The sequence below is a fragment of the Ambystoma mexicanum genome, chromosome 3p (assembly GCF_040938575.1).
Source record: "Ambystoma mexicanum isolate Mex_15411 chromosome 3p, UKY_AmexF1_1, whole genome shotgun sequence".
NCBI lineage: Eukaryota > Metazoa > Chordata > Amphibia > Caudata > Ambystomatidae > Ambystoma > Ambystoma mexicanum.
The window spans coordinates 1,128,070,506-1,128,177,615 of record NC_090925.1 but is presented as its reverse complement, the minus strand read 5'-3'; the positions used below and the strand labels follow the sequence as shown (position 1 = coordinate 1,128,177,615).

Genomic DNA, 107,110 nt, shown 5'->3' with positions numbered 1-107,110 from the left:
TTTGTTTTGGGTTAGCCCCTGTTGGGCTCTTGCACAGATTGGATCATGTTGGGGTCGACCCGACTGTGCACTGGTTGGGATGGGTTGGGTTCACACTGCTAAACTTGGGTTGGTGGTGAGGGTGGGGGGAGGGAACGGGGTGTTATTTACAAAAGGCACACGAGGTTGCGTGAGGCGCGCACTAAAAGGCCACGACTGCAAGAGTGATTCCGAATTTTGGAGGACGCACTATTGGTGGGTCCGCGATGTTCATTAAGAATATATGTCATGTAATGGAATATCCGTCACCGCAATGTCTACCGTCATAATGTCATGGAATGTCCGGGGGTTAAGTAACCATACTAAGGCCCGTAAAATAATGGCCTATGCCAACAGGCATGGGTGTAGAGTAGTGTTCCTACAGGAGACCCACTCCGATGGCCACATCCCTAGATCCATGGCTCCGACCTGGGGGCCGGCAAGATTCTTCACCTCCTATTCCACTCAATCCAGGGGGCTCTAACTATGATTCATAAGTCCATTAAGTTTACACTGCACAAAAGTTACATTGACCCTGAGGGACGCTATGTCATACTGCACTGCACTCTAGTTAACAGAGAATATTTACTTGTCAACACCTATTGCCCCAATGTGGACTCTCCTGGATTTTTCGATACTATTGCCTCCATCCTGCTGGGATATGTGGGTGTACCGATCCTCTGGGGTGGGGATTTTAATCTTATTCTGGATACGGTCCTGGACAGAACTGGTGCTGCCCCCCGTCCCCTGTCTAGTGCCACACGTAGACTGAACTCCCACACCAAGAACCTAGACATCTGGGACGCCTGGAGATCGCTACACCCCCAATCTAGGGACTACACTTACTACTCATCAGTGCATGATAGCTCCTCCAGGATAGACCTATTTCTGGTATCAGGGGGAATCATGGGTGGAGTGGTGGACTCCCAGATCCTACCCCGCACACTGTCTGATCATTCCCCTATTACACTCTCGGTGAGGCTGGGTGTGCCTGCCCCGACATTTAGCACCTGGCGTTTCAAATCGGATGCCCTTAGGGACGTGGTGTTTAAGGCTGAAATACTTGCTGATATCCAGTCCTTCTTTGAACACAACACCCTCCGAGATACCTCGGCTGCAGTCAGATGGGACGCCTTCAAAGTGTATATTAGGGGTATATCCATCTCCCGTGAGGCTGGAGTGCTGAAAACGATCAGAACCGCACTGGGTCGATCTGAAGCCAAACTGAAACAGCTGGAACTGCAGTGTGCCACCAGGGCTGACCCTGTCACGCTTACCCAAGTCTCCGATGAACTCCGGGTGTTCAACACGCTTGCCGTCAGCGAGATACAATACCTTGGCCGCCCTCAAGCAGCCAGGAAAGATGGGGAGGTGGACAGGCCCGGGAGAACGTTGGCGTCACTGATTAAATGGGAATCTGGCCGAAAGCAAATCACCTCCATTAAAGACAGTCTGGGCAATGCTCAATGGGCTGACCAACAAATCCTGGACACATTCACTGATTTCTATAGGTCCCTCTACTCCCAACCCGCTGAACACACTGAACAATATATGCGAGAACTTCTCAACCAGATCCCCACCACAGAGATTTCCTCCACTACTCGGGACGGGTTAGACTCCCCTATTACACTTGATGAGATAGTGACAGCCATTTCCGACTTGCCCAAAGGCAAAGCCCCGGGACCTGACGGCCTAACTGCCGCCTTCTACCAAGAACACGTCGCCATAGTAGCCCCCAGGCTTCTTGAGGTCTGGAATGAATCGCTCCGATTATCTATCCTCCCTCCCTCCATGCGCGAGGCAGCTATCACTGTGCTGCTCAAGCCCGGTAAACCGGAGGATGAGTGTGGGTCCTACCGACCCCTCTCCCTTATGAATATAGACACGAAGATCTTTGCGAAAATCATTGCGAATCGTTTTTTGCCCATTATGACGTATTTGGTCCATGAAGATCAGGCCGGCTTTGTACCTGGTAGGTCTACCTCCCATAATATTAGGAGACTCTTTAATGTGATGTCCCGCATCGATCAGAATACGCAAGCGGTGGCGGTCACACTGGACGCCCAGAAGGCCTTCGACATGGTCTCCTGGAAATACACATGGCTTGTTCTGGAGACTATGGGCATCGGCCCAAACATGATCAGGTTCATTAAATTACTATACACCTCTCCCGTGGCGAGGGTGAGGACCAATGCGTTGACGTCCGACCTTTTCACACTCTTTAGGGGTACCCGACAGGGTTGCCCCTTTTCCCCAATACTGTTCGCTCTAGCAATTGAACCGATGGCGGACTATGTCCGTGCTCACCATGCCCGCAAGGGGATAAGACTGAAAGACAGCCCCGAGATTATATCTCTATATGCGGATGATGTTTTGCTATACATCCGAGACCCCACGTCACATCTCGACCCAATATTGAGAGATATCACCCGTATTGGCACCCACTCCGGCTTCACCATCAACTATTCAAAATCTGAGATCTTTCCGCTCACCCAATCCACCCAACAACCCACTACTGAATACCCCCTCCGTTGGTCACCGAAGGGCGTTAGATATCTGGGTGTGCAAATATCCTTAACTAAATCCACCCTCCTTGCTGATAATTACTCTGCGGTAGCACAGATAGTCGAGACTAAAGTCCAACGGTGGCGCGCCCTTCCGTTATCCATCGCGGGTCGGCTTTCCCTTATTAAAATGATCCTTCTCCCTAAACTTCTTTACACTTTTGGCAATATACCTGTGTGGCCCGGGAAGGGCTACTTTGCTAGACTACACACAATTTGTGCACAGTTCCTTTGGCACTCTGGCGCAGTGCGCAAAAAGTGGACGGACATGACACTCCCATATAGACTAGGGGGACTCACGGCTCCGGAGCTATCACTCTACTGGTACGCGGCCCAGGCACAGTTTGCCACACACTGGTACCCCGGTACCCCAGTGCGTCCCCATGTCAAACTGGAACGGCTGGCGGCGACTGGCACTGACCTAATGTCCATCATACTAAATCGGCAATACACACCCGACTCTCCCATTGACCCACTCAACACGACCCTATTAGCCTGGGCTCGCCTTCTGTGTCAGACACCGGAGGCCTCCCCGTACTACAAATGGCTTCCTGTTTGGGACTTTCCCGGCCTAGAACCCACTCATGATGCGTCATTGGCTCGACACTGGGGGGAGTTGGGATACCGGGCACTGACGGACTTCTACCCTAATGGCAGGTTTATTGACCCCCAAACTTGGAAATCGGGCCACACAGGGTCCGCCTTAGAGACCCTTCAGTACTTTAGATTAAGGGCTGCGTTCCGTACCAAATGGCCCTCATTTCCTGAAGAGCCCCCTGACAACTCGGCCATTGCATACATCGCTAACTCTGGTGGTGCCCGTGGAATAGTCTCAGCACTTTACAAGATTCTTCAGGCCACTACCCCTACACCCACCCTCAAGGCACGAGTTGAATGGGCCGGCGAACTAGGCCTGGAGATATCAGACGGGACCTGGTGGGCGATGTGCCTACACACCCAAAAAGTCTCCCTCAATTTCCGTTTCCGCGCCATGCAGTACAAACTCCTAAATAGACTGTACTACACTCCGCACAGGACCTCGAGATTCGCCCGGGCTGCGGTGCACCCCTGCCCCCGATGCGGGGCTATAGAGGCTGATCACTTACACATGTTCTGGTCCTGTGACAAATTGCTTAGATTTTGGGAAAGTATTCTAGAAACACTCACGGCCATCACTGACACTGTAATTGACCCCGACCCGCTGGCTGTCCTATTTGGTGCCTGGAAAACAGATGACACCAGGGGCTCGGCTAGATTCCTCAATATTGGTTGTGTGATAGCCAAGAAATGCATTCTTCAGAGCTGGAAAAGTCCCTTCCCCCCGACCCACCAGAAATGGCTTCACATGCTAACTTGGTCGCGCAACTGTGAGGAGGAATTTATATCTATGCTCCGTGCCACCTCTCGTCCCAGAAACATCTGGACGGAGTTCAACTCATACCTGAACTGTCAAGGGGAGGGCACCTCCAGCTCTGTTTCGTCCCCCACTCCTTCAGTGACCATCCTTACTACATGAACCCATACCTACAGGATTCCCTTATGTCTGTTGTCTGACGCTATTACCATCAATGTACTATGCTTCATGTATTGCTTCACCTTATACTGTCTAAATTGTGATTGTTGCCTTGATGTGTGTACCATGCTACCTCTGCCGCCAAAAATAAAAGTTTAAAAAAAAAAAAGAAGCAAATAAAGCTGCAGTTCAGAGCGATGTTTGCAAATAGCACCTTAAAGCAGTTTACGCTGGACTGCACAACAAGGGGGAAAGTGATAATACTGAGTTTGGTAGAATGGGATAAAAAAAAACAAAAGAAGCGTGCCACTTCTAAAAGTAAAAGTCAAGAAATTGAAGGGGATGGGGCTGTTCATTCAGTCAATAGGACGCACAAGTAAAAGGCTCCTGAGGCATTAGTGTTGAATTTGGCACAAAATGTATTGTGTTGTTGTGTAATATGTATGAACATACAATTTCAATCTTCATTAAAATAGATGTATTAAAAAATAAAGACTTACAAATTAAGAAAGTTTCTGTCCCGTCATGTGCCAACAATAGTGAATGCTTTACGAATGTGCGTGTCATCCTTTAGAGCAGGGCCCAATTCAATTTTCCCATTATCATTCCAATATTAGTACATGTGTTGCTGAGGTACATAGGAATGGATCTGTTAAGAAATGAAACAAAAAGCCTGGAAAAATGTTGAAACAGGTAGGATTTGGATTTACAATAAACTGGCTTAGTCAGATGCGCTATCCCTTGACCCACTGACACCCTGACCTTTTGTGTAATCCTATTGCTCTCAGCAGGGTTGTCCAAAGTTCCCTACTTAAAGAGGCTTTCTTAGAAAAAAAAAATCCTAGACCAGTTTTTTATGGCACACATGCCTAATATCCTGTTGCTCCCGATAAACTCGCATCATCTCCCACCAATACAAGCTGTAAAAGATGTCAAGGGCATAGCCAAGGAAACTAGACGTGGGTCGAAGGTTGAGCAATCCTTAAAACAGCAGCAAAAATAACGTTGAAATCAGCCTCAGAATCTCTTAAAGGGTGGGCCAACATTGGTTGCTTGCAGGGCGCAATCGTGCAGCCTCTGGTGCTGACGCCTTAAGGCACGCGCAAAGGGAGAGCCAACCAAACCATTGATTAGGACCTCTGGACTGTCTGCCCTTTGACATAAGGACATCTGATATGTCAAACGTTTGACCAAATACCATTTAGATGTCGGATGGTATGAAATTAAGATGCAATCAGCAAGACATCAGCATTCTTTGCTGCTGTATTGATCTGGTCCTAAAGGGTTTGGTTTAATGCCAATTATATTTAAAGATAAAAAGATTCATGCTCCAGGGTGCTTGCAAATTGACACCCCCTACCCATCATGATGGCTGGGTGATGCAAGCGTGAGAGCATCACAGCAGACCCAGAGACATGAGAAACACTCTGTACCTCTGAGTGCATGTGGGCCCATGGCTGGATCAAGGACAAGGCAAGAACAGGAGATGGCTTAAGGTGTCAGCACCCAGGCTGCCCCATTGCACGCTGCAAGCAACAGATGTTGGACCTTCCTGTAAGAGATTCTGAGGCTGATTTCAATGTTAACTTTGTGCTGATTTAAGGATTGCTCGACCTTCGACCCGAGTCTAGTTTGCTTGGCTAAGCCCTGAATTTTTTTTTTACAGCTTGTATTGGTGGGAGATGATGTGAGTTTATTTATCAAGAGCAATGGGATATGAGGCATGTGTGCCACAAAATGCAGGTCTAGGATCTTTTATATGAAAGCCACTTTGGAAAACCCTACTGAGAGCAAAAGGATTACACTAAACTAAAGGGGGTCAGTGGGTCAAGGGATAGCACATCTAACTGAGTCAGTTAATTGTAAATCCAAATCCTACCCGTTTCGACATTTTTCCAGGCTTCTTGTTTCATTTCTTAACAGATCCATTCCTATGTACCTCTGTGCGTTCAACAGAGTTTTCATTGTAAGGGAGGGACTTACAGTATGCCTTAAACATTCCTGGGCAGGGAGGACTCTATGTAAAAACAAGAGTAGCGTACAGCTTAATAAATAATCAGCAGGACAATCTAGACCTTCCCCAAAAAACAGAAAATGATTTCTCTGCAAATATGTGCGTTGAACAACGCAAGTAGTTTGGTTAATGTCAGTTGATAAATGTCACTTTCCCACAGCGCAGAACAAAATCACTTGTACAGGTCCCTTCTGCAAAAGCATTACTGCTGTAGAAAGCAGTGAAAAGGTGAGGCAGTGTGCAGTCACCCACGACCCTTCACGCCTCTGATCAGCCACGATCGGCAAAGGACCTCTCTATGAGAGCTGAGGGTGGAATTTTTCTGGACCTCGGTAACTTAGGGAGACATGGCTAAAGGGATCCTCAATCAACGGCCCAGCCTTTGTTTTGTGGCCTGTCCGAATATTTCTGTTCTCCAAATTACCTGTTGCTATCCAGGTGTCAGCTGGTGAGATGGAATGAACTCCCAGGAATGATCCTGGCAGATGATTTGCATAGGCACACCCCCTCTCCCTCTCTCTTAGCCCTGCTTACTCCACAGTAGCAAGTATCTGGGGAAAATATAGTGGTCGAGGTGGGGTAGCAGTAACTAGCAACTCTGAGAAAGTAAATCTGGGGCGCTTGGCGACTTGTGGGAACAACTGCAGAACTCAGTGCCCAGAACTTTGTGGCACACGGAGGAGGTCTATGGGATTTCAGTAACTTAGAGACATGCAACCTGGTCGGGAGTGCGTCAAGTCTCCTTCCTTGCATGTTCCAAGCAACTCAACAAAGCATCAACAGGCTGAGATACCAGCCACAGAGCCCTTTCCACTAGATGATTAAAAGCCTCAAATCTTTTCCATGCAAAAACATAGCCCCTGAATACCATATTTTCTTTGTATTCTCTCTCTCTGTCTCTCCCTCCTTCCCTCTCCCCCCACCCAGCCCCCTCCGTCTCCCTCTCACTCTTCCTCTTCCTCTCCCTACCATTAATTTGAGGTTTTCATGCACTGCAGCACATTGTGACAATGGTATTTCACAATGGGACTGTTCGAAAGTTACAGAAATCAAAAAAGAAATCAACCAACTAAAAGCAGCCAAATCCGGAGTACACTGCTCAGCCCCAATTAAAGATTAAGGCCTTAGTAAGTAAAGCTGTCGTTCAGAGCGATGTTTGGAAATAGCACCTTAAAGCAGTTTACGCTTGAGTGCACAACAAGGGGGAAAGTGATAATACTGAGTTTGGTAGAATGGGATAAAAAAAACAAAAGAAGCGTGCCACTTCTAAAAGTACAAGTCAAGAAATTGAAGGGGGCGAGGCTGTTCATTCAGTCAATAGGACTCACAAGTAAAAGGCTCCTGAGGAATTAATGTTGAATTTGGCGCAAAATGTATTGTGTTGTCGTGTAATATGAATGAACATACAATTTCAATCTTCATTAAAAAAGATGTATTAAAAAATAAAGACTTGCAAATTAAGAAAGTTTCTGTCGTGTTATGTGCCAGAAATAGTGAATGCTTTACGAATGTGCGTGTCATCCTTTAGAGCAATGGCCAATTTAATTTTCACATTATCATTCCAATATTAATACATGTGTTACTGAAGCAAGCGCAAAGGGAGAGTCAATCAAACCATTGATCAGGACCTCTAGTCAAAGGTTTGCCATACCAAATGTCCTTATGTCAGAGGGCAGAAAGTCCAAACACCATTTAGATATCGGGTGGTATGAAATGAAGAGGCAAACAACAAATAATAAGCATTCTTTGCTGCTGTAATGATCTGGTCCTAAAGGATTTGGTTTAATTCCAATTATATTTAAAGATATAAAGATTCATGCTCCAGGGTGCTTGCAAAATGACAACCCCCTCCCCATCACAATGGCTGGGGGATGCAAGACTGAGAGCATCACAATAGACCCATAGACATGAGAAAAACTGTGTACCTCTGAGTGTATGTTGGCCCATGGCTGTATCAAGGACAAGGCAAGGACAGGAAGTGGCTTAAGGCTCCGCGCCAGAGGCTGTCCGATTGAGCCCTGTAAGCAACAGATGTTGGACCATCCTTTAAGAGATTCTGAGGCTGATTTCAATGTTAACTTTGCTGCTGATTTAAGGTTTGCTGAACCTTCGACCCACGTCTAGTTTGGTTGGATAAGCCCTGGAAATCTTTTACAGCTTGTATTGGTGGGAGATGATGTGAGTTTATCAAGAGCAACAGGATATGAGGCATGTGTGCCACAAAAAGCAGGTCTAGGATTTTTTTTATAAGAAAGCCGCTTTAAGAAGGGAACTTAGGACAACAATACTGAGAGCAAAAGTATTACACACAAGGTAAGGGGGTCAGTGGGTCAACGGATAGCACATTTGACTGTGAGTCAGTTTATTGTAAGTCCAAATACTACCTGTTTCAACATTTTCCAGGCTTTTTGTTTAATTTCTTAACAGATCCATTCCTATTTACCTCTGTGCTTTCAACAGAGTTTTCATTGTAAGGGAGGGCCATACAGTATGCCTTAAACATTTCAGGGCAGGGAAGACTATGTAAAAGAAAGAGTGGCAGACAGCTTAATAAATCATCAGCAGGACCCTTTAGATCTTTCCCAAAAACATAACATTATTTCTATGCATGTATGTGTGTTAAACAGCGCAAGTAGCTTGGTTAATGTCAGTGGATAAATGTCACTTTCCCACAACGCAGAACAAAATCACGTGTACAGGCCCCTTCTGCATAAGCATTACCGCTGTAGAAAGCAGTGAAAAGGTGAGGCAGTGTTCAGTCACCCCCTACCCTTCACTCCCCTGATCGGCCACAATCGGCCAAGGACCTCTCTATGGGGAGCTGAGGGTGGAATTTTTCTGGACCTCGGAAACTTAGGGAGGCATGGCTAAAGGGATCCTCAATCAACGGCCCAGCCTTTGCTTTGTGGCATGTCCGAATATTTCTGTTCTCCAAATTACCTCTCGCTGCCCAGGTGTCAGCTGGTGAGATGGAATGACCTCCCAGGAATGATCCTGGCAGATGATTTGCATAGGCACACCCCCTCTCCCTCTCTTAGCCCTGCTTACTCCACAGTAGCAAGTATCTGGGGAAAATATAGTGGTCGAGGTGGGGTAGCAGTAACTAGCAACTCTGAGAAAGTAAATCTGGGGCGCTTGGCGACTTGTGGGAACAACTGCAGAGCTCAATGCCCAGAACTTGGTGGCACAGGGAGGAGGTATGTGAGATTTAAGTAATTTAGAGACATGCAACCTGGTCGGGAGTGCGTCAAGTCTCCTTCCTTGCATGTTCCAAGCAACTCAACAAAGCATCAACAGGCTGAGATACCAGCCACAGAGCCCCTTTCCACTTGATGATTAAAAGCCTAAAATCTTTTCCATGCAAACACATAGCCCCTGAATACCATATTTGCTTTTTGTTCTCTCTCTGTCTCTCTCTCTGTCTCTCTCTCCCACCCTTTCTTTCTCCCCCCGCCCCTCTCCCTCTTCCTCTTCCTCGCCCTACCATTAATTTGAGGTTTTCATGCACTGCAGCACATTGTGACAATGGTATTTCACAATGGGACTGTTTGAAAGTTACATAAATCAAAAAAGAAAGCAACCAACTAAAAGCAGACAAATACGGAGTACACTGCTCAGCCCCAATTAAAGATTAAGGCCGAGAAGCAAATAAAGCTGCAGTTCAGAGCGATGTTTGAAAATAGCACCTTAAAGCAGTTTACTCTGGACTGCACAACAAGGGGGAAAGTGATAATACTGAGTTTGGTAGAATGGGATAAAAAAACAAAAGAAGCGTGCCACTTCTAAAAGTACAAGTCAAAAAATTGAAGGGGACGGGGCTGTTCATTCAGTCAATAGGACGCACAAGTAAAAGGCTCCTGAGGCATTAGTGTTGAATTTGGCACAAAATGTATTGTGTTGTTGTGTAATATGTATGAACATACAATTTCAATCTTCATTAAAATAGATGTATTAAAAAATAAATACTTGCAAATTAAGAAAGTTTCTGTCCTTTCATGTGCCAAAAATAGTGAATGCTTTACGAATGTGCGTGTCATCCTTTAGAGCGGGGGCCAATTTAATTTTCACATTATCATTCCAATATTAATACATGTGTTGCTGAAGCAAGCGCAAAGGGAGAGTCAATCAAACCATTGATTAGGACCTCTAGTCAAAGGTTTGCCATACCAAATGTCCTTATGTCAGAGGGCAGAAAGTCCAAACACCATTTAGATATCGGGTGGTATGAAATGAAGAGGCAAACAACAATGAATAAGCATCCTTTGCTGCTGTAATGATCTGGTCCTAAAGGATTTGGTTTAATGCCAATTATATTTAAAGATATAAAAAATCATGCTCCAGGATGCTTGCAAAATGACACCCCCTCTCCCCATCACAATGGCTGGGCGATGCAAGCCTGAGAGCATCGCAATAGACCCATAGACATGAGAAAAACTCTTCCCGTCATGTGCCAACAATAGTGAATGGTTTACGAATGTGTGTGTCATCCTTTAGAGCAGGGGCCAATTCAATTTTCCCATTATCATTCCAATATTAGTACATGTGTTGCTGAGGTACATAGGAATGGATCTGTTAAGAAATTAAACAGAAAGCCTGGAAAAATGTTGAAACAGGTAGGATTTGGATTTACAATAAACTGACTCAGAGTCAGATGTGCTATCCCTTGACCCACTGACACCCTTACCGTTTGTGTAATCCTATTGCCCTCAGCAGGGTTGTTCAAGGTTCCCTACTTAAAGAGGCTTTCCTAGTAAAAAAAAAAATCCTAGACCTGTTTTTTATGGCACACATGCCTCATATCCTGTTGCTCCCGATAAACTCACATCATCTCCCACCAATACAAGCTGTAAAAGATGTCAAGGGCATAGCCAAGGAAACTAGACGTGGGTCGAAGGTTGAGCAATCCTTAAATCAGCAGCAAAAATAACATTGAAATCAGCCTTAGAATCTCTTAAAGGATGGGCCAACATTGGTTGCTTGCAGGGCGCAATCGTGCAGCCTCTGGTGCTGACGCCTGAAGGCAAGCGCAAAGGGAGAGCCAACCAAACCATTGATTAGGACCTCTGGACTTTCTGCCCTTTGACATAAGGACATCTGATATGTCAAACGTTTGACCAAACACCATTTAGATGTCAGATGGTATGAAATTAAGAGGCAAACAGCAATACATCAGCATTCTTTGCTGCTGTATTGATCTGGTCCTAAAGGGTTTGGTTTAATGCCAATTATATTTAAAGATAAAAAGATTTGGGGGCGTGGCCAGGCGGCACACCATGAGGACGTGTCTCCTTTGAGCTCCGATCTGAAGCGCCCACATCTGCCAATTTTAGCCCACTCAGATGAAGAATTTCAGTCCCACACGAACACGGAACTGAAATGAGGTGCTGCTGAGGCCACTTGCAAGTTTGGGAGGCCGAAGACTAGCGATCCGAGCACTTATGGACCTATGAATCCTGGCACCGGGAAAGACAAAATGGCGGTGCGCGCCATCTCGAGCAACCTATGGGGGAGGAACCCTCACTCGAGCCACACCGGTGCCAGTGCCCTGGTGGTCGGCCCATCCTGTGGTGACAGACGCTAAGCGCCGACGGGGGAGCGGATCCACGGTGGACGGAGAGCCCTGCAGGAGCGTTATGCCCGAGGCGAGCAAAACCAAGGTGCGGTGGATGTAATGAGGTCCCGGCCGGGAGGTGCGCCTGCTGAGCTTGTTGTTGCCTTGGGCCAACCAACCGTGTAACAACGGCCCTGATTGCCCCTGCGAGCCCTGCTCGGGGCGGTTCGGGTAGAGAGCGGCGGCACTTGGAGGAAGCCTTGTCCACAAAGCTGAAAGGCTATTGACTCCCCGGCTGCCGCCGCTGGAGCATCGGAGAGGTCGGAGCTCCTTCGCCGGGTCTCCGGCCCTCCGTGGTGCTGCAGTGGGAGACCTGTCGGCCCCCTGGGAGCTTCGCTCAGGGTCCCCTTCGCCGGGTCTCTGGCCCTCTGCGGCGTCGCAGTAAGAGACCCGTCGGTCCCTGGGAGCTGCACTCGGGGTCCCCTCCGCTGGGTCTCCGGCCTCCGCGGCGCTGCAGAGAGACACCTATCGCACCCCTGGGAGCTTGTTCGGGGTCCCGACGGGGGAGTTCAGTTGGGCAGCTGCAGACCATGAGGAATACCGGTCCTACTGGTGAGTTTCCACGGCCCCCGGCCCCACCATTAATACAGCATTTGCTCTGCCCGCCCCTGGGAGCACTGCTCGGGGCTGCGTGGCTTGGGACGGTTGGAGCTACAGGGGGCCTCCGATTCTCCCGCCTGCGCGGGCCGCGGCAGTGCACCACTCATCCCCGCGCATCGGGCCAAAGAGGAGACACTCCTTTGGGGGATACTTCTGGTCCTCCGGCTCTGAAGCCGGTGCTGCAGCTGGCGTGCTCTAATTTGGAAGACCCACCCAGAGGGCCTGCAGAGAAGGGCCCTACTTGCCTCGTCAGCCCCGATGAATTTGCGGACCCCCGATCCTCTCCCCAGTGATCAAGACCACAGAGGATCGAGAGCCCAACCTGACTACTAAAACCAGCAGTGGACTTGAGTCGATCCTCGCGACCCCCGTGGCTGCCTGACAACAGATGCAGACTATAACCTGACCCATAGACATGAGAAACACTCTGTACCTCTGAGTGCATGTGGGCCCATGGCTGGATCAAGGACAAGGCAAGAACAGGAGATGGCTTAAGGTGTCAGCACCCAGGCTGCCCCATTGCACGCTGCAAGCAACAGATGTTGGACCATCCTTTAAGAGATTCTGAGGCTGATTTCAATGTTAACTTTGCTGCTGATTTAAGGATTGCTCAACCTTCGACCCAAGTCTAGTTTGCTTGGCTAAACCCTGAAAATCTTTTACAGCTTGTATTGGTGGGAGATGATGTGAGTTTATCAAGAGCAATGGGATATGAGGCATGTGTGCCACAAAATGCATGCAGGTCTAGGATCTTTTATACGAAAGACACTTTGGAAAACCCTACTGAGAGCAAAAGGATTACACAAAAGGGAAGGGGGTCAGTGGGTCAACGGATAGCACATCTAACTGTGAGTCAGATCCAAATCTTACCCGTTTCAACAGTTTTCCAGGCTTGTTGTTTCATTTCTTAACAGATCCATTCCTATGTACCTCTGTGCTTTCAACACAGTTTTCATTGTAAGGGAGGGCCATACAGTATGCCTTAAACATTTCTGGGCAGGGAAGACTCTATATAAAAGAAAGAGTGGCAGACAGCTTAATAATTCATCAGCAGGACCCTCTAGAACTTTCCCAAAAAACATAACATTATTTCTCTGCATGTATGTGTGTTGAACAGCGCAAGTAGTTTGGTTAATGTCAGTGGATAAAGGTCACTTTCCAACAGCGCAGAACAAAATCACTTGTACAGGCCCCTTCTGTCATGATCCATCGATCACGCCCGTTTTGGTCCTCCTGGTCCCTGGCACGTCAGGGGTTACTCGCTGTAGTACACCCAACATGGCCGTATTCGCAGAACGCAATCTATTGACCTTTACGTTCATGCAGCACGTTCCATAAATTAACCACGCCCCTGCGGCTCCGTGCGTCTCAACGCTATCGTTAGCTGAGGCTAGACGTGCATCGCGTTGTGCTCCTGGAACTGAGTTACTGCTCTAATTCCCGGACCCTCTCCTTCTCCTTCCCTTTCCTTGTACCTGTTCTTACCGCGGCCCACGCACACCTCCCCCGTGTGCACTCTTCCTTCCTGGTCTTCCTGGAGTTTCCTTGATCCCGGACGAAGAAGCTGAACGAATCCTGGAATCCGACGACGGCCGAGCGGGCTTATACAAGACCCGAACAGCACGGAAGAAAACCCCGGCGAAGGATCCCGCAAGGCAACATAAACAGGTGAGAAAACACGAAACCTGTGACAGATTGAGACGCCACCTGACTGAATTCGACACAGACATGGAAGCGGCCATCCAGGACCTAATGCGTGGCATGGAAGAGCTGACGACCGAAGTGCAAAATTTAAAGGCAGAGAACGCCGCCTTAAAGCAATTGGTGCTGTCCCGTGAATCCGCTACGAAAGAGAGTGTAATACTGGGCGGCGTTGTTGATAAATATGATGGTTCTGCAAAGAGTCTTCGTGGATTCCTTGACTCATGTTTGGTCCACTTTACTTTCAAGCCTTATTATTTTTCTACGTCCAGGGCTAAGGTGGGCTTTATTATTTCACATCTTTCCGGCAATGCCTTGACCTGGGCCACCCCACTGGTTAACTCTGGGGATTCTCTCCTGGATGATTACAATGGCTTCATACAGGCCCTTAAAACCATGTTCGACCGCCCAGAGCAGGTCTACAGTGCCCAAGAACGTCTACTCGACTTTCAACAAGGAACCCAGGATATGCTTACGTATGTCACACGCTTCAAACAGCTGGCTAAAGAGGCGGATTGGTCCCATGAAGCTTGTTTTACCCTATTTCGAAGAGGGCTAAACGAAGACATCAAGGTTGAACTAGCCAGAGTGGCGCGCCCAAGTTCTTATCAGGCCCTAATGGATCTTGCCCTGCAGATTACTTTTGCATTCAGGAGAGAAAAGCAGAGAAAAAGAAAAGCAAGTCGCCACTCCGGAAGAACCCCATTGGGATACCCTCGAACCCCGAAGGTATTTCCACTTCAAGTAACGAGCCTGAGCCTATGCAGCTAGGGGCATTCCGTGGACCCATATCCTCTCAAGAAAGAATGCGTAGGATCCATACCAGGTTGTGTATGTATTGTGTATCAGACAAACATTTAGTAAGAGAGTGCCCAATAGCCCCCCCCCCCCCCCCCCCCCACGGCGCTCGGGAAACACCAGCTCCCGATCCTAAATGGAGCACAGGTTCGGGAGAGAGATGCCTGCTCCACATCAATTCCATCCTTGAACTCTCCTGGACAAAATTCCTTGGTGATTTTACAGGCCTTCTTAACGCCATCCAAGAAGGAAACGTATCCCATCCTGGCACTGGTGGACTGTGGAGCTATGGGAATTTTCATAGACCAAGAATGGGTTCTTAAACGCCATATTCCTTGCGAATCCCAGACTATCATGCAACCTGTAGAAGCTATTGATGGAAGACCCTTTTCCTCAGGACCCATAACCCTTCAGACCAAGGATGTCGAACTTGCCATAAACCACCATCGAGAAAGGATAAAATTTGACATCATCAAGTCGGCCCACTACCCAATGGTTTTGGGAATGCCCTGGCTTCAAAAACACAATCCGTACATCAATTGGGCAGCGGGTTCCTTGTTCCTGGGCTCAGAATTTTGTATGTCCCACTGTTTATTGTCAGACCTTACTCCGACACCATCAGAAGGACCTCCTACGAATCACCAATGTACAATCTCTGTCTCAAACATTATCCGGGTTCCGGAGATATACCAGGAATACTCTGATGTCTTCCCCACTGCCATTGTCCAGGCGTTACCTCCCCATAGACCAGAAGACTGTGCTATAGAAACAGACCCTTCCGCTGTAATTCCCTTTGGGAGGATGTTCATTTTATCCGAACCTGAAAAGAAAGCCCTTCGAGAATACCTGGATACTAATCTTGCAAATGGCACCATACGACCCTCTAAATCCCCAGCAGGGGCCTCACTATTTTTTGTTCCCAAGAAAGACACCAAGGAACTCAGACCGTGTCTGGACTATCGAGGTTTAAATCAATGCACCCTTAAGGATCGCTATCCGTTACCCTTGATCTCGGACATTCTGAAGGCAGTAAGGGGCGCAGTTGTTTTCACCAAGTTTGATCTCAGGGGTGCCTACCATCTGATTCGCATTAGGGCAGGAGACGAGTGGAAAACGGCCTTTAGAACACCCTTTGGTCATTATGAATACTTGGTCATGCCTTTTGGACATGCTAATGCCCCGGCGGTCTTCCAACGCTTCATGGATAGGGTGTTCTCAGACATGCTATTCCTTTTTGTGATTGTCTATCTGGACGATATCCTAATATTTTTGAAGGACATTTCCAAGCACGAAGAACATGTAAAGGCAGTGTTACAACGACTACGCGAAAACAAGCTCCTGGCAAAGCCCGAGAAATGCATCTTCCATGTTTCTACTGTACACTACCTAGGATTTGTCCTTAGTCCAGAAGGCATTGGAATGGATCAATCCAAGGTTAAGGCTATACTATCCTGGTCAAGCCCCACCTCTGTGAAACAAATCCAGTCTTTCATGGGCTTAGCTAATTTCTACAGGAAATTCATACCTTCCTTTTCCGAGATAGTCCAACCAATCATTGTACTATTAAAGAAAGATGTACCCTTCCTTTGAACCACAACTGAAGAGGAAGCCTTTCAATGGTTGAAGACTGAGTTTACACAAGCTCCCATCCTGGCTCAACCTGATGTCAACCGACCATTCATAGTGGAGACAGATGCCTCCAGTTACCCTATTGGAGCCGTCCTCAAACAGCTATTCGGGGACAGGATGGAACACCCCATCGCTTACCTTTCCCGGACGTTAACTCCCAGTGAAACCCATTACTCAGTCTTGGAAAAGGAACTGCTGGCCATCCGTCAAGCTTTCACCGAGTGGCGTCATCTACTCCTCGGAGCGAAGCATCCTGTCCAGGTCCGCACGGACCATCGAAACCTACAAGTACTGCAGGCCTTGGAATGTAGGAACAGCCGTCAAGCTCGCTGGGCCTTCTTCTTTGCCAAGTACCAGTTTCAGATTCACCACGTTCCCGGGACACAAAATCTTATATCTGACGCCCTCTCTCGATGTCCAGACTACAAACCTCCGGGAGATCGGGCATATCCCAAGATGTTTCCCCATACAATATTTGTAGCTCAAGCAAACAATCTCCTGGAAGACATTTGTATGCAAACTCAGACTTCGGAACTCTGGAAGGATCCTTCGAAAAGGACTCAATGGGATCTGAGAACCCAGGACAGATACCTGTTTAAAAATAACAACCTGTTTATTCCCACACAGAAACTACAACAAAAGATAATAAACCTCTGCCATGATACCCCTCACTCCGGTCATCGCGGCATTTCCAACACCCTTGTCTAATACAAAGACAATTCTGGTGGCCCAGAATGAAGGCTGACGTTCAACTGTATGTGCAATCATGTTCTGTCTGTAATCAAAACAAACATGACAACCAGTAACCAGCAGGACTCTTATTACAGCCTACTCCACCAAATCATCGCTACAGATTTTATTGGAGAATTACCGCCATCCAGAGGGTACACCACTATCATGGTCACTATTGACTTGTTCACTCATATGGCCCATTTTACACCTTTGTATAAGTTGCCATCCTTGTCAGAACTTGCTGGAATCTTCCTGGAACACATCTTCCGACTGCATGGACTTCCTTCCAAGATTATATCGGACAGAGGACCAAAGTATATCTCTCAATTTTGGAAACACCTCTGCAGGATACTATGAATCCAACGAGCCCTCTCCTCAGGATATCATCCCCAAACCAATGGAGTCACAGAACGAGTGAATCAAACCCTTGAACAATACCTTTGTTGTTTTTCTACTAAGGTCCAGGACGATTGGTCGTTTCTGATACCAGTGGTAGAATTCGCCTACAACAACTCGGACCATTCGGCCGTTAAAACCAGCCCTTTTTTTTGCAGCCATGAATTCCACCCTGCGGTACTACCTTCAGTCCTTCCGCATCCTACACCAGTTCCAACAGTCGATTCCTGGATTGAAACACTCATCAATGTACAGAGAGAAGCCAAGGAACATCTAAAAAGAGCACAGATCCAAGCTAAGCAATATGCAGATTCGAGGAGAAGGCCAGGGCCTTCTTACACCATTGGGGATAAAGTATGGCTATCCTCGAAGCTACTGCCACGACATCTCCGACTGAATAAGTTGGCACCTCGATATTATGGGCCCTTTAATATAAAAGAAGTCATTAACCCTGTGGCCTTTTGACTTAAACTACCAGACTCCTGGAAGAAAATCCATCCAGTGTTTCACAAATCTCTATTGAAGCCTTACATCCAAACCACCCGGACTAATCTTAGACCCAGTCCTGTGGTTGTCAATGACCAGCTATAATATGAAGTGTTTCGAATATGTGACTCCAGATATAGACGAGGACCACTTTAATACCTGGTGGAATGGAACGGCTATCCACCCAGTGAACGTACCTGGGAACCAGTCTCAAACCTAAACTCCCCCAGATTGCTCAGAAAATTCCTTCTAATACATCCAGGCAAACCCGGTGGAACGAGTTTTAGAAGGTGGCATGCTGTCATGATTCATCGATCACGCCCCTTTTGGTCCTCCTGGTCCCTGGCACGTCAGGGGTGACTCGCTGTAGTACACCCAACATGGCTGTATTCGTAGAACGCGGTCTATCGACCTTTACGTCCATGCAGCACGTTCCATAAATTAACCACGCCCCTGCGGCTCCGCGCGTCTCAACGCTATCGTTAGCTGAGGCTAGACGTGCGTCGCGTTGTGCTCCTGGAACTGAGTTGCTGCTCTAATTCCCAGACCCTCTCCTTCTCCTTCCCTTTCCTTGTACCTGTTCTTTCCGCGGTCCACGCACACCTACCCCGTGTGCACTCTTCCTTCCTGGTCTTCCTGGAGTTTCCTTGATCCCGGACGAAGAAGCTGAAGGAATCCTGGAATCCGACGACGGCCGAGCGGGCTTATACAAGACCTGAACAACACGGAAGAAAACCGCGGCGAAGGATCCCGCAAGGCAACATAAACAGGTGAGAAAACACGAAACTTGTGACACCTTCTGCAAAAGCATTACCGCTGAAGAAAGCAGTGAAAAGGTGAGGCAGTGTTAAGTCACCCCTGACCTTTCACTCCCCTGATCAGCTACGATCGGCCAAGGACCTCTCTATGAGAGCTGAGCGTGGATTTTTCTGGACCTCGGTAACTTAGGGAGACATGGCTAAAGGGATCCTCAATCAACGGCCCAGTCTTTACTTTGTGGCCTGTCCGAATATTTCTGCTCTCCAAATTACCTGCCGCTGCCCAGGTGTCAGCTGGTGAGATGGAATGACCTCCAAGGAATAATCCTGGCAGATGATTTGCATAGGCACAACCCCTCTCCCTCTCTCTTAGCCCTGCTTACTCCACAGTAGCAAGTATCTGGGGAAAATATAGTGGTCGAGGTGGAGTAGCAGCAACTAGCAATTCTGAGAAAGTAAATCTGGGGCGCTTGGCGACTTCTAGAGAGCAACTGGAGAGCTCAGTGCCCAGAATTTTGTGGCACAGGGAGGAGGTATGTGGGATTTCAATAACTTAGAGACATGCAACCTGGTCGGGAGTGCTTCAGGTCTCCTTCCTTGCATGTTCCAAGAAACTCAACAAAGCATCAACAGGCTGAGATACCAGCCACAGAGCCCCTTTCCACTAGATGATTAAAAGCCTAAAATATTTTCCATGCAAACACATAGCCCCCGAATACCACATTTTCTTTGTATTCTCTCTCTCTCTCTCTCTCTCTCTCTCCTTATCTGTTTCTCTCTCCCTCCTTCCCTCTCTCTTCCCCCCCACCCCCTCTGTCTCCCTCTCACTCTTCCTCTTCCTCTCCCTACCATTAATTTGAGGTTTTCATGCACTGCAGCACATTGTGACAATGGTATTTCACAATGGGACTGTTTGAAAGTTACAGAAATCAAAAAAGAAATCAACCAACTAAAAGCAGCCAAATCCGGAGTACACTGCTCATCCCCAATTAAAGATTAAGGCCTAGAAGCAAATAAAGCTGCAGTTCAGAGCGATGTTTGCAAATAGCACCTTAAAGCAGTTTACGCTGGACTGCACAACAAGGTGGAAACTGATAATACTGAGTTTGGTAGAATGGGATAAAAAAAAAACAAAAGAAGCGTGGCACTTCTAAAAGTACAAGTCAAGAAATTGAAGGGGACGGGGCTGTTCAATCAGTCAATAGGACTCACAAGTAAAAGGCTCCTGAGGAATTAGTGTTGAATTTGGCGCAAAATGTATTGTGTTGTCGTGTAATATGTATGAACATACAATTTCAATCTTCATTAAAAAAGATGTATTAAAAAATAAAGACTTGCAAATTAAGAAAGTTTCTGTCCTGTTAAGTGCCAAAAATAGTGAATGCTTTACAAATGTGCGTGTCATCCTTTAGAGCAGGGGCCAATTTAATTTTCACATTATCATTCCAATATTAATACATGTGTTGCTGAAGCAAGCGCAAAGGGAGAGTCAATCAAACCATTGATCAGGACCTCTAGTCAAAGGTTTGCCATACCAAATGTCCTTATGTCAGAGGGCAGAATGTCCAAACACCATTTAGATATCGGGTGGTATGAAATGAAGAGGCAAACAACAATGAATAAGCATTCTTTGCTGCTGTAATGATCTGGTCCTAAAGGATTTGGTTTAATGCCAATTATATGTAAAGATATAAAGATTCATGCTCCAGGTTGCTTGCAAAATGACACCCCCTCCCCATCACAATGGCTGGGTGTTGCAAGCCTGAGAGCATCACAATAGACCCATACACTCATGTCTATGTCGGCCCATGGCTGTATCAAGGACAAGGCAAGAACAGGAAGTGGCTTAAGGCGTCAGCGCCATAGGCTGTCCGATTGAGCCCTGTAAGAAACAGATGTTGGACCATCCTTTAAGAGATTTTGAGGCTGATTTCAATGTTAACTTTGCTGCTGAGTTAAGGATTGCTGTACCTTCGACCCACATCTAGTTTGCTTGGATAAGCCCTGGAAATCTTTTACAGCTTGTATTGGTGGGAGATGATGTGAGTTTATCAAGAGCAACAGGATATGAGGCATGTGTGCCACAAAAAGCAGGTCTAGGATTTTTTATTTATAAGAAAGCCGCTTTAAGGGGGCGTGGCTTGGAGCCGACTCGATGAGGTCGCTCCTATGAAGCCACCCAGTGGATTGCCCGCTGCCGGGCCTGAATTTATGGGCTTCCTGGGCCCTAATCGATCCAGCGACTTCGGCCGCAGGCATGGGAGCCGCTGGAGAACAAGCTGTCCTGAGATGAGGGGCTGATATCAGAGCTTTACGCTCCAAATCGCAGTCCGGATCCCGGCTCCCTCCCCCGCCCGAGAAAACCAAGATGGCAGATGCACGGCTGTGCGCACACGGCACAGGGATATGGAGGCGGACCCGGTCGCAGCATACAAGCTGGGGGAGTTGTGCGCCCGGGCGTGGCGAGTGGACTGGCACCATCTGTCTGCGGGGAGCGGCCAGTCCCTCCCCCCCTGAAGCGCCGGAGCCCGAATTTGAGTGGGGTATCCCTGGCACCGGAGGCTGCGACGGAGGCGATTGAGGCAGTCGGCGTGCAGAGAGGTCCCTCCGCCGCCCGCCTCTGCGTCAACCCCGGGAGGATCCCGCACCGGAGCTACGCCTGGTAGCCCCCCTGCAGCCAGAGAGAGATGGGGGCCACAACTCCCGGTAAGAGGTCCGGGGAGACGCCGGAGCGCTTTGGCGGCGGCCCCTGGTGGATTCCTCATCGTGCCCCGCGGCCTCTGTGGGTACGCAGCCCGGCACCCGCTTGGACACTCTGTACCCCCCCCCAAGAGATCCCGGACCCGTGCTGGTGGTAGGCTTGACCCGCGTGAAGGTTCCTTGACTCTTCTTCTCCCCCTCCAGCCTTCTGAACTCTTCCTGGGGTGCCCCAGCCCACGGCCCTGTTCCCTGCAGACAAGGCTATAATCTGCACGAGTGAAGTGACAATCCTTGGCTTCTTGCGAGACTGCAGAGCTCTTGGCGGCCATTAAGTCGCCGCCGACAAGCAACACAATGTCTAAACTACAGAAATCCTCCAAGTCCTCAGACCTAGCAGCTATGTTGATGTCATCTGAAAAAATGAAGAGACGGGACTCCTGCCCCTCTGCCTCATGGGAATCTCTGGATAACAAGGGACCACTGGCGACTAGAGAAGATATCTGGGAATTTATGGCTGACATCAAAGCAGAATTCAGGTCCTGCATGACGGAACTTTCTGCCAGACAAAAAAGGGTCTTGGAGGCGGAACAGAGATTGGGGGAGGTTGAGGATCGCTCCCAGGATCATTCCTCCGCCTTAGCCGAGGTCCAGCGCTCAATTAGATTTCTGCAGGACAAATGCGACATTCTGGAATACAAACAGGAGGACCTGGAAAATAAGGCCCGGCGCAACAACCTCCGTATCCGAGGGGTTCCTGCCTCGATCCCTGACAAGGGGTTGGCGGAATACATGGGCCTCTTCTTTCAAACCCTCCGCCCTGACCTTGATGACTTGCAGCTGCTCCTAGACCACACTCACAGGCTGAACCCTCGTCGCGGAGTGGAATCGGATGGCCCACCTAACGTTATCACCAGGGTGCACTTCTTCACCACGAAGGAAGCCATCTCGGCGATCAGCCATTCCAAGGATGACATCACCTTCCAGGGGACCCCCCCTCCAGATTTTTCAAGATCTATCCCATCTCACGCTCCAGAGGAGGCGAGCCCTCCGCCCGTTAACTACCTTTCTTCAAGCCCAAAAAGTCAGCTACAAATGGCTTCATCCCACTGCTTTGCAATTCTCCTACAAAGGCTCTGTAAGGAGAATTAGCCACTTGGAAGATGCTAAAAACATCTTTTTCCAGCCCCTTACCTTCACCGCCCATAGAGGCGTCAACCGGCTCGGACCCTGTGGCGGCTTCTAATCACACACAAAATTCCTGGTTGAGGGTTCTGTGATTCCGGAAGAGGAAATAGCCTAGCGGGGTCCCGTGATGAGGACGCCGGCCCTTACACTCCCGGTTCACCAGTCCCGCATTCTGGACCCGAGCAGCACTCACAGGAACACAGAGGAGCGCCATTCCTAACGCAGCGGGCACCACTCCACGGTTCATGCCCAGCTCCAAGGTACTTTTCACCAATGAGTGCTTGGAACGATCCACTAAGACTATTGATGATCTTGGCCACGTTGGCCTTTCAGTATTCATTGGCCCTGTTGGCCAGGGGGGGCTTTCGACCCACAACCGGTCTGCCTCCCCTAGTTAAATCTCGGTCCTCCCGTTGGTGGTCCGAGCAAAATACCCCGAAGGCAAGGGAACCTATGGCTGCACACTCCGCGACGTGATGGCTAATTCCTCTACATCTCCCCCCCCCCTCAGAACTTGTCGGAGCCCCCGGAACTGGTCCCGGAACACCAGACTCTGCGTTTCGTCTCCCTGAATGTTAGCGGACTGAACTCACCTCCAAAACCAAGTCCATCCTGCAGATACTCCAGAATGACAACGTGCAGTGGCGATGCTACAGGAGACTCACCTACTGCCGGCAGATCACGGTCGCCTACGCTCCCGGAACTTTCCAAAGCAACTCTTCGCATCTGGGAACTCTAAGAGAAGCGGCACAGCAATCCTGTTTGGGAAGGGGCTGAACCCTCAGATTCTAGATTCCATGAGCTGCCCGGAGGGGCGATACATAGCGGTAAAATGTCTGATGCGGGGACAACTGTACTCCATCGTTTCAGTGTATGCGCCCAACTCAGGCCAGGCGCTTTTCTGTGAGTCGCTAAGTAAAGCCCTCTCTCCCTTCCTGGAAGGCCAGATTGTGATTGGGAGTGATTTCAATGGGGTCCCGGACCCCATCAAAGACAAGTCACACCCGCCCTCTTCCGGGGACTTCTCTACAGCTTTGGCTCTCCTGCAATTGTTCAGAACTTTAGGGGTGGTGGACTCGTGGAGGGTACTCCATCCGTCTGAAACATACTTCTCTTTCTACTCGTATGTCCACAGAACGTTCTCCAGGATAGACCTTCTCTTGGTATCCCCGCAAATCTTCAGATTCACCGACGATGTGACAATTGGCTCCAGAATCCTGTCTGATCATGCCCCGGTGGCCCTGGAGATCCGAGTGCAGGAACCACTTAATCCCCAACAGCGTAGATGGACGTTATATGACCCGATTCTGAACGAAATGCCTCTCAGAGACACAATTGCAACCACGATCACTAATTTCCTCAAGGAGAACCCCAGCGAAGACACCTCCCCCGCCAACAACTGGGACGCAATGAAGGCAGTGGTGAGGGGGGAATTGATTGTGCAAGGAGTGGCCTACCACAGGCATCGACGACAAACTCGTCAGAGCCTCGAGGAAGAACTGGATAAAGCTGAAAGGTTCCATAAGGAGAAGGGCTGGACCCCTAAAACACAGCGGGCTATCCGGATAGCGCAGAAGAAGATTGAGGCCCACTATGCTGAACATACTGCCCACCAAATGGCGAAGGCTAAGCAGTTTTACTATGCCAAAAACAACAAGGCAAATAGACTATTGGTGGCCAATCTAGGCAAGACAAGAAGGAACAACACGATTGTGGGTTTACGGGATCAACATGGCAAAATTCAATATGCCGACCAGGACAAACTTCGGCTTGCAACGGCCCACCTGACCCAGGTGATGACCGCTCCTGTGCGAGACGTGGGAGAACAAAATGAATATCTCCGGGAAGCACCGCTGCCCCGACTAAAGAAGACAGCCCATGACTCTTTGGAGGCGCAGATCACTGACGAGGAAGTGGACGTGGCGATAAAAGCCCTTAAATCCCGGGCCCCCGGCCCGGATGGATTTACGGCTAGGTTCTACAAGATTTTCAAACCACAAATGTAAGCGCCTCTGGTGCAGCTGTTTAACTCATTCAGAACCACAGGCACGATAACCCAGTCCATGCAAGAGCCAATCACTGTCTTACTGCCAAAACCTGGAGGCGATCCGAGGAATCCTGCATCGTATAGACCCATCGCTCTACTTAATATACGACGCTAACATATATTCCAAAATTCTAGCAACACGCCTCTCCGAGGTCTTGCCGGAGATAATCAGCACCGATCAAACTGGCTTCCTCAAACATCGTTCCACCGCCGACAACATCGCAGGACCTTAGATCTGGTGGAGCTTGCCTCCCGAGACTCCCGGGAGCAGGTGCTGCTGGCCCTGGACGCAATTAAGGCATTTGATAAAGTAGACTGGACCTTCATGATGCTCACCCTCGAAGCGTTTGGTTTCGGCCCAGAATTCTGCACTATGACAATGGCTAACTATAAAGCGCCCAAAACCCTTCTCAGAGTCAATGGCACCCTCTCCTCCCCTATCGGCTTAACCTGTGGAACCAGACAGGGATGTCCGCTGTCGCTGCTCCTTTTCGCACTAATTATGGAGCCGTTCGCCCAGCGGATCAGGCTGAACACTGCAATCAAAGGCTTCTAATCGGGCTCAGCGCATCATAAACTGGCCCTCTTCGCGGATGATGTCCTTCTGACCATTTCAGAGCCCCGCTCTTCCCTCCCTCAAGCCCTGGCATAGATAGCAAGCTATGAAAAGGTCACAGGCTTTGCCATCAATTTTCAGAAGTCAGCTGCCCTGGCGGTGGGCCTATCCTCGACAGACCGAGAAGCCCTAATCTCGCTGTGCCCAGTACAATGGACGACCAGCGAAATCAGTTACCTGGGGGTCCAGATCCCAGCTAACCCAAGCAAGGTTTAACGGGCTAATTTCACTCCACTATTTACGGCCTTGGAGGCGGACCTCAAGCGGTGGGCAGAACAGGAGATCTTGCTGATGGGCCGTATCACGGCGTGTGAAATGAACTTGCTACCGAGGTTTCTTTACGCTTGCTCCTCTCTCCCGGTCCCGATTCCGGCCCCAGCCCTCCAAAACCTACAGAAGAAAATGTTGGTTTATTTGGAGGGGGAAAAAAGCCAGGATCCCTAAATCCACGATGTTGGGCAACGCAAGGCTCGGCGGTCTCGGGGTTCCAGATCTACAAAAGTACCAGATGGCGGCCCAGCTGGCCTGTATTCATTCATGGCAAATACTTACTAACTGCCCCAGATGGGTGGACCTCGAACAGGCGCAGCTATCCCTGCCTCTACGCTTTCTCCCACATGTCCCTCCTCTGGAACGGTGGCGATGGCAGGAACTCCTGGCGTCCACCAAACATACCATTTCGGTCTGGGACAAAGCGCTGAGACTAAAGAAGATTCCAGTGGGACTCAGCCCCCTCGCCCCGGTGTTCATGAACCCGACTTTCTCACCTGGCCTGTCAATTCGAAACTTTGGGCCCTGGATCGCAGGAGGCCTGGAGACCCTGGGACAACTCTTCGAGGGGGGTCAACCCTGCACCTTCGAGAGATGCAAAGAACTCTTCAAGATTCAGGAACAGGATAGGTTCACTTAAATCCAGTTACGCCACTGGTGCACTCATCCACAGACTCGCCAGGCAGCCACCCGCCCCCCAACGGCCATTGAACTGACCCTTACCGAGCTGCCACCCCGAGGGAGAATCTCTACTCTGTACAAACGCCTCCAACCGGACTTCCTAATTTCCAAGCCCTGATACATGGCCCAATGGGAAGCGGACCTGGGCCACCCTATTGAGGACCAACTCTGGGTTGATATCTGGTCCCGGGCCCACACCTCTTCATCATGTATCACAAATAGGGAATGCGCCTATAAGATCCTCCTTCGGTGGCATTTCCCGCCCTCAATACTCCATCACATGCATCCCACTCTCGACCCACACTGCTGGAGACAATGTGGCCAAGTAGGCTCCTTTTTCCATATGTGGTGGTCTTGCCCCAAGGCCCAAGCCTTCTGGAAACATTGCCTGGCGACGATTGCGGACATTACTCAGGTGCAACTGCCCCTAGAGCCCGAACCTATTCTCCTTGGAGCTCCAATTCCTGGAATCTACCCAAGGTCAGGGCCCAAGGCCAAACTCTTATCCCAATGCTTACTGGCGGGCAGGAATGTTATAGCCCGCATCTGGAAGAAGGCGGAAGGTCCCCTCATGCCGTTCTGGTGGGTGAAGGTCTGGGATATCTTGATAGCTGAAAGGGTGACAGCCGCCGGGGCAGGCCTTCTACATCAATTTCATAACATCTGGGGTCCGGTCCTCGACTATAATCAAAATTTCCCGGCTTTGACATTTAAGCCCCAATTGGCCAGGAGAACAATACAAGCTGGGGATCCCCAGCGGGAGCGGGGGGAAGGAACTTGAGACTGGGGGAGGGAATGGGAGAGGAATCGTATTGTATTGTATTGTACTGTGCATCATGTCGCGAATGTTTAAGTTATGTATTGTGATAACCTGCCTTCTTAAAATAAACATGTTAAAAAAAAAGAAAGCCGCTTTAAGAAGGGAACTTTGGACAACAATACTGAGAGCAAAAGTATTACACACAAAGTAAGGGGGTCAGTGGGTCAACGGATAGCACATTTGACTGTGAGTCAGTTAATTGTAAGTCCAAATCCTACTCGTTTCGACATTTTTCCAGGCTTGTTGTTTCATTTCTTAACAGATCCATTCCTTACTACCTCTGTGCTTTCAACAGAGTTTTCATTGTAAGGGAGGGACATACAGTATGCCTTAAACATGCCTGGGCAGGGAAGACTATGTAAAAGCAAGAGTAGCGTACAGCTTGATAAATAATCAGCAGGACACTCTAGACCTATCCAAAAAACAGAAAATGATTTCTCTGCATGTATGTGCATTGAACAGCGCAAGTAGTTTGGTTAATGTCAGTGGATAAATGTCACTTTCCCACAGCGCAGAACAAAATCACTTGTACAGGCCCCTTCTGCAAAAGCATTACTGCTGTAGAAAGCAGTGAAAAGGTGAGGCAGTGTGCAGTCACCCCCGACCCTTCATGCCCCTGATCAGCCACGATCGGCCAAGGACCTCTCTACGAGAGCTGAGGGTGGAATTTTTCTGGACCTCGGTAACTTAGGGAGACATGGCTAAAGGGATCCTCAATCAACGGCCCAGCCTTTGCTTTGTGGCCTTTCCGAATATTTCTGCTCTCCAAATTACCTGCCGCTACCCAGGTGTCAGCTGGTGAGATGGAATGACCTCCCAGGAATGATCCTGGCAGATGATTTGCATAGGCACAACCCCTCTCCCTCTCTTAGCCCTGCTTACTCCACAGTAGCAAGTATCTGGGGAAAATATAGTGGTCGAGGTGGGGTAGCAGTAACTAGCAACTCTGAGAAAGTAAATCTAGGGCGCTTGGCGACTTGTGGGAACAACTGCAGAGCTCAGTGCCCAGAACTTTGTGGCACAGGGAGGAGGTATGTGGGATTTCAGTAACTTAGAGACATGCAACCTGGTCGGGAGTGCTTCAGGTCTACTTCCTTGCATGTTCCAAGCAACTCAACAAAGCATCAACAGGCTGAGATACCAGTCACAGAGCCCCTTTCCACTTGATGATTAAAAGCCTAAAATCTTTTCCATGCAAACACATAGCCCCCGAATACCATATTTTCTTTGTATTCTCTCTCTCTGTCTCTCTCTCCTTCTCTGTTTCTCTCTCCTGCCCTCCCTGCCTCCCTCCTTCCCTCTCTCTTCCCCAACACAGCCCCCTCTGTCTCCTTTTCACTCTTCCTCTCTCTACCATTAATTTGAGGTTTTCCTGCACTGCAGCACATTGTGACAATGGTATTTCACAATGGGACTGTTTGAAAGTTAAAGAAATCAAAAAATAAATCAACCAACTAAAAGCAGCCAAATCCGGAGTATACTGCTCAGCCCCAATTAAAGATTAAGGCCTAGAAGCAAAGAAAGCTGCAGTTCAGAGCGATGTTTGCAAATAGCACCTTAAAGCAGTTTACGCTGGACTGCACAACAAGGGGGAAAGTGATAATACTGAGTTTGGTAGAATGGGATAAAAAATCAAAAGAAGCGTGCCACTTCTAAAAGTACAAGTCAAGAAATTGAAGGGGACGGGGCTGTTCATTCAGTCAATAGGACGCACAAGTAAAAGGCTCCTGAGGCATTAGTGTTGAATTTGGCGCAAATGTATTGTGTTGTTGTGTAATATGTATGAACATACAATTTCAATCTACATTAAAATAGATGTATTAAAAAATAAATACTTGCAAATTGATAAAGTTTCTGTCCCGTCCTGTGCCAACAATAGCGAATGCTTTACGAATGTGCGTGTCATCCTTTAGAGCAGGGGCCAATTCAATTTTCCCATTATCATTCCAATATTAGTACATGTGTTGCTGAGGTACATAGAAATGGATCTGTTACGAAATTAAACAAGTTAGGCATAATACTCAAAACCTTTTCTGAATCTTTTGCAGCATTGGTCTGGCGATGCGCTCAATCCCGCTCTTTTGCATTATAGATTACTCTGTCTGTTCTTACATAAATAGCAGAGTGGAACATCGTGAAAAAGAGCCCCTCTCGAAGAGGAAGCCCGATTCTTGAAATCAGGGGAACTGGGTTTTCGGAGACGTCTACGGCTCATCCTACATCTCGATCCAGGTCGGGGTCACGCACACCTTTCGGCTCGTTGAGTAACAAGCACATTGTGACAATGGTATTTCACAATGGGACTGTTTGAAAGTGACAGAAATCAAAAAAGAAATCAGCCAACTAAAAGCAGCCAAATCTGGAGTACACTGCTCAGCCCCAATTAAAGATTAAGGCCCAGAAGCAAGTAAAGCTGTAGTTCAGAGCCATGTTTGTAAATAGCGCCTTAAAGCAGTTTACGCTGGAGTGCACAAACAAGAGGGAAAGTGATAATACTGAGTTTGGTACAATGGGATAAAAAAACTAAAGAAGCGTGCCACTTCTAAAAGTACAAGTCAATAAATTGAAGGGGATGGGGCTGTTCATTCAGTCAATAGGACTCACAAGTAAAAGGCTCCTAAGACATTAGTGTTGAATTTGGCGCAAAATGTATTGTGTTGTCGTGTAATATGTATGAACATATAATTTCAATCTTCATTAAAAAAGAAGAATTCAAAAATAAAGACTTGCAAATTAAGAAAGCTTCTGTCACTTCATGTGCCAGCAATGGTGAATGCTTTACGAATGTGCGTGTCATCCTTTAGAGCAGGGGCCAATTCAATTTTCCCATTATCATTCCAATATTAGTACATGTGTTGCTGAGGTACATAGGAATGGATCTGTTAAGAAATGAAACAAAAAGCCCAGCTGAAGTGATCTGTAAAGCCTATCATGTAATGACCAACATAAATCAATATTATGTCATTGTATTTCTCCATTACGTTAGCAACATTTAAAAACATGTATCATATTTCATAAAATTCAGAGAGAATAAGTCTAAAACAAAAAACAGCTTTTGCCTATTCAAACAAGCTATATATTAAGACCTGGTAATTACAATAAATTATATAAACAAAGCTTCCATGCATGTCCACACAGAAAATGAACCAAATCTTCCTTGGCTCCCATGTTGCAGGCATACTTTGTGCTTCCTCGTGCACAACTTCTTCATTCATTGAGGGGTGGGTAAACGTAAACGTCATATTAGCATCAGCCTGCTGCATTCTGGGGATCCTATTTCACAGACGTCGTCCTACCTTCTAATATGTGTGCGGAAGTCTTCATGTAAAAATGAAGACAGCAGTTTATGTGTATTTCGGACATCTGCCTCTCTCCCTATCGGACAAGCTCTTCCTTTAACAGCTATAATGACTTAATGTGCTAAATTTAGTCACATCCCACCCCACTATACAAATGGGCAGTGCCCTACATCCCACCCATCCCGACCCCCCTTACCACAAGTATTTCTCTTTACCAGGGGAGGACGAAATCGTGCTAACACTGAAATTCAATTTATGATTAGCAGAAAATCCTAGATGTGTTTTAAAAAAATAAGTACAAAATCTTAACTTGGCCGACAACTTCAAACTGAACACCTCCAATTTAGCTAATAAGGAGATACCAGGTGTACCTTGAGCGAGGAACAGGTTTTTATTTTGCGCCTGTACTTGGCACAGAAATGTATTTTGCAACCCCTCCCGGAAATTACCATTTGAGCAACCCCAGATTTCGCTGCCATATAAAATCATGGAACAGACCTTTTCTATATATTACTTAGCACTATTACTATAGCACTTGTCCAATATGAATGCCCCAAACTTAAAATAAATGAAATCTTAAAAAGCCCTTGAAACCTTAAAGATGGCCATCCAGCTGTCTTTTTTAAAAATGATTGACCCAAACTACCTCCTCATCTCTATATTCATTTAAAAAACAGCTACAAGGTTTCCTGAACAACATAATTTTTGTTTTTATCATATTTAATTTCAAACTATAGTTCCCAAACTAGTAATTTGTGTATAGCAGGCCGTGTTGGAGACCTGCCAGGGTTAAGTCCAAAATAGCTGTGTCATCGGCATAAAGAGGCATGCCATAAAATGTACGCTTCCGAGAGGGCGGATATACTTTCCTAAGCGAAGTGCTAGAGTCAAAGTCTAAATGGAATGAATTAGGGCCAACTGACATCCCTTTAATTTCTGTGAAAAAACAATGTATAATTCCCCGATCTTGTATATCGGACAGACGCTAAGATGTCTGTGTATCACAGTTGGATAACATTTAATAAACCATTAAAAAGCCACCCCAATTAAAATATGAATTACGCCACAAGGTGTTTCTATCAAATAAAACGCTTCCTCCAAATCTAAAAAAAGCCACAAATAATCTCCCTTCCTTACCTTACCGTATTTCTACATGGTGTTGCCCAGAGTGAAGCAGAGGCCCACTGTTCTAAGCCTTCCCCTTTAAACCTCTTGGCAGAGTTACAAGATATTGTTGCTTTGAGCCCACTCCTTTAGTATGAGCAACAAACCTTTGGAGAATATCTTACTGGCAACGCCCAGTAGGAAATTGGCCTATTACAGTGAGGGGGAGAGGTGAATGAGGACTACTTGTCCAAGGAGATGGCACAATGCCTGCCTCGACAATCGCATTACTTTCAAAAATGTGGCCCCCTCTCTAGGCGCTAATTGTTTTAAAATACTTTTTTCTGTCTTTTAGCAATTTTTACATGCCCTTTTGAAATTATAAACCTGGCCAGCCGTGTATACACCACTCATTCAATCATGGTTCACATTTCTTTTCGAGATTCTACATTCTGCATCGAACCATGGGGCATCCCTTTCTATAACCTGGACCCCCCTGAACTGGGGGACAGTTTTTGCCAATAGCTCTGTTCCGGATAGTTTGAACCAAAGACGCATTCCAACAGACACGTTCCTTTCTGGCCAATAAACATTTTTATCAGAATATCTTTAAATTGCTTGTGAAATAGTCATTCTTTCCAATGCCCCCTTGTCAAGCCTAGGCATCGCAAACCAGCTGTTTGGCTGTCGAACATCATTTTCATGGTGCTTACCCCTGGCTATTGAAAATGTATTCAAGAGAATAGTGATCACTCTGTGTGTTAAATCAGGAACACAACAGTTCATAACATTCCTGAATAGAAAACAGTCCACAATACAGTAAGCAATGACTGAGGAACAGTATTACTGGTCTTGTATGCTTAGAAAAACACCATTTGCCACTAAAGATCCCGGGAAATCCCCAGGCAGAACCCTAAAGTACACCTGAAAATCAGTTCTCCATTTGTGACCAATTTTTACTGACAAAACATTTGCACTACTTTTCTTAAAAATATTTAGCTCGAGATCCTGAACCCCCTTGGTAATGTTTATTTAATCCTTGAATGGTTCTATCTGCCTAAAAATGTCCTACTGACCCCTCGATTTCTTCATTTCCTGTTAACAACCACTTAATGTTAAAGTCAAAGGCATAGCAAATTTCCTTTACTAAAATTCCATGTGCTCTAACTGTTAAGTACTACAAATTAAAATGTTCCATTAACATTCTTAAGTTTACTACATTTCTAATTTGTGTAGCAATATTTGTCTATCAACTGAGTGCCGATATGTCCCACCAAAGAATGGATATTGCTTACCATTTCATTTGATATGCACATTTTGCTCATGGCGCACAAAAGGTTGGGGACCCGTCATGAGCCATACCCAATAGCACAAAAACATGTAGCATTTACAAGTTGGCACCAACCTACAAATTCACCAGATCAACTATATTGTTATACACACAAGTGCACTTGCATCTTCAGTTTCATACAGCAGCATGTGAGCTAGACACCTATACATGTATGGTATCACCACAGTAATCACGAAATGTACAATGTTCTTCTTCAATAGTGGTCGATAAGTAATGTCGCTTGCGTTAGCGTGTAACTAGTTTACATTATGATAGTAATATACTGCAGGTATAAATTGCTGAGTTTATAAGATGTATTGAATTAAACAGACTCAGAATGTGTTCAACTTTTATTTTTATTTACCAAATGCAACGGGGATAGCTGTATACTTTAAGAATGAACACAGTTTGCAAAAATACAAATACAAAGCAATCATTCTGTGTTTCAAAAGGTGGAGCCTTCTTTAGGACTTGGTGGCAAGCTTCCTTCTCATCACTCTGCAGTCCATAGTAGGCCAACTGTTGGGCTTGCACACAGACCTCAAATTTTTTACAAAGAAAGATAGAATATATGAATATAAATGGACATTTGAAAAGGCACTCAGATATCACCGACAGAGCCACGCCCATACACACACTCCTCCCCCACACACAGCATCCAGCTCCTCCAGGCCACACTCGGCACCCATGGCCCAATTCAGCAACCAGCCCCGCCACACAGGTGCCTCAACTGCCCCCCCCCACACCCTTCTCCTCAATGACCTCCCACTCATTCGCCCCAAGTTCCCACGTAACTCTTCTCCCCCCCAACTGCTCCTCCACACACACACACAATTTCCCAGCGCATGCACACTCAGCCACACCCGACATACACAGCCCTCCCCCACCTACCCGTTAGTCCTCCCCCTCCCCTACAACTGCCCCCCGTTTGCTCCCCAGACAATATCTCCCACACAAGTCAGCCCCCCAACACCCAGACCCCAAACACAGTACCCAAGCCCCGATAGACACACCCCAGTACACAAACTCAGCCAGCACTCACAGCAGACAACACTCAGTTGACCCCGCCCTTCTCTCCAGCTGCCCCAGCCCCTCTCCTGCCCCTCCTCCAATTGCCCCCTTTTCCCACACCCCTCTTCATCCCCAACTATCCTATCGCTTCTCTCTCTCACACATGAACACACACAGATGTGCACATGCAGGAACAGACACGGCCACTCATAGCACCATCTTATGGCTTAGCCGGACGCCCACATTTAGTATTCACAAAGAATTGCTGAGATATATATATATATATATATATATATATATATATATATATATATATATATATATATATATATATATATATATATATATATATCCAGCCCAAGGCATGGGGAGTCTGTGTGGTGGGCCAGGGCATTTGGCAAGCACCAAGCACCTTGGGCATTTCGGAGGTAGGCAAGCTTGCTCAAGCATTTGGCTACCAGGATTTCACCCATGTTATCATGTTTCCAGTGCAGACACTTACCCACAAGACGCATACAATGATTATCAAAACACATGCTCGTATTGGGATTTTGTTTTCTAGGGAATATTTCACTACATATTGCTGGGTTAAAAAGGTGAGGCATTCTCCCCAGCGCATTTGATGAAAAATGTCCTCTCAGGTCATTTTTCTGTTGATTACTTTTTTTGAAAGGCCAATGCCCTTTTGTCTGGTGCACTTTAAAGCTCAAGTGAACAACATTGTATCTTTATTTTTTTAATGTATTTATTGAGCACATGTAAGGCTCCTATACAACTAAAGGTGTTTCCAAATGCACAAAGCAAGGGGGTGGGAGGGACAGGAGAAAACATAAAACGGTGCTACTAGGCCTTGTGACATTCTTATTGTGCAAGTGCAGCAAGAGGAAGTGCAAGGGGGGGGAGGAGGCAGCTCAGGGAGGATGGGGTAAGGGAGAGGGGGAAATGCAGGAGGGAGGGTACCCATGGGCTGGGCAAGTGTTATAGGGAGCCCAAGAGGGCAAGTGCCTGGGGAACCAGGGGCGAGGGTCAAGTAGTGCATGGACAGGGTGGCCCGACTCAGTAGGCTAGTCAGGGAAGGGTGCCCATATGGTGGTGTAGCCTTAGTAAGGTGGTCTTGCCATAGACCATGATTCAAGGGTTTAGAGTGAAGACTGTGTAAAGACACAGTGTACCCGGACCCAAGGCCTTTAGGTAATGACAGTGCAGCCAGGACCACAGCCTTTAGGCAATGTCACAGTGCCTTGATGCCCACAAACTTAAGCAATGACAGTGCAGGCAGGGCCATAGCTTTTAGGTAATAAAACACTGCAGAAAGCAGACAGGCCCACGACATTTACGTAATGACAATGCAGCCAGGCCCAGGCCCAATATATGAATGATCCGTTAAAAAAAGTAATCAACACTGGAAAAATAGCCTGAAAGAGGAGAATTTCCAATAACTATGTCCACCTTTTAAGCCCAACAATGTATAATGAACTATTCCAAGGAAAACAAAATCCAAAAAGGAGACGTATGCTTTGATGCCACTAATGTGGTCTTGTGGGTGAGCGTCTGCACTGGAAACATGACAACCTGGGAGAAATCCTAGTAGCTGAACACTTGAGCAAGCAAACCTTTTTAAATGCGTGCCTCAAAGACAATCAACAGGAGCTGCGTTCTCCCTCAATTGCCCCACCCCTCCCCTCGTCAACAGCCTCAGTAAGAATGCTCAGTTGGTTGAGCACTCGATGCTGCGATCTTTGTGTGATCGGCAGGTCCGATTCCCAGCAAGGCAAACTCAGCCTTTCGAGTACCAACTTCGACTGCCACCCAATGCCTTCACCCAAACTCCCTTCGCCCACTTCTACCTCAAACACCTCCCTCAACTGCCCCATTTCACCCGCAAACTGCTCTCTTTCTTCCCCAACCGCCCCATATTTCTCCTCCAAGTGCCCCCTTCTCACAACTGCCCCTCACTCCGTCTCCAACTGCCCCCACCTCCCTTCTCCCACCATCAGCCCCCAACCCTCTTCTCACCCAGCCCTTCTTTCCCAAACTACCACTTTTCCCTCAACTACCAAACCACCTTCCAAATGCCCCTACCACCCTTCTCCCCCAACAACCTTTACCCCCTCTCCCTCAATTGCCCCATGACCAATTGCTCCTTCTCCCTCAATTGCCATCCCATGCTTCCTCTCCAACTGCCCCCTTCTCCCTCAACTGCCCCAACCCTCTGCCCATCTTTACCATCTCCCTTAACCGCCCTCTACCTCCCCATCAATTGCCCCTCCTCCCTCAACTTCCCCCAGGCCACCTTCACCACATCTGCCCCTCCCCCATTTTCCCTCAAACACCCATGAAGTCCCCTCCACCTCCTCCTCTCTCAACTGCCCCTCCATATCCAAATGCCCCATTTCCCCAAAAGCGGTCTTCCTTCCCTAGCTGCCCTGCCCCTTCTCCAAGTACCCCATTCTCACCCAGGTGAACATCCCTTCTCCAAACTGCCCCTTCGCTCTCCCACGCAACTGCCCCCTAATCCCCTTCTCTTCCCTACCCCTTATATTGACCCATCCCCTTCTCCCTCGCTTTCCTTCACAGTCCCATTCTCCCTCAACTGCCAAAACCCTCCTTCTCCCCAATTCCCCAATTGCCCAGTTCTGCCTCAACTGCCCCAAACCCCACCTATCACCATCACCAACTGCCCCGCCCCTTCTCCAAGTGCCCCCTTCTCACTTAAGTGCCCATGACTATTCTGCTCCAATACGAGCCCCTTCACCACAAACTGCAACTCTCCATACCCATGTGCACCAATTCTCCCCTTCTTAACCCCATCCACCCTCCATAACTGCTCCCCCTTCTCACCCAACTGCCACTCCTTCTCTACCAACTACCCGCTACTTCGATGAAGGGCCAGAATATGTAAAGGGGCCGCTCTGTATTACACCGTAGAGGAGTCCTTTCATGAACGACGAGCGGGATGCTATTTAGCAACAAAATATCCAGTTTTGCTGATCCAATTATAATGAGGGTTCTGAATGCAGTAAAACATGCCTGCCGAGAGTGCGTTTAAATCGGCTTTCAGTTTTTACCCTTTATTGTGCATATGAACTGAATAGCATGGGGGAAAAAGCACAAGATCCCCAATGCTGCACACAGCAAGACTGCCTACCCCTCAATCCCCAGACTAAACAAGCCCTTTGTCTGCCAAAAACGGTATGCCTTGATTCACGTTTCCGAATTATCGCTGTAGCGCCAAAACTCCACAAGGACGCGACGCCATTCCTTTGTTAATTTTAGCAAGCAAGTCCCCTATCCTAACTAAATAAGCGTACGAGCTACACAAATCACTCCTCATACCCAGTTTCACCAAACTCTAAAGGAAAGAAAATTACCTGTGGTGGATCCAAGTTGCTCCAAAGGTGCGTGCTCCCAAGGAAGGAAAAAAGAAGCTGAATGCCACTTCAAAACAAGCTGAAAAAAACAAGCACATCTCTAAAACACTGTGGATAGGTCTCAAAAGTAAGAACAACAATAAAGCAAATATACATAGAGAGAACACAAATAATATGTTAGAACCAAAAGCATTCATTAAAATTGCATTTTATTTTTTTAACATTAGTGTCAATTTTAACTTCTTGTATGTGTGTGACTTATAAAAGCACATAATTGGCCAAGGCGTTATGTTTAATAACCAGGGGAGGTGAGCAATTAATGGAGAAACTATGGACCCAATGAACAGAAGTAAAATGGGCAAATAGACAGATGGTGGAGGTTGCAGGAGACAGTATAGAAAGTAGAGATATACTGGGGCAGAGGAGGAATGTGCCATTATGGAAAGGTGCAAGCATAATAGAGTTCGCAACATGCAGGAGGAATTCAGTCTGTAATGCTATGCAATAGCCTTTGTGGGGGCTTAGGTATGTAAAGATACCAATTTTACCATGGCCAAGCTTGAGAAAGCCATCCAGTCAAGTTTTTTTTTTTTTGGATTATGGGAACTTTACGTTTTTGATTGAGGAAACTACAAGTTAAAGAATTCCAAGGAAACAGACCTTCATGACCACAGGAAACTTGAGAGATGGGGTATGTCAATCATTCCACAGTTGGTCAGTACTTTTGCGCGAGACAAACCAAGTATAATCAACTTTATTCCAATTTCTTTACTTCATAGACATTTGTAATGTACACGTTCAGTAAAAAAAAAAAAAAGAAAAGTATGGGGGCTGGCCCCATAACAGGAACCAAACGCATGTCTGTTTGTTGGTGGAACAATTAGGTGCCAAGAATGGATTTGTAATTGTGTATGCCACCTTACCTTTCTGTTATCAGCAAGTCTATGTGGGTCACTGGGTTTACTATATATCCTGTGTATTCATATTGCTAATGACACGGAATGAGGTGTACGGTCAACCAATATGAAAACGTCCCTATAGTGACACATGAATTAAAAAATGTAAACCGATTGACAATGTGGTGAGAATGCTTGACAGCTGCATCTGTAGCTCGCGTGTGCTTCTTGCGGCGTGTAATTTAATCACTGTATGTTGAAGGGTAAAGCAGTTATCGAGGATGTTTTGGAGATAAAGCACGTACAACATATGGCAGACTAAACTGCTGCATGCGCCCAACAGGACAGGACCTTTCCTATTACCACTCTTGTCCTACTGGTCAGACCAGTCTGGTCTCATTATGCTTTTACTGAGGCAAGGTTTTATCCTCACGTCTTTGCCCTATGGGTATCCAGACTGCAGTAATTACAACCCCCAGCCTGGGCTTCAGCCACATGCTCTTCTCAGTCCCTCTGCTAATTAAATGTAGCAGCAGGGGTTGCGGCGCTGCAGCAGTCATGTCATTCAAATGAAGATAAGAAGGCCGACAGTGACGGCACAGGGAAGTAGTCAACTCATTCATTTATGTTATGAAGCAGGGATGTGAAACGATTCAGCTTGTTGCGCATTTTGTCTGCTTGAACTCAACAAGCGCTTACTGGGGGTAATAAGCAGACAAAAACCACAAGCAACCTACAAAAATTATAAGTGACTTTGGCCAAAAAGAAGCCCAAAGTCCCTCATAATAAGCAGACCTGGCAACACTGCATTCTTCTCTCCCAGGTAGACACAGCACCAACATAAAAGAAAGACCACAGTGTGGCATTCAGGTAGACATAGATGAAAGACTACGCATTTCCTATTTGTATGCTTACTCTTATCTCCATTTGTGCTCAGCTGCTCTTTCTGCCTTGAACTATTCTCTGCTCATAGGCCCAGACTGGAAAAACAAACAAATGCATGCACACCAAGAGCTTTAGGTTTCACCATGACATGGTCATCAATATCTGTTCTTTGCTGTGCATTCTGGGACTTGTAGTTTTGTCTTTTCCCCTTTATACATATAGTCTCACAACGAAAAAAATGCATAGGAAAACCATAGAGCGCAACAAACCATAATGTATTTTTCGAAGACCTGCAATGCATTTTTTTATTATATTTATATGTGGTTCAGGGTGTCTTTGTAATGTGGTTGTAAATCCTGTGACATAGTTTTGATGTTTCTGTGGTTGTAATTGTAAAGCACAGTTTGGCTCACCTTATGGTAGTACAAGCGAACGCAAAATCATGACTCTGCCAGTTGCTTGGGGATGCAGTATTGAAAAGGTAAAGTTTCCAGTACTGTCAAATATTTAAAGGAGGCTCAGGACATTATAATATTATGAGGTTTAGGAATGTATCCACGTTTGGTTTCATCCTCTTCTGACGTTCAATGGGATAGGACCCGAGCATGATGCACAGCAGCACTGAAAAGCAATGCTGGGGTACATGTACGGACATGCCAAAACACACACGACCTTACTTGTGCATAGATGCTTTTCAGGGCGACGTATGCTTTTGAACCTAAGCGCATCAACCTAATACATTATGTGTTCAGAAACTATGCACATTCGCAAAACCACTAACAACTCTCAAATATTCCTCTTACTCACCCTAGAACACAACTTCATACAACATACCTCTAATGCAACAGAACGCTAGACACTCACAAACCACCAGAAACTACACACACTTAACAAGACTACAAAGCATCCACAAAATACATACACGCCCACACCCACCAACTAACGCCAAAGACTGCAAACCAGCACAGAGTGATAGGTGTCGCCGAACTGAAGCTACCAACAGCACATCAAAGCTTTTCCCACTCCATCCTACCAACAATACCCTCCATCAGCCCCCTTTCCTTTTCAGGTCCATCAGAGGGCCAAGAGACCATGCAAGTGACAGGAGTGTATGGTACAAGACCAATTAATATTAACAACATGAAAGCAACATAATAATTACTCCCTTTACGAAAAGCTCCTTTTTAGTTTCCAGGCAACATCAGGTTAGTGCGATATTCCAGCTCTTGCAATGAATGTCAGGTGCATTATTTTAGTGTGCATTGAAAAACTCCCTGGTTTGTAATGCATACAGCAGATTTTATTTCATGTGTGTTTTTATTTGAGACAAAAGTCAGATGGGATTTTTCGCCCAACAGTCTCCTATTTGCGCCATTGAGGATGGCGAGTACTTGCTTTTGACTGCGATGGCAAAGGATTCTCACCAAGGGGGTGCATGCTATCTTTAGGCGTCTGACTTCCACTTTGGCCCAACAGTCTCAAGCTTTCCCCTTGCCACACTGGGGATTGTTACTTAGCAGACCAGGTTGACCATGCATTAAGTATATATGTTCTGGAGACCCTGTGTAGGTTCCTATACATAGTGTGGTGTTTTCATGTGCTGTAGAGGTTCATTTATATCGAAACATTTATGTAAAGACGATATTTCTTAACCAAGATATATTGTGTGGACAATCTTTTCTTGTGTACTTGTGATGGTTGACTTTTACTTTGGCAAATCGGTTTGACTTGTGGGTCTTTACTTGTGGTTAGCAGCACAATAGAGGACACACTTGGCTTAGTTCATTATTGGTTGCATGGCAGGCTATACCAATATGTGTCGTGAAACACGTGGATTTGTTTTGGCGGGGTGCATGAATCAATTAAAATTATTTCACTACATATGCGTTAGACACTTATTACTGAAAGAAAACTATTTCTGTGGATTGTATGCTTTTTTAAAATAATATAATCTTTATTGATTTTCAATGTTAACAGAATAATCGCTGGGCGAACCTTACCCTGTTTCCAAGACACGGAGAGTATGCGGACTTGGAGTATAGTCATCGTTCAAGAAGGCCACCACCTCCTCACAGTCTGTTGCAAATTTTGCTTGTGCACCCAGTAGTGAATACGATATCCATTCTAGCGCAGTGAAGTGCAAGATTTTCAAGAACCGTTTGTGCACTGTAGGGGGGGGGTCTTTTGCCTTCCATTTCTGCACTATAACCAGCAGTGCCGAAAGAGATAGGAGAGGATCACATATGCTTTCCTGGAGGATTTTGCCTACTGGTTCCATCCCGATGTATGCAAGCAGAGTAACCCCTCCCTCGGCCCTCTGTGGGAGTTCGTACTGAATATCATGTGTAGGTGTTGATCTATTGGATTCCAATAGCCTTCCAATTTGCTGCAGCCCCTCCAGATGTGAAGCCAGTCTCCCATCTCTCCACAGTCCGGCCAGCACATCCCCGACGAGTTGGGTAATATCCGTTTCATCTTTGATGGGGTATAATGCCACTGGGTCATTAACTTGTACCAGAACTCCCTTATCTGTATTGCTTGGGTAAATTTTGGGATGTCGTGCAATAGACCCTCCCAGTCTTCCACCGTGATGGGTTCCCAGAGAATCACTTCCCAAGCCCTCACATATTTGGTGGTAAGAGTAAGATCTGCGCCGAGAGCTATTTGGTAGATATTTGAAATGAGTTTCTAATCCCCAGGGTCCGTTGTGAGAAATGTTTCGAATTTGGTTAAGGGACCTGATGGCCACTGCCCTCAACTTGGGGCCCATTAACCAGTGGCGCAGTTGGTGGTACTACATTTTTTCCACTTCTGCTAGACCCAGTTCCATCTTACAATGGGGGAATGATTTTATATCTTGGCCTTGGAACATGTCCCCAACTTTGGTACATCCAGCTTCTTTCCACTTCCTGAAGGCGGCCAGCGAATGCCGGTGATGAATTGGGGGGTCCCAAAGATCGGGGCAAGGGGAGGGGGAAGGTGGTGAATTGTTTAACTCGTCCCAGTCAGTCCCATTTTTGCTCCCCTAATGCAGTGATGTCCGAATTATGTATATTGGGCGGGCGATCGTCTTTGTGTAGCCAGAGGACACCCCCAACCCCCCACCCCTCCCCAGTGGGGTGCCCACGACTGCCTGGTCCATCTGATTTCCGGAGTTTTTGGAAAGCCATTCTTTGATTACTCCAATTTGCGATGCCTTGTAATATGTTCGGAGGTCGGCAGGCCTAGCACTTCTTTCTTGGTCGGGATCTGTAGGTTTCTCATCACTACCCTGGGGGGCTTCCGTTTCCATATGTAATTGCTAATGAGTTTATATACAGCGCGAGAAGTATGATTCAGGCACGGCTATCAGAAGGGCTTGCAATAGGTATAATAGTTTGGGGAGGACCGTCATTTTTATAGCGTTGATTCTGCCCAACCAGAAGGTTGAAAGTGGGCCAGAGGTGCCAAGTTGCTGCTTGAGTTGTTCGATCTGCGAGGGGTAGTTAGCCCGGTAAAGGCCCAGGACAGTTGGATTCCCAATACTTTGACGCTAGTGTGTACCCATCAGAATTGGGAAGCTTGTTGGGCCTGCGTTAAGTTGTTCCCCCTCAGTGTCAGGTTTAGGAACTCTGATTTGGCTAGCTTCACCTTCAGCCCCGCCACCTTTCCAAATCTCTGAATATCGTCGATCACTGCCGCCAGTGAAGTCTCTGGCGTCCCTTGGGTGAGGAACATGCCATTGGCATAGGTTGTTACTTTAAATTCTGCCCTCCCAAATGGTATGCCCCTTATGTCTTCATTCGAACATATGTTGGCTAGGAATGGTTCTAGATAAATTGCGAAGAGAAGGGGCGACAAGGGGAAACCCTGTTTGGTTCCTCTAGATAGTTTTATCTGGGACGATAGGTTTATAGTGATAATACCGAATACAAAAATCTCGAAAATAAAAATCTCGGAAAAAAAAGGCCGAAAAAAAAAAATATCGAATTTTTTTATGACGTTTTTTTTTTTCGAAATGGGGGGGTTCCCCCCAATCCCCCTTTTTTCTATTTTTTATTTTTTATTCTACTTACCTGACCCCAAAAACACAAATAAATAATTCGATATTTTTTTTTTCGAGATTTTTGTTTCGAGATTTTTGTCATTTGGTATTATTTTTTCGGCCTTTTGTCTGACCACCGGGACGATAATTCCCCATTTACCAGAATTCACGCTGATGGGTTGCTGTAATTTGTTGGACCATGGCCATGAATTTCAGCCCTATACCCATTTTACGCATTGTATTGAATAGAAAGGACCACTCCACCCTGTCAAAAGCTTTCTCAACGTCTAGAGAGAGGAGAACCGCTGGGGTTCCTCTCTTCTGCGTTTTTTCCAGGATGTGGCACACCCTCCTGAGGTTGTCATGCATTTGTCTTTCGGACTGATCGGGATAGATTAGTTGTGGTAGTAAGCCCTCTAGCCTACTGGCCAGAATTCTGGTATACATTTTGGCATCAATGTTTATCAGTGCAATTGGCCTGTATAAGCCGCATTGCATGGGGTATTTATCTGGTTTGGGGAATAGAAGGATTTTTTCTTCCTCCATAGTAGGGGCGATACTTCCAGAGGAAGCAAATGTGTTGTATAGCACCGCTAGTTTAGGGCCAGGATGTGCTGGTAGGCTTTGTAGAACCCTGGGGTAAACCCGCCTGGCCCGGGAGCTCTACCCGTGGGGAGGTGTTCGATGCATGGAGAACTTCTTGGGTGATATCTGCCTCCATTGCATTGCAGTCTGTTGTATATATTTTGGCGAGGGTAATCAATCTGAGAAAGTTCAATTGGGCTTCCTCATCCATGCTATCAGATCTATAGAGGTTCTCGTAAAATTTAGCGAATTGGGCCGCGATACTGGGAGCAGAGTGAGCTTTATCCCCCGGGGGGGCAATTGTCCCTTTGATCGTGTGGGCAGCTGTCTTCTGCTTGAGCCGTCTTGCCAGCAGCCGGTCTGCCTTGTTGGCGTGTATGAAGTTTTTGTGTCTGAGTGCTAGCAGACCCCATTCTGCCTTTTTAGTTTGAATCATGTTCAGTTGCTCCTTAATATTCTGGAGTTCTTTATGCAGCGCTCTCGCTGGATTATGCATCAATCTCCCCATTATGTCCTGTAGGTCGTTTTCTAGTTGGGTCTCCATGGCGGGCTTCTGGTTTCGCCATTGAGCACACTAGGCAACGAGTTCCCCTCTTAGAGTTGCCTTAAAGGCATCCCAGGTCATCGACTCTGCCACCCCCGAACCTCCATTTTGTTCAAAATATGCCCCTATTTGTTTCTATGTCCGCTCGTAGGGTCACATCGGACAGCGACCCTGTCGGGGGCGTTGAGTGTATCGACACTAGGATTGGTGCGTGGGCCGAAAGGGTGATGGGGAGCGTGTGTATTGTGCGAGTTCTGCCTAGCAGAGTTGGGGTTCCCCAGATGTAATCAATGCGGGAAAAGGTTTGGTGGACATGGGAGTAGAAAAGTGAATCCGGGATCGGTCCCCCTCAGCGCTACCCACATGTTTAGGAGTGCGAGGTGTTCCATCTTCCTCTGGAGGGCCAGCGTCGTTGGGGTTTGCGGGCATAGGGTAGTGGCGCTTCTGTCCTTTTGGGGGTCCCACGCTAGATTAAAATCCCTGTTAGCATGATCTCCCCTTGTGCAAACCCCTCAAGTTCTGCTAGTACAGTTTGAAGAAACCTGTCTTGTCCGGAGTTCGGGACATATACCATGGCCGGTGTAAGTGTGGTGTTATCTAGTTCAAATCTGACGAAAACATATCTGCCTTCCATGTCTACTTAGGTGGAAAAGATTTGGCCCGAAAGCCCTGCCTCGATTCCCATTAGTACCCCCCCAACTTTGCTTGCTGCGTTAGCCTGTACAATTATGGTGAACCGCCTCAGTTTAAATCTATGAGAGTCCTCTTTCCTGATGTGAGTTTCTTGCAGTGCTATGATGTCTGGTGTGTGATGCGCTAGAGCCTTTCTATTTTTCTCTGTTTTACTGGGGTATTTAGCCCCTGTATATTCAGCGAGAGGAGATTAATCATCTACGTGGGTGTTTCCATGTTCGTTGCTAGTGGTGCTCTTGGATCGGTGTTCCCTTTGGCTCTGCCCCAACTTGAGGCCGATTCTGTGGACTCTATCGGAATGTCGCCCGAGTGGTCCTTATCCTTGAGACTTTGAATATGCGAGTGATCGTGCTGTTTAGGTCCGAGTCCGATACCGTTTCTGGCAGATTCTTTATTCGGATGTTTGATCTGCAGGACCTATTCTCTAGGTCCTCGCATTGCTGCTCTAAGTTGTGGGTGGCTCTTGCCAGCTCTTCCAAAGCTATGTCCATCTTCTGGGTGTCATCCACCACCTCCTGAAGGGCCCTCTAAGTAGTATCTGTGCGCTCCCCCAACTCTGATGTCCATCCTTCGTTCAGAGATATTCATTTCCCCCATAAAGGTTGTGAATTGGGCTTGGAACGCTAGGGTCATTTTGTTTGTGAATTCTAGAAAACAGGCCTCCATGACCTCTTTGGCAGCGTTCATTGAGGGGGATGCCGTATTCAGGCTCTCAGGCCACGGCTGTGGTTGATCTTGTGCTGTTGGGGGTGGAGCCCCTTCCCTTTCTCTGGACCAGCAGCGCTGTAAGGAACCCTCCCTGGGCGTATAGGAAGTTTTTTTTGTTTTAGTCCTGCCGTCTTTCCTCAATTTCCTGACAATGTGGGTCTGCAGCAGCGCTTCTTAGGGGTGCGCGCCTGCTTGGCTGTCCCAGACTCTCCCCTTAGCCCTGCCTGTGCTGGATATCCTGTTAGCTCATTAGGGGACGGGTTATGTCCCGACCTATCTCCCTGTGCTGCGTTGCCCGCCAGGGCCCCCACCGGCGGGTCGATTAGGATAGTTAACTTGTGGAGGGGTTCAGGGAGGGGGAGCAAACCCTGTGGGTGGGTGTATGGTCGGGGTAAGACATTTTCCCGTTTGCTGTGCCCTAGGGGCCCGTGTGAGCTTGAATGAGGGCCAGTCTATGGCAGCTGGAAACACTGAGTATCTGCTGCCCCGGCCCGCAGCGTGCATGTCTGTGCATCTAGGGACACCTGCCGGGCCGATACGCACTGCTGTACGCTGATCCGGGCCTCTCTTGGATGATGGAGGACTCTTGTTGCTTGAGTGGTTCTCCCGGAGCCTCTTTGGGGGCCACGTTGCCCTAGGGAGGGCAAGGGCGTCCGGTTCCACATGGAATTCTTCTCCCTCTCTCCTCGCTGCACTTCTGGGCTTCAGAATCGCCTGCTGGTGGAGGCACAGAGCGCGTCCGCCGGTGTCAACAGTGTACAGTTATTGTGGGGGCGGGGGCCCTCCCTCGTTCTCCAGGCCGTGTCTTTCCCGTGTGCACTTCAGACAGCCGTGCACCTGCTTAAGCTGCTGCCAGGCGGCCCCTCTGCATGCGTCACTTCCCAGGGGCCTTCGGGTGTACTTTGCTTCCTCTCCTGGTCCTCTCCGCTGCACCGGCGTTGATCCCAGGCCTGCGGATGCTGCCAGGCACCGTTTGGCAGGTCTTTGTCCTGCTCCGAGTGTGGGGGAGGGACTCCCCGGGTACTCTGCACTCCCTCCTCGTGGCCCTGGGGCCAAGCAGTCACCCCCTGTTGCGGTCCGCGAGTCCTGAGGCGGGGGTGCCCCTTATGGTACTCTACTCCCTGGTCGGTGCTCCGCTGCGGCGCCACTTTGCAGGTCTCGGTGCTCCCACGTTCCGGGGCTGCTTCAGGGAGGATGGATGTCCACCACCTGTGCCCCAAGCTTTCTGCTACCTCCGATATCCGCACTCCCCCAGTATACATGGGGGAGGGCTGTAGGGGAACTCATTCACGCGTGGATCGTGCTGCTTTATACTAAGGCTTCTGGAGGGGGACGGAGTGCACCGCTGCACGTCCTCCTTATCGAGCCGCCATCTTGGAATAGATTGTATGCTTTTTAAATGCGATTCCTGTTGAATAGTTTAACACTTTTACATAGAGTGTTCCAATTTAAATAATACCCATATTATGCTTTTTACATGCAATTACAAAGAATACCAAAAAGGTGTGCTTAGCAAAGCATTCTAAAATCATTCAGCACAAGTGCAACAGTGACAACCAGTATGAGTCCGCAAATCATCCTACAAACTCTAATGCTCTGAAGTAATCATTAAGTCATGCCCAAATCATCAACAACAAACATGTTTCATGGTGATGCACCCAAAGTAATCAGCAAATTCATCAGGGACAAACACGGCAATGCTCTTGAAGTAATCAGCAAGTCACCCTAAAATCATCAGGAACAAAGTTTTCTAAAATAGGGATGATGTTGGCATAAGTAGCAAGTCATCCCAAGTGTGGTGCTGGAAATGCATTGGAGGGACAGGGCCTCTCTGTCCTTGTCCTCCCTTATGTGTGTTGTGTTATTTTCTGCACAAGAGTATCTTGGATACTTAGCATAATATGGATATTATTTAAATTGGAACACTCAATGTAAAAGTGTTACTATTCAACAGGAATCACCCCTACTGCATGTTTTTGGGCACCTGTGTGTTGCCCACAGAGCAGGGTATGGACTGGTGGCAGCTTCATGCTGATATGACAGGAGCTCAGAGTATCCTCTTTTTTGGGATACCCAGGCCCTGCCATAGGAATCAGTGGATTCCTGAGAGAAAGTAAGGTGGCCCCTGGGGCCTCTTGGTTTCTATTGGCCATTACCTTGTTTTTTGCAAAGTCCTGGGAAGCCCTGACCTTGTCTCTTCCCTTGACTGGCTGTTGGGTGGAAGAACCATATATGGTATTGTGGGGGAAGTCCAGGCCAAACTTGCCGGAGCCTTCCCAGTGACTGTATGTTGTGGGTACACTCTTGGGGTGGGACCTGTGCGACTAGAATGTGTGACCAATATGCATTATGGGTGTCTGGGTAAAGTGAATGAGCTGAATGCATGCAAGCCCGATTGAGTGCCTGCCTGCTTGATTGCCCTTATGTGCGAATGGCTGACTGAGCCTGGCTCAGCCTGAGTGAATGAGGGACAGATGTGTTCATCTGGGGATCTCTCACCAATTTGTTCAGAAGCTGAAGTCTAAACGTGAAGCTGTTCTTGGAAACCCAGCGGGATAAGGACACCCAGGAATCATCAAAACACTCGGTATTATTGATGTCCAACATTACCAAGAGACGTGAATCAATACACCCAGACCTGCGACATATGCACCCAACAAATCTCAAAGACAAAAACCACAAGGCCTCTTACAATCCATTCCCGTGCAACCAGCACCGTGGCACACGGTGCACTGGATTTCATCACTGACTTAACGTGCAGTCATGGGTACAACACAATATTAGTGTATCTACTGTCAAAGATTGCAAATTTTGTCACCATGAAGGCAGGGCTCGAAATTAGGAGTGGATAAGCAGGAGCTGTAAGCAGCTCCTGGGTATCAAGCAGTAACCAGGAGCTACCACTAGGGAACGAGGAGCTAGTACATAGCTTTCTGCAAATCTAACTTCCACATAAAATACAAACTTATATTTTGTATACATTATTTAGGACCCTTTATACTTTAAATGCCTTATAGATGTGTCCTAATGTTAATTTATAGATTGTTCCAAATGCACAGAGTTAAATTCACATCACATAGTTGTGTTTGTTCGGCATCAGTTGGTCTGAGGAGGTCAAAATAGCTCCTGTGTAACGGCTGGTTTTAAGCTAACAAGGCTCTTCTAGACCACAAGCTGGAGCTAAAAAGCTCCAATCACACCTCATTTTCAAACCATGTGAAGGATTTACCCAACTCTACCGCACTTGCCTACACATTTTTGCAACATACTGTACGACCACACTGGTTCTCCTCCGTACTGATCTCGGATCGGGGGAGCCAGTCTGCGTCCCGTTTCTGGAAACATTACTGTGCCCTAGCACAGATTGAGGTCTGTCTGTCCACTAGTCACCATCCACAGACGGATGGACAAACAGAAAGAGATGTTAGTCTGGAACAATACCTGCCCTGCATGCTGGCTCAAACTGACCTTATCTGAGTAGACCTGCTCTGGCTAACAGAATATGCTTACAACACCACCACTCACAGCTCCATTGGGTTTACACTTTTCTATTTCCTACATGACATGCACCCACATATCTCAGTGTATGATTCCCCCCAACTCATTTGAAATGGCAGCAGTCACAACTTTACATGAAACCATTCAACAAATAGAACAAGCTAAACAAACTCGGCAACACACAAGACACACATAAGAAATGTGCAGTTAGGAAAAGGGCACCTGCTTTGAAATACCAGTTAGGAGATCGGTTGTTAGCAACGAAACACATACAGATGAAGGGCCGTAGGAAATTCCACCCCTGATATATCAGTCCTTACTCTATCACCATACTAATAAGTCCAGCTGCAGCTTGTCTCACCTGAACGCCTACCCTTTGCATTTACCCAGTCTTTCATGCATTACTCAAACCAGTTAAACCGAACACACGCAAATAAACCTGTAGACCTCCCCCGATTACTGGTTAATGGAGATCGTGAATATCAAGTATGAAACATACTAGACTAAGAAGGTAAAGGGAATACTATACTACTTGGTAGATTAGAAAGGCTATGGGGTACTAGATAGGTCCTGGGAACCGGTGTCAAACGTCCATACTTCACGACTGGCAACCAGTTTCCACCATGACAATCCGAACAAACCCAAACCAAGAATATGAAGGGGGGGCATGGGAGGGTGTGCGGTCATAACTGTTCGATTTGAATGCGCACATGGAGGGGCAGGCTCCATTCCAAGATGGCCTCCGCCCAATACATCAGGAGCAAAGGACATACATGGGGGCCATGTTGGATTGCAGCAGGGGTATTGAAGCCCTGCACGCATGCACAAGAGGTGGGTTATGTGTTGGCAGCTCCGGGAACTACTGATGCCCAGGATGCTTCTGTAAGTCTTTTCCTCATTGGTGTTCACACTGAAACTGGCGAGTGGCCTCGAGGAAACAAGTGTGATGCTCCGGTCATGATGGGCATTTTCCTGGATTGTTGTCATGTGGAGTTGAGGCTCTTCAGCAGTTTAAACAAATCTCCATTCCAGCAAGCACCACAAATGGGGTTTGGGGTGATTTTTGCATGCTTTTGAAAAAATGGCGATCTATGATAGGAAGGGGGACCAGGGGGAAAATGGATAAGAATCCTTCAAGAATTACATTGCTTCATCTGCCCTTGGAGAAGTCAGATTTGGAGAAATGGCATCGGGAATCCCTAGCATGAACACCGCCATGTAACTCAATGCTTTGACCCAAAGCATCTGGTAGGCTGGCCTTCTTGTTCCACAGTATCCTCCTCAGCCCGTTTGATGAGGTCCAGTCCTCCATCACACCAGCCAATCAGAGATAATATAATGTGTGATGCACATTTTGTAAGCACAGAAACACAACCCACTGCCAAGAAAAAACCTCTACAGCTGGTCAACCTAACAAGAACTGTGGTGAGGCTCACTGACCATCTAAGGCCACAGAGAACTAGTGCCCCATACAATCAGGTGTGCCTGTAGCTCAAAATACAAAACTATACTGTAAAACAGGCAACAAAGCAAGTGATGCCTGCACACAAAGACAATCCCCCATCCCATGCCTGAATTCATGCAAATAGAGACTGCACACAGTCACACTGAGGCAACAATCCCAAACCAGACTATCCGGTGCTATTTTCCTGACCCAAGAAGGGGGACTGGACGGGCCATGTGAGGGTGGGTAGAAGATTGGTTGAAGTGAGTGGATGGCCACATTGGTGGTGCATGGCTCTACGGGTGGGTGCATGGATTGGTAGTTGAATACTAAGCCTTGAGGATGGATACATGAGAATAAAATGATAGATGGAAAGCAGAGCGGATACGGAGGATAATTGCCTTCAGGGTTGCTAGATTTGATGCCCCATAGTGTCTTAATTGAAATACTAACAGTATTTGAATTGGGGAAAATGACTCTAAAGAATAGGGCACGTTTAACTCACCAAGTCGTTGAAGTTTCATAAAACTGCATGCTTGGTCGGCAGGTCCATTTAACCTACATGAAACAAATAAATAACAGCTATTCTTGTGCATCAATACATGGTGTACAAAAGCAGTAACATAGCAATGCAGTTAAAATCCGGAAAAAAGAATAGTAACTTATCTGATGATAAAATGCTTTGTGGTCCACCTCTGCCAGAGCAGAAGTGGTTGGCATATTACTTGCCAGATGAACCTATTGAGGAAAAAATCAAAATATCTTCTATTAGCTTGAATCATGTGCACAATATACTGCCATTTTACAGCCAATGTCCATACATCAAATACGTAATACATTACTATGTAGTGCTGGACTGTCTGTGGGGTTAATCAAAAATGACCTATGGGCATTCTGGGCTCTGAATCTGAATGGTTATGATTTAGTCGATCAGTGACTGGGCTAAAACGTGGAGGGACAGTAAGTGAGACACTAGAGGAGGCATACTCTGGAAAAACAAGTTGGGGATGCCACAGACACTGGTATCAAACTGAATGTAGCCATCTGCGATGAAACAGCCCACTGCTTTTAGTCCAGCCTAGCCCCCCCTGCGTGGCTTACTTGCCCATCCACCACAAAAAATGAATCTACTCCCTCATGATTCAGTATCATCTGTTGGCTGCGACTCTACCGTTGCTCTGGAGGTTTTTTTTCCCCAGAAGAAAAAACTATTCTATCCACTTTGATTTATGTCCACTATTGCCAGTTTATTTTTTTTATTCCAAATGGAATGAGTCTTTGGCAGAGCCTTTCACCCCCTCCCTCATGTACGGTGTCCAAATGCATCTCAGATTAAACTTTAAAAAAGCAGCCTATTTCTGATGTCACTTGCATTGTGTCCCTCTATTTTCTGAGGATGTGCTCTTGGAGGGAGGTGGAGATGCTGCTTTTTGATGTCTCCACTTGTAGAAGCCCTGTAGAATCAGTGTGCTGAAAACATACACCACGGTCCCTGGAAATTACAAAGACCAGGGAATACATATATGAAATCACATCTTCATAATAGAAGCCATGTGGCTAACACATTTCAGTTATAAGCAAATAACTGAAGTCATCTATTTTGGGGACACAGTCCCCCAAATCATTTATTTCCGTTACACACCTTTCTCACAATCATGATCTAAAAAAGTATTTTATTTCTTTGTCGACAATATAGATTTGTCTAAAATCCAAGTTGATATAGAACATAAAACACAGACAGTGACATATATATGCAAGCACACACACACACACACACACACACATCAAAACATTATCTAGAAAGTTCATGTTTACCTCATCCGTAACAACCAAAAAAGGAACAATTTGTTGAAGAGAGCTACCTATAGGCATTGGTATCATATTGGATATGCAGGACTTGTTCAATGTGCAAAGCTAATGTCTATGCACAAGGAGAAGTTACATGTTCTAGACAACCACTTTCAAATTTTAGATGACCACATAAATGCAGGAGACCAGGTTACATAATGGATCTATAATGTTACATCTGTGCATAGTAAGCCAAGCTAGTAATGTATGCTATCTAACTGATAGTGTCCTAAAATAGTCACATTGATGGTGATACATTATCAACATATATACAAGTCACTATACTGAGGGCATCTAGCAGTCTGATTGATGATATTGCTGTACATTTCACTAAACTAACATACATCAGGGGACATAATATGGTCAATCAAATCAATAATGCCCAATCGAGCAGATCACTCAGACCCTCGAAGTGGAATTTTAACTCCAATATTGTTCATGCCTCGATAAGGACATCTAATGACCCACCTCTGTAAGCCACGATCTTCTCGATAACACACCACTGAATGTCGTCAGGTGTATGTTGATGCTTGCAACAATGTGCCACCAAAGGCGTTGTTATCACCTTGTTCCAAATTCTTGATTTGTGCTCATTTATACAAGTGTGGACTGGCTGTTTAGTTTTGCCAACGTAATATTATAATGTAATATTTGTCACATGGGCATATAATCACATACACAACGCATGCCGTCTTGCAGTTTGTAAAGTGGCCATCTTTTTCCCCACCACTGGAAAGATGGTAATTTGTGTTAGGCCTATGCGGCCCAACGAAATGAGGATGTGACACGAGAGGGGAAGATATACGTCTTGCTTTATTAATGTAAAACTGCAAACTAACTTAATGTCCCTTAACTCCTGCCCGCTCCCACGTCATCCCTCAAGTGACCCCAGTCTCTGTCTTAAAGAGACAGGGCTCACTGACAACCCTGGACAAATGTCCTTGCTTCCACCTACCATTCTTCGAATAGGCGAAGCGGTTTCCTGATGATTCGCTGTGCCCATGCACTTGTATCGCCACCCATGGGCGGACCGGGAGTGTCAGCTGGCTCTGCCATGTGGTGACGGGATTCTCCCCGAGGGATCCACAAATCGTCCCTAGGTTCACAAGGCTCCGGATCAGGAAGCAGAGGTCTCTCATCCTCTCTCTTGACAACATGCTTGAACAAAACGATTTCCTGTCACTTCCTTTTCAGCGTTCATGGTTGTTACCATGGTTCCCTTGATAGCTGTGACATGAAGCGGCTTCGGAGCAAATCGAGAAGTCTTTTTTGATGTCTGCTGCACCTGCACTTCATCCCCCTATGTGAAATTCTCTGGGCCTAGCTCCTCTCCTTTTGTCAGGGGAATATTGCCCTCGTAGTGTAGCCGAAGAATTCTTCTGACTATTATACCCCGTTGGCTGAAAGTGAACAACCAGTGCGATCTAGTAGCCAAAAGATAGGATGCCAAACGAAGACCAGGATGGCTGCAGTACTCAGGATAAGGTGCGCCGACACAGGAGTATAGGTAGACTGGAAGCGACTATAAGGAAAGTGACGTAAGTTATCCACAATCCGTAACAGTAATACAGTGTGAACAAAGAATAACGGAACACTGACCTTTGAGTTAAACACTGTCAAACCCAAAGAAATGAACCAGCCAATCTACCAGTTTACCCCTGTGGAGAAGAAAATGAAACAATAAATGCTAGCCACTGGAATTGACAGGCTAATGATTACAAAAAGGGAAACTCAAAAGACACCCTTACCGTGAAGGAAGCTGTACTGGAGCAGTTGAGGCAATGATGATTCGAGGGTCCATAGAGGAATGCAGAGAATCCAAACAGAAACTACCCCGACGGAACGAGGACGCCTAAGCAGGACTCACTGGCAGTCTTAAGTTCAAAGTACACACAAAGTTTCAAATCCAAAAGGAAGATCCAGAACCAAAATCCAAAGTATCCGTAAACCAAGGCAGTTCAAAGGCAGTCCGTAGCAATCCAGAAAGCAAACAAACGTAGGCTAGTTCGAAATCCGTGGACGTTCCGAGGTCAGAGCAGTACAATGAATAGATCAAACACAGTTCAAACACCAAGGAGGCAGGAGACAGGCAATATCCAGGGACAGTCCGAAATCCGATACACAGGAAGGCAGTTCCAAAATGGGCAGGGAAAGGAAGGGAAGGTACACAAGATTCAATGATACAAAGTAACGCCACTGGAAACCAGGAAGTTCAGAAGCACCGAGTGATTCCTGGCGGCGCTATTTAAACAATCACGTGAGCGCATAGTGATCACGTGAACACGCTAGCAGCACGCCGTAGGCGGGGCAATGAAGAAATGACAGGACGCCAGCGTTGCCAAGCCAACTTCCATGCGCCTGGTAATCCTCGTCTTAAAGGGCCAGAACCTGTCGGAGCACAGTTTCTCTTGCGAACAACAAAGGGGGCCACAAATCTTCTTGAGCCTGAAGCTTTATTCATGACACCTTTCGTCTGTCTCCACTCAAGCTCTTTCCTTCCGCTCGGTGTCTCTTCTTATAACCTATTGGTCTGCTTATGGTTGACCCATGGGGTGCCTCAATGCGGGTATGAACTCGATATTTCATCATTAGTTCCGCTGGGGTCTTATTTATTGCGTCGTCGGGCGTGTTGCAGTAGTCCTGAGTAGTCGACAGAGCGCTTGATGCGGGTCAGCGCCCTCAATGCAGGCCCTTTGTAGAGTTTTATTGATTGAAGTCATAAATTGCTCGGCCATTCCATTGGCTTGTGGCCAGCGAGTTGTGATCTGGTGGGCGAAGCACATGTGCTTCGCGAAGGTTGCGAACTCGTGTACACTGAAGGTCCGTTGTCGGACTTGATGGTGCCAGGGATCCCCGACTCGCTTACTACCTCATCAAAGATCGCGGCAACATGAGCAAACGCTGTGGATGTTGTTTTCCTCACAATTGGAAATAGAGTGTTCATCTATGAACAGTAAAAAGGTATTCCCCCGACTCGAGGGGACCATAGAAATCCACAGCCACCTTTTCCCCAGGGGTGTTCAGGGATCTGCGTTGGCTGGATTGGGACCGGAGCCTCTGCACTGGCTGTGCATTGGCACGCTATGCAGTTTCTCACCCATCGATCGGCCATTGCGTCCAGGAACGGGAACCACACATGACACCGGAGCTGCCTTATTGTGTTGTCCTTGCCTCGGTGCACCTCATGAGCCGTATTAATAACTTCTGCTCAGGGGGGGTCACTGGGATGACGAGTCTGCACCCTCTCAGGAGTATCGTATTCTTTTACAGCCAATTCCGTGTGCACCTTGGCAAGTCTTTCCAGTTCATCCCTGCACACCCCCGGATGGTTCAGTACGGCGTGGCCGTAGTCCCTCCACTTCATTGTTCTCCGTCAGGATGATCGCCAGTACATGGAGGGGTCCGCCACTGAGGCTGATGCGATGGCTTCAAGCGAAATAGCTGGGGGGAGTGCGTTTGAGGTCACATCATTAATGTAGTCTCTGTCCATGGGTCTGGGCATCGGCTTGCCCACTAGGTTTCTCGATAGATTGTCTGCTGGGTTATTTGGATGATCTCAAAATCGTACTCTTGGAGCCCGATGCCCCACCATTCAATCCTGGGAGGCATTTTGGTCCGGCAGTTTCCAAAAAATGACAACAGAGCCTGATGGTCGGTAATGAGGGTGAACCTTTTGCCAATCACCAAGTTGTGCAAGTGCTTGCATGTCCACACGGCTGCCAAGCTCTCCTTCTCGGCCTGCGAGTAGGCAGACTCAGTGGGGGCCAATGATCTGCTGGCATAGGTCACAATGTACCTGGGGTGAAAGTCAATTCCATTTGTTTGAACTAGTATGGCTCCTAGCCCCACTGGGCTTGCATCCACTACGATTTCAGTGTACCAATCTGGGTCAAAGTAGGGGAGTCTCCAGGGCCAATTTGATGGTGTGAAAGGCCTCCTGACATTTGGCTGACCAAGCGAACGGGACATCCTTCTGCAGCAAGTGACGTAGCGGCTCGGTGATGGAGGCGTAGTGTGGAATATAACGAGCGCAGTAGCCTGCCATCCCCAGAAACGATCAACATCAGCCACCTGGCATGGCTCTCGAAGGTTGAAAATGGTGGAGAACTTGTCGGGATCCAGCGTCATGCTGTCTGCGGTGAAAATTTCCCTGAAGAACTTCAGCTTGTTTTTACTAAATCAGCACTTGTCAATATTCGGTGTCAAGCCCACTCCTTGGACAGCTGCGCAGGTTGCAAGCAAAGCTGTGTCGGGCTCCTCTTGCGACCTTCCATAAACGAGGATATCGTCACTGTAATTCAGGGCCCCACACACCGATCTGATCTGTCTGATGGCCTCCTGGAAGATCTCAGCCGCTGACGAGATGCCAAAGTTGAGGCATTTATAGAGTAATAGGCCATCATGGGTTGCAAAGGTGGTGATGCCCCTTGATTCGGGATGAAGCTCCATCTGATGATAGCCCTGGTTGAGGTCTAGTTTGGAGAAGAGCACCGCCTTGTTTAACTGGGTGATCATGTCCTCAATATGTGGTCCTGGTTGTCATTCTCTCTGGATGGCATTGTTGGCCATTCTCATGTCCACACAAGAGTCTCAGTCGTCCCCCTTCCTTTAGCACGATCACTAACGGCGAGACCCACGGGGTCGGATCCATGGCCGGTTCGATGATGCCATCATCTAGTAACTGATTTGAGTTTGTTCAACACTGCGGCTTGTAGGTGAAAACCTACTCTCCTCGGATGTTGGGGGACAGACGGGACTGATGTGTATTTGCAGTATGACGGGGGACCTTTCATCTTCCCCGGTCCTTTGCAAAGAAGCGGGAATACTGTCAGGATCGTGTCTTTCGTGATGGGGCTTCCGGACGGTTGTCCACGCCATATTGTGCAGACCTGTTCTTTTGTGCCGCTGGTGGGAGCAGTCGATTGGATGGTGTCACCCTCATGGACATGTATGCCGAGTCTCAGGCAGACGCAGTGCAGTAACTCAGTAGACATCTCCCTTTGGTCGGGCTTCGGATCACATGGATGACTATGGTAACGGACAGTCCTTTGTGCATGAGCTGGCGCCTGAAGTGCCAAATGGAGTGCAGGGGGCGGTCTGCTCCCCATTGGAAGATTTAGGACGCTGTTTGGGTCAGTGTTGGCCTGTCAGGCATTCAAATTCCTGTTCACGGTGGCCCCTAAGTCGACCAGGAAGCAGAATTGGCTACCACATATCTCTACAGGTATCCTGGGTGCCTCCCTCGCTTCTCTGTCATCCAGAATGAGATTAACATATTCGTCCTGGGCATACTGGTCGTAGTGGTCACCCTCTTACTCCAATCCGTGGGTTGCTGCCACATATTGACTTTGGCGTGGTTGTGGTGGTCCATCGTATTCGTCCCCGACACGTGGGCTTTGCTCGTAGGTTTCGAACTCTTGGGGGTGGGGGGGTGGATAGTCTCCGGGGTTGTGGTCCTCCACCCCCCTTACATATCGTCTCAGCCCTTACTGGTATGCTGGGTTCTGCGGGGTCCAATTGAACGCCTTGTACTGTGATGGGGGTGGCATGCGCATTGTGGGGAAAGGCCTACCTTCCCTACAGACTGACTGAAAGTGGCCGTCTCTGCCACAGTTGGCGCATCTCCGGGAGAGCACGGGACATTTCCCTGAATGAAGGAAAGCAATCCCGCAGTAGTAGCACTGCCTCTGCGTTCTGGGGACTGTCTGGTAACCTCCTAAGGTACTCCTGTCTCCGGGTCTTTGGTTGGCCGGCTGCACCGCCACAATAAGTTCACCCTGGTCTTGCTTGGTTGTGGCGCTCCCCGACATCTGGGTTGCTTGTACATCCACCCTTTCGAAGATCCTGGCCATTTCACCGACTTAGTCGATGGAGAGTGGCTTCTTCAGCAGTTGTTTGAGTGTTTGGGATAGACACCCCTCAATCACTCTCAGGCGTATTGCTTCATCTAGCGAGAAAGCATTACTGGCAGACGAGTGATGAACTCATCCACTGTCTCTCCTCCTCTTTGGGTACACTGATAGAACATGTACCTTTCGTAGTCTCTATTGGGCTCAATCACAAGGCTTTTATTGAGGGCTGATATTATCGCCACAAAATTAGGCTGCTCGACTTGGGGGTGGGGGGGTAAATAGTCTTAATGAGCGTCTTAACCTCACTGCCAGCGATGTTGAGGAGCATCTTATGTAACTTTGTAGAGTTCTCCTCACCCGCTGCCTTCATCTAGCCGTTCCACCCACCGCAGGCCTTGGTCTGCCTGCGCGGTCATGGAGAACGGGGGCGGCATGCAGTGGCTGTGGATCTGGTAGGTGGGTCCGGCATGGCAGGGGGTTGTAGCGCAGGACCGGGCTGTGTGCTCATAGTGGCGACTGGAGTAGTTGGAGCACCTGCGCTCTCTGGTGTGTGCCTCTGTGGGTGGTGGGTGTTAGCAGTGCCCCTGGTGGCAGCCAGCAGGTCCTGGAAGCTGGTATCCATGGCACGTGGGAGTTTTATAGCCCTCGGGAGTAAACGTGCAACGTAATGCACACAATGTTGATGGGCATATGTTCAAGTGTCCAGGAAGTCCCGACGGTGGAGCCTGTCTCAATTTAGAGGCTCGTACAGGTGGGGGCTGGCTAGGCCCACGTGGGTAGGCCAAACAGTGGGTGGCCCACGCAAGCCGTCTGCGGCGAGTTACTGAGGAGCCATGTAGCACTTGGCGGGCTCACGGGATGGAGCAGGGTGAAGGGGACGCCCACCTGCTGTAGTCGTATTCGCCGCCGTGCCCCACGTGGGAGGAGGCCGGCCGCTGGCAGGTTGCCGCGCTGCAAAGGAATGGAGCTTGTCACACTGCACCAACAGTGTGAAACACGAGTGCTGCGTGCATGAAGGAGGCCCGGGATCGAGCTTTGCTGTATCGGAGGGATCGCCAGGCGTGTGTGGTGCGCAGCCTGGATTCGGCTGCTGGAGCGGGCACAGCGCAGTGGAATTACTCGCTTGCCGGAAAGGATGATGACTCTGGTGCACAACGGAACCCACCTTGTTGCCAGTTGTTAGGCCTATGCGGCCCAAGGAAATGAAGTGACACCAGAGGGAAGATATAGGTCTTGCTTTACTAATGTACAACTGCATACTAACTTAACGTCATGCACCCTCACGTGACCCCTGTCTCCGTCTTAAAGCGACAGGGCTCACTAACAACTTGCGATGTGGATTGGCACACAGAGAAACTGCTACATCTATGGTGGCCTTTCACAGGAGCTAATCTTAAGATGGCACTAGTATCAGCATTAGGTTCCTCTTGTTGAATCAGTGTGCTGGGGCGTGTGGTAAAAATTGGCTTGGAAGCACAAAGGCAAAAATGTAACCAATTTGTTAAGTGCAATCATTGGGACAGATAATATGCACTATGTACCTCTCCAACTTGCTTAGTGCCACTTTGTGCAGGCCTCAGATAGGTGACAGGACGGCCAGCCATCTAGGTAATTATAACCATAGTAATTATAACCATAGGCACCCCAGCAAAAATGGTGCATGTCTTGTGTAGAGAGTGCAAATGTTCCCGCCCAAACAAGCCCACAAACAAAATGGCCACCATCAAAAGAGGGAAATGATGCTACGCTCTTGCCTATAGCAGACAGAAAAGATACAGAGGTGGCCTGCCGTAAAGGGTTACAGAGGTGGCAAGTATGTTTATTTGTATTAATTTTTCTTAATTGTTGGGGGTTGTGTGGCAGAAGGGAGCTGAAGATCCAGTGGAAGTTTGTAAGCTTCTCTCTGACCGCTTGAAACGCATGATTTCACCCGTGATAAATCCCTCCGTTCTAGGCAGCTCGACTGGCTGCTGCACACACTGCAGGTGCGAATTGATAGTATTCTGGATATTAGGTCTAAAGCAATATTTAAATTGAGTAATAAACGTCTGTATGGATCATTTAATGATACAAAGCAGATGCTTTAAGTAAGGACTGAAGCGATACACTGAAAGACTGTCAAACCACTTGGCATTGACTTCTCTAATGCCAGAATGTAGCTACACTTATATTAAGAGCAAGGGAAGGTAACCACCCTAGATGGAGGGCTCTGCAAAATAATAAGAATGTAAGCAGAGGGAACATTAAGAAGTCAAAGATGGAGGAATGACCAAACAGACAACAGAACTACTAATGAGCTCAGATTACAAAGCTAATACTTCGTAAGAAAATAGACTGGCCTACTGCAATAGAACAGAAAGATCAATAACCATACCAAGGAAGTGCTTGGTAATGGCACTTAAACACCACACACAACCATGATTAGAAGAAATTGTCTTTGGCTCAGCAGCTGGTCAGTTAAGAGCATCTACAAAATAATTAGTAAAGTGGATAAGCCTTAACATTGCAATGACATAGGGAGGTGTAGGGGAATGGATGGTGTCATCATATACTGTCAGTGAGACAAGGATATGAGACGGAGGATATAAATGAGACAGAGGATATAAAAGGTGTAGATGAGCCACTTAATGTTATGTTATTTAGCTATTATACTGCGCAAGACATCACCGTAGGGTCTTCAAGCGCTGAATACCTATCCGTTGGTGAGCGAATTGTAACCCAGACCAGGGTGTTAAAACCAGACTGCAATCAGTGGGAGGAAAGAGAAGAAAGAAGAGTGAGTTGGGGGAGAATGGGTGAACAAAACAGAACACAAATTAGGGTTAAATTAAACATGTTAGAAGGAGCGTGTGATCAGGGATGTATGTAAGAGATATGTAGCTCCTAATTAGACAAGACAGGGTAAATCAGAAGAAAGAAAACAACCTTAAGGGCAACCTCCTCTTCATATGGTTCATGATATCTTAAGTGTGTTGAGATTTATGATAACCGGTTATAAATGTGGGATGGCGACATGTGCTCGAGAGTTGCAGATAGTTTGTTGGCTATTTAATGTCAAAACGCTCCCTTGATAAGAGTTTCTGCAGACTGGAAAAGGCAAGTCCAATTGACAGAGGTGTCTCTGCGCCAAGGGTTGGCTAGGTTTCGAGGTATGTTGGCGATACAATGGGAAAAGGAGAGGGAAAAGAAAAAAAAGCCATTCCCATCCAGAGTCAAAATCAAAGGCCTCTGGTCTGAGAAGGAAAAATCTAAATTCTTAAAAAGGACAGGGTCCTTCCTTAGTTTTGTTAATTATCTTTCAGATACAGAGGGTCCAAGCACCAGTTGTCCAAAAAGCCTTACTAAGGTGGGCAAGTTCAGGGTGATAAAGTAACTGACTTGCATTGCATGAATTAAGCAATTAGGTGACAATGTAGACAGTGGAGCCTAAGCAGTTACAGTCATTTAATGAAAGGAGAGAGGGATCCAAGCCATTCCTTTGGATGAGACTCAACCATGAATAAAAGGATAACAGGACCAGGGCAAAGTATCTGGCCCTCAACACGCTGCTGGTCTTTCCCCATGTGGCTGATAGGAAAGTCATAACTCCCAGACAATTTTCTGTAGGCATTCAGAGGAAACTAACTCAGGTACTCCAACAACCTTTGGGTCACAAAGACCAGAGTCTATCCGTGTACTCCCTAGCTAAAAAGACATTTGAAAAAGATTTTGAAAAAAAAAAAAAAAAAAAAAAGTAAAAAATTACCATTTCTGTTTGTTTGCAATTGGCTGTTCAGGAAGTTATTGATAATCTGAAACGAGTTATGTGAACCAAGGGACAACAGCTTGTTCTACATGATGTAGCACTTTGATGACCAGTTTATTTGTGCATAGTTATGTTGTTCTGTGTATCCCCATTTGCCTACCGTCATCTGTAAACTAGATAAGTCTGCTGTGACTAGAAGCATGCATGGGACAGAAGAACTATCACTTTTCAATACGTTAGAAATATGCACCTTAACTGATAAGGTAGCTCTCTCTAATCTAGTAGCCCCAATATTCCCATCTCAAAATCAACCATCGCAGACGAGCACCTGAGCGATAGTCAATGTAGCACATAATTAAGACCTTGTAGAAACAAGAAAACAATATGTATCAAATTCAGCAAAATGCTAAGTATGTGATGGAAGAGGCTATGCCGTTTTTCTTTCTTCTTTTCTCCTGTTAGCATTAACCAAACTTTTAAAGGGGAAGGTCTTCTGTTTTTAGTGGGGGCAGACACGCTAGATGACAGACTGAAGATTGAAGCACTTACAGCTCCCCAAATGGGTAGTCAGAAAAAAGTCACAGGCTTCGTTAGACACATGGACACTTATGAAGTCAGAAATGCACACACAAACAGACAGAGCTGCAAACAGTTGGACACAAACACAAGTACAGAGATAAAACGGATCTGCTACCCCAAGAAATCTCACCGGTGTGCTGGCTGCGGCAATCAGTGTATCTTCTACTGCACGAGCATGCAGCAATGTTGGCAGATCTCTGGAGGTTGAGTATAATGGAGAAGCAAACATGAACAAGTGGGACTGCTGAAGGCAGGATGATCCAACTGTCTTGCAGACACATTCGCAAATTCTACATAAAGCGTAAAAAAAACAAAGAAATTCCAGATGAATAACAGCTCTAAATCGATGAAATAATTCACGCTAAGCCCATAGATCAATATGTTAAAATCATGAAAAGGTTATGGTGTGCACACATAAGAACTTGTACAAGGCACATGTAAGCTCCTTCGTGCTGGCTTTGGAGGATTCACATTCACCCACAGACATTTGATTGGAAAATGGTGGCAACTTCCAACACCTATTGACAAAACAAAAATCCTACTTTTCAAATACTGTGTTTCACAAGAATCCATTGAATAACCCAAAGCATTAACCATCTGATCCATTTCCAGAAGCACTGTTCCTCTTTGCAATTCAATGGATATGCTATTACCAGTCCAAAATGTGGGTGCTTTGAACTAATTAATTATCCCTAGTAGAAGCAATTTTAGTAAATGGCTCCATCAGATATATTATGCCCCAGAATAAAATGGATCATACAACCTATTTGAGGAGAAATATCGCTAAACACTGTACTAGGAAATAAAATGCCTAAATGTCCCAGGTCAGCAAGTATCCTGACCACATGATCTGGACACCTTTCGACCTCGACCAGTGCCCAACGACTGTGCCAAATGTACCCCACAATACACTGGAGCTGAGAAGAGAACACCAGATCCATATCCATATAACATGTCACACCTACTGTTTTACAACACCATGGCATGCAGATGAAGGGAAGCTTGGCCAAAAGGTGACAGCTGCTTGCATGCTCAACCAAGCCTCTCCTGATAGGATGGCAAACGCCACCAAAAACTGACAACCCCTCAAGTAAATGCCTGGTGTCAATGCCACTCCACTTCTCTTACAAATGTCTGACTAAACCAACCAGGTTTTGACACCAAATCGCTCTACAACTACACACTTGCGGGTGCTTGCAGACCTAACTACCCTAACCAGTTATCTGTCTCCTAATTGGATATTGATCCTACTTTATTGAAACCCACCGTCTTGTCACCTTTCCCAGACCACTGGCTCTACACTAGTCTTACCTGATGTCTACTCACTGCCATTCTGTCCTGCTTTCCACTGAGAGGGAAAACGGCCTCTTGAGTGTCCCTGCTCCTCACGTGGAATTTATCCATGCCCAGACCACTATCAGGCCTTGTTTCGAATTAAGCAAAATAACCTATTCCCAGACTCAACATCAAAAGGCACCAAAAAGAAAGTTAAATATTAGCTACTGTACTCAAACACTTCGCTATCTGCACAGGTGGCTATCATTGCCACAATTCAGGCAAAGAAAAATCCTAGACCTCTTGTTCTCGGAGCATGGTTCCATGTCATTTCAACGCCAGTAATTACTTCGTAGTAATTACTACGATCATTATTTTTTAGATTGGGGGTTCCCATCCCTCCTTCCCCCTCACTACTACCTCTATCCCAAACCCCTCCCCACCTTTTAACCCTTAACCAACAACTACATATATTTTTTCAAAGGGATTACTTCGTACTAAATTACTTCAAAGTAATTACGGTCGTTCAAACTATGGGATACCCTGAGAATGCAACCCTGCTTGCACACAAAGTTAACAGAATGTTACCTCCTAACTTAAAACATCAGCATAGAAGGCGTATTAAAAGCTTGACGGATAAACAATAAATACCCATAAAACTTTATAATAATGGAACTCCAAGATCCAAGGAAACGTAAAGCTAAAACACTTCTTGATCCCTGACTGAACCGGACCTCCAACATTACGATAATGCTACATAACAAAGACTTAAAACTCAAACTCAAGAGACAAGGCCCTTTCCCCGGCACCCCAAAGGAACACAACTTGCACTGGACACCAGAACACTACTCACCACAGAGATGCTGTAGCACCTAATCAGGCACCCAAACCACAATGCAGTTGTAGCTGCCCAATGATTAGGGTCAATGGAGGTATTGGCATGTTGGTAGGCTTTGATTGTGAAGTGTTTCATACAGGGGTAATACATTTCAAATTTCAAGCTACTAGCCAGGCATAAAAGGTGACTTGCCCACTCAATTTTCACTTAAAACACAGGACACACTTTTTACTCTCAAAATCAAATACCATTAGCCAATGGCTATTGCCAAGTGCACATTTTCAGGCCTGGAAAGATTGGAAGAGGCTGGAGGGGGTTAAGAGAGTGGCGGTTCTTAGATGTGATTATTGCTACCTTTCTCTCCCCCAGTTTCACGTTTCTATTTTTGTTGATGTTATACCCGGGGCAGCAGTGTCCGAAGGAGAGAGAGTAGGGTAGAGATGGCATTGAAAGCTGGGAGAAAGAGGACTTTTTTGAAAAGTTCAGCGTGAGGAAGCAGAGAGCCATCCTGTGATAAATTGAAGTGAGACAGTTTGCAATCGATTCTGAGGTGGCTGGTGTGAAGGAGGGAAATAAAAATATTTGTGAGTCTTCAGCAAAAAGGTGATAGTGAAAGCCAAACGATGAGTAGTCTTCCTAGGGCAGAGGTATAGAGGGTGAAGAGCAGAGGTCCAAGGATTGATCGATGGTGGCCGCTGATGGGGAGAGAGGTGGGGTCAGAGGTTTGTGAGTTCCAAGAGATTTAAAAAGGATCGACCTTCCAGAAAATAGGAGGTGAAGGCAAGAGCAGATTTGTGAAAGCAAATGTCAGAGAGAGAGAGGGGAGGGGTCAACAGTGTCAAAAGAGGTCCAAAAGATTAGTCTAGCAGAGAGTTTGGAGTGTTGAGCATTAGAGAGAAAGTTGGAGACCTGTGTGAGGGCAATGTCTCTGGAGTGTTTACTACGGAAGCCAGACTGAGGACTATCTCCAAGGCCGTTAACCTCAAGGTACTAAGTGAACCGATCAAAGACCACCCGCTCAAGGACTTTTCAAATAGTGAAGAAGGATAGCAACTGGGCGATAGTATGCTTGGACGTTTGGGTCAGCAGAGGGTGTCTACAACAAGGATAGGACAGCTGCAGATTTGAAGTAGGCTGGGAAGAGTCCAGTGTGTAGAGAGGCAGAACAGCTGAGACAGTTTGGGGAGCAAAACGGTCTTTAGGAGCGCAAGATGGGTTGGCGTTGCGTAGGACAGATGCTTATCAATAGGAGAGGAAGGGAGAAGAAACAGTGCCCCTCAAGGTGCCTTGTCATTGAGGTGAGTATTGGAAACGTCCAAGGAGCAGACAGGGCCCTGCTGCTGCTTCTAGTGGCCTCCTTACCTCAGCAGGGTGGGCATCAGGTAACCCTATGAGCATTCACACTAGAAAGACAGCTTGCAGGGGGCCTCTACCTCCTCTGTGCTGCAGTGGCAGCCCTGTCAGAGCCCTCAATTTTTCAAAATCCTCTTGAGTATTAATTAATATAATCAGTCATATCGAATGTGACATACATTTTGAAGCAATACATTAAACCACCTGTGTTTCATTCTAAAGTTGTTCATTGGTTTTACCAAAAATGATTCTTCTCCAACACACACACACACACTCCCCCAAAGCCCCATTCAAAACCACATGCCCCAACACACACTGCACCCACTTATCCCCACAATGCCCCCATTCTCCCCAGCCCAGCTGTCCTTGTCTCCCCCCAGCCCCCAGTTACCCTCTCACCTCCCCCAAATGTTCCTTTTCTCCCCAACTGTCCCCGTCTTACCTAAATGCCACACCACATCTCCCCCAACTGCCCCTTCCCCCTCCCAAAATTCCCCACTTCCCCCCAACTGCTCACACATCTCCAACTGACCCCTTCTCCCCCAAACCCTCATCTCCCCCAACAGCCCCCTTCTCCCTCACCCTCCCTTTCTCCCAACTGCCCCCTCACCTCTCATCTCCTTCACCTGTCCTAATCTCCCTGTAAATGGCACTCCCATCTCCCCCACTACTCATCTCAACCAACTGCTGCTTCTCCTCGCAACTGTGCCCTTTCCCCCCCAAATACACCCTACCCCTCATCTTCTCTAAATCCCGTCTCATAACTTAGCTCCAGCTGCCCCCCTTCTCCCACAAATGCCCCTTCACTTCCCATCTCCTACTACCTCCTCACCCCCTCATCTCACCCAACTGACCCTTCACCCACCTGCTCGTTTCCCCCCACTCTCCCACTTTTACCCCACCCCTCTTCTCCCCAACTGCCCCTCAGTCTTCACTCCCAAATTCACCTTCTCCACCCAACAGCACCACACCCCTCTTCACCGCCAACAGGACCCTACTCCCCCCAACTGCACCTTTACCTCCCACTCGCTTCTCCCCAACTGCCCCCTTTTCTTTCAACTGCCCCCAAATCCCCCAACAACTTGCTTCCCCTTCTTCCTACTGCCCTAGCTCCCCAAACTGCCTCTTTCTCCCTTCCCATCTACTCCAATTCTCTGCCTCGCGACTGCCCCCTCTGAAACAAATGCCCCTTCTTTCTCCTCCAATTACCAGCACATTGTTCGATGAAGGGTTGGTTCAGGTCCTCTCCCCCAGTCCCATGGGCATGCATGAGACGCTCATCCAGTCATGTTTTGTTTGGAATTCTGGGACATGCAGTTTTCATTAATTTCAAAAGGGGAAAGAGTTAAATTCCCAGAATCGAAAGGGGGAATACGGGACTGGGTGGCCCACTCATGCACAGCCATGGGGACCTTGAGAGCTGTTCTAAACCCCAACCACCAGTACCCATAACTTTTTACACCGTCTGCTCCCCGCTTACCAGTGTTCATCTGCCACTATCTTTCATCTCTTCCACGCTGCAGCAAAGGCTTGGAAACTCGTTCAGTGACAATTGAGCACTCTGCAGCAGCCCCCTACACCATCGTCAAACAAACGTGCATGTTTTAAGCAGCACCAGGAAAACGCTCTCAATTCGTTACAAACGTGCTGCCAAACGGACCACCATAGGAACGGCCCACCCACTCTTCTTCACGTGACTTCCTATTTATTTATTTAATTTATTTATTTATTTATTCGGATTTATTTAAAGCGCACGCCAGCCCGGGGGCATCGTGGCGCTGTTACATGAATACATACATAGTCTGGTTACAATGGAAGGAAGATGGTTACAAAGCAATTTTCATTACAGGAAGCATTTTGTGTCGAACACTTTTCGTATCAGATGTGTGCGAGCTGAAGTGGGTGAAGGGAAGGTGGAGTTAGTTGAATAGCGTGGTTTTGAGGGATTTGCGAAAGAGATACAGAGATGGTTCTGCTCTGAGCGAGTTGGGGAGGGCATTCCAGAGCTTAGGTGCTATGTGAGGGAAGCCAATGCCGCCGGCTTTGGCTCTTTTTACAGTGGGTACTTGGAGTTGGTTGGCATGATGACTTCTTCTGGGGCGGATGGAGGAGTATTTATCCTACTCATCTTTGTGATTTTTCCGGAACAATGAAGCGGCGCCGGAGCACTGCACTTTCAGTGAGCGCTGAGCAGGATTCCGGAAGCAGGAAGGCTGTGGCTGCCGGTGCAAGTGGGCATTTTCTTCGGGATACCAGTGTTGTTTGGTATCCTGCATCCCCATGACAGCAAGATGGAGGCAGTGTTCGGCAATCTTCGAGCAACGCTCACTTGGATACCCTGCCCACCCATTGATGGCTACAGCCATACAAACAGCATAGCTCTCAACTCACACGCTTTTGGCGGGTGTCACCCGCCTTGTAAAGGGCTGACTCACCCGCCAAGCCTCCTGCACGCCCATTCATTTCAATGGGCGTCTCACCCGCCAAAAACTAAATCGGGTGATTTCACCCGCCTTTGCAACAGAAATGGTTGAGAGCTATGCAAACAGCTTAAAAATGAAACATGTGAAAATACAGCGTGATAGCCCGCCCTCCAACAGCTCAGTTCCTGGGATTGGCCAGTGATGTCTTACTGCCTCCTGCATGTTGCCATAGGGATGCTGCAGGATACCATACAACACTGCGAAGGCACAGGGTGCCAGGCTGCAAGAGCAGCAGCAATCCGTGTGCTCTTGGCTGGCTGAGAATAAAATTAGCATTTTCTTCGGGATACCATGAACGTTCCTGCAAGACACCAGGTTGAAAAGGGGAGTGGAAATTTACATTTACTTTAAAAGTCATGTTCAGCTTGAGTCTGGAGGAGCGAACAGCGTTACTATTAAGGCTGAAAGGGTGAGGCCGCCTGAAGCTGAGGCCGTTTCCCTAAAGACTGAAACACCCGCAAATGCGCGGCAGCTTCATGATTTAGAAAACAAGGCCTCTGCTTCCAGCAGCCTCACGTTTTCTCCATAATGGTGGTGCCGGGCCACGGGCATCTCTTGCTTAAAGGGATGCCTCGCAGGCAGAGGTGTAGCCAGGGTAGTCTTACAAATGGGGCCTGAAGCTAAGATAGTTGGGCCCACCGCAGTGACATTACATCTGTAAATGCACATACAGCGCGGCTGGGTGGCCATTTACAGATTTTGGGTGGGCCTTGCCCGCTCAGGCCCAACCCTGTCTACGCCTCTGCTCGCAGGTGCAGCGCCACCATTATGGCTGAAAGGCATTTTTTTCTGAAACCTGAAGCTCTCGCACACAAGCTTGAGCTTCAGGCTTTAGAAAAAAAGCCATTTCGGTTTGTGGCTGGGGCTGCCAGGGGAGATTAGTGGGCCCCAGCAGGGCCCCGCCTAAAACGACTTAAAGCCCTGGGTGTGGGTCTGGAGGGAGGGATAGGGACACAGTGCTGTGGGTCTGGAGGAAGGGTTGGGGACAGTGGTGTGGGTCTGGAGGGAGGGATAGGGAAACATTTGGTGTGGGTCTGGAGGGAGATTAGGGACACAGTGGTGTGAGTCTGGAGGGAGGGATAGGGACACATTGGTGTGGGTCTGGAGGGATAGGGACAGTGGTGTGGGTCTGGAGGGAGGGATAGATACACAGTGGTGTGGGTCTTGAGGGAGGGGTAGAGACACAGTGGTGGGGGTCTGGAGAGAGGGATAGCATACAATGATGTGGGTCTGAAGGGAGGGATAGGGTACACTGGTGTGGGTCTGGAGGGAGGGATAGGGACGCTGGTGTGGGTCGGGAGGGAGGGTTGGGGTACAGTGGTGTGCGTCTGGAGGGAGGGATGGGGACACAGTGGTGTGCTTGTGTGCTTTTTGAAGGAGGGATGGGGACACAGTGGTATGCGTCTGGAGGGAGGGATAGGGACGCAGTGGTGTGGGTCTGGATGGAGGGATAGGGACACAGTGGTGTGGATCTGGAGGGAGGGATAGGGACAGAGTGCTGTGGGCCTGGAGGAAGGGTTGGGGACAGTGTCGGTGTGGAGGGATAGGGAGACAGTGCTGTGGGTCGGGAGGAAGGGTTGGGGACAGTGTCAGTGTGGAGGGAGGGATAGGGACACAGTGGTGCAGGTCTGGAAGGAGGGTTGGGACACAGTGGTGTGGGTCTGGAGGGAGGGTTGGGGACAGTGGTATAGGTCGCGAGGGAGGGTTGGGGCACATTGCTGGGATGGGTCGCGAGGGAGGGATGGGGCACAGTGGTGTGGGTCTGGAGGGAGGGATAGGGAAATATTTGGTGTGGGTCTGGAGGGAGGGATAGGGACGCAGTGGTGTGGGTCTGGAGGAAGGGATAGGGACACAGTGTCCTGACTGAGAGATTCCGCCAACTCCCGTTCCTCCCCACTCTCCTCACCTGATTCCAAATCCTCCGGTTGCAGTTCCCTGTGAGAGAGATAGTCCTTCTCCTTTTTGTGTAGAACGTATCTGTCTCGAGAGGAAGCCACAGTGAGCGCTAAGTATAGCAAACCTGGGGCCCCCTTCCCGCGATCAGACAGTAGCGAAGGGAAAAAGCCTGTTAAGGCAGAAAAAACCATCCGATGAGTGAAGCAGCTTGAGAAGGTCCAGAGTAAGCAGTAGTAGTGGTGTTCTTGAGGTAGGTAGCTGATGGGAGCAGGCAAAGCCAGATATCCAAAGTAGAGAAGGAACCGGAGAGAGAGGGAGAGCCACCGGAAAGAGAACCAGCGGAGAAAACTACTCCGGAGAAACAGGAACCGAGGCGGCTGGAAGACAGCGCAGCCGAAGGTAAGGCAAAGGGGGCGGGCGTGGAGAGGCCGCGCGGCCGCCGGAGAAAACAAGCCGGAAGGTAAGGAGCAAGCGGGAAGGAGAGGCAAAGCAAAGGTAGAAGGGGAGAGAGAAAGATAGGTGGTCTGAAGGAGGCAGACCGCAGGTACAAAGAGGGTGACCGTGGAGGTCGAGGCTGGAGAAAACTAGCGTGTAAACCCAAACAAGCGAACTAGTGCAGTGAAGGGGGTTGCAACGCAGCGATCGCTGTGAGAGGAGGAAAGAAATACTTCCCAGCGGTGCCACGTTGGAAAACCACTAGACCGTAGGGTGCGCTGAGGAGAAATTACGTAGCAGAACCTCCGCTCGCCCTACCAGCGCGTAGCCGCCAACGCGGATACAAACGCCAAACAGGACGGCGGATGACACACAGTGGTGTGGATCTGGAGGGAGGGATAGGGACACTGCTGTGGGTCTGGAGGAAGGGTTGGGGACAGTGGTGTGGGTCTGGAGGGAGGAATAGGGAAACATTTGGTGTGGGTCTGGAGGGAGAATGGGGACACAGTGGTGTGAGTCTGGAGGGAGGGATAGGGACACATTGGTGTGGGTCTGGAGGGAGGGATAGGGACAGTGGTGTGGGTGTGGAAGGAGGGATAGATACACAGTGGTGTGGGTATTGAGGGAGGGGTAGAGACACATTTGTGGGGGTCTGGAGGGAGGGATAGCATACAGTGATGTGGGTCTGAAGGGAGAGATAGGGACACAGTGGTGTGGGTCTGGAAAGAGGGATAGGGACACAGTGGTGTGGTTCTGGAGAGAGGGTTAGGGCACAGTGGTGAGGGTCTGGAGGGAGGGATAGGGTCACAGTGTTGTCGGCCTGGAGGGAGGGATAGGGACACAGTGGTGTGGGTCTGGAAGGAGGGTTGGGACACAGTGGTGTGGGTCTGGGGACAGGGATGCGCACTTGGCATCTAGGTGGGCACAGGGCCCTGCTTCCACCCATCAAGAGAATGGACACACCACCACAATGAGATATCAGGCACCAATACAACTCTCTCCCATGTCTGCATAATCTATGTGCATCTCATGAAAGGGCCCTACGGGTCGGCGTAGAGTGCCCCGGAGTGTTCTTAGTGTAATTCTTGAATTGAATACTTGGCACGTGGTGCACTCAACCACAATTTTGGTATGATATTCTTGAAGGTTTGGGATAAACCAATCTTCCTGGAGATCAGCGGCTATGTGCTGTTTTGAACTGTGGGCAGGAAAGTGTAATTGTTTGAATGCAACACATAATAGCTCTGCTTGCATGACAACTTTCCCTGTGGCAACCTACCTCTATAACAAGTCAGTGGGTGACTGTGTGCACCTTTGTTTGGTCCATAGTCCTTGTTCTGCTGGTGGTGATCTACTCTGCAATTCTATCACTTGTGCAATGGGCAGTGCGTTGCATCCGTCTTCTTTTTGTTCTTCCACCCTGCTTTTTAGAATACACTCTTTGTCTGTGGGTATTGCAAGGAATGCTGCCTCTTTGGCTGCCGCATCTGCTGCTGCGTTTCCTAAAGAGATTTCGTCCTCATTCTTTGTATGTGCCTGGCATTTCACTACTGCTACCACAGAGGGTTTTGCAAGGGCTTCAATTAATTTATTTAGTAGTTCCGCATGTTGTACTGGGGACCCATCTGCTCTTCTAAATCCCCTCCTCCTCCATCTCGATAGCCCATCATGTACTGTGATTGTTACATATGCTGAGTCAGAATATATTTTTACTGCACACCTGCTCGCTGCATGGAGGGCCTCAATTAGTGCTACTAGCTCTGCTGCTTGGGCAGAGTAGTGCCATGGGCAGGCGTTTTCTATTCAGTAGCTCGTACTAACCCCCCTCCTCCATCCTCAGCACTGTGGCTCCTACGTGTTTTTCACCCGTGTTTTGGTCAATGGAAGCTACCCATCAACAAAAAACACTTCTCCTTCCTGTAGGGCATTTTCTCTCGCCTTGGGGATGTCATCTTCTTCTCCTTCGTATGTGGCACAGTCATGTTCTTGCATATCTTGTAAAGTGCATGGTTCCATGAGGATTGTGGCAGGGTTTACAGTTTTGCATCTCACTACATGTATATTGGGGCTGGACAGAATAATCTTGTGCGCTGAGGCCCTCTTAGTTGTCAGCGTTTATTTAGACCTTTCTAGTATGGCAAACAGGGAGTGCTCCACATACAGGGTGATTGTTACGCTCACCTGGCTCCCACAGGGGCGTTGATCGGAACTGAACAGCTGCGGTCTCCACCAACGTGACGGGTAGTGCAGAGATGATAGATTGGACTGGTCCGCCTAATTTCGTCTGCTTGATCCGTACAAGTATTTTCCTGAAAGTGGAGAAAGGGAATTAGCCACCCGTGGATTTGAGTGATAACACCCCACTGTTCTTCCCACTAATCACCTCCGATATCTCCTTTCATAGTCTCACCTTATGTTTATAAAAGATGAGCTCTCCATCCTGCGTGGAATGCAGGGGAACGTAGATAACCAGTTACTTCACTGGTCCGAAGGAGTTGGGAGAGTTCCAGACCAATATTGACTCTGAGGTCCCTGGCGAGGAACCGTAAGTATATAGTTTGTAAGAGTTCAAAATGTCTGATATTCACTCTTGTCCGATTCCTTTTGTCTTGCAGCTTGACCCAAGAGAAGATTGCCTCATGGCAGCTGGTAGCGTTCAGGTAAGAGTCTGTATTACCCAACACTGTCCGGTAAATTATATCTGTTTTTAATCTGTTGCTTTCCCTCCTTTTACAGGGGCGTGAGAAATTATGACGTCTTGATTAATAATGCCTCCGGCGGTAAAATCAGGTAAGTCTATGGTGGTAAAACAGATTGTCTTTGTTTATTCTCTCGGCTCACCTTGCTGTTCTTTTGTCCCCATTACGTGCCGGAGTTCGGCAAAGATGAGATGGAGACTGCCCGGACCGTGGAGATGAAAAATGCCTCTGGCGGTAAAATCAGGTAAGGCTATGGTGGTAACAGAGATTGCCTTTGTTTATTCTCTCGGCTCACCTTGCTGTTCTTTTGTCCCCATTACGTGCCGGAGTTCGGCGAAGATGTGATGGAGACTTCGGCAGATCGTGGAGGTGCTGCGAAGGCTGGTGAGAATAGCGCGGCGCTACAGCGGGGATGCGACGCGTATCGAATTAACGCCTCTTTCCTTGTTTGAAGGCACAATGGATCTGGAATCAGGTGAGGAATAGAAGTAATGTTCTTGTCCTAATCTTTCCTCCTTCTTCCCCTTTTTTCTAGGAGCTCCAGACTCGAGGCGGGCATGGCAGAAGGCTGGATGCTGGCTTGCAGGCACGGTGAGCGTTACGCTGCTGGATGCAGAATAACGCGAAGCATGTGCTGCTCTTCGGGCGTGGTTTAACTAGCCTTCAAAGTAGTCCCAGGTAAGAAGTTCCCCCAAGACCACACCCGAGTAAGAAAATAGTCCCTGAAGTAAAGTAGTTCCCTTCAGGCTTCACGTTGGCTTGGATTCCTAGCAGCATGGTCTGCATGAGGTAAGTATAAGCATAAGAGCCTGGCGCCTAAGGCGCCAGGACTGACCCCTTCTATGAGCCTGGTGCCTATGGCGCCAGGACTGAACCCAGATAGCCCCTAGCCGGGGCTGCTGGCCTTTTTCTAAGCATCTGGATGCCTGCTCCCGGGACTGATGGGCCTGGTCCGGATGCCCGGGGGTAGGCATCATGACAGCACTCCCCCCCAAGGCCCCTCCTAAGGTCGTTCTTCCTCTTGGCCCTGGTTTGTCTGGGAAGTTCCGATGGAATTTTTTCACCAATCGAGGGGCATGAACGTGGTCACTAGGCTCCCATGACCTTTCTTGTGGTACGAAACCTTTCCAGTCAATTAAATAAAAAAGTCTTGAGGACCCTATCTTAGAGTCCAGGATATTTTTAACTTCAAATTCGGGTTCCCCATCTATTAGGATGGGGTCAGGTGGTTTGGTTAATCTAGTCCCGGTTTGAACTGGTTTCAGAAGTGAAACGTGAAAGACGGGATGGATTTGCATGTTAGAAGATAATTCCAATTTGACGGCCACCGGGTTGATAATGGCCTTAATAGTGTAAGGTCCCAAATATCTAGGGTTAAAGTTCTGAGTTCCTTTTAGGGGTATGTGTTTTGTAGCCAGCCAAACTTGATCCTCAATCTGGTATAGTGGAGCATCACTCCTATGTTGGTCAGCATTTTTTTGTATTTTTCTTTTGCTTGTCTTAAATAATCTGTTGACTCCTTGAAGGCTTGTGTAATAGTAGAGTGCAGATGATTCACCGCAGGCATTTCTAGGTGTTGGGGCAAATCGAGTTCTGAAGTTCGAGGATGATGCCCATATATGGTATAAAAGGGTCTTTGTCCGGTTCCTGAATGTACAGAGTTGTTGTATGCGTATTCGGGAATCCACAAAATATCCTTCCAATTGCCTTCGGTTTGGTGTAGCATGCAACATAGGTATTGCTCAAGAGTCTGGTTGGTTCTCTCCGTCTGACCATCGGTCTGGGGATGGTGACTGGTAGATAACCTCACGTCGATTTGCGCTAATTGACAGCATTTCCTCCAAAATTGCGAAATGAATTGACTACCTCGGTCTGAGACTAGTACGGAAGGGAATCCATGTAGTCGAACAATATTTTCAAGAAATTCCTTGGCCAAAGTCACAGCGGAAGGTAATCCCTTCAAAGGAATAAAGTGGGCCATCTTGGAAAAAAGATCCACTACAACTAGAATGGTGTTAAATCCACTACACGGAGGCGGATCAGTAATGAAATCTAGGGACAAAGTGTGCCATGGTGTAGGTTGAATATCCAAAGGTTGTAGAAGACCGGCTGGTCTTTTCTTCAGGCTTTTGTTTTGGGCACAGATCCCACAAGATAGTACAAATGACTTTCCGTCTTTTCGCCAGGTGGGCCACCAAAATTGTCTCTTAATTTTAGCTTCAGTTTTTGCGACTCCTGGATGTCCTTCAATCAGCGCATCGTGATAATTGGAGATAACCAATTCTTGTAGTTCCTTGTGTGGTATGAATAGACGACCTTGATAGTAAGGTAAGTCATTGGTGACTGAATAATCTTGGCCTTTCTTTATCCAGTCCTGCAGGGCTGCTGGATCGAAAAGTTGCTTGATTTTTAGATGAATATCTTCTAGAGTCTGTAGAGTAGCTATGCCAAGAATTCTTTCTTCTGAAATTATGGGTACTGGTTCTGGGTTCGAGTATGCTTCTCCCATTCCTATTCGGGATAAGGCATCTGCCTTGCCATTTTTACAACCTGGTCGATAAGTGATCACGAAATTGAATTCAGAAAAGAATAATGCCCACCTAAGTTGACGTGATGATTGGGCCTTGGCAGTCTTCAAATATTGCAAATTCCTGTGATCAGGTGATTACAGTGATGGTATGACTGGCGCCGAGAAGATAATGCCGCCAAGCCTTGCAGGCAGATTTGATGGCCAATAACTCTTTATCAGTAACTGCATAGTTTAATTCGGGCGCAGATAATTTTCTGGACCAGAATGCTACTGGATGAAGTCGGCCAGTTTCAGGATCCTTCTGAGACAGGACAGCTCCCATGGCTAAACTGGATGCATCCGTTTCAACTACGTACGGAAGCTCGGGTGTGGGTGCTTTAAGACAGGGGCAGACGTGAATTTCAATTTTAGATCTTGGAAGGCTCTTTCAGCTTCTTCGGTTCACAAGAAGCACTTGTTCTTTTGCAAGAGTGCTGTGATGGGATGTATAATATGTGAGAATTCAGGGATAAATCTTCGGTAGAAATTAGCGAAGCCAAGCATGCTTTGTACTCCTTTGACTGAACTGGGTGATTGTCATGATGCCTACCCCCAGGCATCCGGACCAAGTCCATCAGCCCCGGGAGCAGGCATCTAGACATTTAGTAAAACCTCAGCAGCCCCGGCTAGAGGCTATCTGTGTTCAACCCTGGCGCCTTAGACGCCATTCTCATAGTATCAATCAGTCCTGGCGCCTAAGGCGTCATAGTCATTACTTACCTCAGGCAGACCATGCTGCAAATGACTCCAATCCATGAAAGCCTGAAATGGACTATTTTTCTACAGGGACTATTTTTACTCGGGTGTGGCTCTAGGGACTTCTTACCTGGGACTACTTTTGAGGCTATTTAAACCACACCCGACCAGCAACACACGCTTCACGTTATTCTGCATCCAGCAGCTTAACACTCACCGTGCCTGCAGCCTGCATCCAGTCTTCTGCACGCGCGCCTCGAATCCGGAGCTCCTAAAACAAAGAGGAAAGAAAGGGACAAGGTTAGAAAACAAACTTATTTCTATCGCACACCTGATTCTGGATCCATCTTGTCTCGGGACCTGTGAAGAACATAATTTCTGCACGCGCCGCACCTCCAGCTGCAGCGCCGCGCCATACTCACCAGTCTTCACCGCATCCTTCGGGTCGGCGCTGCCTCCATCATTTCTTCGCCGAACTTCGGCACCTAGGAGACAAAAGAAAACTACAAGGTGAGCCGAGGGAACCAACAAATATAATTCTTACCACCATAGACTTACCTGATTTACCACTGGAGGCATCCTTTTGTGACTCTCCATATTTTCATGTGCCGCATCTGTAAAGAGAGACAAAACAACATGTTTTCCTCATGCAACATTTACCGGATAGCGCCGGGTAATACAGACTCTTACCTGAGCGCCACCAGCTGCCACAAAAGCATCTTTTTACGAACCAGCTGCAAGACAAGAAAGGAAGGGGGGAACAAGAGTGAACATCGGACATATTGAACTCTATGAACTTAATACTTACTGGTCCTCACCAGGAACCTCAGAGTCAATACTCTCCGGAACTCTCCCGAGCCTTCAAACCAGTGAAGTAACTGGAATCGACGCGCCCCTGCAAATCCACGCAGGATGGAGAGCTCATCTTTCAAGAATATAAGGTGAAATTGCTGTGAGGGCATTTCGGAGGTGATTAGTTGGGGAGGACTGTGGGGGTGCCATCACTTGAATCCACAAGTGGCTAAATCCATCCCTCCACTTGCAGGAGAATATTTCTACGGGTTAAGCAGACAAGATTAGGAGAGCAGATCCAGTCAGTCATCGCTGCACTACGCATCACGTGGGTGGAGACCGCAGCTGTCCGGGTCCGACCGACGCCCCTGTGGGAGCCAAGTGAGTGTTACAGTGATGGCCATTTGAGAATGACGTCCACCTTCCGAGAGTCCATTCGGATTCCTTTTGGGGTCAGGATAAATCCGAGAAATTCGACTTCTGTAGAGTGAAAGACATATTTTTCCAATTTTGCATACAACTTGTGCTGGCGTAATTTCTCAAGGACTGCACGAACGTGCTTAACATGGTCTGATTTTGAGGAGGAGTACACTAGAATATCGTCTATGTATACGACAACACAGACGTCAATGAGTTCACGAAAGACATCGTTAATAAAATACTTGAAGGCTGCAGGTGCATTGCACAACCCGAAAGGCATCACCTGATATTCGAATAATCCGTACTTGGTGCGAAAGGCAGTCTTCCATACATCACCTTTCTTCACACCTACCAGATGATATGCCCCTCGGAGACCTAACTTAGTGTAGATACAAGCATCCTTAACTTGGTCCAGTAATTCGGGGATCATAGGCAATGGGTATCGTTTTTTTACCGTAATTTGGTTTAATGCGCGGTAATCTATACACGTTCTAAGGTCACCTTCCTTTTAGGCACGAAGAATAGAGCTGAGGATGCAGGAGACTTGGATGGGCGAATGAAGCCATTAGCAAGATATTGGTCCAAGTATTGCCGTAGGTGAAGGTTTTCGGGCTCCGTAAGGGTGTAGATCCTGCTACATGGAGGTTGTGCACCGGGTAAGAGATCGATTTGACAATCGTAAGATCTGTGAGGTGGTAAGGTGTTTCCCTGTTCTTTCTGAAAAACATCCTGGAATTCTTGATGTTCCTGAGGTAACTGCACGACAGGATTAATGAAAGTGGCCAGGCCTTTGTTCAAGGTTTTTTCCGAGTAACAGGTGTGTGCACAATCTGGGAAGGAAACTCTCTTCTCTCGCCATTCCATACAAGGATTATGTGTTTCCAACCATGGCATTCCCAGAATTATTTGGAATTGCGGAGCCTTGATTAGGTCAAAGACAATGCTTTCTCGATGCCCATCTTGACCGAACAGTGTCATCTCTGTAGTGGAATGAGTTACTGGCCCAGAGGCAATTTCAGTTCCATCGACGGTAGTGATGACGTCTGTAGTGGTCCTTTTGCAAAGAGATAGGTTCATCCTTGAAGCCAGTTTGGGGTCCATGTAGTTTCCTATGGCCCCACTATCAATGTACGCTCTTACTGCGTGCACACGTGATGGCTACCTTGGATCAATAAGGACCATTGGTATGATTAGGTGCGAGGTCTGAGTGTCCTTCTTTAAGCTCGGCAAGTGGATCTCTACGCTTGTCGGGCGTGGTCGTTTCCCGAATCAGACTCTGTATGGCTTTTGTCCGCAACTCCTACCACCTTTTTGGGTGGTTTTACCGGGCAATCCCGTAGAAAATGTCCCGAGGTTCCACAGTACAGACACAAGTGCAATTGCCGTCTCTTTTCTCTTTCCTTCTGAGTTAAAAGTCCTTTAACCCCCCCCCCGATCTGCATGGGTTCTGGTGCATCTGTTCCTTTGGGGGTAACGTTGGGTTTACCAACACTCGATTCTCGAACCTAGCTCGATCAGCCTTTCTATTTTGAAGTCTGTGAACTATCTGGACCACTAAGTCTATATATTCAGCGCAATCCTGAGGTGGGTTTACAACTTGAGCCAAAACATCTTTGAGTTCTCCTCGCAGCCCACGATGGAATAATGTAATTCATTTTACCTCGGGCCATCCGGTTTCCACCACCAACCTCTTGAAGGTAGCGATATAGGTTAGCAGATCCTGGTTACCCTGTCGCAGGGACAAGAGTTCGTTATCCAGGGCCTGTCCCTGTGAATGTCAGGCGAATAGTCTTTCCATGCTCATTTGAAAACCCTGAAAAGAAGAGGGTCATCCTTGTTTACTAGTGGAATTGACCAATCAGCTGTGCTGCCACTGAGGTATGATAGTACAAAGGCTACTTTGGCTTGGTCGTTTGGAAAGGCTCCAGGTCTGCATAGATAGTGCAGGCGGCATTGGTTCATAAATACGGCAAACCTTTTGGGGTCTCCAGCAAAGCGTTCGGGTGGAGATAAAGGAATAGTTCCTGGTAGAATTACTTGCACAGGGTTGCTTGATGAAACAGGAGTTGGGTTTCCCCCGAGTCCAAGTAGGGGTGTTTGCCCAGCCTTGCTTTGCAGTAGTTGTCTAGCAAGGTAATCAGTGCGCTCCTTTGATACAATCAGTTATCTCCTGAGGGCATTAGTTTCATGGCGGCCGGAATGTACTTCAGCCCTAAGTTCCCCTAATAATTGGGCCAGTTGGTCAGTTTCAGAGGTCTCCATAACGACCGGGTGGGAATTTGTAGGGAGGCTTCGCGTTCTGTTACACTCACCTGGCTCCTACAGGGGCGTTGATCGGAACTGGACAGCTGCGGTCTCCACCAACGTGACGCGTAGTGCAGAGATGACAGATTGGACTGGCCCGCCTAATTTCGTCTGCTTGATCCGTAGAAGTATTTTCCTGAAAGTGGAGAAAGGGAATTAGCCACCCATGGATTCGAGTGATAACACCCCACTGTTCTTCCCACTAATCACCTCCGATATCTCCTTTCATAGTCTCACCTTATGTTTATATAAGATGAGCTCTCCATCCTGCGTGGAATGCAGGGGCGCGTAGATAATCAGTTACTTCACTGGTCCGAAGGAGTTGGGAGAGTTCCAGACCAATATTGACTCTGGGGTTCCTGGCGAGGAAGCGTAAGTATATAGTTCGTAAGAGTTCAAAATGTCTGATATTCACTCTTGTCCGATTCCTTTTGTCTTGCAGCTTGACCCAAGAGAACATTGCCTCGTGGCAGCTGGTAGCGTTCAGGTAAGAGTCTGTATTACCCAACACTGTCCGGTAAATGATATCTGTGTTTAATCTGTTGCTTTCCCTCCTTTTACAGGGGCGTGAGAAACTATGACGTCTTGATTAATAATGCCTCCGGCGGTAAAATCAGGTAAGTCTATGGTGGTAACAGAGATTGCCTTTGTTTATTCTCTCGGCTCACCTTGCTGTTCTTTTGTCCCCCTTAGGTGCCAGAGTTCGGCGAAGATGTGATGGAGACTGCGGCGGATCGTGGAGGTGCTGCGAAGGCTGGTGAGAATAGCGCGGCGCTACAGCGGGGATGCGACGCGTATCGAATTACAGTCTCTTTCCTTGTTTGAAGACACGATGGATCGGAATCAGGTGAGGAATAGAAGTAATGTTCTTGTTCTAATCTTTCCTCCTTCTTCCCCTTTTTTCTAGGAGCTCCAGACTCGAGGCGGGTGTGGCAGAAGGCTGGATGCTGACTTGCAGGCACGGTGACCGTTACGCTGCTAGATGCAGAATAACGCGAAGCGTGTGATGGTCTTCGGGCGTGGTTTAAATAGCCTTCAAAGTAGTCCCAGGTAAGAAGTTCCCCCAAGGCCACACCCGAATAAGAAAATAGTCCCTGAAGTAAAGTAGTTCCCTTCAGGCTTCACATTGGCTTGGATTCTTAGCAGCATGGTCTGCATGAGGTAAGTGTAAGCATATGAGCCTGGCGCCTAAGGCGCCAGGACTGACCCCTTCTATGAGCCTGGTGCCTACGGCGCCAGGACTGAACCCAGATAGCCCCTAGCCGGGGCTGCTGGGCTTTTTCTAAGCATCTGGATGCCTGCTCCCGGGACTGATGGGCCTGGTCCGGATGCCCGGGGGTAGGCATCATGACAGCGATGGAGCACCCCATAACAATGGTCGAGCTTTTTTCAATTGCGAAGGCCACTGCTGCAAGTGCTTTTTCGCAAGTGAAATGACCTTGCATTACTGAGTCCAGTGTGTCACTGTAGTATGCCAGAGGTTTGTGGCCTATGGAGCTCTTTTGCATCAAAACTGTTGTCATTAGGGTGACATTGGAGTGTGAGAATAAATACAATTCTCATTCATAATCAGGTGTTGCTAGGATTGGGGCGTTAGAGATTGGGTCTTTTAAGGTGTTGAATGCAGTTTGCATTTCTGTTGTCCATCTGATATGTGTTTTTTTTTCTGTGCCTCTTTCAATCCCTGCAAAAAGGGCCTCGTGTATGCAACGTAGTGCAGGATCAACGCCCTACAGTAATTGTATATCCCGTGGAACTTCTGCATGTCCTTTACTGTGTGTGTTCTGGGAGAAGCGCACACTGTTGCCTCTCTGTCTGGGATTATCCTCTTCCCAGTCTGGGATTATCCTCTTGCCATCTTTTGAAATCAATTGGCCCAAGTACAGGATCTTGGCCAGACAGTATTGTTACTTTTTCCTGTCCGATTTTGTACCCCTTTTGTGTGAGCAGTTGCAGAAGGAAAATGGAATCTCTGCGACAACTATCTTCGTTATCACTGCATACTAAGAGATCGTCAACGTATTGGATAATGGTACTCGGAACCTGGATATTGCCAAAGTCTTCGTGCAATATCCTGTTGACTATGCTTGGGCTTTCACAATACCCTTGGGGCAGACGTCAGTGTTCATATCTTCTCCCCCCCAGACTGAATGCTGTGTAGTACTGTGATTCTGCGTCTAGTGGCACTGAGAAGAGTGCGTTCTTCAAATCCACTACAGTGAATTGAGTGGCCTGTGTTGGAATACTACATAAAATAGATGCAGGATTTGGGACGAGCAGAAATTCCTTTTGAACAATATCGTTAAGGGGGCAGAGGTCCTGGATCATACACCACGACCCCCCTGTTGCTTTCTTAATGTGGTACACGGCCGTATTGCATGGAGAAATTTAGGGGACAATTATTCCTTGCTCTAGGAGTGCTTGCAATGTCTCCTGGATCCCTTCTTCAGCCTCTCTGGATGGGGGTACTGCTTTACTCTGGGCAATACTGCTCCCGGTTTAAGTGTTATTTTTACAGGGTTCACGTCTCTCAACAATCCCACCTCATGGGGATTGGTAGTCCACAGGTGGGATGGTACTTGTTGCATGTCTGTGTCATAAAAGGAAGGTGGTCCACTGACAATGGCCATGAGGGGGCTCGACACTTTTTGATTTTGGACCATGATATCACAAGGGATGCTAATCTCGAGCACTATTTCCCCATCAGTGTCATCGTCAGTGAATAACTCCTCATCAGTTAGTTCACGCAAAGGTACATTGGGTTCTATACATAGCACTGTGCGCCACTCACATCCATGGATGTCTGCACCTATTGCAACAATTCGTTTGGCAGATACTTGCACCCCTGCCAAATCTAGGGACAGAATTGTGCCTGCTACTATCTCTGGGGTTGCCACAGGGCGGAAGACAAAATCAGATGGCACTATCCATTCTTTTCTAGTGATCTCCGGTACTGCTTTAGCTAATACTTGAATTCCATAAATGAAAATTTCGGGTTTTTCAGGTAACCCTCTTACCTTTACTTCATGTGTAATCAACATAGCCCTGAGAGCGCACATGCCAGGGGTAGAACAGACAATCCCTCTTTCTGTAAATTATATGGTCATGTTTAATTTGCTGAGTAAATACCTTCCCAATAAATTGACAGGAGAACTTTCGTAATATAATAGGGGTGCTCGTACTACCCTCCCTCCCATCTTAACATCCAAATCTTCTGTGTACGGAACCGTGACCACAGCCACAGAGAATCCTTGCGTATCGAGAGTTTGGCCATAGAACGGAAAATCACCTTCACAAATGCATGACTTCTTCACCCCTGAGTCCACCATAAAGATGAACTGTTTGTTTCCTAACTCCGCCCCCAGCAGTGGTTCCTCTTCTGGATGCAAGGTAGTGGATACTACTGGATAGTACTGGACACGCAAGTGTTCTCTGTGGGCTGTCCTAATCGGGATACGTATCTGTTCCCGGGAAGGAAAAGGTGTCTTCTCTAAGCACTCATGTTCCTTGATAAGGTGCAGGTGCACCATTGGCGGGGGTGGCAAATGGGTTATTATTTCGTGTTGTTTGTTGATTGTGATGCATTTGGGGTGCCTGCATAAAGTGAGGGGGGTGGCGGAGCGTGTTGTAGCCCAGCAGCAGAGGGGGAGACTATGGGAGTATTTCGTATGATCCTTGGGGGAGCCCATATGGGCTTCCTGGGCAGGGGTGCCCGCACTGCTGAGGGTTGGACTGAGGTTGATTGTATTGGTAGTTCCCTCCCTGCCTGCTGCAACATTCTCGTGAAAAATACCCCCAACTCCCGCAAGTTCAGCATTGCCCTTGATTTCCCCCTCTGGGGCCCTGTTCTCTGAATCCTCCAAATCCCCCTCCACTTGCTCCCCGAAGCCCACCTCATCCTCGTGCGGGTCTTCCTTGCCATTGGGGTCCCAGGTACTGTTGCTCTCTGCCAGGCTGAGAATCTAAACCTGTGCCTGCGGAAGCTGCTGAACCCCTGACAGTCCCCCTGAAGTGTAGCACTCAGAACTACTGTATGTTTTACAGCTCTGTTTGCCACACACCCAAAGGAAAGGGGGAAGTGGATAAAATAAAAAACACCAGGTTGGTGGCATCTAGACTAGCTGACTCAAAACCTGTAGAGGAAACATAAACAAATACAAGCACCTTAATTACTCACTTGGATATCTGACTTCAGTTACTTTATCCTTAACAAAATAGTTAAAATCTATACCTGGTACTTCTCCTGAATTAACTTAGAGAAGTCTGTTATACTTGAAGGAAACAGGATTCCCAGTTCTTCCTGTCTTTTCCTTGACACCCTTGAAATTCTCTGAATAACCTTTATTCAGTCTTTTCAGACAACTTTACCAAACTCCAAACTGCCTGTCTAAAATTGAGGGGCTTCTTTATCCCTAGTCACAGACCTTTAGTTCTGGAAACCAAAGTTTAAATAATCAGTTCAGAGCTAAGATGGCATGATCTCCTTAGAAGCCTTGACTCTTGCTTTAAGGTCCTTTCTAAGGTGCTAGGAAACTAGTTAGGCATGCTGCCTCTCAATAAAGGTCCTTTAATGAACTTGCAATCCTGTTCCTGTTTGCCCCTTAGTACTTAGATATATGGATGTCTCAATTAAGCTAATTGTTCTTCCTTGAAACAGAGACACGCGCTTTCTGAAGTCCGTGCAACGAAAGTGTCCCAAAACCTGAAGATTCCGGTTGTGCACGCTCGCTGGTAGTAACGGGAACATGTAGAAGTGAAGACCACCGCACGCGCGCTGCTAGGAACACGCTGAAAAGAAGACCGTGTGCTGATGGAAACACGCTGAAGAGAAAACCGCGCACACGCGCTGTTGGTACACGTAGTAGTGAAGACCACGTACACGCGCTGACACTAACACGTTGAAGAGAAAACCGTGCACACGCGCTGACGGTACACATAGTAGTGAAGACCACGCACGCACGCTGACAGTGACACGTTGAAGAGAAAACCATGCACACATGCTGACGGTACACGTAGTAGTGAAGACCGCGTGTGCGCACTGACAATAACATGTTGGAACTATTTACATGTTCAGAATTTGAATTTTAAGGATAGAAGTACAGCGTAGACACCGAAGGAAATATTTACAAATTTATAGAGACAGAAGCAAAGTTACTTATCTCCAGAAGGGGATTCTGCTGCTACTTCACTGGTATGACTTGGTTCTCATTTCTCCTGTACTGTCTTCCTGACGACTCCTGACACTACTCCTGATAGTCCTCACAGATTAGCCGCTGCAGTGCTCGAATCTTGAAGGCCCTGATCCAAAGGCCTAAATTAAGCAGGAGCAACCTTAGAACATGTCCTCTCAGCTGGGCTACGACAATGAAAGGCAGTCTAGAATGTTCTCTGTCCTTCCAACAACTGACACCAGCCAATCAGAACTTAAGCTGGGAACCTCCATCTTGGCTTGGGGCACTCTGCATGCACTGCAAGGAAGGTTAAGGCCAAACTATCTAGGTTGGGTAAAGTGTCTAGGCATGTGGCTGGTTGGGTCACAAGATTACAAAGCCACAGATTTGAAATGCAGGTAATACCAGTTAAGGATAATGTGCTGGCTGATTGTTTATCAAGGTTGGGTGAGAGCAATAAAGAGTGTAGAGAAGGGGCCAACAATGATGAGGTGTCTGAAATGGTTTTTGTGAATCAGAAAGGGGTTGTGAGTAAAGAGGAGTGGATAGAAGGCATGAATAAGGATAGAGTTCTCATGAATGTTAAGGCATATATGGATTCAGTGTGGCCCAAAAGAGTGGAACTACAACAAGCTGAAAAGGCATTTTGGGAGGTGCATGAAGAATTGAGCATGGTTGATGGTATTGTATTTCGGTGGGAACGGGCTGTTTTTCCCGTGATCATTAGGGATAAGATTGTTTTAGCACATAGTGGACATGTAGGTGTGACAAAGACTAAGGCCATTTTAAGGCGTGAATACTAGTGGCCACGATTTGATAGGGACCTTGAAAGAAGATTAGCGGATTGTCTTTAGTGTATCAAAGTGTGCAAAGGAGTGGAAGCCAGCAGGCAACCCATTGTGGGGGTCGGCATTCGATGTAAAGTGTGGGATGAGGTTGCCATGGATATCTTAGGTCCAGTAGAGATTGCCTATGGACCTGGGAAGTACATTCTTTTTATGGTAAATTTGTTCTTGCGATGGTCAGAGTGTAAGATTGTATGTAAGATTCCGGGTGAGAGCATTGTCGAATTTGTACAAGAAAATTTTGATTGAGAAGGATTCCCAGGAAGCATGTTCACAGATAATGGAATACAGTTTATTGGTGGTTGTTTTGTGGAATACATGAAGAAATGTAGTGTGAAACATATAAAGTCAGCTTTATACCACCCTGAAGGGGCATAGAAAGAATTAATAGATGTGTCATGGACGCCATTTACATGTCTGAAGCGTGTGGTATGGACAAGAAAGTGGCCCATTGTATGCTTTGCGTATGTCACCCCTTTCCACAACAGGTGTGACTCATTTTTTAATTGATGAAGGGTCATAAGGCAAATACCAAAGTGAGTCTGCCTTGGTTGCGAAGAGAGAGAGAGTCAGATTGCGTTGTGTATGAAGTGAGGTAAAGACAGTGGTCGAAGTGGGCGGGAGCGGTGCTCCTCTACTTTTTTAAATTAAGTTTTACTGTTCTTAGACTTTTATTTTAAAAAGAAACCGTTCCGGAATGGTTTCCTTTTAAAGTAAATGTGTAGAAAGAAGTTGAAACTTGTACTTTCATTGCACTGTACTGGAGGTTTACTTAAAAAGCAGGTGCATGTGTTTTGGGGTTTGTATTGTGCATGGGAGGGGACGTGGTGATGGGGTTTGTGGGGAGTGGTGCAGGCCAGTAGGGAACATAGCTCCACTATTTCTTTTCGTACACTTCGACCACTGGGTAAAGTTTAAAGGAAAAGAAAGAGAGGTGGGCGATGAGAGAGAATATGAGAAGAGGAGTGAAACAATTGAGAGTAGAGCGTGGTGACTGGGTGAGGAAAAAGAAAGGCGTGGTCGAGAGGAAGGGAGATTTGTTGTGTTCAGACCCTGTCCGAGTGGTGGCTGTGCTCAAGTGTGCGGTGCGAGTCAGTGGGGGTCAGGTGTGAAATATGAATAGGATCGCGGTGGTGAAGAGAGGGTGTGTTGAATAAAGAAGGGAGATGTGTTGTGATGTACTTTATAACGTAAGGAGTGTTGCTGGCAGCAGCACTCCACATATAATGTTATTGTATAGATCGAAGGTTCCAGGCACAGCAGTTGGTGGAAGCAGCGAAGGGAGATGCTGTGCTGGGGGTCTAATGCCATATTACTTTAAACAAACAAGATATAAGCCCATCATGGTGTTCCTGGCTCATATCGTAACACCCATCTTAACGGTTCTCAATTTTATCAACCCTGGAAGAAGGGCTAACCAACTCCTGCAAGGATTTGGACCTGTGACTTTACGTTTAATGTAGATCTACACAGCAAGTGCTAAAGTCAATGAAAACTTTGAAGTAATTTAACATTAATTCTTTCATTTTTACAATGTGCAGGTGTGCACTGTAAGTAAGGATAGCTTATCCCGGGTGTGAGATATTCCACCTGCCCTCTGTGTTGCCCCAGGATGTGTTGCATCTTGGGGTAATTGTTTTGCATACTGATAGGAACCCACTTGGGACCTAAGCCCATGGGTCAGGCCTAGCATCCTCTTTGTTTTGCAAGTAGAATGCAGAGGCTGGCAAAATGTGCACCTGCCTCAACTTGTATGACAGTGGGCAGCATACCCCCACAGGATATGGTGGGTTAGCAGGTCACTGTAGGGACTTGCCTTGGCTTTTGTTAAAGGTTTTTTCTCCTGTACTGTGAAACTACTGCAGCTGGGCCAGTGGTGCCTTCTCCCTGGCTCCATTTTTGTATTAGGCAGATACTGACAGATCTGTATGTTGCCATGCTATCAGGAATTACATTTCGTTAAACCTAATCAAAATCTGTGGGTGAGGAATGGAGATCCTTTGATGCGTTATTACTAGACGCCCTCACTGTCCGGGAAGAGTGTGGGGGGATGAGGAGGTTGGGTGCAGCCAAATAGTTATGACCTTCTCTGTGCTCAATGATGAATTGGTATTACCAAGTTCCAGATAGGCAGAGATAGGTGTGGGGGAACGGGGTCGTATCCGCCCTTCGGCTTTTCGGCCCGTGGCCAGACCGAAATCGTCCCTTGGGAGTGGAGTCCGGTTTCTGCACATACCTGGGCCGGTTTGGAAGAAAAAAATTAGAAAGAAATATTTTTTTCCCCCATTTTCTTTCTTCCCAAAAAGCCTTTCATCCTTCTTAGTTCGATAAATGAGTACCAACACAGGTTGGGTGATATTGTATGCATATTTGTTCTATAAAAAAAGAGCTTATGCGTAAGTGCTATACAATAACATAGTATCATTTGGCCTTGGACGTCTGCTTGAATTCAGAGTAATTTTAGGTGCAATACAATTTGATGCTACTTCCTGTATTGTCAAAGGGTGAAAGGTTGTGTTTCATTGCTTCCTGGGATGTTACTTTGGGGTGGGGTCAAACGACATCACTTCCGGTGATGGCATCAGCGGTCAAGGGTTGTGAGGCGAGGGGTGAGCCACTTTTTTGAGGCGAGGGGTGGGCCACCTTCTTTGGGTGACCAGGCCTATTTCTTGTCCCAGTCCGACCCTGCGAAAGGGGCGGTGGGAGTCAGGCTTCCCAGGGGCCATAGAGAGAATCCTGTTAACATATTAACACGTTCAGCCTTAGGGAATCACAGGAAGCCCAAGCCGTGATACCTTTTATTGGACTGATATATTACGCGGAGATTTCACTGCAAGTGTCATACGCCCCTCCCAACTGCTCTCCATCGAATACTTAACCCTCCTCCCCTCCCCCACCCCCCCCTCGTCCTGCCTCCTTCATTGCACCTTGAAACGGCCAAAACATTAGCGTTGCTCTTGCTGCACAAATCCTTGTTCATTAAATGGACGCCTCTCAGGCGTTCGCACACGAGCTTCGCATTCTCCATCATTCCATTTCACGTGGGACCGTAAGTGTTTGGCGCAGCTGCTCTGCAGAGCCTGTAGGGCCTGGCCACAGAGGCAGCTGGGGGAAGTCATCCGCCAGCAGATGAAGATGTGGAAATCGCGTGCTTCTGGGACAGATGCAAACGCTCGTGTTAAAAATGCAGGAAAATCATCAGCCCAGACTCGATTGTCTCCATATTTCAATTGTCTCCATATTTTAATTTAAAACTAGCTATGCAACTGCCTCCAGGCGTCCCAGAGGCCTTCTATCAAATGTACAGACCGAAGGGAAAAACGTTTAATCCTTCGATGGACTGGTTGGTTGCCATCCCCGCAAGTAGCACATGTCAACCTCGACCATTTGAGGTGCACACGGTTTAATCAATGAATCAGTTTATACTTGTTTTCAGTTGTGCTGTAGGTTCTATGATTGGTGTGCAGCAAAGACATTACATTCTAGTGCGCTTCTTTAATGAGGTTTGACAAACGATTAAGAAAATATTAGGCATCTCTGCCTCCTTCCCACTGGAGACGCCAAAATTCAGAGCAATATCTTAAATTGCCAGATTTTTATAAATTAACGCTTTTGCTTTATATTTTACATGCAAGTCAAACTGTGATCCACCTAGATCAGTGGTCTTCAAACATTTTTTGGCCTGCCACTCCCCTCCTCCCCCCGAGCAAAATTTGGGCAGACCGGCCCCCCCCCCAAAATTACAAATGGACAGTATGTACAAATGGCTATGAACTATTGCTCATTGTCACCGCACCCTATTCCCAGTATAGTACCTGGGCTCCCGCACCTGCTACCACCACAGACGCTAGGCTCCCTCATTCCACACCTACCCAATCCATGGGCTCTCCTCACCCCATCACAGACCCTGGGCTCTCCCCACCCTGCTCCCAGCTCCCACCACTATCCCAGTGATCCTGCCCATCCTGCTCTCACCACAGTTCCTGGGCTCTCCCCACCCCGTTCCCAACACAGTCTGGGGGCCAGTGGAAGCTGTTGAATTTTTTAAGTGGAGGGGCATACATATTTCCCACAAAGATGCCTTGCTCCAGGTTGCTCTGTCCGTATGTACGAGGAGGCGCAGGAGGCCCCCCTCGCACACACAGACATGCAGTGCCCCAGCCAGCATTTCCAATGAGCTATGCAAAGCTGGCGAAGCAAAACGCCCCCAGCGTTGCATCGCTCAGTGAGCATGTGCGGCTGGGAAACTGAACTGTCAAAGGGAAACAATGTTTCCCTTTAACCAGTCAGCCCAGGAGCACTCCCTCAGCTGGAAAAGGCAGCTGAGGGAGTGCTCAGTGTTTCACTGGGCTGGCTCCTTGGATACTCCATAATGGGTGAGGGGGCTCCTGGATGGATGCACCCTGTCACCCCCTCCCCCTTTCTCCTTGGACCCTGTGGGCGGGCTCTGCAGGGTTGGAGCAACAGCCTTATAAGTGGACAGAGAACCAGGGCTGGGTCTCTTTTTGGATGCAGTGCAGGCCCCCTCAGTGGGGGCAGGGAAGCTACAGAGACACTTAGCAGATACACGTCTCCAAGTCTGGCCTACTCCCTTTCCATCCACTTGTGTCCCTTCCTTCCCAACCTGCTCTCCTCTGCCCCTGCCTCCCTCTCTGCCTCTCTCTCTCTCTTTCTTTATTTATCTCGCTGTTTCGCTCTCTGTTTCTTTCTCTGTTCCTCCCTCTCTATGCCTGTCACTCTCTCTGTCTATCTCCCTCTCTGTCCTCTCTGCCTCTCTCTCTCTCTCTTTCTCTCTCTCTCTCTGTCCCTCTCTGTCTCTGTCACTTCTCTCTCTCTCTGTCCCTCTCTGTCTCTGTCACTCACTCTCTGCGTCACTTACTCTCTGTGCCATTCACTCGCTCTCTTCCACTCACACACTCTGTGCCACTCACTCTCTCTGTGCCACTCTCTCTCTCCAGTGCCACTCAATCTCTCTTTCTGTGCCACTCACTCTCTCCCTCACGCTCCCTCTCTCTTCCTCGCTCTCTCTCTTGTCCTCTCTGTCCTGCTCTCTCCCTCCCTTTCTTCCTCTCTCTCTATTCCTCTCTCCACCTCTCTCTTCCTCTCTCCCTCTCTCTCTCCCCCTCTCTTCCTCCCTCTCTCTCAATTCCTCTCTCTCCCTCTCTCTCTTCCTCTGTCTTACTCTCTCTCCCTCTGGGTGTGCCTAGCCAGTATTCCTGCCATCAATGCCCCTCCTTGTGTCCAGAGCCCAGTCCAGACAATAATCCATGTCTAGTGTGCCTAACATACAGTTCTGGCAATGAGCCTACTCCCCTGGTGAAATAAATCTGTTTTCTGATTTCTGAAAAGACGTTGTTGCCTTCTATACTTTTGTGTTCTCACTTTCTTGGGTAGCTTTCCTGTTATTGCCAGAGGGGGGATCCAGTCCGCATACACAAAGCAAACCTCAGCAGGGTCTGTTAATTCCCTGGCCCAAAACTGGGGCTCTGCCTGGGGTCTCCCACATGGCCATCCCCATTTTGGCCTGCCTTCCACTTCCACACCAGCTTATGTTAGATGTTACACCAGCTTATGTTAGATGCTACAAGATTTGATTCGGTGGTTGATCTGGTCAATCTCAGCCATCCATGGATCACTTTGAGACAAAAATGGAGAGAAAAGAAGCGTGACCTCTGGGTAGTTGGAGGAAGGTCAATGGTGTGTGAAGCTTCGCTATCAGTTATGTCACCTGCATACAGTTAGAAATCTAGATTGAAAGAGCTGTTGATACCCACAAATGGTTTTATTTAAGCATTAAAAAGGAGGGGGTAAAGAGATGAGCATTGAAGAACTCTGTAGTCAATTTCAGAATGAAACCATGAGTAAAAGCCAAGTTGTACAGGCTGGGACCTGCAAGAGTTTACAGGATTTATACAGGTGAGGGCTCAGTCGTAGATCTTGAACTAGTTGTGGCCATGCCTGATAAGGATTATATGTTTAAAGCCACCTACAGATCAAGGAAGGTGCTGAAAATGGGCTGGCAAGACGTGTTCTCCAATGTCCATAAGGGCTGTCTCCATTCCCTGAGAAAGTCAGAACCCTCATTGGTGAGCGTCCAGGTTAATTCTCTTTTCAAACCCGGTTTGGACATGCTTGATGGCTAGTTTTTCCATGACCTTACTGATCCAAGCAACTTTGGTGACGGGGCATTATATAGGAGGTGAACAGGGATCGAACAAAGACTTCTTCAAGACAGATTACTACGGCATACTATAGTGGGTGTGGGCAGGAGCCCTCTTGGAATGGTTGAGAGGTTGTGCGTTAGGTGGTTAGCCAGAATAATGAAAATAGAGCTCAGGCATGGGCTTAAAGGGGATCCAGAATGGCCGGTGGTCAGAATGGCCTTTAAAATGTATACAGAAAGGAATGGAGTGGAGGAGATTGTGATAGAAACTGAGTGGGTGTTAAGGAGGGGGTTTGGTTTTGAGGTTTAAAATCTTGAAGTCAAAAAAACCTTTCAATTGGTTTCAAAAGTCTTGCAAAGGAAGAACAAGGTGACAAGAGGAGCTGAGTTTAATGAAGCTATGGTAGACCTTAAACAGGTGAGCAGGTCTGCTGTTTTGTACTGGTTGTTGAAAGTACGGGTGAGAAGCATTCTGATGCTCTCACAATGGCTCATGTATGGCTTCCTTGGTGCTTGTAGTGGGCGTGTTTGTCAGCCAGGGACCCAGATTTCTTCTTGCCGTGTTACAGCCACTTACACTGTCTTCTGACTTCAAGGAGATTGTTGGAAAACCACTTGCTTTGGGTGTGAGGAGGCATTTTCAGGATTTAAAATGTGTTTGGGAGGAGGCGATTAAATTGATTGAGTTTAATTGACGTGATTAACAAAACAATTGCACCCATTCGCACTAAACGCATTGGCCTCAAATACCCTATTTCGCTATTAAGGGCCTAATTCACAGATGGGTTTTATAATGGCAAAACTCCATTGGAAAATGCTCTAGGTGGCAATAAGTTGAAACTATTGCATTAGAGTACAGTTGGGGAGAAATGGCATATGAAGAGGAATACAAAGCTTGTAGGTGTTGTTTGGGTATTCACCCACACATTGCCTGCCCATAGACATGTTAAACTCTATGGCCATTCCCACCCACTTCCAAAGCACATCCTCCTGGGATCTGCACTCCTAGGACAGGAGGCCTTTGAGATGCCTGCAGTGAAGTGGCAAATGCAGCTGTGCAAATTAGCTGGCATCACTGGTGTTTTAATACTCAATTTTCACATTTGAAGCACCTACAGCACATGCAGTAGCTGTTACTTCATGCGGGAACCCCCCCCCCCCAGCTACTCCCTGTCTTCTCCTATGCATGCCATGTTTGTACAAAGTGGACACATTAATAACGAGTAGTTCCCTGCTACCGTGTGGTAGACTATCAGAGAGAACAGAGTCCCGGCTTTATCTGGTGGTGAAAGCCTTTGTTCTATGCTTTCCAATCTAAGCTGGCACAGCAGCAGGAAACCCCTTTGCCCCCTGAGGTGTACCACTGTGCCCTAGCAAAGTAGTCTCTTGCACCCTAGGCTCTCTCGGGGACAGTCATATTGTTCATCTCGAGGCAGCTTCTGTGCTGGACAGATGCACACTCTGCCAGGCTGCTCCCCCCTAAGGTCGTGCTCTTGAATTTCGGCAATACACAGATGTGTATCTGCTACTTTAAAAGCCATGTATAGCCAAGTTCGCCCACCATTTGAAAAACACGTACAATGTACTACTGGGGACGATGAATCTCTAAGGAATAGAGATTTCTCAATGAGCTGAAGCCGGAGCTACCAAACCCTCAAAAATATCCTAAAATGACCGTAAAGGATTCATTATGAACATGGTAGAAATAACAGAAACAATTGTTCTTTTAAATACCGCCTATTTTTAAAATACCTCCTCGCCATGAGTTATCTCACGGATGTAGTGTTTTTGAAATTCTAGGTATATTCTTAATTTATGGTATACAACGTAAGAAATGTTAAAGCAAACAGAAAGTTAAGAAATTTTACAGGTCATGAAAATATTGCATTTATTTATTTATTTATTGATATTTTTAGCTCAATTGAACTTTTACAACAATACGTATATATATATATACATACTCATAATCAAATCAACAATTCATACTGTATCAATATAAACATAAATATAGAATTTCTTACTACCAAAGTCTAAAACCTATAAAATGTACTCATATTAATCTACAAAATCAAGTTCTTGGGTGAGTATCACATTCATACATAAGGTAACCTCTTTTAAATCAAATTCATTGTCCAACAACTAAAGTTCAAATTATTCATAATTGTGCCAGTTGCCTCCAGTTGATATTTACAAGTACATAGCAGCAATTTTACTCTAAACCATTAGTAACAGATTTGAACAGGACCGATACAACTGTCCAGACATTACACAAGGCAATGATGAGGGCTTCAGAAGACATGTTTAAACACAAATTACAAAAATGAACTGTGGCTGCACAATCAAACTGATGATAATAGCGACTATACATCGTCCTGTATAAATACTCCATATCTGGGCACTCAGTTAGTACTTGTTTCACAGTCTCCAAACTACTGTCAACTGCACATATCCTACACATACGCTGATCATATGCTAGTTTCCATTGTGATCCATGCGTAGCTCGGACTGGTAGTTGGTTGATGCGCATCAATAGTCGGAATCTCTGAACATCAGGGCTTGGGCATCTAATCAAATACAACTGAGGACGAAGACACTTGTGAACAATGCCCTCAAGGTATACATAGTTGCTAAGCCTGCTCATGTGGATGACGTTTTCTTACCAATCTTTGAGGCAAGTTTTATTTTTAAGGGACCTTTCTTTTGATGGCCTTATAACTTTCACAACTAGAACGCTCTACAGACTAGTTATGAGTGAAGTAAGACTTCATACACAGAGCATCATATGTATTAGCGGGTACAATTCCAGTTTGACATTCATTACATTTTTCCCGACAGATTGAAGCAACTGACTGGTCGGGTGTCACAAGGGTTTTAGAGGCAGAAGATCTCTTTGGCCTTTTATAAAGATGTCAGTCCAAATTCAGCTTGTATATATTGGACAGGACACGTTGAAGGAAGGCACAGTATGGTCCGCGAGTGACATGTTTCTGAACCAATAGAGTAATTTGTTTAGCTCGTTTAATCCTAGACTCTATTAAAGGCAAATATCCTAATTGACACTCCATATACACACCAAGATATGTATATGAATCTGTGTATTCGATCGTTCCCCAACTAATGTTCATAGTAGGTCTTCTTTGATGAAATAAACATAGTTTTGGCCATTTTCAGGTTAACAATCATATCATATTCAGTTGCAAAAACACCCAGTTCCTCTAACACAGCTTTCATACCTGAGATCGAGTGATCAACTATCACAAGGTCATCTGCATAAAGTATTTCAGTGATCTTGGTTGTAGAAAACCTGGCAGGGTTATGAATGCGACTCTCAAGTCGTCTTATTAAAGCTGCAGTGTATAGGTTGAAAATAAGTGCCTCCAATAGGCAGCCCTGCTTGACACCTTTATTTATTCTTATCAGCCTGGTAAGGCGGCCATCGTTGTCTAATCGTACACAGGCAGTGTTATTCTGGTGTAGTTTGATTATAATCTCTAGCAGCGAGGATGGGCATTGATGGTAACGTAAAAGCTCCCATAACCTATTACGATTAACTCTATCAAATGCACAGCTAAAATCAACAAACTTTACATATATAGAAGGATTATGTCTTTGTTTAGCTCTGGCCACAATTGTATCAAGGAGTCTGATGTTATCGGTTGTACAACACCCAAATCGAAACCCGGTTTGAAAAGGGTGGAGTATCTGGTTATCATCAGTCCATGATTGCATGTGATTCAAAACAATGTCTGCGAAGATCTTACTGGTGGTATCAAGCTTTATACACAGGTATGAGTATCGAATTAGACCCGTATGCAGGAATACTTTTTTCCTCACACACTTTGTTATAAAGGGTCATTAATATAGAGGACCAACCTATTGGATCGTGTTTAAAAACACACGACGCAAGGCCATTAGGGCCAGGTGCCCTTGAATTATTAAGCTTACTAATTATGCCAATAATCTATTTTCTGCTATATTTAAGAGGCCAAGTTTCTTCGGAATGAACTACAACGTCATCAATGTTGTGGTCATACATGGTTTCAGTAAGATATTCATCCCCTGTTGATTCTCCAATAGCATAGAGAGGTACGAGCAGTTAATTCCCTCTGATTTTATTCAGGACCATCCATATTGATCTACTATTCCCCTTCTGCATAGTATTTACCAACATTTGCCATTTTGAGTTGATTTTTTCGCTACTATGACGTTTATACCAACCTCTAAATGTGTTAGTTATTTTTTTCTTTTGGAGTATGTAAATATCCCAAACTATTGGGACCTTTCTTAACTTGCGAAGTTCGCGGCGATGTCCTCGCTTTGCCACCACTAATTCCCTATCATAATCTGATTTATGAAGTTTGCCTGTTGCAATTGTCGGATTGCCATGAACAGTTGCAACTTCTAGGGTCCACTGTTTAATAATATACTCCATTTCGTTACTATTCAAAAGAAGACAGTTGGTAAGTAGCAAATGGATTCTACTATTCAATGTCTTGGCTTTAGTTACATTCCATTTGATTTGTGAGCCAGAGTTAGAGACTCTCAGATTAATAGGGCCACGATTAATGTTACTAGCGATCGATAGGTCCAGTTTGAACTTAACAAGGGAGTGGTCACTGTAAGGAACAGCAATAACCTCTAGATCTCCGATATGTAGGAGAGTAGGCATATTTCCACACAAATAATCCAGTGTGGCAGATCTATCGCCTGCGCTCCATGTACATTTTCCAGGAGTATCGCTAAGAGTCCTGCCGTTCAAGGGCCATATCTCCCAATCTTGAAGGAAATTAGACCAAACTCGTCCTCTGTCATTACACCTGGGCTTAGACATTACATTAGTTTGAGAAATGTTGTTAAAAGTCATCTTCATAGTGGAGACCCCACAATAGGGATTGAGATTCCCACCAAGTATGATCATCCCATTACCCCCAATCATTAACCAGTCGTTCAGAACCATATCAAGAGTTTCATGAATATTGGTCGTACAAGTTTAAGACGGAGGATCATAAATGTTAAGGATCTATATATTGGGTGCATAAACTCCTATTTTAGCTTTGATTTCGACAGCTAATACACATTCATTAGTTGGCACAATAGGCAGTTCACTAGCATAAAAGTCCTGAGAGACACCCATCAATAATCCTCCAAAGGGACGCCCCTTGATTCCTTTTTTTAGCATGTCGTTGGAAGATGCAGTGAATGTCAACATGAAAGTCGTTCATAAGCCATGTTTCCTGCAGTAGGAACATAGGAGATTTGACAAGGAAATCAAGAGAGCCACCCATTTTTATTAAATGTGAGTGTCCTCTTGTGTTCCACGTAGCTATTTCCAAATCTCACGGTTGAGATCATTCTAACTGCCCCAATATTTTTTTGTGCCATGTCCACCCTCCTTGATTTTTTGTGGATGTTACTAATTGTGCAGGAGAGGTGGGCACTTGTTTGGGTTTAGAGGTTCCACAGTGTTCGCAAGGATGCAGGAATGGGACCACAGGTATTGCTTTATCTAGTTCATAACCCAAAAAATTAAGAGAGTCCTCTTGCGTACGTACAAGTGTAGCAGTCGCAGGAAGTACACAGTGAACATGTGAGAACGCTCCAAACTGGCGTTTTAAGGGTTGTACAAAGTCAGAATCACATGATTTTAATATTCTCAATGCTGGAATTTTTGCACAAATCTCAAGTACTGATGCTCGGTTCAAAGGCTTCTTAGTGCGCTTGTCCATTTTCTCACTTAAGGTGACAATTCTATTATCAAGTATTGAAGAGTTTTCTTTGGATGGTTCCCCTATTCAATTCCCTCGCAGGCCACTTTACAAGGTTTAACTTTTGTTTTTTTTGGGTGGCTGAAATTCTTCCTTATATTCGTAGAAATGTCGCTGGCAATTGTATCTTCTATTTCATTAATTGATTCCCCCACAGGATTACCATCAGAAACCAACTAACTGGACAGAGTTCCATTTTGCGCAGATAACTTTTTCTTTTTCCTATTTTCGCACTTTCGCATGCGCTTAGGCCTCGCTTTATTATTAGGCAATATGACAACAGTAGAATTCATAGGTGGGTTGTCGTCACCTAGTACTTCTTCGATACTTTGTTCGAGGATAGGTTCAGCCACGCAACGCCTACATAGTTTGGCCTGTTTCCTCCTTTGTGCATGGGATAGGAAAGTGGGGACTCTGACACATTTTAAGAGTTACTTGCTTCACCCACATCAGGTAGGGCGACAGGGACTTGTTCAGCAGCAACTTCAACATTGAGGTTGTGTCCTGTGTTTTCATCTAACACCCCACAAGGATTACAAGGATTATCTTTCATTTGTATAAGTGATTCAAGCATCTGACTATTCTTTTGCGTTTGATAGTATGTTTGGTCCGTTAGATTAATTAGGATTTTTAATGCAAAGTGTAGAAGACCAATAGATAGAAAAGGATTGCTTCCAGCAGTAGTGTGTTCTTTCTCCCTGACACATCCAGCTTCACTTCTATCAGATATATTAATCACTTCATCCTTAGCCATTTGCACCGGCATCTGACAGCTAGGAATGCCGGATAATGGTAGCAGTGAGGGACTACTAGATAAACGGGGTGATTTTCTTTTATTTTGAATCGTGGCATTGTTGGAATGCGTTGGTGAATTATCAGTCATGCATTCTGCCATTGCTACTTCAGCTTCTGCGGTATCTCGGTTGATTCCACAGATGCGATAGCATAATTCAAGTAATGAATTATCATTGATTGCATCTAGCATTGGGCGAGGTGAAATCATCTCACTTATACCCACAGTGGAGGGGTGAATATCAGCTACAATTGTTGAGCAACACGGTTGTACTGAAGGCTTTGGGGATTCCATTTCAGTATTCGTAGGGGGATTACACAGGGGCAATGCACTCTTCAAAGACTCATTACCGACTTTTAAAAAGTTAGTAATCTGGGCAAGGGCAGCAGAACGAGAGGATTTCCATTCACGGGATGTCTCAACATCAGAGTTGGATGAAATACTCGCTGTTTATCAAGCCCCTTTCCTCACGCTGATGGGCAGAGCTTTTCCCATACGGCTTTCCTTTCCGGAGATTGCAAAGTTTCGACTTTGTAGCTGCTTTACCGGGCATAATTTTTAATAAGTCAATGAGGAACTTACCTCCACTAGACACAAGTAGCTATACTCCCGGAACAAACTCAGCCGTGCACAGCCAAACACACTCTGCCCACACTCCGCTCACGCTCCGCAAGGCGGCTATGGGTATACAGAGTGTGAGTAGTCCAGGCTGGAGCGGCCATCAATGGAAATAGTAGAGGCACTTCCAAATCGCTGCAGTATGGAGAATACAAAAACAATGCTGCTTCTTTGACAGCCAAACACACTCTGCCCACACTCCGCTCACGCTCTGCATGGCGGCTATGGGTATATTGAGTGTGTGTAGTCCAGGCTAAAGCGCCCAACAATGGAGTAGTAGAGGCAGTTTCAAATCGCTGCAGTACGGAGAAAACAAAAACAATGCTGCTTCCTTGACAGCCAAAAACACTCTGCCCACGCTCCGCGTGGCGGCTATGGGTATATAGAGTGTGTGTAGTCCAGGCTAGAGCGGGCAACAATGGAAATAGTAGAGGCACTTCCAAATCGCTGCAGTACGGAGAAAACGAAAACAAAGCTGCTTCCTTGACAGCCAAACACACTCTGCCCACACTCCGCTCACGCTCTGTGTGGTGGCTATGGGTGTATAGAGTGTGTAGTCCAGGCTGGAGCGGCCAACAATGGAAATAGTAGAGGCACTTCCAAATCGCTGCAGTACGGAGAAAACGAAAACAAAGCTGCTTTCTTGACAGCCAAACACACTCTGCCCACACTCCGCTCACGCTCTGTGTGGTGGCTATGGGTGTATAGAGTATGTGTAGTCCAGGCTGGAGCGGCCAACAATGGAAATAGTAGAGGCACTTCCAAATCGCTGCAGTACGGAGAAAACGAAAACAAAGCTGCTTTCTTGACAGCCAAACACACTCTGCCCACACTCTGCTCACGCTCTGCGTCTCCGCGAAAATATTTTACACAAATTAAATTCTTAGCAGAGATTTTTAATAACGAATGAACTAACCAATTACTCCTTAAATCGAGAGCATCAGGTGAAATCTTCACAACAATTCTTCTGTGTGATGCTGCATATCATTGAGATGTTGTGCCATGTATTATGTTGCATAATGATGAAATGTGATGTCTTATACTGTAGGATAAGAATCAATGTTTACTCTTGTTATGTATAGTGTGAAAAGTTGATTGATTAACTGATGCACACTTCAGTTAATACAAAAAAAAACCCAGACATTTAAGGTATATAAAATACCACATGTTTACCGCTCTCCTCATACTCTCAATGAGGCCTGAAGGAGAACAGGAACCAGTGGTGGATACGGCTGCATCTAAGGTCTTTCACGGGCCACTAATAAAGAGATGGACACCCTGACCCCTAAGGGATTCAGATAGTGAAGGCTGGTATCTTGCCTGAGTCATAAGGAAAGGTGGGGGCCCTTAGATAGTATAGAATAGCGCTGGGCTCCTATAGTGGAAGACTTGCAGATAGATTTTTTAAAATGAAATTCCAGATATCTAATGCCTCCTGCAGGGTTAGAAAATGGCCTGAAAAGAAGCATGCCAGAGGGAGCTGCAGCGGAAACCTGGTGATAAGATCGTTGCATCCATTACACATTTGGTGGAAAGGCCTCTTGCATTGTAATCTTGCTTCATGCACGTTCAAAGGCATGTGAAGTCATGATCATCTTAAAATGTATATGTTTGAGCCAACCAGCGGAAAAGCACTGAGTATCTTGCTACTGAATCCAGGCGAATTCATGTCCTTAAAAATACAAACAATAAAACCCTAGTGTCAATCCTTGTCCCAATGTGACTCCTGCACAAGTCATCTATCTATATTTTTGAAACAGAAAATGTCCTTGTTTGTTTGTTCCTTATACAATTCCACATCATTCCAACCATCTGCATCACATTTTGCATAGTTACCTGTGAGGACACTCCGGACGTCACTGGCTACGTTACATGTGGATGCCCCACCCCGTTCCCTGGATTTCAGCCCCTGCACACATGAGACGGTTGCCTGCAATCAGCAAACAAATTTTAAGCGTCTCAAAGGCAAGAGCAAAACTCAAAGATGTTTCAAGGCCCTAGGATGCACTGTGACTAAGATATTCTCACCACAACGCACAAAATCAGTGAAACATGAATGTGGTCGTGGGGACCAGACAAAGCTAATTTTAAGCATTTTGGCGCTAGGAATGGAACTTCGAAAACCGTTTCTGAGATATTTGCACTGGAAGGCACTGCCCCATGCCAGGGTGAGGCGACAGGTAGGGAGAGCACACAGAAGGTCCAAGGATGCTGCAACATGCCAACTCTCATCTCCCCTCCATGTCTGCTCCAGGGTATGTAAGCCAGCCACACATACCCATTCTCAGTGTAATTTACTCCAGAGTGCAGGGCACATCAAACAATAAGCGGCTCGGAACAGTAACCTACAGGATCATTGATTTCCAACAACAGTGTTATCATGTATGTCTACTGGCTACATAGCATTTGCACATCCTAACCCTTACCCAGGATTTCATCACCTCAACAAATGACATGGTTTCCTGAAATAGGCCAAACATCAATGTGGTCGTAGAAGGACCAGACAAAGCTCATTTTAAGCGTCTTGATGTGAGAAACAAAACTGTAAAACTACATTTCAAGAGACTCAGATGCCCTGTTTCTGAGATATTTGCATCGCAACGCACTGCAACACACTGCATCAGGCCTGGGTGAAGCGACAGGTGGGGAAGCATCTTGATGTGAGAAACGAAGCTCAAAGGCTCAAAAACCACATTTCAGGGCTTTAGGACACACCGTTTCCAAGATATTTGCACCTCAATGCACCGCAACACACAGCACTGCACCAGAGTGTCATGCGCCCCTTCTATGTGAGGGTATGGGACCGATGGCGACGCAGCCGCCATAGAATTGCTCCACCACGTTCTGCCGCAGTGTGTTCAGCGGTCTAGTCTTTCCTTCTGTCATGGCCGCCGCTGCCGGCTTTTCAGCAGTTCCCTCCCGGCAGCGGTCGCGTTGCAACTTGCTTTTCTCCTTCGTTGCCAGCGCTCCCGTGAGTTTTCCTCTTGGCTTATTTAGCCCCCCTTCTGGCATTCTCGCCTTTTCCCCTTTTCTTGCCTTCCCTTCTCTACCCCCGTGTTACGGGAGCTTTTTGTTATCCCTTGGCTTCTCTCTGCCGTGCTCGCGCTCTCTGGCTCTTTGGTCTGGCTCTTCCCCGGCCCTTACTTACTTACCTGGATTTCCAATCTTTCCTCCTCTCTCACGTTCCATTTCACATTTACGGAGTGGCGCAGTTTTGTTCGTGCATTTATTTCTTACCTGTGTGTCCGGAAGAACTTCATCGACATACCAGAGCTCTTCAGGGTTTTTTGCCTTCACGGCTTTTTCCCCTTCTGGCGGCTGCGGATCCGGGGCCTCTGATATTCTTCCAGTAACCATTCTGGCATTGTTCCGCGGTCGGCCATACCTGCATAAAAATAAATCAACAGTGAAAGAAAAGAAGAAGAAGGAAGCTTCCCCCGCACCCTCTTCAGGTGAGGAAGAGAGTGAGACAAATTATTCAGAGATCGAAGTCGATTTACCTGACAGCTTGCAACGCCCGAAAGATCCCGTAATGGCAACCGCCGAACAGGTCCAAAAGCTGGTAGCAGCTGTGCAGTCCTTGAATATGGAAGTGCGAAATTTAAATCAGGAGTTACAGACCATCAAGGCCGAAAACAACGTACTCCGACAGTTAGTGGTGACTCATGAATCCCGCAATACCGATCTTCCTCCAATGCCACTGTCATCCGGAAAGTATGATGGTTCTTCTAAGAAGCTTAAGGAATTCATTGAGGCGTGTAACATACAATGTGCCTTTCGGCCTACTACTTTTTCTACCAATCTCAGTAAGGTTGGGTTTTTGGTTTCTAAATTGTCAGGGAACGCTTTGGCCTGGGCAAGTCCCTTGGTTACAGCAGATGATCCGATTTTGAGGGATTGGAGTGCCTTCCTTGAAAAGTTTAAACAGACCTTTGAAAGGCCAGAAGTCAGGTATATGGCTTGTGAAGAATTGTTGGAGGTCCATCAAGGGCAAATGGATCTATTATCGTACATCACTAAGTTTAAACAACTTGCCACAGAAGCTAATTGGCAGGAACAAGCTCAATTTACCATCTTCAGGAGAGGACTAAAGGAGGAATTGAAGGACGAACTTGCGAGAATTCCTCGTCCGGCATCTTTCGCCGAACTGTTGTCAGTCACTCTACAGATTGAGCATTGCATCAACCTAAGGAAGCAAGAAAAGAAGAAGGTCAGAGGGGCCTTCAGTCTTCCCAGTCCTTCAGGATCTCCTACTGTTCCCCAAGGTTCCTCTAAAGAGGAACCCATGCTGATCGGCACTATGACAGCGCCGCTCACTCCGGATGAAAGAAAGAGACGCCGTGAAATGGGCCTCTGCATGTATTGCGGATCTGCCTCTCATCTACTTTGTGATTGTCCCGATGTTCCACCAAGAAGGTCGGGAAACGCGGTGCCTCGAACCTAAATGGGACCACGGTTCGAGGAGTGGATAAGGGTATGTAACCTTGTCTATCGCCCCCCTCCCACCAGAATGAAGACGCTCGCTTAATGGTGGTTTTGCTGCATCTGTCTTGGGGGCAAAAGTCGGTTGACATGCTGGCTCTCTTAGATTGTGGTGCAGCGGGAAGCTTTATGGACACAGTATGGGCCAGCAAGATGGGTATCCAACAAGTCCAGAATAAAGAGGACCTCAAGGTAGAAGGAGTGGATGGCACTCCTCTCTTTTCTGGCCCTATCACCCACTCCACTGAAGCCATCCAGGTGGCTATTCAGGGTCACAGGGAAGAGATGTCGTTTGATATCATAAGGGCAGCTCACTTCCCCATAATTTTGGGCATTTCTTGGCTCCGTCGTCACAATCCAACAATCGATTGGGCCACCAATACCCTCAGTTTTCTCTCCTCCTACTGCAGTCAGTCGTGTTTGGCTTCTCAGAGATATCAGACTGCGGTTTTGCAGACCTTAGAGTCTCCTATTCGAACCATACACTTGGTTCCTCCTCAATTTTCGGAATACTCCCAAGTGTTTGTCGAGAAGGTGGAACATGATCTCCCCATCCATCGCCCGGAGGACTGTTCTATTGACCTTGTTCCCGAGGCTTTAGTACCATTTAGTAGGATGTTTTCCTTGTCCCTCAAAGAGAAATCTGTTCTTCGACAGTATCTGGATGCCAACTTCAAGAACGGCTTAAAGGATAGTTCCGGGACTTTTTTTTTATTGTCCCTACGGTTCGGCCATGTGTTTTTAAGCATAAATCGGTAGATCGTAGAAAACTTTCCTATGGACCTTACCCGACTTTTCGTCCATTAACGCACTCGAAATCAGCCGCCATTTTCTGATAATCCTATCATTTCCCCCCATCGACCTGGCTCACCTGTTTTTGCGGCACTAAATCAAATCCCCCGCCCCTGAAACAGACTTTATCAAAACATTCATATTCCCCGCCTCTATCCGTGACGTGACTGTGCTGCGTAGGCAAACGCGCCCAGGCGTCTTCTACGCGACTCCACACAGAACCCGGAAATCAACACAGATCAGCTCACAACACAGCGCGCCACAATTGGGAATATGAAACTGTACTTTTAAATCAAACCGCAAGATTGTAAATTTGGTAAAGTACATTTATTTGACATCAAATGTTTAGAGAATATTCAGCGATTTTCATTTTTATTTGCTCACGTTCCAAAAAGTTCGTTTTGAGGCACGCGATGTTCCTTTGCTGTACACAGGGTCTTAGATCATCTCACAATACAGCGCCACAATTCGGAATATGAAACTGTGGTTTAAAAGCAAACGGCAAGATTGTACATTTGGCAAAGTACATTTATTGGACATCAAATGTTTAGAGAATATTCAGCGATTTGCATTTTTCTTTGCTCTCGATCCAAAATAGTTCGTCTTGAGGCAAGCGATGTTCGTGTGCAGTACACAGGGTGTTGGTTTACGATAAAATAAGCTCTTGGGTCGCACTGATAATCGCATGGCTGTTCCAACAACGAGGCGCTAGGCCACCACAACGGTCTGTATGTTGCATCTAGCCGTTAGTACCGCGTAAGGGCATACTTGTACTTGGCGATCGTCCCATAAAATGGTCAGGGTGGTAACGTTGTTCACGCGGAGAAGCAACTGGCGGTTGAAAAAGCCATCCGCCGTGTCTGGTACTCGTGACACATACAATAATGAAGGATGTACCTGTTTTAAAAACATAAAAAATGAAATTAGTCTCACCATCAGATCTTTATTAAAATTATTCATTTTATATATTAGGTCGGGAAATTATTTCATAGCTAGGACAGTGCAACTGGGTATTATATGTCAAGGGGGGGCTGTAGGATACTGAGACAGTCCCCCAGTGCAGGGGTTGACAGGGAGGCAGTGCAGGTGGAGAGTGGAAGGGCCCATGACCGAGGTCGCAGACAGTGGACCAGTTGTAGCAGGGGAGAGGGAGAGAGAAAGCAGAAGCAAAGAGGAAGGTTTTGAGGTGCTTCCGTAAAAGGAGATGGTTCTCCTCAAGATAGTGCGCGGTACAAAACAATATGCCACATAGAACGAACAAGTACAACTTAACCCGTCTTTAAAGCTACTGTACAGTAATTAAATTGCGGTATAAACTCATCTAAAGAGTTACTTACATTATATTTGCAGTTTCCATTGTGTCTGTGCGTAGGGCAGCCCCGAAATACCACTCCTTCTATGCCGACGTTATTTCTTCTAATGAACGAACATTAAATGGCTTTCGTTTCTGAAATTATATTCATTATCGTTTCTTACGTTATTGCCCCACACCCCCAAAAAGAAGTCTTTCGGGATGGTCCCGGCCTGTCAAGGTCAAAAAACAATAGAACCTTATACTGAGTCGTGGGCCATTCCGGCACCCGAGCAAAAAATCAAAGCAGCTGACCTTCACTTTGAACGAGCACACATTCCTAGTTAGCTACATTCAGTGTAAGGCCATCTCACAGGACTTGAAATTTACACTCCATCTTTGCATTTTGTCTGCGTGCATTTGCAGCCCCAGCGAACCATAAATACGGAGACATTCTATATTTTTTGAAAAATGATTTATATTACTGTTTGGTTTAATTTAATGCGCAAATGAACAAGGGTGGAGAGACACATTGCATGTACACTGAGCAATCACTTTTATTTACACAATACATAGCTACACATATTCAATGGGCCTGCGACATGAGGAGACTCGAGAGAACAGACAATCAAATTACAATCATTTAAACCGTGATGTGTATTTCTCAATGAGCTCTGCTTTAGGTGGACATGGAACAGAGGCAATGTTGTGTGGCAATGCAGTTGTCCCCTGCACAGGTTCGTTCACAACTCCATGTATGTGCCTATCTAGGACATCAACAATAAGTCTCTCAATAAACTCATATTGCATATCCTCAGACACTGGTTTGATCACCCATTGTTTACTTCTTTTAGTGAAGGCCTTATTGTAGCGAA

General features: G+C 47.0%; 1 long non-coding RNA gene and 3 other non-coding genes across 4 annotated transcripts; all 4 read right to left on the bottom strand.

The window, feature by feature from the left end:
• Positions 1–10,111: 10,111 nt before the first annotated feature.
• Positions 10,112–10,218, bottom strand: LOC138581604 (U6 spliceosomal RNA). The gene has a single exon (XR_011304664.1). It is a non-coding gene; the product is annotated as a U6 spliceosomal RNA (small nuclear RNA).
• Positions 10,219–20,190: 9,972 nt separating this feature from the next.
• Positions 20,191–20,297, bottom strand: LOC138581598 (U6 spliceosomal RNA). The gene has a single exon (XR_011304659.1). It is a non-coding gene; the product is annotated as a U6 spliceosomal RNA (small nuclear RNA).
• Positions 20,298–29,010: 8,713 nt separating this feature from the next.
• On the bottom strand, positions 29,011–29,117 carry LOC138581609 (U6 spliceosomal RNA). Its single transcript, XR_011304670.1, has one exon. It is a non-coding gene; the product is annotated as a U6 spliceosomal RNA (small nuclear RNA).
• A 4,093-nt stretch (positions 29,118–33,210) lies between these two features.
• On the bottom strand, positions 33,211–99,775 carry LOC138579827 (uncharacterized). The gene is made up of 5 exons (XR_011304139.1): positions 99,635–99,775; positions 62,686–62,845; positions 51,037–51,269; positions 37,255–37,333; positions 33,211–33,412 (listed from the first exon to the last, which is right to left on the bottom strand). It is a non-coding gene; the product is annotated as an uncharacterized lncRNA (long non-coding RNA).
• Positions 99,776–107,110: the final 7,335 nt, after the last annotated feature.